Raw genomic sequence first — 144,179 nt, forward strand, 5'->3', positions numbered from 1 at the left:
TTTTTTTTTTATTCACTATCATCTCTGTCTGCAAGCCAAGATTATGAATAAAGATAATATACTTTAGGAAGGTGCCATAGATCCAAAATTAATCTCTACCAAAGTTAATTTCTGCATAAATTAAGCTGAATGGGTATATCAACACCATAAATCATGTGCAATAGGTATAAATAAAACATGAGCCTGGGTTTCCTCATTTATAACTTCATATCTAAGACATGTCAGTGTAGAAAAGGCAAAGTTGTTTTTGTTCTTTTCTCATTTTTTTAGAGCTGTTGGGCTAGCTGTCTCTAAGATTATAGGAGGTATTGTAAAATCCAAAGATTTCCACTCTGTGGCTGAAACAGCTAAAAGTCATAAGTCTACAGAAAAATTCCTACTGTGTACTTATGCAAAAGATCATAACCCTCCTCTTGAAACTCCCAAACCAGTAGAAGAATTGCCCGTAGAGATCTGAGAGTGGGGTGGGGAGAGGAACCAGCAGCTCAGGGTGGGGGTGGAGGGTTAGGAAGGTCGTTCTGCTGTATGAGGTGCATAGCCAGTTGTCAGCTTTGAGTTATTCTATGGTTACAATTCAATTCTTGGAGAAATCGGTGAAGTTGGATGACAATAGGATGACAGGATGGCCCAGGTGAGAACGACCTGTAGTGGGCGCTCTGGTGCACTCCTTCCCCTTTACCTGGCCAGTGCACACCTCCCTCCACCCTGTGAAGTCCTGCCAGCCTTGCCTGGGAAATTGCGCCCTGCCCCACCCTCCCACCAAGGCCAGGGTGGCCCACAGCCAATGACAGCACAAGAGGCCAGCCTCCTCCCCTCAGTTCTGTCGTGAGGTTTATACTCCAGAACTACATTGTCCGATATGGTGGCCATTAGCCGCATGTAGCTCTGTAAATTTAAAATTCACTTCGTCAGCTTGCCATATTTCAAATGCTCAATGGCCAGAGGTAGCTAGTGGTAACCGCACTGGACAATGCCAACTATACAGAACATGCCCATCACTGCAGTAACATCCATTGGACAGCACTGCTCCAGGGTCCATCCCACGGATGAGGCCAAGGTTTTACCTCATGCAATGTCCTTGCTCACTCTTCCCCCCTCCCTATCCTGCCTCCCTGCCTCTCTCGCTTTTATTTTATTTTTTTCTAAATCCTTACACGGAGATATTTTTTCCATTGATTTTCAGAGAGAGTGAAATCAATTGGTTGCCTCCCACCTGGGCCCCAACTGGGGTAGGGAATCAAACCTGCAACCCAGATGTGTGCCCTTGACTGGGATTCGAACCTGAGTCCCTTTGGTGCCAGGCTGGCGCTCTAAGCACTGAGCCATGCTGACCAGGGCTCCTTGTCTCTTTTATTTGTTTGTTTGCTTGCTTGCTTGCTTGCTTGTTTCTGAAGAGCACCCCCTCAGCAAACTTACCACACCTGAACCCCTGTCTCAGGCCCTGCTTCTGGGGCTTCAATCCACACCCTTTCCTCAAACCTTGCCCTATGCATCTCTTCCATCTGGCTGTTCCTTAGTTATATCCTTTTATAATAAACCGGTAATCTAGTGCGTAAATGGGTCTCCTGAGTTCTGTGAGCTACTCTAGCAAATGAACTGAACCCAAGGACAGGGTCGTGGGAACCTCTGATCTGTAGCCCGTAGGTCAGAAGTACAGGGAATAACCCTGTGACTGTGTCTGAAGCGGGGCCGTGGGGGGAGGGGGTAGTTTTGTAGGAGGGAGCCCTTCATCTGTAGGAACTGAAGCTATCTCTGGATATAAAGTGTCAGAATTTAATTGTTTGGAGACTCACCTGGTGTCCAGAGCATTGCTTGGAAATCCCCTCCTCACGTTGGAATTGGTGCCAAAACCCCATTAGTAACCAACATTACTTAAGAGAAAGTTTATCCTGCAATTGCAGACTTTGCAGATTTCCTATTGAACCACTGGATTAAAAATGTAGACTCCTGAGCCGCACTCCAGACTTTGTGGGAGGGTAGAAATTTGCACCAGTAGCTGCCCCACACCCCCAGGTCATTCTTGCTCAGAGTGGCTGCCCAGGCTACTGCCCAACTGTCAACTGAGACTGTTGTGGAGCGAACTTGAGTGAATGACCACTGGAGTCCAGACCAAATTAAAATTTAGGGAGCCTTTGTTAGCCGGCCGGTGACTGCTTTGCCTTTCTCCACGCAGGGAGTCCAGAGAGCAGCCCCGACCCTTTGTACAGGACCACTTTTAAAGCACATTTACCACATCTTGTTTTTACAAAGCAAACAACTTAATACAAAACAGTTTTTAATGTCAGGGTCATGTTATTGATGACCATGTAATTTACAGGGTCATCCCGTTCTTCAGAAAGCTGACAGTGTTTTATCTTGCAAGGCTATTTTGTGAGGTGCAGCTGGGATTCAAGGCTAAGTCGACTAGGAGGAAGCATGCTCAAAAATTTCTACTCTCTAAGAAGACAGATTCCAAGGGACTACCGCACTCCAGCACCTTTGATGGGCCTCCCAGCAGAGTGGGCCAAGAGCATAGCCCTGAAGTCAGACTTGCTGGCTTGAATCTTGGCCCTCCCACTTTATAGCTGGGGGACCACTAGCTACCTACTTAACCCTCAGCCCTTGTTTCCTCACCTGCAACATAGGGCTCGTGATTGCACCTAACTTGTAAGGTTGGAAGGATGTGTGATGGTTAATTCTATGTGTCAACTTGACTGTGCCACAGGATGCCCAGATAGTTGATAAAACATCACTTCTAGGAATGTCTGGGAGGGTGTTTCCGGGAGAGAGTAGCATTTCTATAGGTAGAGAGAATAATGAAGATTACCCTCCCCTATGCAGTGGGCATCATCCAGTCTGCTGAGGGCCTGACTAGGACAAAGAGGTGGAAGAAGGGAAAACTTGATCTCCGCTTGAGCTGGGACAGCCTCTTCTCCTGCCCTCAGGTATGGTTGCTCCTGGTCTTGGGCCTTCAGACGCTGTCTGGGACTTACACCATTGGCTCCTCTGGTTCTTAGGCCTTTGGGTTGGAACTGGAACTACACCACGGGCTTTCCTGGGCCTCCAGCATGCTGACTGCAGACTGTGGGACTTCTCAGCCTCCATCATCATGTGAGTCTATCCCTCATGAGTCATCTCTTCCTGTCTATCTCTATATATTCGTTCTGTTTCTCTGTTTCCCTAACTAATACAGACTTCAACATATCTTTTTTAGGAGGACACAAATCCACTGATTACATAATACAATGGCAGCAGCCGGGGAAGGTTCAATTCCCAAGGGCACATGCCTGGGTTGTTGGCTCGATCCCCAGTAGGGGGCGTGCAGGAGGCGGCCAATCAATGATTCTTTCTCATCATTGATGTTTCTATTTCTCTCTCCCTTCCTCTTTGAAATCAATAAAAATATATTTAATAAATAAATAAATAAGTAAAATGAAATAAGAGACCTATCTGATGAAAAAAATGTAGCATCTCTATGGAATAAGAAAACAGCAGAATCAATCATTCCAAACTGCTGTTAAATCAATGTATTTCCTGTTGGTTTGTCAATATGGCCTTTTTCAATTAGACAATTTTATTACAGTGATAAATACCAACAGCACACTTTAGAGACTGCTGCTCTGAGTTATGGTTGGTTTGGCCTAACAATCCATACTTGCTATTGAGTAAATGTGCATGCTGTGGCCGTCCAAAGATGAACAGGCCTGTCCCTGTCCCTGGTGGGGAGTGATCACCTATCCCCACAGGACCCCTCCTAACCCTTGTAGTGGCCATCACCTCCCTCACCAGGTCCTCACCTACCCCATGGCAGGAACCCCACCCTGCTGATGACAGGTGTCACGGGCAGTGCCAACAAAAGAGTTCTGACCCCAAACCAAATCCCACTTTTCTTGGCAAATAGGGACAGCAAGTAAAATTCCTTTTTAATCTGCATGAGGTTCTATAGAACTTTTCAAATGGCAATCAACTGGGGCCAAAGTTCAGTCACCTCCGGGGAACCCAGGGATGTCTGAGTAATGTGTCATTGATACCTGCGGCATTGGGACTGCTCCAGAACACAGGGACATCCTGGCTGCTCATCAGCATAATGGGGATGATATATCTAGAGTGGGAAAAATTGCATAAGAAGCTGTATGGTGCCCTCCTAGCTAGTTTGGCTCAGTGGATAGAGTGTCGGCCTGTGGACTGAAGGGTCTCAGGTTCGATTCTGGTCAAGGGCACATGTCAGGGTTTCTGGATTGATCCCCATTGGGGGGCATGCAGGAGGCAGCCAATCAATGATTCTCTCTCATCATTGATGTTTCTATCTCTCTCCCCCTCACCCTTCCTCTCTGAAATTAACAAAAATATATATATTTTAAAAAGGAAGGTGTATGGTAATTCCTCTGGCACACAGCAGATATTCAGAAAAGTTAGTGGCTCTGAATCTATTGAGTACATTCACAGGACGAGCCTCGTGCCCCAGGGAAGGTTGGGCCTAACGATTCATAGTTGCTGTCTTTATTTCCCACCACGCGCCCACCCCCCCTATCCTTCCATTTTATTATTGCTGTTCCTCTTTTTGTGATGGAAGTCCCTGCTTTTTGGCCCGTGAATGACTGGTGGGCAGGGGTTTGCTTCCCCTCTGAACTGGTGGTGGGCCACCTCTCTGAGCTTGCTAGTCTTCCATATTCCATGGCCAAGATGGTGTCACCGGCATTGAAGATCATGACAAGCCACAAGAGGGCAGACAACGTGGCTTCTCTCCTTGTTTTAAGGCCACCAAAGCATGAGCAGGCAGGATCTGAATTGGCCCCGTGGGTCCTAGTCCCCTCACACACACTGTGGCCCGCCCTGGTGTGCTCCCCAGGGGTCAGAGGACAATTCAGGCCTAAAGAGGTGGGGTAGGGTGACCAAGGCATCCCAGTCTACCTGGGACTCTTCTGGCTCTCACGTTAAAAGTCCAGCGGCCCCCAGGACAGGTGGTCCCTCCAGGTGGGGCAGCACTGGCATGTAGGTTTCAATGGCTTCTCTTGGAGGCCTTTGCCTGCCGTGTGCCCAGCAGGTGTCCTCGCAGCTGCTGGGTGCCTTCCATCTTGACTTCAGGGATGGTTCTTCCCTGGGGACCAGCCCCAGCTTCCCCTGAGTGCACCTGCCTCGGGCCTCGGGGGCCGGGTGAGTAACAGCCCAGCCGAGGGGCCAGCCTCTCCCAGGGGCCGCCTCCCCGTGGCCAGCAGGCAGAGAGACGTGAGCCACACTGAGCAGGTCCCCTTTCCCGGGGCTTTCCCGGGCTGGCGGATAGCACTGCGCGGAGAGGAGGCCCCAGCGCAGAGCTGCAGCCCTGTCTCCGGCTGGGGCTAGTGTGTCTCTGTGGGCTGAGGCCTGCAGCTGCGGCCATTGTAGACGCTTCTGCCAGCTCCCTGTCCTTCGCTGGTATATGCCCTTGTGGCCAACATCAAACAACTCCTCAGCACCCACATGTGGCACCACTGGGGCATGCCCCCCCCCCACCCGAACCCTCAACCCCTGGGAGTTGCCATCTGTGGGTCTATGTCCTCTTCAGGCCTCTGCCCCAGTGTCTGTTTCCCGTATTCTCGCTCTGGATATCTTCTCGCTTATCTGGCCTGGCTGGTTTCCTCTCAATAGCCCTTTAGGTTTGAGGGGGGCTGCCTCAGTTTCCAGAAGGTCTATCCCATTTGATGGGTCCATTTTATAGATTACAGGTGCTGACCTGGAGCAAGTCCCTGAGCCCACGAGGAGCAGGCCTGGGACTGAGCCTCCTGAAAGCGTCTGCTGTTCTGGCTGCCACCCGCCGGCGCCCTGTTCCTCCTGACAATGTGAGCCTGACTGTGCTGTGGGAGCCACCCCAACCGCCTCCATGTTGCTTGGAATTTGTGGGCATATCCATGGGCCTGAAAAGGAGAAGACTCATTCTCCCCAGCCATCACAATTAGCTCAGGGCGGGGGAGGCATGGGTCCAGCCAGGTGGGGACTGCTGAGGGAACATGCCCATTGGGGTATCTCACCTGGGATGGTGTACACCTGGCACTGTGGCCACCACAGGGGGAGAGCTGCCTGCGGATGCAGCCAACCAGAGGAGAGAGAGTGCAGGCTCAGGGGCACAGCCTGGCAGCAGTGTGAGCTTTGCCTCTTGCTTCAGCCACCCCAGATCACTTACCCCGGGAATTGCCTGTCACACACTCCCCTTTTTAATGTATTAACCCAGTGTGAGTTAAGTTCTTGCGTCTTGAACCCAAAAAGGCTCAGTGTCCTTCTGTTCTCCTGAGCCATCTCTCTTTCTCCCCGACCGGCACACACATCCCGTCATCAGCATCCTCACTCCAGGCAACCTCCCCTGAATGTCCGACCCCCTTCAAGCCCAGGTCAAGACTTCTCTCGCTCTGTCAAGCACCTGTCGTTTATCTGCTGGCTCACCTGGCTAGCATGAGGCAGCGGCCTGCCTGCCTGCCACGACCCTGCCTTTCTCAGGCCCCTCCTTCTGAGCCAGGCACGTGTGCTGAGCACCATGCCGAAGGGGCCTGATTTATGCTGCCAAGGTCAGAGGCCCCGGGGTTCGCCCATTCTTGTGGTTCCCAGCTGGCATGTACTGGTCCCGGCTGGTTCTGGCTTTCCCCCACTTTCTATTCACCTGCCTTCCCAGCTGCCTTCCCTGTGGACTCCAAGCTCCAGCATGGGCCCTGTGGACGGCAGCCTTACAGAGCTGCTTCACCAGCTCCCACGATTTTCTAGAATCAAATCCCTATAATAAATCCCTAGTGGCCTGGCTTCTCTGATTGATACACCACACACATCCTCCCAATAGAGTCCTCTTTGGTATGTTATCTAGAGTCTATTTCTGATGCTTGCAGCTCCCAAATCCCAACCATACACAGTGCATAATACATAAGAAAACATCTTCAAGTTACAAAGCACAACGTACGTGCGTGTTCCTATTGCTTTTATTAATATAGACAGTCCAGGAAAGACAAAGAACTCAGGGGTCAAATAGACAAATTCAAGTCTGCGTTCTGCCAGATAATGCTTGTATGGCTTTGGATCAAGTTACCTACTCTTTTTGAGCCTATTTCCTCCTCTGTAAAAAGAAGGGGGGGAAAGGCAGTTAGGGCTAGGTACCGTGCGTACAAGCTATCACTGGCTTCAACAACAAACAAGCTCATTTGCCAGTTGTGGAGAGGCAGTGCAGGTGAACGGCCTCGGGCAGGCCTGGTGGTCCCCAAATCGTCAGGCACCAGGCTCCTCCCCTCCTGGGTTCTGCCATCCCTGCAGCACAGGCTCATCCTCACAGTCCGTGGTGGCCACACCGAGCTCAGAGTGGGGCTGGCAAATGTCATCTTTACTGTGTGCTGAATTGGGGCTCTGAGGAAGGAGGGTGGCCGTGGGGGAGCACAGTGGGAGACAATGACGGGGCTGTGGAGAGGGTGCGATGGGAACCAGTGCCAGCCCCTGCCAGGCCACCACCCAGGGTCTCTCCATCCCTCCCTTTTCAGTGCTTCCATGCTCTCTCCTGATTTCATCAGAATCCCTTCCACATCAATAGGATGTATGACCTTAAAGTAGTGAAACTGATTGGGAAAATGCATCAAACAGCTGCCACCTATGTATTAAAAATATGTAGGTTGAGAGTCTGAGCACTAGAGATGGACAAACCACGTTTCTACTCCTGTCAGCGGTGGTGGGGCTTCGGGCACGCAGCTTAGCCCCTCGGAGGGTGTTCAACTGCAAAGGTCTACAACAATAGTACTGACCTCAGAGTTTCGTGGTGAAGATCAGACAATATAAAGCAGCAGAAACACTTAACGAAGTGCCTGGCACAGAGTGAGTGCTCAGGAAACATTAGCTGCTATTGTCAGGACTATCTTTTTGTACGTTCTCTCAGTCAAGCCTCTCCAGAGTCGTGCCAACGGCTTTCCCTCTGGTCTCACTCCTCACCACTCTCTTCAACCACCTGCAGAGAAGAACGAGTGAGGCCCCTGACGTCTCTCCTGTCCACGGAGCTTTGCTAACGGGTTTGGGAAATCTGCAGCCCCACTGGCCCTTAGTGGGCAAGTCGACTCTTCTCAGATTCCTGGGTCTGTCTTCTTCAGGTTCTGTGATCTCCCAGGAGTTCAGGGACCTTGGGTGGGTGGTAACAATTTCCCCTGGTCCACTGTGGGAGCCCTGGCTCAGTCGGTGTGAGGGCCAGGCCAGCAAGCAAAGGGTTCCAAACCTGTTCCAGAGCCCTCTGAGTGTGAATGTTATCTCTCACCAGATAAGGGGCTGTGCCCAGCCCAGATCAAACACTTGTTTATCTGCAGGGTGCTGAAAGCCAAACCGCTGCTTCTGTTCCTCCCTGGTCCTTTATTTGCTTCCTCTTATCGCCTCTGACCTGTGGTGTTGTTTGCGCACCTGATCTGTTTCTGGCTTGGTTAGACTGAGAGGTGCCCTGCTCCTCGGGGCGGAGGGAGGGGGAGGAGGCGGAATGGAGTGTGGAGTGGACTCCTTAGGTGGCACAGGGAGAAGAGTGCTGGACTAGGGGGTCAGGAGATGTTGCACCTGAGTCTGTCTCTAAGGGATTCTGGGCTCATTGAACCGCAAGGGCTCTCCCAGAGCTGACATTCCAATCTGCTACAAAAGACCCAGTGTGAGCATTCTTAAGCATGAGAAAAGTTGAAGATTTAAAATGAGCAGAAAGCGTGCGTGCCTTCAGCCTCCTGGGTGAGGGAGAGTTGTGAGTCTCTGACCACACTGTTCATTTTGTGTTGCTTATTTTAGCTGTGTGGTCCACTGAGCCAAAAGGTTAGATGGGAGGCCTGTTCATGGACTTGTTCCTGCAGAAATAGCTTGCAAAAACAATGACCATATCCCATGCAAATTCAGAGCAAGGAAGGTGGTGGGGGAGGGGATTCTAGAATGTTTGCAGGAAGTTAGGTGGTGGTATAAAGAAGTCCTTACTTTGAGAAATACTACTTCATATTACAATCAGAACTTATAGAATGAATTGGTGGTGGGAGGTGGAGGCATATACACTATTTTAGCCCAATGTTTCCTCCTGGAAGTCAGCTCTCATGGTGCACTAAAAATAAGGTTGAATCTAGAATAAAGCTAATCACATGACTTTTGAAGTGTTATCACATACAGAATGTTACTTTTCATAAACACTCCCACTTGGGGAAGTACTTTCTCTAAGATAATGTCTTTCTTGAGGCCCAATTTGATGTGTGTGCCTACAGTAAACTGAACAGGAAAGGTTTTGCCAGCTGCATTTGAAAGACAAACATTTTCTTCTGTGATGAAAGGTTTGCAATGCCCACATTTCCCCACAAGAGGTCAGGGCATCACAGGGTCTTTACCTAGGAGAGTGCCTCCTTCCAGGGGAAGACAATTCACTGAAAGTGGTCAGGCAGATCTGACAGTAGTGTCTCAGCATAATTGAAAACTCCAAGTATTTGCCAGGCCCTTGTCTGGGCCTATGCAGGAGGCACCCAATCTATGTGTCTCTCTCACATTGATATTTCTCTCTCTTTCTCCCCCTTTCTACCTCCCTTCCACTCTCTCTAAAAATCAATGGGAAAAAAATCCTCATGTGAGGATTAAAAACAAAAACCAAACGAACAAAAACCAAACAAACAAAAAGCAGGGATAGGTATTTTTAAAGTTCAATTTAATTTTACTTTCATAATTATGTCCATAGTATTGTTTTATCCAAGATTTTGGGATTTTTTTTAAAGTTAATTTTCTGAATTTAATACTCCAAACAAGTGACTTTCCAAGAACCCCTGAAATCACATGAATTTCATATATTACGAATGTTTTATGTGCTCTGTCTCTTGAATGCAGGAGGGAGGGTAGGCTTAATGAAAGTGTGATACAATTAATACCTCTGAGCTTAGCCAAAGATATGAACAGTGAAGAAACAAAGTGAATAAGAGGTACTTATTAAGCATTTATAAAGCAAAAGAAGTGATGGTGTTTATTACTACTAAGTTCAAAGAATCAGATCTACCATAGATTTCAAAAACAAAAATTTATTCATAAAATATATTAAAAAGTTTGACAAAAAGTAAGGTTACAAAACCCCTAAAACGTGAACATCTCAACATCACTTACCATGGTCAACAATGGAAAGTCTCACTAATTTAACTCCGTTTCTAGGTACAGAAGAGGTCTCTATAAATCACAGTATTTCATTTTATGAGTTACACTGCTAAACATTACCCAAATCTATTTTGACCGCACACTATGGTTATTTTGTGAAGTAATGTTTTGTACTGAAACTCAGTGACTGTGAAAGCTCTCAGAGTATATTTATGAAGGCTAATTCACAGTAGTTTCACCAAGGCAAACCATCCTACACCAAACTAAGTGATCCCTACCATGACCGTGTGAACACTGAAATGCAACACAAGTGTTTATTATAAAATATGGAATTTGGGGATGCAGAACAAATGTAAATATGGTGAAATATAGACAAATACAACTTTTATCAGAAATGGAGGGAGAGGAACAGAGCTGGTGCCCCCTGTGCAGCAGCAAACCAGTGACCATCCAGGTGGCTGGAACTCACCGCTGGGCATTCCACACCGAGAGAGGCGGGCCTGAGGTTTGCATCTGGGCCTCTTTCACCAGTCAAATCCAGCCTCGGCCGAGGAGAGTCAGAGGATGCAGAGCACATTCTAAATTCTCTGAGTGTTCCGCTGGAAGGTTTCGAAGTCCAAAATCTTCCGATCAAATTTTATGGAGTTTTGTAATAATCAGTACTCTCACCATTTGATCAAATGAGCTACAGATGCAGAGGCCCCTTTTGTCCGGACTCCAGTCCAAACTGGAAATGGGCTGGGTAGACAACGTAACATTCTGCAAAAGGCTGACCGAACCCGCAACTCCCATCTCTACTCCCTCGGAATCTTTCTTTGACCGCTGAACAGGGTATTCGCTGAAAGCAAGAATAAAGAAGAGATATGTGTAAAGGCAAAAGCTGCAACTACCATTTGCAGAACCCGTCCAAACACTTCCAGAATGAATGGCAGACCCTTGATCCACCCATACTCCGAGTTCCATGCCAGATCCCAGGACCTCTGTGGACCACTCTAAGGGCAGGCACTGCTGGGAGGAGATTTTAGACCTAAACATCATTGCTTCAAAACGTAAAAAAAGCCATTCTGAACCATGTGATTTTCTTTCAGCTGAAAATATAAATTTACAAATAAGAAGAGTTGAAGGGAACAAGTTATAAATACTATTTGGGCTAAATTTGAGAGAGGGGAAAAGAAACATCCCTCTTGGCATGGAGATGTGTTCCTAGTGAAATACCGGAGTATTGCTCCTCCTTAAAAGGCCTTTTAAAGCCTGTGAGGTATCAACTATGATACTACCTGTATTTTATAAATGCTAAGAAAGGCCAGGAGTTTCAGGATACAAAGCAACAGAGAAGCAGAGCAGAAATATAAGAACTGATAGGTAGATAACCTACTGTTCTTTCTTCTTCTCAGACCCTACAATTCCTTTTGATAAATAGTCAACAGGTTTTTTTTCGTATCTCTTGGCAAAGGCTGCAGCAATATAGTATTTAATAAATAACAAAGACTTTTCAAACCCTCCCGACTGCTAAAGTTTTGAGATTTTCAAAATATGCAACAATAACAAAAAAGTCAGCATGTTGGGGGCCATTCATTCCTAACACAATTTCTAAATAACTAGATGAGTTACCTTAGGACTTCTTGGTTAGGTGCTTAAGAAATATTTATAGTTTAATGGAATTACTACCAAGGGAGACTGGCAAAAACCAGATCTCCTTTGCTGGTATAATACCTGAGAGCAAAGCTCCAAACCAATTTGAAGATTAGACCAGGTATCTGTTATGGTAAAGGTTCAAGTTTATTTTGAGATAAGCTACAAATTTCTAATTGCATACAGACCCAACTTCACTGGTATTAATTAAATCCACAGAGTCAAAAATTCCAGCTACAAACATGGTTGCATATCATAAGGAAAACAACCCCACGTGTGGATTGCAAAGAAAACTTGGACTCAGTGCTTCAAGTTAGCAGCCTAAAGAGTTTGGTCCTCAGGTAGAACAGTGAGGTGCCGCTGCATGGCTCAGAGGGATCTGCAGAGTCTAGCCCAGAGGAAAGAAGGGGTTGGAACAATCAGGGAGGAAAAATGGACAAAGGTGCCGAGAAAAGGGAAATTACCGAATGACCTATCTACCAGGCCTTCTCCCAGATCTCTCAACACTTTCCCTCTGCTTTTTATTCACAGAAACTATACAGTTTTGATCTAAAGTATTCACTCCTGGTTTTTGGTCAGCTATATTCCTAAATGCTTTTGTAGCCCTATTTTTTAGAATCCCTTCTAACTTCTAAAAGGAGCTAATAAATAGAAAAGTATTTTGTGGTCTGGCCAGTGTAGCTCAGAGGTTGATCATTGACCCATGAACCAAGATGTCCCTAGTTTGATTCCCAATAGGGGCACATGCCCCATCTGTGGGCTCAATCCCCAGCGAGGGTCATGCGGGAGGCGGCCAATCAATGTCTCTCTCTCTCTCATCGATGTTTCTATCTCTCTATCCTTCTCCCTTCCTCTCTCTCTAAAATCAATAAAAACATATTTTTTTAAAAAATAAAGTATTTTGTAAATATGAAAGTCCCAGAAGCATTAAAGATGGTATTTTTCTTTTATTTCTGTTTTTCAAACATTATCTTTCACTTATGGCTTGTGTTTATTTCTTTTTTTCCCCCTTGGGTGATGTTTACAGAAAGAGAGAACCATTAATGCAGTTTTTATCAGGCCTTTTAAATGAGCGGCTACTAGTAACTGCCACCTTCAGGCCCTTGGGATTCAGAGCGCAGTGCATGGTAAGCTCTCCCTGTCACTCACCCTGCCTATGGTATGAAGACAGCAAACTCAACAAGGCTTTTCCTGGAGACCAATCAGGGCCCTCGGGCTCTGTTCTGGTTCTATCACAAGGATGTTATCTGAACTTGGGCAACTGAATTATTATGATCTAAAACTAACAATTTCAACCCTTTTCCTATCTTCTAGAGGCAGGGTTCTAATGACCCGATTATAATATTTCACAAAAGCCTTTGGTGAAAGTTTTCCTTAAAAAAAAAAAAAAAAAAAAAAATACAGCAAAAATCCATGATTTCAAATCTATGAAAAGAATTTTTCCTGGCCCCTGATCGTACTACAATATATGGAAGACAACTAAATAACAAACATATTTAATGAGTCAAAAGATTACTATTTAGTATGTGTAAAAGAAGTAAATTTGTTTTTTAAATGCTTAGAAAATAATACTTATGTAATACAATAAAGTTTAAAATCATAGCAAAATGAACTAAGTCAGAGGAGGAAAATAAGGGGAAAAAGTTCAATCTATTCCTACTTCACGCCCACAAGTGACCCAAAAAGGAGCCAGGTGCACAGCAGAAACTTACTACTTCCAGAGGTGGAGGCCGCCGGCGCCTCCCGCTGTCAGGAACAGCTCTCGGTTCTGGGGCAGGTGTCGGACCTGCCACACGGTAGATTTATGAGCCTAAACAGTAGGAGAGGCACACAACCTGGTTATAAGTTTGTATGACAAAGACTGCCCTGGAAGAGAAACCCTGCAAATAAATTTTTCTTCTATCTTTTCAACAACTGCTATAAAAGTAATTATTTTCTGGTCCTTCTCTTTATAATGGCTCCAAAGATTTAGAAGAACCCATCAGAAATCAAGAAAAAACATAATTTTTCTTTACTGCTTTATGAAACAAAGTTGTACTGGATTTTTTTTAAAAAATGTGTTATCAGATTAAAAGTCTAAGTTTATAGTACCATATAAACTATGCAAATAGATTTCACACATTTACGTCTCTAGCTCACTCTGAAGAGCAAAAGAAACGTAAAATACAAACCACATACTTCTTCCTAAGGAAAAAATAAAGATAGATTGAACTTTTAAAAAAAACTTTATTTTTGAGTGTTTTTTAGGTTCACAGCAAAACTGAGTGGAAAGTACTGAGAGTTCCCACAGACAGAATAAAATTTAACTGAAAGCTCCCAGAGCTGTATTTTCAGTCTACACCATTGGACTTGTCTGGTCTTCAAAATAAGGGCCATAAGGACTTATGTTCAGTGTTTATGGTCATAATATACATCTACATCTACACAATGGAATACTACGCTGCTATAAAAATGAAGGAACTTTTACCATTTGCAACAGCATGGATGGAACTGGAGAGCATTATGCTAAGTGAAATAAGCCAGTCGGAGAAAGATAAATATCACATGATCTCACTCATATGTGGGATATAATGATCAACATAAACTGATGAACAAAAACAGATCCAGAGACAAGGTAGCACTGAACAGACCATCCAACCTCAGAGAGAAGGCAGGGGAGGGGAGGGGGGTTAGAGATCAATCAAAGGACTTGTATGCATGCATATTAGCATAACCAATGGACAGATACTGGGGCGGTGGGGGCTTGCCCTCGGGGGTGGGGTCGATTGGGAAAAAAGGAGACATGTTATACTTAAAGAAAACTGCAAAAAAAAAACAAACCCCACATCTCAAAATATACACTTTAAGTGTGTGAGTCCTCAAGTGATTAGGTTCAAGCTCTGAAAACTTATTTTAATTAGTTTTGTAGTTTAAAAACAAATTAAGCTGGAAGATGATAAAACCCCCAAACCAAGAGGAGATATGACCTCTTAAAATACAAAAGTCATTTATTTGTCAGACTAAGCAATTACTAGAGTAACTAAATGTAAGAAAAAAATTTTGAAGATAACACTATAATTTATAGCTAATAAGAAACATGTTGCAGTTGTATATAAAACAATTTAGTAAAGTGCTTTATGTTGATAGATACTTAATATACTCTGAAACAACAAAGTCAAAACAATATTAAAAAATATATTTATCTTGTTAAGAATTGAGTTCATCAGGCAGTGGCAGTAATTTACATGCAATAATAATTGCTGTAATAATAAGACAAAATAGGAACATTTGGGAAGTACTACTGAATCCATGGTAGAGTGAGAAAAGGAGTGAATTTTTATTTCCTGAACAATTTATATATTTTAATCTCATGGAAACTACAAATCTATAACTGACCTTTATTTTTATAACGGAGGAAGCTCAGACTCACATTTCTAACCCATCTCTTGCAAATGAGAGGATGTTTCAGCATGAATTTTATGCAATCCCCTTACTTCTGACACCATTTTAACAAGTATTTTCCCTTTGCCCTGTTTTCTTCATCTATTTTTCTAACATTGTAATACCACATTTCCTTCTAAGCTTCGTCAAATACTATTCAAACAAGGCAAAGTATGTATGTGTATGTGTGAATAAAAGAATAAATACATTTTGAGCACCTACTATGTATCAATCACAGTGATTAACACTTTAAATAATTTTATTTAATATAACAAACTGGAATATAAAATAAAATGTGATTAAATGACTATATATATGTTGATATATTTTGAAAAGTATATAATTAGTATTATACTAAGGTGTATATTGGTATACACCTAAGAGTATATAATTAGTATAAATACAAATATTATATATTTATTAGGAAATGCAAGGCTAGTATGCTTATCACATACTTGTCATCAGCTACTTTTCCTATGATTGTTCCTTAAACTACAAAATAAGATTCCTATCCAAATGAGGCCTTTATTATAATCAAGAAGTCTAAAACTGATGAGCTTTCTGCAAGTACTCTTTGTCGAGAAAACCTTGTCAAGATCCCACAAGAATATATTAAAAATAGCTCCCTTCCCATAAAGACCTGGAAGGTACCTTGGTGACTAAGTCTATTTATTAGTCTAAAACAAGCTAAGAACATTCCTCTTCATAGAAAGGCATTCCCGTCAGATTTACCTTTTCTGAAACAGAAGCAAAACCTTTGGTTGGGTGCTGTGTTCTCATGTCAAAAACATGAAACTTTCCTTCCAGAGACGTAGCAACTAACTTATTCATACTTATATCTTTTCTGTCAAACTCCAGGCTACATACCTGAAAATACAGAATATTTATTATTGATGGTCTAATGAATATTATTCAGTAGGTTATTTTAAGCTAAGTAAAACAACTTTAAAATTATTAGCTCATGTGAAAGCATTTAAACGGAATCAATACATTAAAAACTTTTAAACCATAAAAAAATTCTTTTTGGTTAATAAGATCAAACTATCATTTTTTTTAAAAAAAATATTTTATTGATTTTTTTACAGAGAGGAAGGGAGAGGGATAGAGAGTTAGAAACATCTCTCAGCTGCTCCTGCACACCTCCTACTGGGGATGTGCCCGCAACCAAGGTACATGCCCTTGACTGGAATCGAACCTGGGGCCTTTCAGTCCGCAGGCTGATGCTCTATCCACTGAGCCAAACCCATTAGGACAAGATCAAACTATCTTGAGTTCCCCAATTATTGTGCACAGTTAAGTCAAGGCTGACTTTAGGAAACAGGAAGGAGCCATATTCCTCATGAGAGGCATACAACTCAGGAACCTAAAATCTGAAAGGCTGTTACTATTTTCAGGCTTCCTATTCACAGAAAAAAGCCTCTTACATGCTCATTTTGATATGACAATGCGCAACGCACAGGTGTCCACAGTCTGCCACAGGGGCTGGCGACTCACCAGCACTGCCATACCACATCTGGGCGTGTGTTCACTTTCCAAAAGAGGGTTCACGATTTTCATCAGATTCCCAAAGGGCTCAGAGCCCCAAAAGGTTAAGAACCACTGGTAGAGTGGTTGTACTGAGATGAGTTATTAGAATCACCTTCCTTTTGTAGTAGTTCAGAGGTAGGTGAAAACATGCTCAGAGAAATTAAAAATAATCCAAATGGCCCTAGTTGGTTTGGCTCAGTGGATGGAGCATCGGCCTGCGGACTGAAGGGTCCTGGGTTCAAGTCTGGCCAAGTGCCCACACCTTGGTTGCAGGTTCCCTGGCCCTGGTCAAGGTGCACGCAGGATGCAATCAATCAATGTGTCTCCCTGTCTCTCCCTCTCCCTTCCACTCTCTTTAAAAATCAATGAAAAAAATATCCTCAGGTGAGGATTAACGTAAATAAATAAATTTAATTAATTAATTAAAAGAATCCAAATGCACATTACCCCATTCTTAATGTTTGTCTCCCACCGCAATGACATACTTCTGAGATCGAACAGTTTGATATCACCGTTGTCATAGCCAGCACAAACAACACGTTCCTCTTGATTATACGCATTACCTACAGATCAAGACAACATTACAGATCTTTATAAATGCTAATCTGAAGGCTGGTAAAATAATTTTATGAACCGATGCATATAATTTGTACTGAATCAGATTTTACAAAATCACATTGGGTAGAATCTCATGTTACCGATCCTGACAGGACATCAGATTATTAATTTGGTATTTGATAGTTATTTTAAAACTCATTTTATACTGAAGGGATATGTGAGAATATTATTGGCTTCTAAGACCATCTAAACACCTCTGGCTGTGGGCCTGAGCCATCTTTAAAGCAATTTCTACCACTACAGTATTTCCTCTACATATTTGGACACTTTTCAAGCTATTCCTTATACTTGAAATTTCCTTCCAATTTCAGGGGTCCAAATTCTATATGTCCTTTTGGTAAAAAATGCCCCCTCACCCTGGTCATCTTTCTCTTGGGATTCCTTCCGCATTTGTCCATGTCTCTCATGATCTTTTATCACTCCTACCTTGTACTATAATTTTCAAAATATATTTTTATTGATTTCAGAGAGAAAGGGAGAGGAGAGAGTGAGAGAGAAACATCAATGAGAGAATCATTGATCAGCTGCTTCCTGCACACCCCCTACTGGGGATCAAGCCCACAACCCAGGCATGGGCCCTTGACCAGAATCGAATCTGGGACCTTTTAGTCTGCAGACCAACGCTCTATCCACTGAGCCAAACCATCTAGGGCTGTACTATAATTAATGTAGATATCATATCTTCTTTACTAAACTATAAGCATCTTGATGCAGATAACACATCTGTTTAACCTTTATAAGCCCACCGCTTTGCGCCTCTTTGGCATTCATAAAAATTTGTCAAATCAATGGATTTTCTTTTTAAACTTAAGCACCTATTTTAAAAATTGTACTTATGTTCCTTAGATCAATGATGAAAGGCTTTAATGAGCCCAAAGGTAATTACTTTTTAATTATTATACCAAGTTTTAGATGATGATTCCAAATACTAATCCTGAAATTTCTCCCCAAGCATATGTCTTAAGTTTATATAATTGCTTACAAAATATACACACATAGTAATTCCCATACAATAATTTATTTTTTTATAGTGGAAGTCTAAAACTTTCCTCTAATTAAATAACAGTGCAATTTTAAAATAACATAAAAAGTTGAACAAATCACATGTATTGTTAAATCCTACTTTTAATGTCTGTTATTTACATAGGATTATACTAAGAAAAGAGGGAAAAAAAATAGAGATTTAAAACTAAATATGGCCTATACCTCTTACTAGCAAAAATTATTTTAATTTTGGTGCTCAGCAAGAGATACAAGGGTAAACATCAATTAGTCCTACAGAACCAGCACTCATTTTAAATATATTAATAGAGAAACACAGTTGTCAAATTGTAAGAAATAATTTCGTAATGGTATAACTACTTTCTAGAAAATAAACATACTCTATAGAGAGTATAATGTAAGATCTGTAAGGTTACCATTTGCCCTTGAGGCTCTACTTAGCTCCATTACTGGCATTTGGTTCTAACTGGGTCAATATTATCTAGTTAAACACAAGTACATAGTAACAGCAAATTATTTTTGAGCACTTAATAATCTAAGCACAATTCTAAGCACTATATATATATTAACTTTTTGAATCCTCATAACAACACTATTAAGTAAATTCTATTATTACTTCCATTTACAAATGAAGCTACCAAGAAACAGAGATGCTTCATAACTTGCCAATAAGTCACACAGCCAATAAGTAGACCATGAGACTTCAAACCCAGGCCTCAGAGGATGACATTAACCACCATGTCTATCTGCCTCAATAAACTGCCAGAATAATCCACAGACTATGAACAGACCACCAGGAATTCCTTGAAGCTTTTACCATTGGATACTTCAAATCCAAGAGTTCTTCAATAACTCACCAAATGCCACAGTCCAACAGTCTCTCTTGTTTTCTCCTTGTACGGGTTCCATATTAGCAACAGGATCGTCTTTCTGCCTTGGGTCCCACACCTTCACAGTTCCTGCCATACATAAAAGTGCACTGGCAAAATTCAACAGCAAATAATGACATTTCTTTTCTGCATTCTCTTCCTATGGCTTCCTGTATACATGGCAATATTATAGATGTTATAACACCTGAAAAAATATTCACATTTTTCTAACTTCTAAGTGGGTAACTTGTACTTAATATCAGAGATATAACCCATATGTCTGACTTACTAGTAAATTTCCAAATAGATATACAGAAAAGCCAACAACTGTTCCTAAGTTATCAACATGGTATGATTGACAAGGCAAACACAGATGTTATGCAATTCAAATCACACTTTATTTTCTTTGCTTAAGCCTAAAACTAATGTATTAGTTACTTAGAATAATACCAGTGCCATTTAAATTATTTCCTTACTACCCATATAACTATTGACATTCTTTATACAGAACAATAAACTAATTTTTACATCTACAATTTCTTATATTGGGTTTTAGAATACTATTTCATATAATTAAGTTTAATTTCCCTGTGGCAATAGAGAACAGGGAAGTATTAAATAAAATTAACAGGGCAGGAGTGGGCTGGAAGAGGTCAATGGGGGAAAAAGGGAGACATGTAATACTTCCAATAATAAAGAATTATTTTAAAAAGCAGCCATGTAGGTTGCTTGGTGTAAAAAAAAAAAAAAAAGAATTATTTAAAAAAATTAACAAGTAATTCTCAATTTAATTTCAACTTCCTCATTTTAATGCAAATTACAGGACTGCTAAGTAAATGATGTCACTGCTTCTGAGAAATACAAATGTATGTAATAAAATGGCTAAAAGGCAAGTACCTGAGAGAGAATAGGAAAAGCATAAAAAAAAAAAATCCTTAAAAGGGATAATAAATGTAGAAAAGGGGGTATTATTCCACTCGATTTATCTCCAAGAATAAAATAAAACTGGTTAATAAGAAGATGCGTTAAGGAGAAAAAAATTCCTGCAAATATGACAAGACATATCACTCCACTAGCTTCATACAAATTGATAAAATTTATATTAAGTTTGTAAGTTACATGAACAAAAAACATAAACAAACAATTCACACAGCAAAATTAACTGGTAAATAAATAATGTATAGAAAAAAATTAACACAAGTTGGAATGGTGTACCATTTTTATCTAAAAAATTAGGAAAATCAATGCTGGTAGGGTATACTGGAAATCTATTTCTTCCATTGTAACTGATAAGGTAAAAAGATACTTTGGAAAATTTGACAGTAAATTTTAAAACCCACAACACAAATCATTATGTATATAACTCTTTTGGAACATTTATTCCAAAAGAGTTATATACATAATGATACTTATTTATTATTTTTAAGTCACTCTCCCAAAACAATAAACAAAAAATTTGAGGTAAACAAAAAATTGAATGCTTATTAACAGGGGCATGGTTAGAACATTGTGACACCTCCATAGGATGGAATGTGACATAGTCATTAAAGTGTAAGTATGAAAACAGCAACATTTACATATGACAAAACATTAAATGGAAAAAGTAAGATATAAAACCATACACACACTGGTAGCTAGTCATCGTTGTATATAAGACTGGAAAGAAAAGCACACCTAATAGTTATGCTGGTGTGGTGGGCTGAATGCTGTTTTTCCTTCTATATTCTGTATTGTTTCTAGGGTTGGAAAGAATATTTGATTTCGAAAACAGAGCCGCTCTTGAGTAACTATCAGAAGATTCCCCTCTCTTTTCTTTTAAGACTTGTCCGTTTTTAGTCTCTGCACGGCAGAAAAGCACCTGGTGTCCTTGGAGCTTTCTACAATGCTCAGCGGAAGGATCACAGAATTTCAGTGTTCAACGTGACAATTTTCACAAGTACTGATTCTGCTTTTTTAAAAAAGGAAAAGCTGCCACCCACATTATATTGTCAGCTGCCTCAAAAACCAATAAAGAAATTTGAAATCCTTCAAGGTTCATATGAAACTATGGTTGTTAGTAGTTGAATTTGCTCAAAACTAAAATAGTTAAGTGCTTTTCCTCTATCTCAAAATACTCAAGAATGAAACAATTTAGGGATATGCAATCAAACCTGCCTATTAAAAAAGCAGACTGTTAGATTTAGTGGGTAAGGGTTACTGCGGATTTCCACACAGAGAGGATATACCGTTGTATAGAGATTTATCTTAAAAAAAATTAAAATACTGTACATAAAATACTTTGACTTACCATCTCGGCTGCCAGTCACAATTTCAGGTGCTCCTTCCCCAATTCCTAGTCCACCTACACCATCTATAGTATTTATAATTTCTTTATGGCCCTTTACGGAATACACTGGGTACTCTGGAGCTTCCAAATTCCTAAACAACAGAAGACAGCTTCTTACTTACACCACATGTCCCAAACATTTAGTCCAATGTCCCAAACATTCTTACTAAAATGTAAGAATGCATTCCATATTTAGATTTTTGTTTAAAAATAAGGATTTGACTATGAATTTATACAAATACTCCCAATTTCTTCCCTCCACTTTAGTATCTTTTAAGCCCTCAATGAGAATGGTTATTATTCAACTTGGAATTCAAACCCACGTCCACTTTACTTAGTGTTCTTCATAGATGAATTACCAGGTCTGCTTATTAATAAGTGCGGATTGACAGGTTCCTCCCCAGACATCATTAATAAGGATCTCTGGGATGGGGTCCCAAACCTGTGGACTCTTTGCTGACTGAAGTCTGATAATTACTGCTTTAAATATAAAGTAAAAGGATTTAGAATGTTTCCAAAGTTGGCCTTGGAAGTTTCATCTTGAAATCTACTGCAGTTTATTTTATTATATGAATAGTGTGTACTAGGTACACATTTTCCACTTTATCATGTATTATCTTCTCACTGAGTTTTGATTTTTCATCTAATTATGTATTTTTTAGTTTATCATCATGTTGGTCACAAATATGAGAGTCAAACTGGCTGAAGTTTGCCTAATTCTAGGTTATTTAAGAGAAAGAAATGCAGGAAAGTAACTATGATTATGTGTGCTTAAGTCTACATGAGATGGTTGGATAATGAATAGCTCAAGTAGGTTATAGCAATACATCCCTTTTCTCGCTTGCTCCCCTTCTTTTGCTTTTCTATTGGAGCTTCTATCCACATTTCTCTTTAACAAGTCAGGTTTCAATAACTTACACTTAAACAAAATGAACATAGCTTTTCATGATGTAATCCCAACTTATGAGCCAAAATGTGTAAAATTTCACTTAGCAAATTTGAGGTAGTTCAACCTAGTTTAGACATGATGTTTATCTTTATAGCATTACTGTGAAAGAAACAGGAGACTAAACAGGATTGAGGTTCTACTTAAAATACTATTTTTACAGATTTTTAAAAAACATTACTTTTTTAATATAAACAAAAGACTTATCAATGAAAATAAGTCAGTAATACCTGTTCTACTTTATTATGAAGAAAGTCAACAGTTACATTTGTTCTATATTCTTGTGATGAAATATATTTATTTTTAAAAATAACATTCAGACTTGTCTCTCTCCCAATTTCTTTGAAAGTATATGACATAGCATGTGAGGACTAATGCATTGTAATGCTAACTTAATTATTAAGCAGTTAAAGCAAGGGTAAATTAAAATAGCTTTATTATGTTTTATATTAGGAGCCTAAGACAGATAAATAGGTCAAAGTAATTTAATTACAAAGTAGCAGATTCTAAGTGAGAAATCCAAAAAGGTCACATTAGAAAACAGGCAGGAAAGCCGGTTTCTCTCTAGAACATTAGTGTGTACTTCAGATGATTAAGAGATATTCCTAAAAAGTAATTAGAGAAATTTGAATTCACTCAATTCTAATTTAAATATAAGAAAATAACTCTTAAAAAAAGGAGATATATGTACTACTATGTGTAAGACTTTAAAGAATAAAATAAAATTTTAAAAAAAGAAGAAAAAAAAGAAAATAACTCTTGGTAACACATGAAAATTAAAAGTATTTGGCACAATTATGATTTTGCTCATTCAAAACAGGTTTATCTTGATTTGCTCAACAGATGTGTTCCTAAAAAGTTGTGCTTAGCTAACACATTAAAAAAACTTCAAATGAATTGGGAGCTCTACATTAAAAAATTAAAACAAAAGCTCAGTACATCATTCTGTAATGTCAAATGTACTGCTGAAATGCACACAGTATCTAATTGCCCCCATGTTATACATGTGTATTTTTATAGATTGCATCCTTCAAGGTGGAGGGGAATAACCCTTTATTTACAAATACAAGTTGTTAAATAGTAGCATCAAACAGCATATGTAGAAATACTGATAACATTATTTTAAATACCTAAAGCCTAAAGATAAATTAGAATTCTCTTTCAGAGGAAGAGTAATAAGACTATCAAAGAAACTGTTATTTCAGGTCTTACTACTAATTAAGTAATCTTACCATATATGAAGGTTTCCAGCAAAATCTCCAGTAGCTAAATATCTCTGCTGTAAGGATGTTGCACCAAATGTTCCACATTTAATGGGTTTGGCCTTTTCAATCTTGATAAAAGGGAGGGAAAGAAGATATATTATTTATGTCAGCTATTTATAATCATGATATTTACAGCCTTATTAAAGGGTTTACATAAGGTGGCAATATAAAAAGCAATTAAAACTTATGATAAAAATGATCATGCTTTCCTTTAGTCATCCTATATAATAAAAGGCTAATATGCAAATCAACCAAACAGCAGAACGACCTGTCGCTATGATACGCACTAACCACCAGGGAGCAGACGCACATTGGAGGAGCTGCCCCCTGGTGGTCAGTGCACTCCCATAGGGGGAGCGCCGCTCAGCCAGAAGCCCGGTTCATGGCTGGCGAGCACAGCAGCGGTGGTGGGAGCCTCTCCCGACTCCTCGGCAGCGCTAAGGATGTCTGACTGCTGCGAACATCCCCTGAGGGCTCCCAGACTGCAAGAGGGCCCAAGCCGTGCTGAGGAACCCCCCTCTTATCCCCCCACCCCCAGCCCGAGTACGCGAATTTCGTGCACTGGGCCTCTAGTTCTTCTATAGTTTAAAAGTATATAACTGTCAAAAAGAATGAGTTTTAATTTTGCCTTTCATCTCACTAATGAGATGTTCAAATGCTGATAAGTACCATCACCATTGGTTTGCAAATACGAACATCTCAGCATTTAATGTGGTATTCTTTTTTAAGATCCTCTGTAGAAATGAGAACGTAATGAAGATATTGCTCTTTCCAGATGGCTACAGGAACAAAAATTTTTATGAGTATTTCATAGTTTTCCCTGCAGAACCCTCTAAACTGAGAATGTTTATATCCTGTTCTCTGTGGGACCTTTTCAATCACAGAGATTTGTATACCTGTGTGTACCAAAGGCACCACTGTTAGTATGGATTAGCCAATCTTTTCATGTTCCTTTCATTTAAAAGGCTACTGCTCCGAGTATTATATATAATCACATTAGTAAAATAACTATATACCAATGCACTACTTAAGGCATGCGGTTTATGGAAGTCACGTGAAGAAGAACATATCACAGAAAGGATCCTTGAAATTATCTAATACTACCGCCCCGTCATAGATAAAGATATCCAAGTCTAGAGCTTTATAGATTTGCCCAACTTGAGCATTCAACATTTACTAGTAATGAGGCCCTACTATATGGAAGTCAATGAACTAGGCCAGTGGTCGGCAAACCGCGGCTGGCGAGCCACATGCGGCTCTTGGCCCCTTGAGTGTGGCTCGGCGTTAGAACCACTTGTTCAAAATAGACTCGCCCAGGCCGAAAACCGACTTCTGCGCATGGGCCACGAAGTTTCAATCGCACTGTACGTGCATGCACGCACGTGGTATTTTGTGGAAGAGACACACTCAAGGGGCCAAAGAGCCGCATGTGGCTTGCGAGCCGTGGTTTGCCGACCACTGAACTAGGCAGAAGAAGACATAAAGATAAGTAAGAATGACCATTCCCTCAAGGAGTTTACAGCCCAAATACAGTAGTCCCCCGTTATCCATGGGGATATATGTTCCAATACCCCCAGTAAATGCTTGAAACAGAAGATAGTACTGAACCCTATATACTATGTTTTTTCCTATACATACCTATGATTAAGTTTAATTTATAAATCAGGCACAGTAGGAGATTAACAATAACTAAATAATAAAGTAGAACAATTACAACAATATACTGTAATAAGAGTTATGTGAATGGCTCTGGGCATTAATAAAAATAAGGGTTATTTTTACACAGGTACTGTGGTGATGAAACTGTCAAGATGATAACCTTGGCAGCTACTAAGTGACTAACAGGCAGGGAGCATATACATCAGGATACCAGTGTGGGACAGAGTAGGATGGCATGAGATTTCAACACACTACTCAGATTGGCATGTAATTTAAAACTTATGAATGTTTATTTATTGCCTTTTCCATTTAATATTTTCAGACAATTGGTAATAGAAACTGTGGAAAACAAAACCACGAATGGGGGGGGTGGGACGGGGACGGGACTACAGGATCCGTTCCTACCTGACTCCTCCTACATATATATATATACACATGCATTATGCTACTCTCACCTACTCCCACCTCTGTGGAACTTCCATTACTCGTTTACTTCCTGATGTTTCTAATTTCTCCAAGGTCCCCACTGACCCCAACTTCACCTCCCAGGTCACTGACAGCCCTCCTGAAGTCTGCTTTTCCTTCTGGTTCGGCCCCTGGAAACTTTGGACAATCTGTAATTAGATGAGGCCACTAGTTGATGCCTGTCCCACACTATACTCTGGCCTTTTATAATATCACCTTCCATTTACTGTCAGCCTCAATAGGGCAAAACTATTCCTCATATTTGGTCTCTACAACTTTTATATTTTTTATTCTTAATGTTTATATAATACAGTTCCCTCTAAAAATTCAAACAAAACAAAAGGGCAAAAAGTCAGTCTCCCTTTGATACTCCCCAGAAGTAATCCCCATCCTTCGAAACCCTTTTCTATACATTTACAAACACACATTAAGTTTGTTTTAGTATAAAGAGGATCATCATATATTGGCCTTTGAATTGATTTTTTTTTTTTTCACGTAACAATATATCCAGATAAACTGATTTCCCTACATAGAATTCTCCAGTTGCTAGGGCATCTCCCCTTTCAAACCTTCAGTTTCTTGCAAATCTTCATCCCTCCCATTAAGGTGGGCCTGCTTCACACAATTTAAAAAATAATTTCCCTGCCACTTTCAACGTTTGGCTGGGCATTTCCATATAGGGTATACATAGCAACTTACAAACAAAAAGAAAAGAAAATTCACTTCACACAAACTGTAATCTTTTCTTTCATGGTTCAAAATACATCATTATATGGTACAAAGCTTTGGAAAGTCTCAGCTTGTTGAGCTTTCTCATGGTTTGGGATGTAGATAAATTGGCAGTTACTGTATAGCCAGGTATAAAACAAAGCATTCACAGCCTCCCTGGAATTGTCCTAAACAAAATTAGTTATAGCTGGAGGAGGTCGATGGGGGAAAAAGGGAACATATGTAATACTTTCAACAATAAAGATTAAAAAAAACACCAGTCATCTACAATAACATGGTTGTAAAGGACCATGCTGATGAGAAGCACAGAACCATAGAATGTTAATTGTTTTTCTTTGTAATGCATAGGTTGTCCAAGATAACATCAGTTATTCACTGTATTAGACTGATACTATTTCAGTTATTTTTCCCATTTTATGAAGAAGAGTATTTTACAATGGGACAATACCGAGAATCAAAATGTTTGTCAATAAACAAAGGAGTTTTCAAATCATGTGTGTCCTCTCCACCTGCTCCTTCCTTCAAATAAAAGTACCTGAAATAATCCTATATAATAAAAGCCTAATAGGCTGTGTCCAGTCAGCCGTTCAACCAATCAAAGGGTAATATGCTAATGATATGCTAAGGCAGCTCAACTGCTCGCTATGACGTGCACTGACCACCAGGGGGCAGACAATCAGTCACTATGATGTGCACTGACCACCAGGGGGCAGATGCTCCAACCGGTAGTTTAGCTTGCTGCTGGGGTCCGGCCGATTGGGACTGAGTGAAACAGGCCGGACATCCCCTGTAGCCCTCCCGCAGTCCCTCCCCGGCTAGCCAACCTCCTGCTTCCCTCCCTGGCCCCGACTGCATACCGGTGGGGTCCCTCAGCCTGGCCTGCACCCTCTTGCAATCCGGGACCCTTCAGGGGACGTCAGAGAGCCGGTTTCGGCCCGATCCTGCAGGCCAGGCTGAGGGACCTGACTGGTGCACGAATTCATGCACTGGGCCTCTAGTGTATTAATAGTGATACAACACCTAATCAATGTGAGGACACAATTTCTATGGTTAAACTAATCGACAGCTCCAGCTTATGCCAACTGATGAAACAGCTCCACACTCCCTCCTCCCACTTGTTTCACAGCAGGTTTGGGTCTCCCCAGCTCTAAGTCATGGGTCAGGGGTCCTCAAACTTTTTAAACAGGGGGCCAGTTTACTGTCCCTCAGACCATTGGAGGGCCGGACTATAGTTTAAAAAAAACTATGAACAAATTCCTATGCACACTGCACATATCTTATTTTGAAGTAAAAAAACAAAACGGCAAAAACACCTGCATGTGGCCCGTGGGCTGTAGTTTGAGGACCCCTGTATGGGTAATGGCTCCCACAGTCTGAGGCAGAGAGTGAAGACAGCCCTCTCAGTAAGAAGTAGGTGGGCCCTAATGGGCAAGAATACAGTGCCAGGGACTCAGAGGGTTAGGAGGCCATGGGGAGCTGCCTCATATCCTAATATATAAAAAGCCAGGGTCCGTCACAACCGAAACAACTGGACAGACAACCGAACAGCAGGCTGCGTGGGGCAACCATGCCGGCAGGGGGGTTGGTGAGGGACAACCAAACGACTGAACAGCAGGCTGCATGGGGCGACCAGGCTGGCACAGGGGGCAGTTGGGGGCGAACAGGCTGGCAGGGGGGCAGTTGGGGGCAACAAGGCTGGTGGGGGAGGGGGGCAGATGGGGGCGACCAGGCCAGCAGGGGGCGCAATAAGGGGCGACCAGGCCGGCAGGGGGGGCAATTAGGAGCGATTAGGCAAGTAGGCAGGTGAGCAGTTAGGAGCCAGTGGTCCCAGATTGTGAGAGGGATGTCTGACTGCCGATTTAGGCCTGATCCCCGGAATTGAGCCTAAACTGGCAGTTGGACATCCCCCAAGGGGTTTCAGATTGGAGAGGGTGCAGGCTGGGCTGAGGGGAACCCCCCTCCCCGGCCCGGGCACAAATTTCATGCACCAGGCCTCTAGTCTATATATACATACATACATACATACATACATACATACATATATATATAAAAGACTAATATGCAAAGTGTCCCCTAGGGAGTTCAACCACTTGCTATGAAGTACACTGACCACCAGGGGGCAGCGCGGACCATGGTGGGCAACCAGCGGTGGTGGGGTGGGTGCTGAGGGAACGAGGGAAGGAAGAGGTGGGGAGGTGGGGAACCTTATCAGCCCTGATTGCCAGCCAGGCCTAGGGACCCTACCCGTGCACGAATTTCATGCACCGGCCTCTAGTTAGTATATATTAACTTTTGCTATATGGTAGTGGAAATAACCATCCATGATGGTCGTGTTTGACCCAGATGTTGGTTCTCTTTGCTACAATAAGTTAACATGATTAAAGAAGCCCATGATAGATAATTCTAGTGAGAGCTATTTTTGTTCTGTCTGTGGGTGGGTCTAGTACAGCTTGTCAGTATTTCCTCCTCCACATCCTGGCACTGCTTAATTAACATTAAAAGATTTAGCCAACCAAATGCTAACAAGAAGTGAATTCAGTGCCACAGGGGCTAAAAAGCAGAGCTGTATTAGCTCATTATTAAATTTTAAAGTGTAAACATCCCCAACTATATTGCCATTTTTCAGGGCTACCCCCAGTCCTTTGTGCCAATTAGAAAAAAGGTTCCTTTTACAGGCTGATGAAGTCTCAGGGGTAAGGCTTGATGAAAGAGGTAGATTTCAGCTCTCATACTCTTGGCCAAACATCCATGGGTGATGCAACAAACTGCTCAACTGTATATGGAGGCCTTGCTGTCATTCCCATCTATCTTTAGTAATAAGATAAGGAAGGCACCAACAAAGATCTATTTTCTTCCTTCCTTTTTGCCTTGTATGCACAGGCTTTGACTTGAGGTGGTCCCTCAATGATAGAATCAAGTCTGTATCCTAATATTGTAATAAAATAATTCATCTAGCCCCCTTGAAGTCAACCCTGGTACTCATTAGAATCATCCAGTGGAAGCTGAAAAAATACTGATGTCCAGACCTCACCCTAGTCTAAAAGCAAGAGTCCCAGTGCATCAGAACTTCTAAGGGTGGGACCAAGGCATGAATACCTTAAAACATACACACAAACAGCAACAATACATGTTAAGAGTTAAGAATCACTGAACTTGTACTTAATCTATATTCTTTCACATTGCATCATCACAGCCAAATACAGGTAAATTCTTAAATGTTTTCCCATTTGTTTTATCCTCTTTAGACAGCAGGCTCTTTAGGAGAAAGAACTCATCAAATAGTTCTGGTCCTTCTTCAGAATAGTCCTTAAATACAGGTGAAATAGAAAAAGTGGTTACTCCTAGGGTTGAGATCATGGGTGATATTAATTTTCCTCTTTTCCTATCTACAGAGTACCCCCACCCCCAAATGTATAGACACTTTAACAGCTGATTCTATTACATTTTGAAAATGAAATGTATTTTAATAAACAATGCCTTTATAATTATTCAAAGTGTGTATACATTTTTGAGGTCACCCGGTATATTTCTAAAATGTTCTATCATTAACACATTACTATTTGAAAAACTCGTTAGAATCCTCTAGAAAAGACCAAAGAGCACTATTTCACTTTTGGAACAAGTGTATTCCTGCAATGTGTACAAATCATAGTCTTATAAAAAAAAGTCACAAGTCTGGAGATGCTCTCTGGTTGAGCTTTGATTGGTATTTGTTCCTAATACTTCACCTTTAAATTTCTTCCTGCTATTCTACCGTTTCCCATTTGTTTAAACCCCTGACTCCAATCCTATAATCAATAAACCAATATTTAAATTACCCAAGTTACACTAGGTATATGATTATCTAACCACTAAGCTGTACACCTGAAACCAATACAAAATAAAATTTAAAGGGAAAAAATAAATTACCCGTTATATCCTTTACAGACATACATTTACTCATTCTTTTAACAAGTAATTTATTGAGTTACTGCTCCTTACATACCATATTAAAGAAAGACACTGCCCTGGCCAGCGTGGCTCAGTTGGCTGGGTGTCGTCCCTTGCACTGGTTTTGATTCCAGATCAGGGCATAAGCCAGGGTTTTGGGCTCAATCCCCAGTAGGGGGCGTGCAGGAGGCAACCCAGTGATTTTTTTTTTTTAAAGACACCATCCTTACTCTCCAGGAGCTTACAATCTAGAGATAAATGGAACAGAATGATGTATTTCAGGCACAGTTAGTAAATACCACAGGAATGCAATGTAAGAAAGGTTACTTTGGGGATCAGGAAGGCCTTCAGAAATCAAATAATCTGAACTGGACCTTAGAACAGCAACAGGTGACTGGGGGCAAGGGGTGAACAACTTAAGGAAACAGAGAAAAGAACAAGCCATATTTACTGAGTCCCTGACTAGAGAAGACAAACTGAACAAGAAAACTGACACTCATAGAAATTTAAAGTGGGATGGGGCCCAGCCTACCTTCTAATCTAACCTTCCTATCGAAACCACATTCATCCTTTACTTACCAGTTTAACCTCGGACTCCTCCAAGCAGATTCTCTCTATAGCTTTTGATCCCTGGAGTTGTCAACCTTCCCTGTAGTGTATTACAACCCTAAACACCTGAGCATGACCATTTTTTCCAGGTAATCCAAATCAAGGCACTTTTAAAAACTGTAAACAGGTATAAAAAATGTTAGTTAACGTGATTCTTAACTTCTTTCACTACTGAGCTTTTCAAAACTTGTAAACGTGATCATGCCACACACTGCTTAAAGCCCTTCAATGATGTCGTTATTCTTAGGGGGAGAAAGGCATACATTTTAAATGATGTTTAGGTGTTGCAACGTTTGGTCCCTGCTTACCACTCCTGTTTCTTAAGAAGAGACTTTCTCCCATCGCTGAGCTTCCGCATAGGCCGTTTCCTATGGAAACCTCGTCCTTTCCTCTTAGTTTGGCCTAGTTCCGTGGTGGGCAAACCGCAGCTCGCAAGCCACATGCGGCTCTTTGGCCCCTTGAGTGTGGCTCTTCCACAAAATACCACGGCCTGGGTGAGTCTATTTTGAAGAAGTGGCGTCAGAAGAAGTTTAAGTGTAAAAAATTTGGCTCTCAAAAGAAATTTCAATCGTTGTCCTGTTGCTATTTGGCTCTGTTGACTAATGAGTTTGCCGACCACTGGCCTAGTTTCTACTATTGATTTCAGCGAGGAAGAAAGGGGGTTGTTTTTACTCTCACAGAACCGTGTTCTTTTATGGTTGAGAATTCATCCTGGTTTGTACTTATGCACTGTTGGTTTGATTATTTAACCGATTCTCTCTCCCACAGGAAAACCCCCTGAGATCGGGGACACTGTCATTCACACGCCTGGGAATACCAGGCAATCAACTGATACTTGTGGAAAGAATAAATGTTAAGTTAGGCGGGAATCTCCTGCAATTACACGGCAGGCAAACCGGCCCCAGCTTTGGCTCTGTTTGCATGAAAAAGCATTTTACTAACAAGACCCCCTCTTCCCAGACTCTCCCCTCACTGCGCACTGCCCCGAAGGGCCTCGCATTTAGACCCGGACTCGTCCCGTCACTTCCAGAGACCTCGCGCTGGACCGCAGGGGCCGCTGGAGGAGGGGCCGGAGGGCGCGGGTGGACTCGCCCGCCGAGGAGAACTCTGAGCTCGGGGGGAAAAGCACGTACGTCGGGAGCATATGCTCCACCTGCGATCAACTCCACTCCGCCCACGCGGCTCGAGCGGTGCCGTGGCGGGACACTGGACGGAGGCGTTGGCGTAATGCAGACCCCACACTACTAATCCGCACTCGCCCCCCCAACGGTACTCCCGGATCCTGGACGAGGGCAAGTCTCGCCCGGCACCCACCTCCCGGAGCAGCTTGAGGTCCCCGTGCTGGATCTCGTACAGCTGAATGACGCCGGTGCCCCGGGCGAAGTTGCCCATGGTCACAAACTTGGCGCTGCAGGGCATCCACTTACAGTCAAACACCGTGTAGTTGAGGCCCTTCTGGATGTGGGCAATGATCTGAGGCTTCTCGAAGGCCGACATGGTCCAGCCGACTTCTCCTCCGCCAACGGGTACTTTCAGCCCCGGCCAAACCCCTAACCTGGAAACCAGACCCCAAACAGGACAGTTGGTCCCTTCCGCTCGCCGTACACGCCCCCTGACGCCCTAGCCGGTTGGACTTAGTTGTCTCAGATAATACCAGATGCATTACTGAAATCCCACGAGCTTTTTCTTCACCGGTGGCACAAACTTAGGTATCGCCTTTACCTACTTCCTTTGGCACATACACAGATTCCAGGTCATAAGATGCTTTGGCGTTGAGTGGCGGGGGCAGAGGGAGACCATAAAAATACGGCATATTTTAGGACAGCCCCCTTCCTTCCCCCGCAAACGCACACAAAAATCCTGCTTCAGGTCCCCGGCGTGGGGACCTCTGAGAAAAGGGGGCGGAGCCCTGCGGCTGGTTGGCGAGCACGTGGTGCGCCTGCGCAGTGCAGCGGCGCACGTGTTCCATCCGGAAGCGCCTGCGGGGGCTGGAGATTCCTGAGGATGGCCGCCGAAATGGAGGCGCAGAGCGCTGTGGCCGAGGACGGTTTCACCCAGGTCACCCGCAAGGGTGGCCGGAGAGCGAAGAAAAGGCAGGCGGAGGAGCTGTCCGCGGCGGGGGAGGGCGGGGACGCGAGCCGCATGGACGCAGAGGAGGCCCGGCCGGCGAAGAGGCCGGTGTTCCCGCCCCTCTCCGGGGACGGGTTCCTGGTACTGGCGGGACCCGGGACGGGAGTTGGGTTAGGGACCAGGGGGAGGCCAAGTCGGTGGCGATGGTGAAGCTGCATGGGCTCTTCTGAAGCTGAAGTGACTCCGCTGACGTTTAATTCGTTACGAGAAAGGAAGCTTTTTTCGTGTGGATCAGTTGTCATGTTACAGCTCCACCCCCCTTCCTTCAGACATCTGAATTGTGTGTTCTTTTATTGCAGGATGGGAAAGAAGAAACAAGGAAAATTCCAGTCCCGGCTAACAGATACACACCATTAAAAGAGAACTGGATGAAGATATTTACTCCTATTGTAGAACATTTGGGACTTCAGATACGCTTTAACTTGAAATCGAGGAATGTAGAAATCAGGGTATGGAGAATGCCAATCATTTCCAAATATATGGGGATCAACATGCATGAATAGACTTTCCTCAGTGAGACTTATTTTGTTAAATGAGTTTCTCTCAGTTTTCTAATTTAGTGAGTTTGCATTTAACACATATATTACTTGAGTTCATAAATTGAGCCTGAGATTATACCAAAATAGTGGTTATGCTGTGCATATTTTTTTAAAGTATATTTTATTGATTTTCTTTACGGAGAGGAAGGGAGAGGGAAAGAGAGTTAGAAACATGGATCAACTGCTTCCTGCACACCTCCTACCGGGGATGTGCATGCAACCAAGGTACATGCCCTTGACTGGAATGGAACCTGGGACCTTTCAGTCCACGGGACGTCCCTCTATCCACTGAGCCAAACCGGTCAGGGCTGCTGTGCATATTTTTTATAATGTTCTGTGTTGAACTGAGAAAAGGCCAACTAAAGAGGTTGTCATAAACAGAAGTTTGTAAATAATGAGCTGAAGTACTTGCTGCACTATATATTTTATTGGTATTTGGGGAAAATGTATTTTAGGAATAAGTATAAATTATATATATATACACATATATGTTATATACACATATATATAGTACTTACACATATGTATATATATATTTTTTTCCTATGGTGTCAGCCCAGTGGTTCGACAATCAAAATTAATTGACTTTGAGCTTCTTTTTCTGAGTGCCAACTTTGTATCAGAATCAAAGACCAAAGTTAATTATAATCTGTCTTAAGGATGTGGGGAAACTGAGGGTCAAAGGTGTATCTTGGCCAAAGTCATCAAGCTGATACGTGAATTTTGATACTAGTAGGGACCTCTTGGGATCTTCTATCCTGATCCCCTTATTTTACAATGAGAAAACTTAAGACCTAGAGTATTTATGGGACTTGTTCAAGGTCATATATAGGATTGGGATAGGATCCAGTTTTAAAACCGGACTCATACAAGGTCTAGTTTTATACAACCCTGTATGGTTTCAAATTTGTCAAGTATGTGGTCTCCTCAGTTAGATTGTGAGCTTATGTTGGAGAGCGGAAATAACAGTTTTGGAATCAGACCTATGTTCAAATCTTACCTTTTTCACCTTTTAGTACTTTAGTTGCCTGGAACATTAGTCTTTATATCACTTAATATTTAGGGTTGTCGTGAAGCTTAGAGCTATAGTACAGAAAGCACCTTTATAATGCATGTCATTTGCAGTGGTAGGCATTTTATGAATAGCTGTTTCTGTGGTTATTGAATGAACTCTTTGAGCTTGGGATCCCTGCTTAAATCACTCTAGGTAGTTCTTACTGGAGTTGTTGCTGTGGGAAACATTAATACATACATGATTGAAGTTGGGAGATTAGATCACAACTTGCAGGGAAGACTATATTGAAAGATAAGACAACTGGCTCGGGCCTTGACACATTGAGGGGCTGGTGTGAGGACGCTTCAGTGTGCGTGCATTCTGGCTGTGCCAGAGGGATCTTGCTGTTAAACCCAAGTCAGATTTGGATGGAGTACAGTCATTTGACAGCATTTTGGTGGAACTGTCTACCTCTGGAGTTGGGAAAGTTTTATTTTGCAAGTTAAACAGTACTTACCTCAGCAAAAACTGGGTCATGGAGAATACACTGGGGGAAGGGTGGTGGTGAAGAAAATGACAATAAAGGGAAAGGTCATTCCTAGTATTCTGTTAGAATATTATCTTTTTCATCACCACCTGTAATGTGTGCCTCTTTTAAAACAGACTTGTAAAGAAACCAAGGATGTTAGTGCTCTGACAAAAGCCGCCGATTTTGTGAAAGCCTTTATTCTCGGGTTTCAGGTAGAGGTGAGTGATTTCATGACATCTGAAATAGGGGCTTGAAAAATACTCAAAATGAATGTTTCAATGAATTGGGACTTTTTTTTAAATATGAATTTTCTAGTTCCACAATTTGTGAATTTTAGCTTAACACTAATTCTCAGGGATTTTAAATGGAAGGGCTTCACAGTATTCCTTTTTATATTGTAGGATGCACTTGCTCTTATTAGGTTGGATGACCTCTTCTTAGAGTCTTTTGAAATTACAGATGGTGAGTGTATGGCGGTCTTTTGTAATGAAATACTGTCCTTTTGTATATTGTGTTTCTCAACTTTACTAAAGCATCAGTTGATTATTAGCAGCTTTTTAAAAAAATGCATATTTTATGTCTGTTAGGAGGGAAATTGCATTAAAGATTACCTGTTATGTAGAAGTGGGTGGCGTACTGGAATGGCTCGCCTCTTGAGGTCTTGCTTTTCTCATTTAGTGAAGCCTCTAAAGGGAGACCACCTGTCAAGGGCAATAGGAAGAATCGCTGGCAAAGGAGGAAAAACCAAATTCACCATAGAGAATGTGACACGGACGCGGATAGTTCTAGCTGATGTGTAAGTATGTGATCTTGAGAAAATGGTTGTAATTTACATTTGATCTTTTGCTTGGTCATAAAGATAAAATGGCCTCTCAGAAGGTCATAAAAGTTGTATTTTATGCGTAGGGTTGCCACTGAATCTTTGTCAGCATATGGTTCTGGATGAATAGTTACCTACTTTGAAAACAGATTAAGTTAGGAAAATCTTAGAAATTTAGCGTTTTTTTCTCAATTAGCATGAAGGTAATGTTTGGAACCAGTATTAAAAGAAATTACAGGACAGGTTAAAATGTAAATAGTTTCTCAGGGGAATCTATTAAGTCAGTAGGGGAGAGCAAGGAGTGGATGTTTTAAATGCTATTGTGAGACTTTCCTTTAAAATATGTATATAAAGGCCTTTCCTAAAAGGAAGGTGAGTAGTGCACATTGGGCAGAAACGAGAGAACGGTAATATGGGAACATAAATGAGACCGGCTCAACGTAAGGGTGTAGGAAGTCAGGCTGGGATTACCCCTCCGTGAGGTTGAAGGTGCTCTGTTGCCAGGTTGGGATTATTAGCAGATGGCTCAGAGATTATATAATGCACAAAGTTGGGAGACGAAGCAGTTGCCTGCTACTGAATCCAAAAATAATTTTATTTGAAATCGTCTCATCTTTGTTCTAAACTGAGCGGCTCAACTATTTCTGTACTTAAAGAATAACTATAGTAATACATTGGTGGCCCTGTTTACCTGAGGACAGGTGTATTATAATTTTAATCTTTTATGAATTGAGTCTAGGGAGCCAGAGGAAAAGTTTTTTTGAACCAGAAATTTCAAAAATTGTGAAATATATACCATATATTAAAATATAGCCCTAAAAACTTGTTAATTTAGAAATCTAAAAATGAACTGGTTTGCTAATCATATTATGGATATTACATCTTGTATTTATAAGTATTTTTAAGTGTTAACTTAAAAAATGTACTCCTTGAAATAATTTAACAACTTTATTGTGGTATGATTTACGTACAATAACATTCACCTGTTTTAAGTATACAGTTCAGTGAGTTTGGGCAGAGGTACTAGTCCTGTAATCCCACTTCACTCACACAGTTCCATCACCCCAAAAGTTCCTCGTGTACCTTTGCAGCACCATACCCAGGCACTTACTGATCTACTTTGTGTCACTGTGGTTTTGCCTTTTCTAGAAATTCACAGTCTGTAGCCTTTGGTATGTGGCTTCGTTTAGTTAGCATGTTGTTTTGAGTCTCTCCATTTTGTTGGCTGTATCAGTAATTCCTTTTTATTGCCAAGTACCAGTCCAGTGTATGGATATATTGCATTTTGTTTATCCACCCACAGATGATGGACATTGGGACTTTCAATTTGATGCTATTATGAATAATGTTGCTATTTAATTGCTTTTTAGATCTTTTGTGTGTGTGTGTGTTTTTGTAAATTGAATTACTACTAAAAATTAAAGAAATGTAAACTATCTGGTAGTTTTTGCTACAAATAGGCTAATTGGAAATCCACAAGTTGAACAATTTATATTAATTATGATCTTGTCATAAAGTGGACTGTTATGCACCTCTAAATGTTATTTTGGATGAGTTGCTAATCTGGTAAAATACAATATAATGTGAGCAAGATTTAAAACTAAAAACTACTTGCTCCATATAATGCAGATATGTCAGATAGGAAGTCATGTTGACTGTATGTCCAGAGACCTCCATTCCATTCCAACTACTGCCCCATTACTTTGTTTTAGAAGGAAAACTACTGATACTTTATATATTCTTGCTGTCTCTGTGTTCTCATCTTTCATGCTTTATTTTAAAGAATTTTATTTTTGTCAGACATATACATATTTTACAAAGCCAAAAATTTCTACTACCTACCTCCATTTCCTCCTCTTTAGAGGAGCCAATTTCAACTCTTAGTGAATTTTTAAAAATTATTTATCTCCGTATTTCCAAATATTTATATGCCAGCTTCTTGATTTTTTTTCAGATTCATTGTTGACTACTATAAATGATGAGGATTTAGCTTTCTTTCACCCCTCCCCTCCACCCACACACTCAACATTTCTCACGATCCAGTTTACTGTTCTTCCCCATCCTGTCTGTGCATTGTGTATTTTGTTAGACCAGTGTTCAGTATTACCTGCTGACAGGCTTTGGAGCCTGTTATGGAAGACAGTGTGCAAATGTTTGCTTGACATTGCCCATTTATAACATGATACTTCTTCAGCTGAGCCTGGTACCCATGTTTTTTACCTTCTCCAATAAACAGCTCCCCTCTCCCCCCAATAATTTTGTCAGAGTTACAGAGGGGTGGTTGCCTGTTTGCATGGAATGGGGAAGAAAACCTGGGGATCATCCTGAATAGACTTTAACTGATTTTTTTGTTTGTAGCTTTACTCTTACCCCAATTTCAGAAATACCTGAGCCTATGGGGGGAGAGCTTTCTGCTTGATGTTCCCACTGCCGATTTTGGATGGTTTACTGACACTTTGGAAGATGAGTTGAAAAGGCAGAATGCTCTCTTTTAGATCTTTAAGTCCTTCAGCAAGGAACTCCCATTAAAATGGTCTGGGTGATCCTCAGTGAGTACTGAAGAGATTTAGGTTATCTTAGAAAGCTATATAGTTGAAATCCAAAGATGTTTTAATTAAGTATAGTATTCCTTGCATTTCTGGGTAATCAATAATCCCAGCTCTGCCAGTGTGTAATCTTGGACAGGTTTCTTGTAAACCTTTTCATCATCTGTAAAACGGTAATAGCATCTACCTAATGATTCTCCTATGAGGGTTAAAGGAGAACAAGTGTATGAAGCTCTAACACACAGAAGCACTTACTAGTTCTTGGATGGTGGTCATTATATACCCAAAATCTAATGTCTTAGTTTTGTTTTTATGTTTAGTTTCTGTATTTTCTAATATTTTTTATATTGGGACATAATTCACATGCTATAAAATTCCCCCTTTCAAATTGGGTTCTTAGCATGTTTGCAGAGTTGTGCAGCCATCGTCACAGCCTTTACTTAGAAATCTGTATCTATGATTTTTCAGTTTCTGGATTATAAGACTTGGCTAAGGAAATGTGTTTTGTTGCTAACTTGTCTCACTTTTTCTTGCAGGAAAGTTCATATCCTTGGCTCTTTCCAAAACATCAAGATGGCAAGAACTGCCATTTGCAACCTCATCCTGGGTAATCGTTTATTTCTTTGTATTTTCTCTGAAAAGAAAAGAATAGAGGATCTAGAATAAACCAGATTTGTACATCAGTTTAGAGAAATGTTCATGATAGCAAATAGAGACTCTTGGGGGCAGGCAAATGAGAACCTGAGAGAAAAAAGTAGGAATCTTTTTGCTTGGATTCCATGTCTGCTAAAGAGAAAGGATTTATTGGCTTGTATTGCTTAAATCTTCACTGTCTTTCCCTGATGAATGACATGCACAGAAAAGCCATTTCAGAGCGTCAGGCAATGACACCATATGTTAGGTTCAACAAAAAGGGAGCTGGTGATCAGCACCAATCGACCTAATCCACTTGGTCCCATTTCCCACAGGGCAGCAGAATCAGTAACTTGGACAGGAGTTACAGGGAGTGTAGAAATATACTCAGAAAACACTGGAGATTCTCCCTTGGTGCCCAGGTCTGACTAACTAGCTTCCTTCCTAAATATTTTGGCTCTTAGGATTTAAAATGGATTTTTTGGAGAATATTTGGGTATGGTTTCCTTTTTAGGCCTTTTGTTAAAGATAGATCCAATGGAAAATGTTCCTTTTCTTTTTAGAGTTTTATAGACCATTTCCAATGTAGCTTCTATATATGTGAGTATAATTCTACAGATAAATAAGCTTGTTTTGTTTCCTCTACAGGAAATCCTCCATCAAAGGTTTATGGCAATATTCGAGCTGTGGCTAGCAGAGCAGCAGATCGATTCTGATTTCAAATCAGAGACTTTTTCTTGTCTTTGGACTGTAGAGAAGAGCTTACAAGTGGTCCCAAGAAACCATGTGAAGAATTTTCGGTCACTTTAAACCTTAGTCTCTGTTCTTCAGTTCTTAGCTAGAAGCATAAACCCGAAAGGAAAAATTCGATAGCATTCATTCAACAGCTTTGAGGATAACTTAAGTATCAAAATTTCATACCATTATTATACTTAAACATTAATTATAATTTATTTTGTTTTAAATTACATGCATAATTTTTAGTTCTCTTATTTGGAGGGAATATTCTTATTTTTCTATTTGAATTTGTGTTATTAAATTACAGATTTATAAACATTTCTTTCCTATGAGTTGTAATTAAAGAACTATTCCCAGAAAACCTCTCTGAATCATGTCCCTCAATACTGGTGATGTGCCTATTTTAGAATCAGGTCATAAGCAGTATTTTGGCTATGCTGTGTGAACCAAAAGGCTAATCTTTCTACCTGTTTTGCCACTTGTAAAATTAAAAGTTTTTATCACAATACAAGGCTGACATGTTATTTTTCACATAAGTATATAAGTTGGGTTTATTTCTTCTAAGTAGTAAAATATGGTAAAATAATGTTTTTACTCCTAAGAAAATATGTTCTACAAGTGTAATAGTTGTTTTAACTAGTGTCTGCCTAATTAAATGTTATGATTCGGCTTACGCATTTTTTAAACGAACTCTAAAGTTCATGTAAGAACAAGAAAAGTATTCAGCTTCTGTTTCATTTATATCAGTTACATGTGCCACTGTTACAATGTAGTCTGTACATTGTATGGGATTGGATATATTTACATATTTTAGTGGGAATCCATTGAGGAATTGCTGGAAAAATTTCCCACCCCAAATAGTTTTTTATACTTTGGCAGCACAGCAGCATGAAGAGTATGTACAATGGTAGCAAATCTCTTCATTCGTAAACTTTGAGCACCTTGAGTTCTAGGTGTCTCCGAGGGAGCAGTACTACTTGGGGTTTGAAAGGGAGACAAAATGTAGAGGAAACTCAATTCTTGTAATGGGAATAACCAAGAAGGAATTAAGAGATAAATCTGATTATCACAGTGATAGTTGATCTTATCACTAAATCAGCACCTCAAAACTTTAGCCATGGTATCTGTTTCTATGCCATTTGTCATGCTATACTGTAATTATAGTGTCTGCCTCTCATCCTACTTAGTATCTAGCACAATTTCTGACTAACAATTTACATTTTAGCTGGAGAATGGACACGAGTAGTCTTTTCTTAGTGGCTGGTAAGGGGGGAGGCGTAGGTGTTTCCTCCTAGTCATTCCAGAAGATTTGGGTTCCAGTACTTATGCTACCTAGAATTAGGATGATAGAGAAGAAAGCTCATGTTCATCAAGAATCTGGGAAAGAGACCTAACTTTCCTGATCTCAGCCATGTTAAGATGGGGCCAGCATGCTTAATGTTAGATTACTGAAAGTATACAGTGACAATGTACATAGCCATCCTAGCACTTGTAAAATGCTCCTGTGGAAATGCTAATTACTTATCTGGTCAAATACACGAAGTAAATCTGTAGGAGTTTTGAGAACAAGGAATTGCTCATTTGATCTGGTTAGCTGATAGATTTATAATGCCCAGGGAAAGTGAAAGGTTGAAGTGGCAAAGGACTTTAAATGTTATGTAATGCAATGAGATTTTTGAGTTTGGGGGAATTTTTAAAGACTAAGGATTAATGTTTCAAGACACATGAGTTTGAACAATATTTAAGTCCTGGAAACTATCCAGAAAGATTGAGATGCTTTTTCACGATCTTGTGCACTTTTAAATTGTGGTAAACACACAAAATTTACCATTTTAACCATTTTTAAGTATACATTGTACAATCATCACCATCATCCATCTCCACAAGTTTACCTTCCCTAACTGAAACTGTACCCATGAAACACTAATTCCCCAATTCCTCCTCCTCCCTTGGCAACCACCATTCTACTTTCTCTGAATTTGAGAACTCAGGGAACTCATATAAGTAGAATCACACAGTATTTGGGTTTTTTGTTGTTTTTTTTTAAATTTAATAAACCTTTATTGTTCAGATTATTACAGTTGTTCCTCTTATTTCCCACCATAGCTCCCCTCCACCTGGTTCCCATCCCACCCTCTTCCCTTACCTCCCCCCCCACCACTGTCCTCATCCATAGGTGTACAATTTTTGTCCAGTCTCTTCCTGCACTCCTTTACCCCTGAGAGTTGTCAGTCCACTCCCTTTCTATGCTCCTGATTCTATTATATTCACCAGTTTATTCTGTACATATTTTAGATTCACTTGTTGATAGATATGTATTTGTTGTTCATAATTTTTATCTTTACCTTTTTCTTCTTCCTCTTCTTAGAGAATACCTTTCAGCATTTCATATAATACTGGTTTGGTGTTGATGAACTCCTTTAGCTTTTTCTTATCTGTGAAGCTCTTTAGCTGCCCTTCAAATCTGATTGTCAGCTTGGCTGGGTAGAGTAGTCTTGGTTGTAGGTTCTTGCTATTCAGCACTTTGACTATTTCTTGCCACTCCCGTCTGGCCTGCATAGTTTCTGTTGAGAAATCAGCTGACAATCGTATGGGTGCTCCCTTGTAGGTAATTAACTGTTTTTCTCTTGCTGCTTTTAATATTCTCTCTTTGTCTTTTGCCCTTGGCATTTTAATTATGATGTGTCTTGGTGTGGTCCTCTTTGGATTCCTCTTGTTTGGGGTTCTGTGTGCTTCCTTTACTTGTAAGTCTATTTCTTTCACCAGGTGGGGGAAGTTTTCAGTCATTATTTCTTCAAATAGGTTTTCAGTATCTTGCTCTCTCTCTTCTTCTGGCACCCCCATAATTCTGATGTTGGTACACTTGAAGTTATCCCAGAGGCTTCTTACACTATCTTCAAATTTTTGGATTCTTTTTTCTTTTAGCTTTTCCAGTTGAGTTATTTTTGCTTCTTTGTATTTCAAATCTTTGACTTGATTCTTACGTTCCTCTAGTTTGCTGTTGGGGGTGTCTGTATAATATTTTTTATTTCAGTCAGTGTATGATTAATTTCTAGTTGGTCCTTTTCCATATCCTCGAGGGTCTCTCACATACCCTCGAGGGTCTCGCTAAATTTATCGGCCTTTTCTAGGAAATCCTTGAAAAACCTTATAACCGTGGTTTTGAACTCTATGTCCAGTCGTTTGTTTTCTTCCATTTCTTTGGTTTGTGATGTTTCTTTGTCTCCCCATTTTCGCTGCTTCCCTGAGTTGGTAGGGTAGCTTTGTGTGCTAGTTGTCCTATATGGGCCAGTGGCTTGGCCTCCCCAGTTACCTGAGGTGGACACTCTTGGTGCCCCCCTTTGTGGACTGTGTACAACCTTGTTGTTGTTAAGTCTTGATTGTTGTTGGTATCAGTGGGAGGAGTTGACCTCCAGGCCAATTGGCTGTTAGGATCAGCTGTGTCTACGCTGGGAGACAGCCTTATTTGACTAGACTTGCAAAATTGTAAAAGCCTCTGTGCTCAGCTTGGATGGGGCGGAGTTTCAGGGTGGAGCCTACAGCCTTGGCTTCCTGTCGGCCCCGCCCTATGAGGTTCCTGGGTCTCAGTGTCCCTCGGTACTCACTGCAAGCACCTCTGAGAGAAAGGCGCCCTCGAGTTTCACCCGCTGCCAGACAGTCTAGTCTCTCCCCCAATGAATCTGGATTCTCAGATTCTCGCCCGGAACTGGGGTTTCAGTGCAGTCGGAACTGGGGCTCAGCGCAGTCTGGAGCTTTTGTCTCCTTCCCACCAGGGCAATTCAACGGCACAGTCAACAGACCATCCTCTGCACACATTCCCGTGCGCGCCTCCAGTGCTCTGCCTTTCGCCGCTTCTCTGCATTTCCGCCTTACAGCCCAGATTCCCCCAGCATGAGCCTGGCTTCCCAGGGTCTTGCCCAGAACTGGGGTTTCAGTGCAGTCGGAACTGGGGTTTAGCGCAGTCTGGAGCTTTTGTCTCCTTCCCGCTAGGGCAATCCTGCGGCACACTCAACAGTCCGTCCTCTGCGCGTATTCACGTGCGCACCTCCGGAGCTCTGCCTTTTGCCGCTCCCCTGAGTTTCTGCCTTACAGCCCAGATTCCCCCAGTATGAGCCTGGGTCCCCAGGGTCTCGCCCAGAACTGGGGTTCAGCGCAGTCCGGAGCTTTTATCTCCTTCCCGCTAGAGAACACCAGCCAGGCATTCAACCGCCTGTCCTCTCTGGCTCCGTCGTCTCCGCACGCGCCATGTCTCCGTACCTCAGTCTTTTACAGCTCCTCTGATTTTCCTTATGGTTTTCTCTTTCCTTCTAGTTGTAGGATTTCCAGTCAGCCAGCTTTCCTGTGGTTCTGGATGATGTCCGTTTTGTCTTTTAGTTGTATTTTTGAAATTATTGTGCGAGGCTGCAGTTTAGGTGTTTACCTATGCCGTCATCTTGGTTTCTCCAATCACACAGTATTTGTTCTTTTGTAACTGCTTATCTGGGTCTTAACGACCAGTTAACAACCTGAGGCTGCCCAACTGGGAGTCAGTGCTGGCCCCGCCCCCAAGCAAGTGATAAGGGGGGGTGTGCAATCAGGCAGGCAAGCAGAGGTGTTAAGGGTAATCAGGTAGGCAGACCAGTGGTTAGGGGTGATCAGGTAGGCAGGCAAGTGGTTAGGGGAGATCAGGTAGGCAGACGGCCCCTCCCCGGGCTGGCCCTGCCCCCAAGCAATCGGTTAGGGGCAATCAGGCAGGCAGGCAGAATGGTTAGGGGTGATCAGGTAGGCAGACAGCCCCTCGTTAGGCTGGCCCCACCCCCCAGCAAAGAAAGAGGGAGGCACTGGCCAGCCAAGCCATTGCACCCCAGTCTGTCGCCTGCAAAGGGATGCCACTGGTGGCAGGGGAGGGGGGACAGCGCTGCACAGATAGCAAGCAGTGGCATCAGCGGGGGTGGGGCCAGCTGCCTGCAGCCCGGAGAAGGAAAGCCCTGATAGGCCCTGATCTCAGGCCAGGCCTAGGGACATTACCCGAGGTGTCCTGGATTGTGAAAGGGTGCAGGCCGGGCTGAGGGACCTCCCACCTCTCTGAGTGCACAAATTGTCATGCACCGGGCCTCTAGTCCTATATAATAAAGAGCTAATATGCTAATTAGACTGAACAGCCGAACAACTGTCTGGACGATCTGGACGAAGCTGGGGCTGGGAGGGCTGGCCGAGGCAGCCAGGGCTGCGAGGGCCAAGCCCCATGCACAAATTTCATGCATCGGGCCTCTAGTTTTATATAATGTCTTCAAGGTGCTCCCTGTTATAGCATGTATCAATTTCCTTCCTTTTAAATATTCCATTGTATGTATACCATCTGTCAGGTACATTTGGATTGCTTGTACCTTTTGGCTATTGTAAATGATGCTGCTATGAACATATCTGTGGGTATACAAATAAACACCCATGTTGGAGGCTAAAGAACAGTAGTTAGCAAACCCTTGCTGTGGAAAGACTGCAGCACACCCGTTAAGAGTCCCTTCTTTTAACTTCAGGGTGTATACCTAGAAGTGATAAAGCAGATTTGTTTTTACCTCCGGATTACATCAATTTACCAGTTTTTTAAAAAATCCAAAAGAATGAAAAGAAGACTAATGGCTGTGGAAGCCCACCAAAGACCAGTGTGAATACACTCAGGTTCCAAATATTTTATTTTTTTATTCATACAGTATGAAGTTTTCTAAAGATCCCACAACATGATGTTTCATGCAGAAGAAAAACTAAACATTCAACATAAACCACCCTCCCCCCACCCACACACACTAAAAAAAAAAAAAAAAAAAAAGAAAAAAAACCCTCATTCCCCAGTAAGGAAATAATGTTTGCACTATTTTTCTGTAACGCCAGCCAAGATATGCACAAGCAAGAGAAATAGAAAGCATTTGCTAAAATATTTGTAACAAATACTTATGTACAAAAAATTCACAAAAGACTAGTTCCCCCTTGAAGCAGAGCACATGGCAGTTGACACTGGAACAGATCAAACCACTGGCTGGGATTATAAACCACGTACTGATCCAGAGGAAGAAAGTTACATGTAGTGGAGATTTTCAGTTTGAACATTAACATTTCCAAAGTTTGGCAACATTATCTTTTAAAATTATGCAAATTATGTAAACAAGAGGTACATTTTAAATCGATCTACATGCAAAACTCCATGTCATGCAAGGACACCAAGCACCGAGATTTTTCTCTCACAGACAGAGCCCATGATGTGCAGCACTCAGTTGAAGGAACAGCAATAGCAGGCAGGTACGCCCAATTTAAGATTCATTCACCTTGACTCAACCTGCCCTTTCCCACTCATGACTATAAAACCAGTTTTATTGAAAATCTGTATTGGGAAAGATTACTGTCCTAGAAAGCTAACCATACATTTTCTTCCAGCCAACAGTACCTTTGCAGAAAAGGGAAGGGACAATAACAAGTGGTGGAACATGATACACTACTTTTATATCACACAAATTTATTAAGTTATCCATTACAAATATGAGCAAATCAAGGAAGAAAATTTTCATGCACTCTTTATGCCTTATGGTAAAGAAATTTAAGAGGTATAAATTTGGATAAAAATTTTCTCTTCTGTGGCATACACATAAGTAAGATTTCTCCCATTTAAATCACAAATATATGTTGGGTGTTTAGATACATACATGCAATTTAAATATCACCCAAGTTTCAAATTAGCTGCAAGTCTTTTGAAACACAGAGGGGAAGTTTGCAGTTCAAACTTAGGTTTAATTACAAGTTATTTACCCACGTAATAAAACAAATGGATATGCAAGTACTCTTCATTAAGTAATGTCAAAGATAAATTATGATTGCCTCACATAGCTTCTGGCCTTTATGTATGAAATCACAACTGAAACTTACATGTACTCAGGGACATTTAATAAATGTAATGGCTCCCTGTTATGAAGTAACAGAATGAAGCAGCTATAAGCTTTGTGCAGGCACTATATGAACACAAGAACGAGCTCTTGGCAGTAGCACTGACTATACTTTCTCCTCAAGCAAAGATGTAATAAAAGCTGCTCAGCAATGAGACATAGTCCCTGGAAATATATTCATAGGTATAAATAAAGTTACAAACTCCTTTGTTACAAAAATGTAGTTAAGGTAAATAATAGGACGTTAACAAATGCTTTGTCAATCTCTCAAAGGAGAAAGCACAAGAAAGAAAGTAGCTGGCCTAACACCCGGCTCAAATTGTACAATCTTCTACCTATATAAAAAACTGTGTGAAATAAAAGTAAGGATGTTTTATGTTCTGCTTGGCACTTTTGTACTCTATCATTTTGTTTCTGAATCAAGTATATTAAATTAAAGCCAACCTACTACACATATAGAAAGCTACATATATCTATATATAAATATTTACATATGTATATATAGATACTTTCTTGTTATAAAAGATGAAGAAAAATAAATTAAAAAGCCAACCCCTTCCCTTTCTTCACCACATTGATATGCTCTTTTCATGTTGCTGTCCTTCAGACTTTAAAGTGCTACACGAAGTTATTGAGAGAATAAGAGTTCAATAACACTTAGTTGGCTTCATGAGGCTCATGTTGGAAAATGTGGCTTCACAGAGAAAAATACTTCCATTTAAATACACAGAGAGCATTGCTGGACGTCTTGAGCAGATCTTCAGAGATGGAGAAGAAAGCAAAAGTGTTGGGTGGTACTCTTAAAAAAAGAGTCACACATCTACCACCATCTTTTTGTGGATATCTAGGCCACCTACAACCTGCAATGGAACAAATCAAGCTTAGCCATGTTGGAGAAATTCCTTTTTACTAGTCTAAGCACTTTATTAAAACATACTATTTTAACCATTTTCAGAAGTTGTGTTTTTTCTTTTGTTAAAGTTACATTGCCTCTAGTTAGAATTTTCATGGCTTCTTTCTTTCAGGAGTGTGGGCAAACGTACTCGGTAAAGGGCCAGATAGTAGTATTTTAGATTTTGTAGACCATATATAGTTTCTCTTGCCTTTTCTTTTTCCCCTTAAAAGTGCAAAAAACAAGAACAAAAACTTTCTTAGCTCAAAGATGCACACAGTAGGCCATAGGCAGGATTTGGTCCACTCTGTAGTTTGCCGACGCCTACCCTTAGTAGTTTTAGAGTAAATGATAACCAAATGTTACAATAAGAGTTGTGCTCCAAAACCAAGTATGGGCTTCACTCTCAGTCTATTTTAGAAAAATTAAAAAGTACCAAGTAAGATTTTCTGCACATTATTTTACCATGGAATCAAATATACATAAAGTTCTTATAGACATCTAATCTACTAACATGGAAATCTAATCATGTAATTATCTGTATTATTATTTGGGGAATAAACTTTATTAAGTATACTCTACATAAAGAAAGTGTATTAAGTCATAAATGTTCATAGCTTGATGATTTTTCCTAGAGTAAACACCCAAGTAACCAGCATCCAGATCACTACACTGAGAATCAACCCCTGTCCTGCACCAGCCATCTCCCTCCTCCTGCCCCACCAGAGGTAGCTAGCCACTCTCATACCTTTACCACCATGGATTAGTTGGGTCTTTTATACATTACTTTTTAAAAAGAATACTATTTAGAAGAAGTATTTATACTTTTACAAATCAAATCTCTTTCTTGTCTGGCTTGTTTCACTCAATATTGTTTGTGAGATTATTTCATGTTGCCATTTACAGTGACATCTGTTTAATTTTTTAAAAATATATTTTATTGATTTTTTACAGAGAGGAAGGGAAAGGGATAGAGAGCTAGAAACATCGATGAGAGAGAAACATCGACCAGCTGCCTCCTGCACACCCCCCACCGGGGATGTGCCCGCAACCAATGTACATGCCCTTGACCGGAATCAAACCTGGGACCCCTCAGTCCGCAGGCCGACACTTTATCCACTGAGCCAAACCGGTTTCGGCATATCTGTTTAATTTTTAACTTAAACTTACTGATTAAAAAATGTTTACCTGAATAATAAATGTTAAAATCAATTAGTTCTACAATTTCTGCTATTTATACAGCAGTTTGCTACCCTGCCCTCATTCTCTATTTCTTCCTTTTATTAAGCATTCATTTTCAGTTTTACCTACAGGTCTTGAAATAACATTCCTACATTGTCTTTTATTGTATTCAAAGTTATAAGCATTATTCATTGACTTCCCAGCACAGAAGATTTAGCTCTTTCTCACAAACCACTCTCGTCTATCTCCTACCCCATATACATACTTCCCACCTCCTTATTTTTTACACCTCATTTTTATTAGACAGAAACTCAGTATTTTAATTATCACTATTTAATACTATTTACAACAGAAATGTACGCTGTAATCCCGCCCCCATATTTGTTTTGCTACAGTTAGTAATTATCTGCTCTTTTCCTTTGTTGGGTTTTCTATGCATTTATCATTAATTCAATCTCAAACTTCTGTTCTAAATACATTTAACTATATTATGTAATTCTATCAATTTTATTGTCATTAAGTCACTCCCAGAGCTTTCCCACCTGCTGCAATCCAGGCCCGTCATCTCTGAATCTCCCCTTCACCATCCTAGAGATTTCCTTCTTTCTCATGTTGGACCCTATGTTTCCTGGATCTCACATTATTTCTTTTTGATTTACAACTTTACTTCAATGGGAGCACATCCTCCAGGAGTTTCCCAAAAAAACAGAGGCCTTCCACACCTGAAAATGTCTTTATTCTTCCATGTAGTTTGAGTTTGTAAATAATTATAGTTTGGAAATAACTATTCGCCAGAATTGTGAAGGCGATGCTCCATTGTCTTCTAGTTTCTAATTTGCTACTGAGAAATTGGCACTATGATTCTTGAGTCTTTGTATGAAGCTCCTCTCCCACCCCAGCTCTTTGGAAATTTGTAGAACCACTTCTCTGTTTCCATTGTTTTAAAAATTCATGACAATGTGCCTAGGTCCAGATTATTTTTATATACTATGCTATGTACTTTAGTGAGTCCTTTCAGTCAGGAAACTCATTACTTTTGATTCATTATCCTTGATTCATTTTTGATGACTTCCTTCCCTCCATTTTCTTTCTGGAACACCTGGCAATTAGGTGTTAAATCTCCTGAAATGAAACTCTAAATTTAAGTTTCCAAGAGCTCTTGTAAATATTATCCAGTTTTTGTTTCAAAGATTTAATATATTATGTCCCTGAGGATAATGACAGATTTTCATTTTGCTTTTCAAGTTTTATTGGACTAGCAAAAAAGTTTTTCCAAGCTTCATTTTGGGGCTTGGCTTCATCTTTACATTCCACATTAGAAGTTTTCCTCTCATGTCTGGTGACCCTTGGCTCTCTGCTTCTGTAGAAAGGACACCGGAACTTCATGTACAAGGTAGGGCTGTTGACTATGGGTATACTGAGTGATCTGCTTTGGGAAGATCAGATTTCCCCAAGAGGGCTTTTCCTCTCTTGACTGGAGAATATGACTAGTTGGCAGGGAGCCTGATCAGGAAGAAGGCTGGAGTTGTCAAAATGCAAATATGCTTCACTTCACTTAACTCCTCAACACACAAACCCACAAACACACCCTCATCTATGTCTTGTGTTTCCCTGCCTAGAGACTATTTCACCCTCTCCAATCTCCCACTTAAAGGGCACGAGAGTCTGAAGAGAGTAAGGAAGCAGATCTAGTGTTCTAATTTCTTCTTAAACTTTAAGCATTTTCCTGTTTTGAACCTCACCTTTACCCCTACTTACAGTTAATCTTGTGACACCAATTTCTGGCTCTTTCAGCATTATATACCAGGTTGCTTCTCAGCTTTTCAAGCTGACAGCTTAGAATTCATACTTTCTCCTGTCTGCTAAATCAGTTTACTCACTTTTAAGTTGCCAAATCTAGTTGCTACCCTCTTTGCTGTTCACTTTGTCCCTGGGGATTCATAACAATTTTCTTCTTAATCCATTTAATTTCATTGGAGTTTTGAGAGGAAGCAACATTGAATACAGACCTTAAATCCACCAACTTTAATCTTGTCACTAATTATTTACTGCCGGAAGCCAATTCCAGCATGTCATAATTACAAGAGTTTCATTGAAAGGTTGATGGAACTTGGGGACTCAACAAGGGCTGAGTCACATAAGTTATCGCCTGTTGGGAATGGCTAAAGCAGTGATGGGCAACCTTTTGAGCTTGGTGTGTCAAACTTCGCCAAAGAACTGAGCATAACTCGGGTAGTGTGTCACTTTGAGGAAAAAACTAACTCCAAGACTCTAGTCGCAAATGTTTCATCCTCAGGAGAAGCAAATGTTTCATCCTCGGCACGCGGCCGCGTGTCATCAGAAATGGCTACGCGTGTCAGTGCTGATACGCGTGTCATAGGTTCGCCATCACTGGGCTAAAGGCATTTCCCCAAACCTCAAAAGGATGATTGCTTGCTGCCAGACAGCTCAGGGAATCTTAATCTACATGTTATTGCCTCCTCCTGGCTAAACAACTAAACAGCCAGAGGTAATTCTTCCAATCTGACAATGGATTCTGTAGAAACCCTACCCTTTGATGTGTATATCACTACCTCGCCTTAGGACAATTGTGTTATAAATAGCAAGGGGTCCTGAGACAAGGAGAACTTAGTTCCTTTAGCTGAGCTCCTCTGACTCCCTATAATGCCTTTCAAAATTATGTTTCATCTCTGGACTCTTGATTAATTTACGCACAGCGCCTTCTCCAGATTTCCTGAACCCTTCTAGATGCCGGATTAAGACCACCGGCATTAATTTACAAATTTTATTTGTATATATTTTGAGTACTCTGAAAATTTTAAAGTAGATACATATAGTGTATGTGGTCTTTTAAAATAGCTTATCCCACCTCTTTCACTGTCATTGCTTGAGAAATCAGAATACAAAGATTACTCAATGAAGCCAAAATTATGGGTTTGATCAATGTTCAGAAAAGTTTTAAAACACAAAATAAACATTTTTCTCCATTCCTGACCTATACCCCTCAAAAACAGAAATAAAAGCAGTTTATCAAAAATACTGGAAAATGAACTCAAAGCTTACTATATCTTCAGTGTAAATAGTATTTCTATAACTAAAATATATTTTAATTTCCTTCCACCACAGGTAATTTATATGTAATTTTAAGTTACATTTTTAAAAAAGGTTTTTATTGATTTTAGAGTGAGAGGAAGGGAGCGGGAAAGAGAGAAACACCAATGAAAGAGAAACATTGATTGGTAGCCTCCTGCACACCCGCTACTGGGGGGTCAAGCCCGCACCTGGGCATATGCTCTGACTGGGAATGGAATCAGGGACCTCTTAGTTCATAGGTCAACGCTCAACAACAACCACATCAGCTGGGCTTAGGTTATATTTTATATTTACTAAATGTAAGTACTCTTCACTTATATACATGCCTTCCTTATCACTCCACCCAAGAGGTCTCCATTTTTGTGTTGTTTCCTCACGGCTTGGGATTTCTTCTTTTCTTTCCTTCCTTTGAAAACTGGCTGCTCTCTTTGATGCCACTACCAGCCTGATTTCATGTCCTACTCAATTGGAGGTCAATCCAATTGAGTCCTTCAGTGATCTTTGGCAATGGTGAAGGGATAGCAAACACCAGTAGCAGTACCATCTGGCAAGAGTTCAAAATCTCAAGTCTCAAGCCTAACACTCTTCCAAAAAGACCCAGCCTGTTCTTTAACTAGAGCACTACCCTACTTTTTGAAACAAAATGCAAAGATAGTATTCTCTTGAGATGGTAAAGGATAGTGTGAACCTCTACTTAAAGACAAAGTAGCTACTTCAGTCCTTACATAACATACAACCAAAGTTATTTGTTTTTCCTTGTATGGTCTAAATAAAAAATGGAAAGAAAGGGAGAAGAAATACCTTCCTTATATAAAAGCATCCAGTCTCACTGAAAAACTTCAAAACTTTTTGTTACTTTTGTCATTCTTCTGGATTCACTATTACCTCTAGCTTGCAGTTATAACAAAAAAGCTAACATCTTTGCATTAGAAGTAGAGGAAGCCTACTTAGAAGCAATGAGTGGTGGCAAATCCCAGGACCTACTAATGAAAAGCAGTAAATTGGAAGCTAAACTGTTGCCCGTCCCAACCTAGACTTAGTTTTCTAGGGCTCCCCTGACTGTAGTCCTCACTTTCGTAGAGCCCTTGCCCCTGAACTTAAGAACTACCCATTAAATAGTGTGGAAATGGCAGGGGCAAGGAATCACCCTTTCCACTGCCTAATTGGTGAGTTTAAGATGGACAGGGACTCCATCTCTGTTGCCCTCATGAAACCAAGCTTCTGGATTCTAGCTGAAAGTCACGAACACATATTTCCCAAAAAATGGATTTTGAAGCATGTTTATTTTTAAACTAGAGTCCCAGTGCATGAAATTCATGCACGGGGGCAGGGTGTGTGTCCCTCAGTCCAGCCTGCACCCTCTCTAATCTGTGACTCCTTGAGGGATATCTGACTGCCAGTTTAAACCCGATCCCACAGGGATTGGGCCTAAACGGGCAGTCGGACATCCCTCTCACAATCCGGGACTGCTGGCTCCCAACTGCTTGCCTGCCCGCCTTATTGCCCCTAACATTCTGCCTGCCAGTCTGATCACCCCCTAAACACTCCTCTGCCAGCCTGATCAATGCCTAACTGCTCCCCTGCCAGCCCCATTGCCCCTAACTGCTCACCCCTGATGGCCTGGTTGCCCCCAACTGCCCTCCCTTGCTGGCCTGGTCACCCCTAACTGTCCTCCCCTGCAGGCCTGGTTGTCCCCAACTGCTCTCCCCTGCTGGCCTGGCTACCCCTAACTGCCATCCCTTGCCAGCCTGGTCACCCCTAACTGCCCTCCTCTGCTGGTCTGGTCGTCCCTAACTGCTCTCCCCTGCAGGCCTGGTCACCCTCAACTGCTCTCCCCTGCAAGCCTGGTTCCCCCCAACTTCCCTCCCCTGCAGGCCTGGTCCCCCCCAACTTTCCTCCCCTGCAGGCCTGGTCGCCCTCAACTGCCCTCCCTTGCAGGCCTGGTCCCTCCCAACTGCCCTCCCCTGCTGGCCATTTTGTGGCAGCCATATTTGACCACATGAGGGTGGCCATATTGTGTGTTGGAGTGATGGTCAATTTGTATATTACCTCTTTATTATATAGGATGAACCTCAAAAAACATAAATTGTAATTTGTGGAGCTACCAACAATTAGAAAAAGTTACTAGTACTGGTCTTATGGCATGTTATCAATCACTGAGAATACTGGAGTGGGCAAAAGTAAGTTTATAGTTGTGGCTACATAAAACACAGAGTTTATTTTTGTATTATTATTTGTTAATTATTTTATTATTTTCCATACAACTGTAAACCTACTTTTGCCCATCCCTGTATTAATTCTTGAGAATAATCACTGTTATTCACTAACAATTACAACAAAAAACACTTCAAAACTTTGGGGGCAATTAGGCAAAATAACTACAAGGAATTCTCTATTAAGTAGTTTTTAAAATGTTTTCAAAACTAAAGAAGAATCAGATCTTTTGTACTTACAGCACAGAATTCTTCAAAGGATATTCTTCCATCTCCATCCTTATCTGCATTTATTATGGTTTTGTCTACAATTTGCTGTAACTGCGTATCTTTCAGATTGTTCCCCACCATCATCTTCAGCACCTGGAAGAGTTCCCCATTGGAAATATAGCCATCTTTATCCATGTCATAGATACGAAAAGCAACTAAAAAAAGAGTAAGGAAAAAAATCAATGACAAGTATAAGGCAATCATAAGGGCATATTTTCAATGAAAAAGAAAACTGTTAAGTTGCCAAACATCTAGAATTGTTACTGTGAGCATGGCTCCTTTCTACACACAGATGCTGCCCTTCAGTGCAGTTTAACATTAACTAGTTAAGAGGGTGAGCAATGGAATCAAGGGTGCTTGGGCCAATTAGTATAGTCTAGGGCAGTGGTCGGCAAACTGCGGCTCGCGAGCCACATGCGGCTCTTTGGCCCCTTGAGTGTGGCTCTTCCACAAAATGCCACGGCCTGGGCGAGTCTATTTTGAAGAAGTGGCGTTAGAATAAGTTTAAGTTTAAAAACTTTGGCTCTCAAAAGAAATTTCAATCGTTGTACTGTTGATATTTGGCTCTGTTGACTAATGAGTTTGCCGACCACTGGTCTAGGGTAACTTATTTAACCTTACTAATAAGCATTTAGTTTCTGTACATATAAAATTGAGGATAAAAACAGTTCCTACTTCCCAGGTTCTTCAGAGTACTGAATGAAATAACACATGTAAATTGCTTAAAAGTGCCTGATACATAGTAAAAGCTCAACGAAAGATAGCACTTGCTGTTACTATAAGTCTCATTCTGTAAAAATGAATCAAGAGTTCATTTGCAAAGGATGCCTACATATGTCCTGTGCTTCAGAGAAATGTTACTGAATAAACCGTCTCCCTAGTTAAGAGTTGAATAATTTAAAAAGATATCAGAAGTTCACTATAATTAAGTTCACAAAATAGTGGACTTCCGGGTAAATATTTCTAAAAACAGTATGTGTAAACTAAATTAACCTACTCTCTCACACTTTCATTTTAAAAAATCTCTTATTCAAGATATGTCATTTATATGGTTATTTTCAATAGAAGGGAATTCTATTTCCCTTGTATCCAATTAAAAAGCAACAATGACACACTGCTAAAAAGTACTAGTTGTAAATGTCCTAAAGGATTTTCTCTAGAATGTAAAATTTCTATTATGTCTACTAAGGACTGAGAATAAAAGATATCTTTTAGAATACCTTAAAAGGAGTTTATAATGCAGTATGGGGTAGTACTAGTATAAGAGAGAGAATACCTTAGCAAAGAAAAATACTTACACCTCAACTTCTGCTCCTTATCGCCTTTGACACTGAACTGAGAGACTCCCTCAATGAATTCTGAATAAGAAAACATTTACAAATCTGAAGTTTCAACTTTTTATATGGAATAATACATACTCAATACATATACAAAAAACTTACATACCCACAAAAGGATATATTGTTGCTGCAAAACAAAATATTACTTAGGAATGTTTAAGATGAAAAATGCCAAACTTGAAATTTCAACAAGTAATTTCTAATTTTTAAAAAATTTGAACCTGAAGTTTCTCTGAGTACCACAGAGCATAACATTCAAAAACATATTCACAAACTATTTAACTCTTTCTTCTTTTAACATGACTATTAAAAGGGGCTTTTTAAAAAAGATTATACACAGTGAAATGAAATGTTTATTTACTTTAAAGTATAGAATCAAGTATAAAATTATGCATCATTTTAATATCAGCAAAAGCACTGCCAAGTGTCTTTGTGAAATCTAGATTAACTAAATTAATCATTTTATGATAATATTCATATTCTTATTACTAGTTTATTTTTTACTGCTGACTTGGTATAAGTCTCCTTCTGTAAAAAAGGTTTTTAAAAATGCAGCTTTTAATGTGGTAAATTTTCCTCACGTGAGACTAATTTTCTAAAAACAAAGAAAATAATAAATCTCATCATTTAAATTACCTTATAAAAACAATTTGATCCTTTAAGAATGATTTTTAGTTCATTAAGGTTCATATACCACAGATTTTGAGATTTTAACATACTGTATTATTATAAAAGTACCAGTAATATAAATGCATTTAAGAAAAGTTTTTAAACATTTTTGTACATAGAACTTTAAGACTGTAACTTGTGGTGTTAAAAACTACTTTCTTACCTTTAAAGTCTACTTCTCCATTCCCATCTGTGTCGAATATATCTATTACTCGTTGTACTAAAGGATTCTGTTGTAACTCCGGCAGAGACATGAACTCTTCCACACTCAAAGAACCAGAATTGTCCAAATCAAGCTTCTTAAATCTCTTTCCTAGCCTTTTAATTTCATCAGCATCAACTAAAAGTAAACAAAAATAATAGCATGATTCACAAAATGATTTTATGATTTTTTGTGTGTGTGTGTGTGTGTGGGGGAGATCCAGCAGTTAACCAATACTTTAATTTCCAATGTAATTTAAAAAACTACATATACTGTTGACTAGCTCCTTCTAACAGAGAAAGTACATCATAAATATTTTTATTTGGTTACCCTTCTGCTTCTCTCCACCTGCCATAACAGATAGTCACCTACATGCTGAGTACACCAATATATTAAATAGGATTGACAATGCTAAGCTGATCATGGCAGTCAGGTGGTTCCTACTTGTAAGATTCACTTTATTTCTAACTAGAGGCCTGGTGCATAAAATTCGTGCACTAGGGAAAGGGAGGGGTGGTGGTGGTGGTGGTGGTGGTGGTGGTGGTGGTGTGTGTGTGTGTCCCTCAGCCTGGATTGTAAGAGGGCATAGGCCAGGCTGAGGGCCCCAGGGCATGTCTGGCCCGCCTCACTCAGTCCCAATCGGCCAGACCCCAGCAGGAAGCTAACCCACTGGTTGGAGTTTCTTTTCCCTGGTGGTCCGTGCACGTCATAGTGATTGGTCAACCAGTTGACTATATGCACCCTGGTGGTCAATGCACATCATAGCAAGCAGTTGAGCAGCCTTAGCGTATCATTTGCATATTAAGCTTTGATTGGTTGAATGGCAGACTGGACAACCAGACACTTAGCATATTAGGCTTTTATTATATAGGATAGTTCATGGTTCAAAATTCAAAGTCTCCCTTCCATCCCACCATATAGATATCCAATTCCCCTTCTTGGAGGCAATGCCAGTTTCCTGAATATTCTTCCAGAGATTTTCTTTGTAAGTACAAGCAAATAAAACACAACTTTGCTTTGTTTTTTAACAAAAAATAGCACTATCACAATTCAGTATCAGGTCTCTTATCATATGCATTCTTGAAAAAGGTTTCTTCACTGTCTTCTAAATAACATTATTATTTTCATTCCTTTAAAAAACAAAACTAATTCATATAAATAATTCTGATCTTGGCTTAATAGAAACAATACAATTATATAAAAATTTAAATACAATCACCACTAAAAAAATTAACAAGTTAAATGTTATGCTGCCCATGAGTATTATGGTCATGTATTATGTATTAGGGGAAAGGTGGGTGATTATAAACCATAGAATCTTATCTCTCACAGTTCTAGAGGCTGAAAGTCCAAGATTAGTGTCCTAACATGATCCGGTAAGGCCCCTCTTCTCAGTCATATATTATGTATTATGTATACATGTATTATGGTCCACAATATTAGAGACTGAGATTACAAACTGTTTTGAAAGTTCAAATATATATAGCATCTTCAAAGGTAAAGTATGTATTTTTAAAATCTAAAAATGTTAAAGTGGAGTAAGAAGTATAATTATATGTACTACTAAGGTATACACTGTATAACAAGACGCTGCTCCAATATAAATTAGTTCATATGCAGTTGGTAAAGAAGAGGAGTGATGTCAGTAGAGCACAGAATTATCACTGGTTCATGGGTGTGTTTTTTCTGATATATTTATAAAGGGACCAGGAACAAGTTCTCTCAAATAAAATATGAAAACTCTAAGAAAAAAGGTGAAAACAACAAATATCTCTCTTAAGAGAAAGTAACAGCATCTTTAGTGGCTTCAAGAACTCCAAGGCTTTTCAACATTGTTATTTGGTGGAAACAAGGGTGCAAATGAACAAGCTGCAAAGACAGTTTCTCTTATTTACCACCTCTCCCCCCAAAATAGCAATTAACAATGGTGACTATACCCTGGGTTCATTACTTAATTTTTACAAAATTAGTTTCTGCTAAAGCAGATGCCCAAGAACCTGTGTCTCAAAATAGGAAGCACAAGCTGAAGTTTAAGGCTACTAAGTAAACAACTATGGTACAAATGCCAGAGGTAATGCGTGTTAGTATTTTATTTTTTACTGGGAAGGAAGGAGGGAGGGGGGAGAGGGAGGGAGGGGGGAGAGGGAGGAAATGGGGGAAAGGTAGAAATGCAGTGCCATATATTTATGGAAACTATCTGTGAAATTTGATTTACTGAGATAGGGTCATGAATAACAATTTACATTATAAAACTGAAAATGAAGTGCTTAAAGGATTATGTTTTAACTAGAGGCCCGGTGCATGAAATTCATGCACAGGTAGGGTCCCTTAGGCCTGGCCGGTGATCAGGGCTGATCAGAGCTTTCCGCTGCTGGCTGGGGCCTCCCTGCCCTGGCTACTGGCTGCCGGCCGGGGCCTTCCTTCGTTATGCGCCGCCCCCTGATGGTCAGTGCATGTCATAGCAAGCGGTCGGTCTCCTGGTCTAACTCCCCCAGGGACAATTTGCATATTAGGCTTTTATATATATAGATTATCTGGAGAACACCAGTAATCCAGAAGACAGTATTCCACAGTCTTGATGAATGAATAAGGAATATTATGAATATCAAGAATAAAAATTAATCATAAACCATCAAATAAATATATATTGGCTCAATCCATCCTTTTTACACTGTCAATAGCACTCTTTCTAAAGGTTATATTTAGCCCAATTGCTAGTGCTTAAAAATTTCTAGTGGCTTCCTAATACAAACAAGGTAAAAAAGTCTTAAGTCCTTGACAATATTTAGCCTCAATTTAAATTTTCATCTTTCTCTTCTCCATTACCTTTACTTTACCTACAATGCTCTTGGCACAATTCTTTGACAGGATAAATTGTATGTCTCCATTTCCTTATAAATCCTCTGATGGGATGTCCTTCCTTGAATTCTCCATTTATGAAACCATTATCAATTTTTCTAATTATAAAGGAGGGAGGCAGTGTTATTAACTGTATATCCTGTTGTTATGAGTATCATTAACACACACTCTGGCAAAAGTCCTTAAAAAGCAACATTTAAAACCTACCCACTTTCTTCTGCTTTAACTATCTTATAAAATATTGTAAACTAGTTGATACCTGTTCTGGATGAGTAGTTTGAACCTTTCTCAAAGGCAAAGCAACATGACAGTGATGACCTTTTAACTTGACAATAACTGGCTTTTTTTTTTAACCACTTAACTATTTTCTTTTTTAATATATATTTTTATTGATTTCAGAGAGGAAGCGAGAGGGAGAGAGAAACATCAATGATGAGAATCACTGACCTTCTGCATGCCCCCTACTGGGGATCACAACCCTGGCATGTGCCCTGACTGGGAATTGAACCATGACCTCCTGATAGAGCAATACTGAACCACTGAGCCACATGTGGGGCAACAACTGACCTTTTTTTTTCTTCTTTTTTCAACTGAAGTTTATTTTTTTCAATCCTCACCAGCGGGTATGTGTTTGTTTATTTTGAGAGACAGGAAGGAAGAGAGAGAAACATCTATCGGTTGCCTCCCATACTCGTCCCACTGGGGATTGAATCTACAACCTGGGTATGTGCCTGACCAGAAATTCAATCTTCAACCTTGGCATATCGGGACTACGCTCCTACCAACTGAGCCGCGGTCCAGGCTACAGCTAAAGTTGTTGACAGCACAGTGTGTTCGTATCACTCACTGGAGCCCCAGCTGGATGGGGGGGAAACACCTGCGGGAAGGCTCCCAATAGAGCAAATGATGACCCAGAGTATGACCTGGGCTATGAGAGCTCTTTATTTATTTATATATATTTTTAATCCTCACACGAGGATATTTTCCCATTGCTTTTTAGAAAGAGAGGAAGGGAGAGGGAAAGACAAGAGAGAAATATTGATGTGAGAGGAAAACATCAATTGGTTGCCTCCTGCAGGAGCCCCAACCAGGGTCCAGGCTGGGGGTGAACTTGCAACCAAAGTACGTGTCCTTGACCGGAATCAAACTCAGAACCCTTTGGTCCACAGGCTCTATTCACTGAACCAAACCAGCAAGGGCTACGGGAGCTCTTTAAACCATTCTATGAAAATAAAGACACTGGGGCAATGGAGACCCAAGACCCTGGTCTCCACCTGGAAACCTGACTGGAGAGGCCAAGGTGCCAAGGAGGCACCCAAGTTCCTGATCCTGGAGAAGGCAACCGAGGTATCAACCATGTCCCCATGACTGCCCTGACCGGAGGAGAGACCAGTACAGGCCGGGCCTGGGGCAGGTGCAGGGCCCACGCCCAGGAAGGAGATTGGTGCTGGAAGCTGCACAGGAGAAGCATTCATTTTATTGGTCATTTGTGCCTAGAAAAGTGGGGCTGGTGGAAGGTGTGCGCATGGTCCACGGCCACGGCAGTGCCACAGGAGCTGGTGGTCCATTGTACCAGGTCAGGAAAGGCAGGGGCAGCAGGTCCCCCAGCAGGAGGGTTGGCTGAGGAGGGACATCTCCTGTCCTTCTAGAAATATCCAAGACTAAGGCTGGCCCTAGTCCCTAACTGCCCCTCCTCAAACCTGCTGCGTGTCTGTGTTGGCCATGGCCCTGCTTGGGGATCTCTAGCTCTGCCTCTGGGCCTGGCTGCCCCTGCTTCAGGGTGAGGAGCCAAGGTTGGAGCAGGACTCACACTGGCCAGACTGTTCTCCAGTCTAGTCCTGACTGGCATTTTCAGGGAATGCAGCACAGAGGCAGTTTCTGGGGTCTGTGTGGTTGTGGCTAGGCACAGTCCAGGGCATCTGAGCCCTACTGCCAGGGCCCCAGGGCCATTGCAGGTGCTAGATGCCAAAGGCAGTGATGAAGATGTTGATCACGACGATGAGGAAGACAAGGCCGGTGGCCAGGTTGTTGAGGAATTCCAACTTGGCGTGCTTGGCTGGGTTGTTGAGGTCGGTCTTGAACAGGAAGATGAGCAGCACGCCCACGGTGATCTGCAGCACGAGGGAGATGGAGATGAGGACCACCAGGGGGACAAAGGAGTGGAAGCCGGGGCCCTGGTTGATGACGGCCTTCAGCTGCGAGGCGTTGGCCATCAGCAGGGCGATGTCCAGCATGCTCTCTGCTACGCTCTTCTTGTTAGCATAACTGTTCATGTTGAGGGGCCTCTTCGGCAGGGCATCCGGGCGGGCGCCGGGCGAGTCCAGCCGCGGTTTACCGTTGAGCTCATACCCCTTGGGGTCCGAGTCCATGGCGCACACGGCCGCAGTCGAATCACTCCGACCGCCGCTGCCGCGTTCGGAGCCTGAGGCCGCCCGCTCAGCGGCCGCGGGTATATCCGCACCAATAACTGGCCTTTTAAAAAGAATCTGAAGTATGACTTGAAGGGAACAAGCTCTATCTAATCACCTACTCATACCATTCTCACATACCTCACGCAGCCAAAATTCACCTTGAGCTTCTTTAAGAAGGCAGTACCTATTTATTCTCCAACCACCCATTTATTCCCTCCTTTCTGTCCCTCCCTTCCTGCTTGGATTACAACGATGAGTAAGACACCCTACATTACTCAGTACTTCTTATCTAGTTGGGACTAGCTGAGCAATGAAGGAATCTATACCTAAACAATTAAAATATTCTTAAGTGGCTAGTTTAGAAGGCAATGCCATGAATATTTTTAAAAGCCAAGATCTAAGAAAGCTAGCTTTCAAAAACAAATGATAAAAATACCTCTTTTAGGAATGGAAGGAACAGAGTGACTTATTTGGCTGTTCCTGTCACCACAGAAGCAGTCAATCAGCACTCCCACTTGCCAGCACTGCAGACTAGATGTATTAAAGAACTAAACATATCCTAACGTATGAAGCAGGTCTCAAGTTTTGAAATATCAGCATTTACCAATCTCCTAAAAATTAGGCACAGATCTCTAAAACAGATCAAACCCATCTTGGCAGCACCATTAAATGTTTCAGATCTTCACTTAGTACAAGCTAAATATTAAAGAACAAATTCCAACTTTTGGCATAAAATTTCATCAAAGACTTTTTTCCTACTGCTTGGTATCATACTTCCTTTAAAACAGATGGGCAAGGGGAATAAAAACAAACCTCACTCTCTTGACTCATCTTGTGACTCAGATAGATACTCATTTTCATAAGTTTTGTCAAGTTGAAACACATATTATTAGTCTATTTTTTGTAAGGATACCTTTGGGAGAGCTATCTTTTTTAATAGTTAAAAATACCTCTGTATTCAATTTAAATTATATTACACAAAGTAGTAAAATAAAGAATCTCTTCTATCATATATATTCAGGATGGGGCAAAAGTAGGTTTATAGTTGCTTGCATGGAAAATAATACAATAATTTATAGAAAATACAAGAGTAAATTCTGGACAGTGTGCTCAGTGGTTAAGGATGGACCCATGAACCAAGATGTCCCCGGTTCGATTCCCAGTCAGGCACATGTCTTCTAATATCTACTGCTGCTGCTAAGAAATCCAATGCCAGTGGATGCCTATTCTTCTTCAGCAGCTTATTTCCCTCTGTTGTGGGTTGTCTTTTTACTCTTGGAATTTTACTTTATCTTATTATTATGTTTTTTATTAATCCTCACCAGAGGATATTTTTCCATTGATTTTTTTTTAGAGTGTGGAAATCTGACTTCTACATCACAAATATAAAATTATTCAAATTTGTGGTAGACTATCAAAATACTATGTCATGGACTTCACTGCTGAATCTACAAATTGGTTAAGTGCTGCCATAATATCAAAATTTGACAGTATGGACCGAAAAACCTGAAATATTTAGAATATAGTAGACAATCCAGGTATTTAACAAAAGGCACTGTAAGAGCAAACTAAGGTAACAACTCAAAGCTTAGATGTTCAAGTTCATGCACTGAACTTTATTTTATTTTTAAAAAAATACATTTTATTGATTTTTTACAGAGAGGAAGGGAGAGGGATAGTTAGAAACATTGATGAGAGCGAAACATCAATCAGCTGCCTCCTGCACACTCCCTACTGGGGGTGTGCCCGCAACCAAGGTACATGCCCTTGACCGGAATCGAACCTGGGACCCTTGAGTCCGAAGGCCGACACCCTATCCACTGATCCAAACTGGTTAGGGCCACGCACTAAACTTTAGAAAACCATTCATCCCTCTCTTCTTTCCAGCTCTAAAGCTTTACTGGAAGAAAGCAGAATAGTAGTAATTCTCAGTGAACTAAGTGAAGTTAGAATTTAGGATCATCAAATTACTAAGTAAATGATAAATCAAGGTTGGTAGATAGATTGTTTAAGCATAAACTATGTGACACATTTATGAAGATTTTCGATCTAAAGTGACAAATTGATATGTACATATCAATTTCAAAGTTAATGACAAAAATTTTTTAAATAATAAATGGCATTTTAGCTTAAAAATGTTTAAGAACATTTGTATCTGTTCACATTCAAACTGAATTTTTATTGATATTACTTGTTAGAACACACATTATTTAAAAATTGGAGTTAATCTAGTCCCATTTAAGAAAAGAAACAAAGTAATGCAGATATGAAGGAGGAAATCAAATTAAGTTCAGGTTAAGTTTTTCTCTGAAAAAGTTTTATTTTCACAACAAAGAAAAACCCATCTAATCTGATTGAGAGCAGAAATTAACAGCATAAAGTCAATTATCTCTATATTTTCAAGTCACTTATAAATATTCAAATCAGAAAAAAAATTGCTTGAATATGAGGTTGTTTACTTAAAATTAGAGCAGTTATCCTAATGGCTAAAGATGTCTTCAAGGTTTCTACAGATACTTCATTATGCAAAAGAAAACATTGCTTAAGAATCTGCCAAGCTCTTCTGGGTCACCTTCTAATCAAAGAAAATTGAGAAATCTTTTTAGATAAGAGACTATTATCAGTCCTTCATCTACATTCAGTCTATAAAACAACAGGCCCTGTACTTCATTTTATCAAAACCATTCACAATTATACTGGTTTTATCAACAGTAATAGCTGAATCTAATTTTCAACTTATACTTTCAACTGTGCCCCAATCTAGTTCTCTGTTTAAACTATCTAAAGTAGTATCTTAAAGAGTCACTTTTCCAAGTCATCATGCCAAGTTACAAGTAAGGTCTCAACTCTGAGCAAATTACCCCAACAGAGTATACATTTCCACTATAGTCCAGACAGGTTAGCTAACAGAAACAAAGTCACAATGGCTTAGAATAATTTAACTCAATGAAAAGTGAACACTGAACTGAGAGGTGGGGGGTTCAGAGAATACCTCTATGTCTTAGACAAGTCCAGTCTGCCTAAAATAATTCATATGTAGACAAACATAACATAATCTTGTAACATTTATTATAAGAGAGGCTGTATAGGATTGGGATTAAAAATATGACTCTGGAACATGACTGCCTGACATCAAATCATAGCTTTGTTCCTTTATCTGCGGCCATGTGACTGAGATCTCTCTGCCTCTGTTTTCTCTTCTATACAATGGATGAAGTAATAATACCTCTCTCATGAGACTATCATGAAGATTAAAAACACTGATGTATGTGAAATGCTTAGAATAGTGCCTGGCACATTTGTTTATTATTCATTAAACAAATAATAAGTGTGATGATTGGTAACTACAGAGTTTTCCTAAAGGTACAGCCTTTAAAATTATCCAACTAGTTGTCTATCCAATACAGCTAGTTCATCTGTGAGCTCTTACTAGCTTATTCAGTCAAGAGATACTTACTCGGCATCTGCTTTATGCTTCCACTGTCAATGCCTCAATTCCTTTATTGGTGATTATTAGCTCAACCAGACTTATTATTATTAAAGCTTGCTGTTACATGCCACATTTAACTACAATTAATTATTTCTCCTTGATACTACTCTTAGTTACTTACCTCTCTATTTTCACATTCATTAAAAAGACTTAAAAAATAATTTCAAACACAAAGGCTGACAGACTAGTATAATGAATCCCATGTATCATTTAGATTTGACCATTACTACAAGTTTTATTTCACTTATACATCCATTTTGATTATTTGAGAGCAACTACCAGACATCATTTCCTTGTAACTGGTCAGTATTTATCATCTATCTCTAAAAAATACTCTTTTTAAAAAAATGACAGTAATATCATCCCTACAATTATTAATAACTACTTGATATTAAGTAATCAATGCTCAAATTTCCCCAAACATCACAAATGATTGTACACGATTTTTGAATCCATCAGATTTAGCAATTATGCAATGTCAATAAAATGAAGGTGACCATAACAGTTTCAGTAGAATAGTAGGGAATAAAAGTCAGTTTTCAGAAGGCCATGAAATTAGCAGAAATACTGAAATGGAGATAACTGAATATGCTCTTCTAAGAAGCTCAAATATGAGAAAGAATGGAGAAAAACTGGGAGGTGCATGAGGGATCAGGATCAAGGAAGAGTTAATCATGTCTATAAATTGAAGAGAGATGGAGCAGCTGAAAAACAGGGAGACCCTAACAAAACACAGTCCTGGAGATGCGAGTGGATGAGATCCAAAGCACAAGCAAGGAGGCTGACCTAGAATAAGGGGATATAACACAAACTCTGACACTGAAGATAAGAAATTAGTTAAGCATGAGCATGAGATTGAGAAAGTTTCTGTGTGTAGTGGGGAGGAGTGGAAAGTAGGGGGAGTTGGAGATAAGGAGGTAATGAGGTTAACACTTAAAATGGTCTCAGTTTTCTTAAGAATTAGGAGAGAAATCATTGAGTAAAAGTAGGATATTAGAAATGACTATACAGGGTGTCTGGATAGAATGATGAAAATCTAGATACAATTTAAGGAGAATGAAAGGGACAAATGACCAGACAAGTGTAAGAATTAATCAGTATTGAAAACTAATACAGCTTTCAAAAACAATTTCAAAAGTCAGTCCTTCTGTGAAGCTTTTCTTAATTTCCTTAACCAAGGATAATTTCCCCTCCCTGGGACCCTTGTTTTTGTTTTTCATAAAGGTTTAGTTCCACTATAATAATATATGTGTTTCTCTTTTTTCCAGTAGCTAGACCATAAACACTTTGTGGGTGTTTATCTGTGTCATGGGCTGAAGACAGTACCTTACCTTTTAAAAAGTAGCACTATTAAATACTAAAAGAACAAAACAGACAATAACTACTTGAAGAACAGGAAGGACCAATGAAAGCTGGGACAATTATATAAGGCCTCACTGAGAACATAGAATCGAACTGGGTCTTAAAGGAATGAGAAGGCATGACAGGGTTTAACCCAAACAGGGAAGTATAAATATTAAAGTGCCTCAAAGACTGGTTTTAACATTCTGATATATAGATAACATTAAGCTCTTCCAATAATGAAGAGCTTTGTAAATAAGGGGGAAAAAATTTACAATGTATGAATGGCAGGAAAAAGTGTTGGTTTTAATGTGGACAAGTTCATTTTGGAGAAATTAATCCAAATCATGTGTAAAATACACAAAAGTACACTGTATTCTGATGAATCAAGTAGGGAACAGAGGGGGGGAAAAAAACTATATACTAACAGAATAAGTCATGTAGATTTATTGCTGGTTGAATATTCACTGACAAGTATAAACCTTTCCTGACAAGGTTCAACAGTTTCACTAAGCATAGATGAAGTCATAAGAAAGAAGACTAAGTTCTGAGGACAAAACCGAAAGAGCTTTAACAGTGTATGACATTTATTTCAAAACCATATTTAAAAAAACAAAACAAAAAAACAACTTGGTTTTTGCCATCTGGATGTGCAGAAGGCCATCCATCTTGCCTTTTGCCCTAATATATTTTTCTTTGTAACCAGGTAAAAGAAGAGAAGAGAAGAACCTGGATAATACTTAGGACCTCCGTTCCTTGACCAAGAAACAAAAACTAATTTCCTACTACCTCATTCCAATCAGAGTTGTACAATATTTTCAAAACTCAATCTAAACTCCATTTGCAGCATGAAGCCTAGTTAATCAGACTTTCAAATCTCCTTCTTGCCCATTAGCAAGAAAGCTGTCACGCCCTAACCGGTTTGGCTCAGTGGATAGAGCCTCGGGCCTGAGGACTGAAGGGTCCCAGGTTCGATTCCAGTCAAGGGCATGTACCTTGGTTTAGGGCACATCCCCAGTAGGGGGGTGTGCAGGAGGCAGCTGATCGATGTTTCTAACTCTCTATCCCTCTTCCTTCCTCTCTGTAAAAAAAAAAAAAATCAATAAAATATATATATTAAAAAAAAAAAAACTAAGATACTGACATTTAAAACAAAAACTGTCACATGCTCAAAGTAACAAGGTACAATTTTGAGAGCAAACCCTTTTGATTCTAAAGAAACTATAATACCGACATAATAACTTTGCCAGAAACAAGAATTCTAGATCTAGATAACACCTAAAGCATTAGCTTGTAACAACTCTAGTTTGACCATATTTCAGATAGGTTAGGCAGTGATAGAAGTGACAGTTCTCAAATTCAGAAGACCATTATCATCTATAAAAGGGTTCCAACAAACTTGTTCTGTAAGAGGCCGATAGGCAGTAGTATACAGAGTTATAATCAGATTTCGTTTAACTCAATTCTTACCATATGCTAGATGCAACATTATATCTTTATATTAAAATAAAAATATACATCTGAATGTGATCATAATTATGTAAGAAATTCATAAAGGAAAGCCTGAGAAGAAATAGTACAATAAAATATATATAGTAGTTCAAATGGCAGAATTCTGGGTAATTGGTCATACACAGAGTATCACTCATTTAAAAAAAATTGTATGTTACAAAACGGAAGATAAAATGGATGAATAAAAACAAGTAATTTCTTTGCTACAAGGAAAGAAACAGGGTACCTACTACCCATGATAGATTCTGAAGAGAGGAAATTTAACATTTCCAAAGAGGTGACATTTATGCTAAGAGTTAAAAGACAATGAAGTCAAGTAAGTAAAGTGTAGAGAGCGCCTGGGAAGGCACATGGGCATTTCTTTAATTATTGTCAGCTGAATCTAGTAAAACACCTTTGCCAAAAGGCAAAAGTGTTCTCAGCTTGACCTCAGCTCAGGTGCCAGTGGGTGGGTTTTGTTATTTAAATCCAGTCAAGCACAGGAATAAATTCAACTCCGGCCCACCCAAGAATGGGCATAATCTCCTTTGTCTTGACTTTTAGTAAAACTTCCTGTTTCTCTCACTGTATAAAATAAACACGCTGTATGGGCTCGAAGTCAATGTTCCTGTCCCTGTCCGTGTCAGAGAACAGTGGTCCCACCTGGCCCCAGCTTTTTCCTTCTATCTCTGTGTCTGTCTCTTTCTTTCATTTTCTCAATCCCCAGCCACCCCTACTCAGGAACAGGATTGCTCTCTCGCCTCGCTGGACCTCGCTGGACCTCGCTGGACCTCGCTGGACGAGGAAAAGAGAGAAATATTTACAGTAAAGAACTTGATACAACTCTTTGAGGAAGACAAGGTTGAAGCTGCAGCAGAGCTCCGTTCCACTGGCTTCTGCTCCTGACTCACCACTGTTTGCTCTCACGGAGGAATAAATCCATCAGGAAACCATGCCACAGCCATGGCTTTTAAAGATACAGGAAAGATATCCATGGAACCAGAGGTGGTAATTCACTGAATTAGAATTACTCTAATTAGCTGCATTGTAGTCATTGGAGAAGGTGTGTTCTGGCTTGATCAGAGGAGCAAAGGAAAAGTGAAAAGACAAGTTTGGATGTCCACCAAGACTCTAAGAACCACTACAAGAAAAACTCCCTGTGGGAAATGTTCTAAGACTTGGGATCCATTTCAAATAAGGATCCATAAGCAACTCATTGACTTTGTTTAGCCCTTCTGAGATTGTTACAGCTTGTTAAATGTATTACTTCCAATAGTATTGATCCAGGAGTCAAGGCTGAAGACACCACTGTAGATACTTAAATCAACATTTTTAATAAATTATCAATAGTTAAAACAAAACAAAAACTTGCCACAAGAGCATTCTACCCAGAGCTCAGAAGCAAGCAAAGGTTGATGAGAATTAAAGAAATTCTTGAAGAAAAGGAAACAAGTGTTTGGGGAATAGAAAGCAAACAAATGAAACATAATGAGCAACAAGGAAACTGGTTTTAATGAAAAAAAGAAAAAAAAAGGAAGAGGTACCTCATTGCAAGGTAAGAGGTCTCCAAACAAGGCAGGAGCAGCTCCATCAAACAGGGATGGAAAGGGCAAGGAAGGTTTAGGATGATTCCGAGTTCTGTGTCCTCCTCATGACATCTAAATTTACCAAATGTCTCCATTCCAATTCTCAGGATCTCCCTCTCCGCTATCAATGCCCTTCCACACAAAAAACTTTTTGGTCCTGTGACTGATCCCTGAATCAACATCTAACAGTGTCATGTTCTGCTTTTACATTCTTCAATACAGTCAGAAATAACAAGCCCACCCATACTTCTTAAATTCCTCATTCTCCCCAAAAAGATATTTTGCAATAGCTACTTGGACTACCAAAGTTTTGCCTTCAACAAGTACTTTATTTTATGTAAACACAAGATAAATAAGCTAATTGTTCAGTTAAGTCACTGATATTTGAGGTTTGATTTGTAATGCAGCATAATGCAGATCCCAATAATAAAAAAGTCTGTAAAAAAAATTCTCTATTTTGATTAAGACTATAAGTCAAATTCACTACCCATTTTAAATAATCATGGGCTAACATTGCTACACAAACATATAGAAGTATATGCTATATACATATAAAGAAATATATAAATATAAAATAAATGAACAAGAATATTTGACTTACAGTGTGAGCACATTTCCAAAGGATAACTTGCCTCATTTCCCTAAAGGAAAAAAAAAAAAAGTTATTAGTTACACAACATTAGTACAAATTTCTTTTAAAAAGTTTATATTTGCATAGAAATATAATTTTCTATATTAGCAGGGAAGTGGATCCAATGTCAGACAGCCAATTCCAATTTTTCTTTTTACGGGTCATCTTATCTCATGGTTAGGGTCTAAGTTAATACAATTTATCTGAATCCCTAACTTATAAAGAAATATAAAACCACTAGTATTTGTTTTTTATACCTGGATTCTATGTGAAATTTATTTAGGAAGAAAAATGCTCTAGAAAAACTATAGACCTGAGCCAATGCTTACATTGAAAAAATTCTTGATAACTAAACCATTTGATTAGTAATGGAACCAGGAGTAGTTCTAAATCTGAAATGGTCAAAATTCCAACTATAATATATTCACATGAAGCAAAAACCATTAAGATCACCCTGCTCAGTTGGTTGGAGAGTCATCCCGCACACCAAAAGGTTGCTGGTTCAATTCTGAGTCAGGTTACAGGTTTGATCCCAGATCGGGGTGCTTATGGGAAGCAATCTATCAATGTTCCTCTCTCTATACATATCCCTCTCTTCCCTTATCTCTAAAATCATTACAAAAATATATCCTTTGGTGAGAAAAAACACACACAACAAACTAAAGCCATTCAGCTCCTTTTTAAAAAGTACACGGAATTTAAAGTAATGTAAATTGAGTTTTTAAAGGTCAGGGATAATATTGCGTACCATGCATTCTATACACCATCAATCTAATACTGACATTAAGTGTACAATAGGATTAACATTTAAATACAGGGGTGGACAGAAGTAGGTTTACAGTTGTGAGTACGTGAAACAGAGTTTATTCTTTTATTATTTACTAGAGGCCCGGTGCATGAAATTTGTGCACGGGGGGGGGGGGGGGCTGTCCCTCAACCCAGCCTGCCCTCTCTCCAATCTGGGACCCCTCGAGGGATGTCCGACTGCCTGTTTAGGCCCGATCCCAAACGGGCAGTCGGACATCCCTCTCACAATCCAGGACTGCTGGCTCCCAACTGCTTGCCTGCCTGCCTGCCTGATTGCCCCTAACCGCTTCTGCCTACCAGCCAGCCTGCTCACCCCCTAACCACTGCCCTGCCAGCCTGATTGATGCCTAACTGCTCCCCTGCCAGCCTGTTTGCCCCTAACTGCCCTCCCCCGCAGGCCTGGTCACCCCCCACTGCTCTCCCCTGCAGGCCTGGGTCCCTCCCAACCCTCCCAACTGCACTTCAATGCAGGCCTGGTCGTCCCCAACTTCCCTCCTCTGCAGGCTTGATCGCCCCCAACTGTCCTCCTTTGCAGGCCTGGTCCCTCCCAACTGCCCTCCCCTGCAGGCCTGATCACCCACAACTGCCCTCCCTTGCAGGCCTGGTACCTCCCAACTGCCCTCCCCTGCTGGCCATCTTCTGGTGGCCATCTTGTGTCCACATGGGGCAGCCATCTTGTGTGTTGGAGTGATGGTCAATCTGCATATTACTCTTTTATTAGATAGGATAGAGGCCTGGTGCACGGGTGGGAACTGGCTGATTTGTCCTGAAGGATGTCCCGGATCAGGGTAGGGGTTCCTTTGGGGCGTGGGGAAGCCTGGGCAAGGGGCCTGTGGTGGTTTGCAGGCCGGCCACGCCCCCTGGCAACCCAAGCGGAGGCCCTGGGATCTGGGGTTTATTTATCTTGTACAATAGAAACTTTGTAGCCTGGAGCGGAGCCAAGCCTTCTGCTTGCTCCGTAGCAGCAGCCATTTCTGTTGGGATTTATGTATCTACTACAATTGAAACTTTGTAGCCTTAAGCCAGCCAGGGTGCACAGAAAGCTTGGCTTCCTCCATCGCCGGGGGCAACCCTAGTCTCCTGCTCTTTCCAGCTCCGCGGCTGCCGCCATTTCTGTTTGGATTTATGTATCTTCTATCATTGAAACTTTGTAGCCTTGAGTGGAAACCTAGGCCAGCAAGGGCAGGCGGAAAGCTTGGCTTCCTCCATTGCCGGGGAAACCCAAGCCTCCCTCCTGCTCTCTGTGGCCATAGCCATCTTAGTTGGGTTTATTTGCATATCTGCTCCTGATTGGCTGGTGGGCGTGGCTTGTGGGTGTAGTGGAGTGATGGTTAATTTGCATATTACTCTTTTATTAGATAGGATTTAGTAACTAGAGGCCTGGTACACGAAATTCGTGCACGGGGGGGGGGGGAAGGGGTCCCCTCAGACCAACTTGCACCCTCTTCAATCCAGAACATCCCTCTCACAATCCTGGACCACTGGCTCCTAATCGCTCACCTGCCTGGTTGCCCCTAACTGCACCCTCTGCCGGCCTGGTCTCCCCTAACTGCCCCCTGATGCCAGCCAGGTCGCCCCAAACTGCCCCCCTCTGCTGACCTGGTAACCCCCCGCCGGCCTGGTCGCCCCACGCAGCCTGCTGTTCAGTCGTTTGGTCATCCCTCACTAACCCCCACTGCCAGCCTGGTTGTAGGCAACCATCTTGTGAGGACGAGAGGGTTAATTTGCATATTACCTCTTCATTATATAGGATTATTGTATTTATTGTTATTAACCTACTTGTGCCCACCCCTGTATATACTTATTTACCCTAAGTTATTGAATACTTTCTGAAAAAACAATTTAATCTGTCTGGCTAGCTTGTACACTCTGAAAAGTATCTCTTATTCTATGTAATTTAAGGTCTAAAAGAGTTTATCAACAAATCAGTATCTTCAATTTGTATCATTTTGCCAATAACTGAAAATTATAACAGGTAAATGCAATTTTCCAGAACCTGTTAATTTAATTTTAGGTCACTTTAAATATAAAATATATGCTAACGATGGAAGAAATTCTCTCCATACTCTTTCATGCTTAAAATTTTTAAATACACTTAAAAAAAAATCTTATTACACACAACCTAAAATTATGTTTCTTTCAAGGCTCCAAGAAGAATATAATAATACTTTGGATTACCATTGGGAGTTTTAAAAAAATAATCCTATCTAATAATAGACAAATATGCAAATTGACCATACCTCCAACACACCCACAAACCACACCCACAAGCCACGCCCACCATCCAATCAGAGTGAGTATGCAAATTAACCCAAACCAAGATGGCTACAGCCACAGAGAGCAAGGTTTCCTAAACAGAGGAAGCCAAGCTTTCTGCCAGCCGTTGCAGGCCTAAGCCTCCACTTAAGCTACAAAGTTTCAATTATAGAAGGTAAACAAATTCAAACAAATGGTGGCAGAATGGAGCTTGAGAGAGCAGCCAGGATTGCTGCTGGCAACAGGGGAAGCAAAGCTTTCCACACACCCTGGCCAGGTCCACCCGCTTAAGGCAACAAAGTTTCAATTATAACCCCAACACAAATGGCTGCGGGCCTCCGAGGGAGCCCCAGGCTTGGCTCTGCTCCAGGCTACAAAGTTTCAATTGTAGAAGGAAAATAAATTCCAGATACCAGGGCCTCCGCTTGTGTTGCCAGGGGGCGTGGCCCGCCTGCAAACCACCACAGGCCCCTGGCTCAGGCCGCCCCACGCCCCAAGGGAACCCCACCCTGATCCGGGACACCCTTCAGGGCAAACCAGCTGGCCCCCACCCCTGTACCAGGCCTCTATCCTATCTAATAAAAGAGTACTATGCAGATTGATCATCACTGCAACACACAATATAGCTGCCCCCATGTGGTCAAAGATCCTGCCCCCATGTGGACACAAGATGGCCACCACAAGATGGCCAGCAGGAGAGGGCAGTTGGGAGGCACCCGGCCTGCAAGGGAGGGCAGTTGGGGGTAACCAGGCCAGCAGAGGAGGGAAGTTGGGGGCAAACAGGCTGGCAGCAGAGTGGTTAGGGGGTGATCAGGCTGGCAGGCAGAAGCGGTTAGGGGCAATCAGGAAGGCAGGCAGGCAAGCAGTTGGGAGCCAGTAGTCCTGAATTGTGAGAGGGATGTCCGACTGCCCGTTTAGGCCCGATCCCAGGGATCGGGCCTAAACGGGCAGTCGGACATTCCTTGAGGGGTCCCAGATTGGAGAGGGTACAGGCTGGGCTGAGGGACAACCCCCCTCCGTGCACGAATTTCGTGCACCGGGCCTCTAGTTAATGCTATAATTGATTTTATGTGATGACAAGACTTATATGAATTTCAGGGAAGACTTCGAAACCAGGTCCTTATTTCTCTAGCCTCCTGACATTTACAGTGTTATCAATTCTTTATAAATTATATAATCCATCTTATATCACTCCCCGCTAGCCAGCATCCACTAAGAGCCAAGGAATAGCCTGACTAGGACTCCTCAGAATTTCACCATCACTGAATGCTTCATCTCTCTCTCCTAAGCTTCAAATCCATATATCCAAAAGGTTATTTCAACCTCAACCTGTCTAATTTTATACCAAGCAAAAATATCTTTCCAATATTAAGGTAAAATGCTTTATCCAGGTAAATATAAAAGACATTTTCCTCACTTTTAAAGGTTTTTAAAACATAACTATTTAACACATAGTGTTATGTTAACAATGCATGATGTGGTATATAATGTGTAGAAGTAAATTCTTTGACAACGGCAGAACAAATGTGATGTATATTGTATCTTACACTCTGAGAAAAACATTACATTATTTAAAAGTAGAGCATGAGAAGCTGGATTTTGAATCAATCAATGGCCAATGTTCAATCAATCACGCCTATGTAATAAAGCCTCTATGAAAACCCGTAAGGGCAGTGTTCTGAGAGCTTCCAAGTTAGTAAACATGTGGAGATGCAGGGGGAGTGGAACACCTAGAGAGAACATGGAAGTTCCTCACCCCTTCCCTTGTACCTTACTCTATGGGTCGCTTTCATTTAGTTGTTCCTGAGTTAGCTCCTTTAAAATAAACCAGTGATTTAGTAAGTAAAATGTCTCTCTGAGTTGTGTGAGTTGCTCTAATAAATTAAACCCAAAGAAGAGGTCCTTGAAACCTCCAATCCATAGCCAGTTGAACATCTAGAACTCCAGGTAACAACCTGGACTTGCAATTGGCGAAAAGGGGGTAGTATTATAGGACTGAGCCCTTAACTTGTGGAATATGGTGCGATTTCCCGTAATGTCAGAATTGAGGTTCAACTGTAGGGCACCCAATTAGTGTCTCAGAATTGTGTGGATGTGTGAGGAAAAACCACACACACACACACACACACACACACACACACACACACACACACACAAACACACAGTAACTGAGTCCCAAGAGCCTTTTATATATATGCTTAATAAGGCTTCAAATAAATGAGAGCAAACAGAGAACTGAAAGGAAAATAGACAATCATATTAGATTTTTACATTTCTCTCACAGTAACTGACAAAAAAAAGTAGACATCCCCCCCCCCCAAAAAAAAGTCAGTAAAGTTACAGAAGATCTGAGCACACTATCAATCAACAGGTCCTAAAACAACAGAATATTATTTTCTCCAGTTCACATGGAACACTGGCAAAGACAAACATTATTCTGAGCCTCAAAAAAATTCTCAATAAACGAAAAAGGTTTGAAATATACAGAATATATTCTCTCATTACAATGGAATTAAAGTAGAATTATGAAAGTATTTGGAAATAAAACAAAATTCTAATAAGCTATAAGTCACAAAGGAAATGAGAAATCAGAAAATATTTTGAATACAAGACACAGGTTAAGCAGTGCTTTGAAGAAAATACTATTTTACAAAGAAAATCTAAAATACAATGATCTGTTCCCACATTAAAAAACTAAAATAGTAAAAATTAATTAATTAAACCTAAAGCAAGGGGAGAGAAGGGAAAAATAAATGAAATAGAAAGTACACAAACAGGAAGATAAATAAAACCAAAAACTTAAGTTTTTCTAAATATATAAAATATATTCTAAATATATGAAAATCAATTTTATAACTTAGATAAAATAGATGAATTTCTTGAAAGATTCTACAACTGAGTCAAGGAAAAAGAGAGAAACTGTACACCTCTATAGCTGTTAAACTAAATTTGAGTTAAAAAAAACCTTCCCTCAAAAAAACTACACCCATATGGCTTCACTGGTCAATTCTAGCATATATGTGAATTTCCAAAACATACCAACCCTACATTAATCCCTTCAGAAGGTAAAAGAGAAGGGACCCTGATACCAAAATCAAATGACACTTCACAAAAAACAAACACAGAAAACCCAATAAACTATATCCCAATATTTCTTCATGACCATGGATATAAAAATCCTTAAAAATATTTGAGCAAATTAAATCCAGAAAATATATTAAAGAAAACATCATGATCAACTCAGAATTATTCAGCGATGCAAGGTTGGTTTAATATTCAAAATTAATGTAATTCACTATAAAATAAAAACAAACAAACATCACTGTAGTCATTTTTACAGATACAATAAGAACATTGACAAATACCAACACCCACTCATGGTAAAGTAAGAACTCAGCAAACTAAGGATCTTCCTCAATCTATAAAGGCTATCTACAAAAAGCCTACAGTTAACATCACATTTAATATGGTAAACATTAAATGCCTTCTATCTAAGAGCAGAAACAAGATAAAGATATTTGCACCAGTACAATAAGACAAGATGCAAGAAATTCTGGCACAGAAAAAGGAAATTAAGAAAACACTTCCATTTGGAAAATCATAAAAAACACAAAATATTTAGAGATAAAATTAATAAAATATATGTAATGACTGTACAATAAAGGCTATTGAACATAGCTGACAGACATTAAAGATTACCTTAAAAAACATAGAACTATATCATGTTCACAGATCAGAAGACTAGCTGTTAAGATGATAGCTCTCCACATACTGATCTATTGATAAAAAAATCACACAAAAACAATACCAATCAAAATCCCAGTAAAATATTTTGAAGACGTCAACAATCTTAAAATTGTATATGGAAATGCAAAAGACTAAGAAGCCAAAAATGTTTTAAATCAACAATGTTGAAAAACTTACACTATCTTCTTAAAGAATTATCCACACACAGTCACATATCCATACACCCACAGTCAATCTTTGCAACAAATGATGCTAAAACAAATGGATATTAATAAAAAAGACAAAAAGACCTGGACATTTAACAATAGTTATACACAGCAAATAAGCACGTGAAAAGATGTTCAACATCATTAGACATCAGAGAAATCCAAATTGAAACTACCATGATATGTGCAACTAGTATGTATATGGCTAAAAAATGCCAACATGTGAAATGTTGCTAAAAACGTACAACAAATAAATGGTTTTGTGCTGGGCAGAATTCTAAGATGGCCTTCTGAAATTCCTAGCACCTGGTATACACCTCCCAGTTATTCAAACAATAATCTAGGTACTGTTGCAAAGGAATTTTGTATATGTACTTAAGGTTCAAATCAGGTGACCTTATGGTAAGATTATTCAGGTGAGTCTGTTGTAATCATAAGAATCTTAAAAACAAAGCAAAGTCAGAGATGCAAAATATGAGAATTCAACGTAAGGGAGATGGAGTAGGCTATGTGCCATTGAATGTGGGCAGTCTCTAGGAGCTGCTGAGAGTGGTCTCCCACTGACAGTGAACAAGGAAACAGAGACCTAATCCAGAAAGAGCAAAAATCTGAATTCCGCCAATAACCTAAAAGAGCTTGGAAACAGAACTTTATCCAGAACCTCTAGATGAGAACTCGGTCTGACATCTGGATTTCAGCCTTGTGATACTCTGAAGAGAACCTGTGCTGAACTCAGACCTACAGAACTATGAAATGATAGGTATTGTTTTAAGCAAAATAACACCCGGACATATAGTATTTGTGGCTAAAAATAAAAATGTTGACATACCAAGTGTTGGTGAAAATATGGAGTACAGATGAAATTTTTATACATTGCTGGTGGGAACTCAAAATGGTACAGCCATTTTGAAAAAAAAGTTTGGTGGATTCTTAAGTTTAACATAACATTCAGCAATGAAAACATGTCCACACAAAGATTTATACACATATTTTCATAGAAGCTTTATTGTTAATAGCTCAAACAAGAAATCTAAATACCCATTAACTGTCAAATGGACAAACAAGCTGTGCTGTCTTTAGACATGGAGTACTACTCAGTAATGAATAAAGACTACTGATACACACAATAACATAAATAAATCTCAAAAGCAATATGCTAAGTGAAAAAAGCCAGATACAAAGGTTACATACTACATGACTGCATTTACAAATACTAGAAAAGGCAAGCTACAGTTATTGAAATATCAGGGGTTGTGTGTGTGATGGGGTGGGAGGGAAGTGTGTTCAATGCAAAGGTGTACCAGGTTAATATTTTAGGGTAAAAGAAATTAACTACATTTTAATTGTGGTGGTGCTTACAAAATGATATACATATGTTAAGACACGTTAACTGTACACTTAAAATTTATTATATGTAAGCTATATCTCAATAAAGCTGATTTTTTAAGACTCAACAAGGAGTCCCAAGTATATTGGAATTGTTTCATAACACAGTCTTTAAGATAAAAATACCACTTTCTTTAAAATAATAATATGGTTCCGTCATACTATTATTTACAGTTCAAAAAACATACTTTTTTAAATAAGATACCTATACATTTCAAGGTAGCAAATATATATTTTTCAGATTACTCTTGCAGAACCATGAGAAACCAGAAACTTAGTAATAGTAATCTTTACCGCCATGATTCTTTCATCCTTTACTTAGTCCCCTTCTCAGATTTTAAATTCTGTGAAGATAGCAGTTGTCTTATCTTTTGATATCCCCTGCCAGATTTAACAATGTCCTAAATTTATTCAAGGAAGAATTTTATAGGTGCATGTAAAAATCTAGATAACCTTAAGGAACTTGGTTTAATTAGCATTTTAAGCACCAATGTGTTAAAGAACGTGGTTAGATTAAGGGCATTATTGCCAGATTCAAGAAATTCTTTTTTCTTTTTTTAAAAAATATATATTTCTTTATTGATTTCAGAGAGGAAGGGAGGAGAGAGAGATAGAAACATCAATGATGAGAGAGAATCATTGATCGGCTGCCTCCTGCACACCCCCCACTGGGGATCGAGCCCGCAACCCAGGCATGTGCCCTTGGCCGGAATCGAACCTGGGACCCTTCAGTCCGCAGACTGACGCTCTATCCACTGAGCCAAGCCGGCTAGGGCAGATTCAAGAAATTCTTAAAATTCTAGTTATTAAAGAACTTTAGATTTTCACTTTCCTTGAAGCTCGCTTTTCATAATGAGCATCTATTGAGCATTTGGTTCTACATACACTTTAAATAAGCAGTACTCTTAACAGGGAAGTAATATTTATAGTTCACAAAGAGAACCTATAACCAAATAAGACAATGTTGTCATCTCTTAAGTCTACTCGATAAAGATAAATATCTAGCCGAAACCAGTTTGCCTCAGTGGATAGAGCGTCGGCCTGCGGACTCAAGGGTCCCAGGTTCGATTCCGGTCGAGGGCATGTACCTTGGCTGCGGGCACATCCCCAGGAGGGGGTGTGCAAGAGGCAGCTGATCGATCTCTCTCATCGATGTTTCTAACTCTCTATCCCTCTCTCTTCCTCTCTGTAAAAAATCAATAAAATATATTTTAAAAAAAAAGATAAATATCTAAATATTCTGACAGCACACCTTAGAAAACATTCTAAACTTTACAGTATGCACTTATAAATTTTATTTTTATTCTCTTATATCTTGACACTCTTAAGATCAAAGTAACTCTAAACAAAATAAAAATATTTATTTCTTTGCCAGAAATTTTCTTTAGAAAATACTTTTCTTTTCTTACTGACTTAGTATGTACCAAAGCTGAATTTAAAAATACTGAACAATATTGACTTGAAGAAAAAGTTAAATATATCCAAATGTCTTTATCTGCTGAAAGATAAAACTTGCCAACTTCCCAATTGAATCATAATAATGAAATTAATCAAAATCAATTTTTTTCTATGGTAAAAATCAATGACCACCTTAATAACTGTTCTAGAACAGATATTCCTTGTTCTTAGAAAACAAAGTATGAAACTGTGGATAGGTGAATTTGGGGGAAAGTGAAAAGATCAAAGGGCAGAAGCAAATAGAAATGGCTGACATCAACAGCATTCTGTGGACCTGTCTATACCTATCAAGCATTGAGTCCACAAGTACCCATCTAGCTGACTTCTCCATCCAATTAATAAAAGCCTATATGGTCATCCTGCCCTCACGCCATGATGCCTTCACGCTGCAACGAGCGACTACCAGGAGGCGCACCGGTGGGTAGGGCTGCATGTGCGGCACGGAGGCGAGTCTCCCGGCTCTGCGTGGTGAAGTCAGGGGTCCCACGGCTCTGCAAGGTGCAAAGGCGGGACCCCCAGCTCCAGCCTACCTCTTTGGGGCAATCCATCGAGGAACCCCGGATGGGTGAGCAGGGCCTACCTCTTTGGGGTGATTGATCGCAAGGCTCCCACACAGGCCAGGCTGGGGAACCCCCTCTCCCCCGAGTACATGAATTTTGTGCACCGGGCCTCTAGTGGAGGAAATAAGAAACTTATACTAGATGAGTACAAGGGGTCCATCCTTCTAACTGTATTAAGTTGTTTTACTATTAAAGAAGATGCCAGTCATATTTAAATATCGAAGGAGGAGTAAGATGGAGGGAGATAGAGAGAACACAGAAACTCCTTAAAAGACCCTGTTGGTCCAAGAGACAAGAAGTTTCCCAAATACTGTAGAGTATACTTTATTTTTTTATTTTCTTTCACAGGCCAGTACAACAGTCAGTGTGAAAAAGGAAAAGGCAATAAACCTCAGAAGCACAAGTTTGACAATATAAATCAAACATGACCTTAGAGCAACAAATCTGGCAAAAGACAATGTTTTTTTGTGGACACTCTATAAGAATTAGTTATGATGCTCATCGCATGGCAGGAATATTAAAACAGTATGTTACTTTAAAAGTGTCCAGTTTTCCAATACAACAAAAGTAAAAAACTGTACTTTTCACATGATTTTAGGAGGGGAAAAATTAAGCTAAAAATTTCTAGCTTAATAAATGCTGCCAAAATTACACCCTTGCTTGAACTCATCTAACAAATGTTTGAAGGTATATGTTAACTATTTTAAAGATCTTATTGCATAATGGGGCCTAAAATAATACCTATTATTCAACTTTATAGTTTAAAACATATCTATTAATAACCAATAACCTAACCAATCCTATTTTTCTCTACTACTCAATATTAATTATGATTCTTGAATATTTATATTGTAACCTGAAATATTGAACTCATTAATTCTAGGGTGTGTGGGATTTTGGGGGCTTTTTTGGGGTAGATTTCTCAGGATTTTTTATATGGGCAATCATGTCATTTGAAAATAGGGACAATTTTTATTATTTTCCAATCTATATAATTTTTGTATTCTTTTCGTGCCTTACTGAACTGCTTAGGACTTTCAGCACTATGTTTAAAGAGTGGTAAGAGCATATTATCTTTGCCTTGTTACGGCATTCAGTCTTTTTGCCATTAAGTATACATTAGCTGTAGGTATTTATAGATGTTCCTTATCAAACTGAGTTAGTTCCTTTTGTATAACTGTTTCTTAGTGGGTTTTTTTTTAATCATTAATGGGTACTGAATTTTATCAAATTCTTTTTCTCCATCAACTGATGTAATCATGTGATTTTTCTTCTTTAGCATGTTAATATGGCAGATTATTTATATTGCATTTCAAAATAGTGAACCAGCCCTGCATCCCTACAAAATTACATATTGGTTAATTCTATTTGCTTATACTTTGTTAAGAATTTACCCATCTGTAATGATATGGGAATATGAATCTACGGGGGGGGGGGGGGGAGGACTTTTTTTGCCATCAAAGCAATAGGGGCTATTTAAATGATCTATTTCACATTGGGTGAGATATAGTATATTTGAAGTTTGTATTTTTCAAGGAACTGGTTCACTACATCAAAGTTGTTAAATTTATTTGTACAAAGTTATTTTTAGTATTTCCTTATTATTGGTATTCATGTCTGCAAGGTCTATGGTGCTATCTTCCATTTCACTCCTGCCTGATACTGTAATTTATTTCTTTTATTCCTCTCCATCTTGCTAGAGGTTTGTCAATTCAATGATCTTTTTGAAGAACTGGCTCTTTCTTTCATTGACTTTTCTCTATTGTTTTTCTGTTTTCAATGTTATTGATTTTTGCTTTCATCTTTATTTCCTTCCTCCTCCTAGCTTTGGGTAAAATTTGATTTTTTGTTTGTTTGTTTGTTTTTTGATTTGATAGTGAGAGGGGAAGGGGGAAGAGAAAGAGGGAGAGAACGCAACATCAATTTGCTGTTCCACTTATTTATGCATTTGTTAGTTGATTCTTGTATGTGTGTCCTGACCAGAGAACGAACCTGCAACCTTTGTATATCAAGATGACTCTCTGACCAACTGAGCTATCTGGCCAAGGCTGCTTTTTGCTTTAAGGTTCTTGAGGTAGGAGCTTAGATAACCAGAGATATTTTTCTTTCCTAAGATGTGCTATAAATCTCCCTCTCAGCATGGCTTTAGCCATGTCCCACAAACTTTAATTGGATGTATTCTTATTTTCATTCAATTCAAAATATTTTTATTACCCTTGAGACTTCCTCTTTGAACCGTGGATTATTTAGTTGTGCTGTTCAGAGATTTTTCCAGTTAGGTTTCTATTACTGATTTGATTTTGCTGTGGTCAGAGAACAAATTCAGAATGATTTCAATTCCTTTGTATTGGTTGAGGTTTGTTTTTATGGCCCAGTATACAGCTTATTGGCACAGTTCTGTAGGCATTAGAAAAGGTGGTATACACCATAATTTGGTGGAGTGTCCTATAAGTGTCAATTATATACTAACTAGAGGCCCGGTGCATGAAATTCGTGCACAGGGGAGGTGGGGGCCCTCAGCCCAGCCTGCATCCTCTCCAATCTGGGACCCCTCCAGGGATGTCCAACTGCCCGTTTAGGCCCAATGGGATCGGGCCTAAACGGGCAGCCGGACATCCCTCTCACAATCCAGGACTGCTGGCTCCCAACTGCTCGCCTGCCTGCCTGCCTGATTGCCCCTAACCGCTTCTGCTTGCCAGCCTGATCACCCCCTAACCACTCCCCTGCCAGCCTGATTAATGCCTAACTGCTCCCCTGTTTGCCCCCAACTTCCCTCCTCTGCTGGCCTGGTCACCCCTAACTGCCCTCCCCTGCAGGGTTGATCGCCCCCCAACTGCCCTCCCTTGCAGGCCTGTTTCCTCCCAACTGCTCTCCACTGCAGGCCTGGGTCCCCCCCCCCATCTGCCCTTCCCTGCATGCCTGGTCACCCCCAACTTCCCTCCTCTGCCAGCCTGGTCCCTCCCAACTGCCCTCCCCTGCTGGCCATCTTGTGGCGGCCATCTTGTGTCCACATGGGGGCAGCCATCTTGTGTGTTGGAGTGATGGTCAATCTGCATATTATTCTTTTATTAGATAGGATAGAGGCCTGGTGCACGGGTGGGGGCCAGCTGGTTTGCCCTGAAGGATGTCCCGGATCAGGGTGGGGGGTTCCCTTGGGGTGTGGGGTGGCCTGGGCGAGGGGCCTGTGGTTGTTTGCAGGCCGGCCACGCCCCCTGGCAACCCAAGCGGAGGCCCTGGGATCTGGGGGTTTATGTATCTTCTACAATTGAAACTTTGTAGCCTGGAGCGGAGCCAAGCCTTCTGCTTGCTCCGTGGCAGCAGCCTTTTCTCTTGGAATTTATAATTGAAACTTTGTAGCCTTAAGCGGAGGCCTGGGCCGGCCAGGGTGTGCAGAAAGCTTGGCTTCCTCCATTGCTGGGGGCAACCCTCGCCTCCCGCTCTTTCCAGCTCCGTTGCTGCCGCCATTTCTGTTTGGATTTGTTTACCTTCTATAATTGAAACTTTGTAGCCTTGAGTGGAGGCCTAGGCCAGCAAGGGCAGGTAGAAAGCTTGGCTTCCTCCATTGCCTGGGAAACCCAAGCCTCCCTCCTGCTCTCTGTGGCTGTAGCCATCTTGGTTGGGTTTATTTGCATATTTGCTCCTGATTGGCTGATGGGTGTGGCTTGTGGGTGTAGCAGAGGTATGGTCAATTTGCATATTACTTTTATTAGATAGGCTGGTTGATTGTTTAATGCTTCTATATTCTTGCTGATTTTCTGCTTAATTGTTCTATCATTTGTTGAGAAATAGGTGTTGAAGTCTCCAACTATAATTTTAGACATGTCCTTTTTCTCCATTCAGTTTTATCAGTTTTTGCATCATATACTGGTATTTTGCAGCTTTATTGTTTGATGCAAGCACATTTAAGACTGCTATGTCTTCTTGATGGCTTTATCCTTTTGTCATTATATAATGGTCATTTACTGTTTTGGGTAATTTTCTTTGCTCTGAGGTCTACTTTATCTGATTATCAATATAGTCATTCCTGCTTTCTTAAGATTAATGTTTGCATGATACACCTTCCTTCTAGTTTAAATATGCTTAGATCGTTTTGTTTGAAGTTTCTTGTAGACATCACAGGGGTGGGTCGTGTTTTCAATCTACTTGGGCAATATCTATATTTTAACTGGTATATTTAGACCATTTATTTTTAATGTTATGAGTATGTTAGGGCTAATATGCCATTTGTTTCCTTTTTGTACTATGTTTTCTTTATCCTGCTTTCCTGTGGGTTACTTGAATATTTCTGGAAATCCCTTTCTGATTTACCTAGTGTTTTTAAGTATATCTCCTTATGTAGTTTTCTTAGCGGTTACTCAAAGTATTACATTATATAAACATAACTTTTCACAGAATACTACTGTCATCATTTTACCCTCCCCACTTATAGCTGTCTTAAATATTTCCTCTACATACTGTTAGAACCACAAGTGTTATAATTTTTGCTTAACTGTCAAACACAATTTAGAAAACGCAAAATAAGAAAAATCTATTGTACTCAGCCAAACTTTTACACTTTGAATTGTTCTTTCCAAGATTCCTTTCTTTATCATTTCTTTTCTTTTTTGAAAACTTTTTTTTTAGCAATTTTTTAGGCTAAGTATGGTAGAGACATATCCCCTTAATTCTTTCATCTGAGAATGTCTTGATTTCCCTTTCATTTCAGAAGAGTATTTTCTCTAGAAATAGGGTTTGGGACTTAAGGTTCTGGTTCTTTTCTTTCAGCACTTGACAAATGTGTCATTTCCTTCTGACTCCCATGGTTTCTGATGAGAAATCTGTCATCCGAACTGTTTCTTCTATCTATATAAAATCTCATTTCTCTTGTGCTGATTTCAACATTAACTTATCTCTAGTTTTTAGAAGTCTAACTTTGCAGTATCTTGGTATAAATTTCAATGGGTTTATTTTGTTTAATGTTCACCCAGCTTCCTGAATTGCAGATTTACATTTTTTGCCAAATTTGGGAAATTTTCAGCCACTATTTCCTTAAGTACTTTCTCAACCTTGTCCTCTTTCTTTCTCTCCTGGGAACCCAATGACACAAGTGTTAAATCTTTTTTATAATCGCACAGTTCTCTGAGGTTCTGTGGATAATTCTTTTCAATCTATTTTTTTTCTGTTGTTCAGATTAGGCATTTCCTTTTGTTCTAGCTGCTCTATTTTGCCCACTCACCGAGCCCACTGTATCAGTTATTATATTTTTCAGTTCTTATATCTTCTATTTGCTAAAATTTTCTATTTTTTTTATGTTTCATGTCTATCAATTGTTTTTTTATTGAAGTGACAGGCTCACTGCTCATAATGTCTGCCAATATTCAAATGTGAATAACCAGATTTTGTCAGTTGATCTCAAGTAGTTTTGGTGGTCTATGAAACAGGTAGCTAGTTCAACTTGAAAATTACATACTTGTTTTTTCTCAAAACAATCATCTTAAGTTCAGAAGTGGTGTTTTGTAAAGAAATCATTTTATCATTCAGAATAGTAAGATATACAGCATATACACAATGATTAGATGTAATAACATAGTTTTTACTGCTTTACCAAGGATATTCTTACAGAGTTTTTTTAAAACTGCAATTGCATGGCAGTGAAGAACACAAGGACTACTAATTCAGTATGTTGTCAACCACTGGTATTACCAGCCACTGGTTTTGCACCATCAGTGCAAATATAAACACAGTGAATAAAACAAATGATGTTTTAGTGTTACTGAGAAAAACGGCTGATCCAATTTAAAGATCTGATTTAAATTTTGCCAGTAGGGAATATCAACATTTAAAGAATTGGAAGAGAAGTTCACTAATAAAAAAGAAAACAATTCAATATAGCAACGGAACCAGTACACTATGGATCTATTCTAATAGTGCTAATATTCTATTATGGTTCCATAATAGTACTCTATATTACCCTATAATACATAAATATGTCCCATAGTATTCTTTATAGCAAAAAAGTAAAAATCCTAGATTATGTATTATATTCAACTAGAGGTTATTTATTAGAAGATTAGTGCAAGAATGGGCCTTCCTTCCCCTGGCTGCTGGCATCACCTTTACTCTGGCCAGAGCCGCCTTTCCACCTTCCCTGCCCAGAGGCCCGAAGCGGCTAGGGTGGTGCGGAATGCCTGTGTATGCAAATTAACTCACCAGCTTTGTTGGTTTAATTTACATACTCACTCCTGATTGGCTGGTGGGTGTCGAGAAGGTACGGTCAATTAGCATGTTGCTCTTTTATTAGTGTAGATTGTCATGTCTCTTTTTGGCATTAATCCCAAATAGTAAATTGTAACAATTAACTCCTCATCCTGTTTTATGTCTTTCATGACTTTGATTTTTTTAGAAAGTACTGCCTAGTTATTTTGTGGACTGTCCCTCAATAGGTTTGCCTGATACTTCCTCCTGATTAGATTCAGATTAGACCCTTCAGGTAAAATATCATAGAGGTGGTAATATGTTCTTTCCTGATATCAGGAAGCAGAAAATGCTGATTTTTCACCTTACTGGTTAATGTTAACTTTACTTAATTAAGGTCTGCCAGGTTTCTCCACTGTAAAGTTAATTTTCCCCTGTTTTTGTTTTTTTGTGTTTTTTGTTGTTGTTTTTTCCCCTTTGTTTTTAATAAGCATCCTATGGGAAGTTAGTTTTAGACTATGTAAATATCCAAGTTACTCCTAAAACTTTTGCCCATTCATTTTAACATCTATTGATGATTCTTATCTGAGTTAATTACATTATGATGACTGCTGGTATAGCCAGCCTCTAACATGATCCCCATCTCCTGGTACTCACAGCCTTGTACAATCAATCCCCTTCCCTTGTGTAACTTGTTTTTAACCAACTGAATATGACAATATTAAGGGAATATCACTTCTGTGATTGGGTTTCAAAAGACTGACTTCTATTTTGCCAAGAGTCACTTTCTTAGCTTACATGTTTTAATAAAGTTAACACAACAAGAAACTGAGGGCGGCCTGCAGTCCACAGCCCACAAGAAACTGAATGCCACCAACAATCAATGAGTGAGTGAGGAAGTGGATCCTTCCCCCAATCAAACCTTCATATGATACCCCAAACCCAAGCTGTCACTTTGATTTCAGCCTTCTGACATACCATGAAGCAGAGAACCCAATTAAGCCCACAGCAACTGTGAAATAAAAATGTGTTTTTCTAAGCTACTACACTTTGGGGTAATTTGTTATGGAGCAATAGATTAGCTCATACAATTGCCATATGGTAGGGTAGATTTCTAATTCTTTCATTTCTTCAACATTTATTATTTGGCTTTCTCCTCTAGGGAAAGGCTTTCTTTTCTCCTCCATTTCTGAACATATTAGTGTGGACTCATGGATTTTATTTTAATGGGTTATAATCTTTTATTATCATTATCAAATTTGATGCTTAAATTGTCCTACATTTGGCCATTGGGAGTCCTTCCCTTCAGTCTGGTTCCTGTGTCCTTTTAACATGCCCCCATCATTCTCTGGGACCTCATTATGTCCTAGCACAAGATGTTCCAAGCAGACATTATGCTTTCTCTGCCCCAGTCCTGAAATTAGCTATTTCTCCAAGGAGCCCTAGGTCCTTTTAGTTAGAATGGCTAGTGGTATCACTTGATGAATAAAGTTTTTAATTTTAATGTACTCTAATTTATCATCTCTTATTTTAAACTATGATTAATTCTGAGTACACCTGATTTTTACTGAGCTGTCTGAATTAATTTTTACTATATGAATTTGTATCTTTATATTGCTTACTAATATTCTGAAACGAGAGCCTTGTTTCAGGCTATTTATACCCTTTTACAGAACCATTAGTGAGAAGGAGAGGGAGAAATGCCCATCCATGTGCACTGCAATAGGCTAGGCATAATCAAGTAATAAACACCGCATATTCTCTGGTTCCTCAAACATATAATTTTGCAACTGTAGAGGTCCATGGGCTTCCAGGTAGACATAGTGCCCATCAGTAGATGAGTAGATAAAAAAGGTGTGATAATTTATACCAAGAATACCTCACAGTAGTAACAAAGAAGACTCTCTTACCCTTTGAGACAGCATGGAGGGACCTTGAGAGTATCATACTAAGTGAGATAAGTCAGTCAGAGAAAGAGAAGTATCATATGATCTCACTCATATGTGGAATCTAAGTAACAAAATAAACTGATGAACGGAGTGAATCCAGAGACATGGAAGCATGGAACAGAGAATGGAATCTTGGAAGGAAGACAGGGGAGGGAGGGTGGGTGGAAGGTAATCAACCAAAGACCTCGTATGCATATATGCAAACTCCATGGACACAGACAATAAGGTGGTGAAGGCCTGGAGTAGGGAGGGGAAGGGCCAGACGGGGTCATTGGGGGTAAAAAGGGAACATATGGAATATTGTTAATAAAGAATTATTTTTAAAAATCAATCTCTCTCTCTCTCTCTCTCTCTCTCTCTCTCTCTCTCTCTATATATATATATATATATATATATATATATATATATATATATATATAAAAGGCTAAGCACCTGTCCAACCGGTACCTATGACACGCAATGACCAACAGGGGGCAGACGCTCAAAGCAGGAGCTGCAGTGACTTGGCAGCAGTGATTCTCGGGTGATGCGCACCCAGGAACCAGAGAGAGGAGGGAGCCCAATTCCAGGGTGTGTCACCTGAGAACTTCCCTCTCACAATCTGGAACCCCTCGGGGGATGGTGGAGAGCCGGTTTTAGCCCAATCCCTACAGGCCAGGCCGAGGGACCCCACCTGCTGGAGGGACCCCACTCACTCCGCAGACGGCCTTCGAGCCTCAGCACCACCCCAGGTGCAGCCAGCTGGCCGAGGAGGGACCATGGGAGGTTGGCTCCAGGTCGTGTCCAACCCATCTCACCCAGACCCACCCTACCAGCCACCCTCTAATTAATTTCCTTTCAATGTGCATGAATCTGTGCACTGGCACGCTAGTAAATAAATAAAAAGAAAAGATCATATTAGAAAATGACTTTGGAAATGATCAGCACTCGAAGAATTCATAAAAAATGGAAAATGAAATAAAAATAGTAGAAAACTAATACAAGAAAAATTCACCAAATACAAAGTGAATGACTAAATACTGGAAAAGAATCAGTAGAATATGGTTCTAGTCTAATAGTTTAATCTTCTATTATGAATTTATCATAATCTATATTATTCTTTAAGTTTTCTTATACTATAATGAAACATTACTTTGGTTCTATTATGGTTCATATTCTAATATAGTTTTAGAAATCATGTAAGAAAAAGTTTAAGTAGGAAGGAGTTAAGAGTCACAAAGGGAACAAAATAATTATTCTCTTTTTATTAAATATTAAAAGCAAAGTATAACTTTAATTTGGTCAATAATAACTCTAAGTTATGCATATTGCTAGAGTAAGAGTAATTACCAACACTAACCCTACAAAACTATCTTTAAAATGACTTTAAGGGATGGCATTTTTTAAAATGATCTGCCTATTTAACACACAGTTGTAAGTACTTCCTTATTTTATGAACACACAAAGATGGGCCAAATTATTCTGGGTCTCTGTCAGAAAAAAATATTTTCTGAGTAGTCACACAACTACTGTGGCTGTGGATAGAACAAGATTCTACCTTAAGTAGACTTAAGTTAAAAGCAAAGAGGAATTGCTTTGAAAGAATCAGTTTCCCATTATGATTACCTTACTATACTGTAAGCTCCATGAGAGCAAAGCACTTTTTCTCATTATCCTTCAGTGTATAATATATAAAAAACATATATATATATAAAATGTTTGAATTATCACCAAAATATGCTTTTATAACTCTTTATTATCCCTCTTTGTTATTTCTTTGAAAAAATGTTTTGAGTTCCAAACAATTGGTATGTGAACTTTATACATAGTCCATTTGCCAATTAACCATCTTCTTTATGCCAACCCACAATTTTTCCAGGAATGAGGCTTCCAACATTTAAGAAAACTCTTAAAAGACAGAATAGTTGTCCAAAAGGTTAAGAATAATATTCTACAACGTGCTTATACACTGTAAGCAATTAATAAAGCCAAGGATTTAAGAAGATTTAATTCCCAAAGGTACAAAATATCTCTCCAGAAGCAAAAGACACACGCCAAAAGCTTTATTAAAGCAGAGAGCTCTTAAAAACAATGTAAAAAAAGCACACCTGCTAGCTTATTATCTGGTTTTATTCTAACAATAAAATTACTTTTCCTCAAATTAAGACAATTCTTTACACAAAGTACTAAAATCCTTCAGACATTTCACATATACTAATTTAAATTTTAGTAACTACTTTACTTTAGTTCAAACTAAATGTGTAATACAATAAGTGTTGTTCCTTTGTCAAGTTCTAATGGATTTTTTAAAAGATAAAAACTGACGGATCTAGAAAGTAATCTTTAAAAAATTATCTTTGTGAATACAAACATAAATGGAACAAAGGAAAATTCACTGAATACAAGAAAATGAAAAAACATTTATGTGCTGGACACTCTGTTATGGACTTTACATACATGATCTCATTTATCCTCCAAACAATCTTCTGGATAAACAAGGGTGTTACGGGTAAGCAGCTTGCACAAGGTCTCACAGCTGGTAGTGGCAGAGACCAAATTTGAATTCAAGCTAATTCCCATAGTATTCTTGCCAATAGTATATCATACAGCCACACCCTTTCTATATTATACAGGAAAAGCAATAAGGTATTAGAGTCATTTTCTTTTCATCTTAGAACACTTAAATTCAAGTGGTTTGTCACTGCCAACTCACACTGGCACAGCAACTTGAAATGCGTTGTTCATATCTAACACAGTAGTCATAATCACAGAAACATGACAGTAAGAGGGTGTGAGATAGGTGGAGACAGCTGAGAAGAGGAGTAAGGAGATGGAAAATATAAAATAGTATTACATGAAAACCATCCAATAACTTCCTGTAGGAACAATAGTAATTTGGTACTATATTTTAATTTAAAAACATATATAATCCCAAAACAAAACAGAAATTTCTAGACATAGCATTTTAAATCATTATAATTGAGAAAATAATCTCAAAACAGAGGAAATGAAGTCCTAGCAGTGGAACAGTTCTAGATGATGGTAAGAGACCATCTTGACTATGGCCACTGGAATAGTGGAAGAAGACAGAAGTAGGTTAGTAAAATGGAGGTCAGGGAACACTAAAACAAGGATGACCCTAACGACTTAAAGTGATGGTGGAACCTAGTAGGAAAATATGACACAGTAATCTAAATTCTGAATGAAAAACTAGAGCATCTAGGAAGATGTTAGACGATAGCAATGAGAAGAAATAAAGGAAAGTGCAGTCAGATAGAAGGAAATGACTGCACAAGAGTTAATAAGTAATGATCTATTAGGGGGGTCAGCAAACTATGGCCCCAGGCCAAATCAGGCCTACACCATTCTTGGGTTTGTTTTTTTTTGTGTGTGTGGTGGTATCTTTTTTAATTGAGATATTAATTGACATATCAAATTAGTTTCAAGTGTACAGCATGATTCAGTATTTATATATATTGTAAAATGATCACCACAATAATTATAATTAGCATCTGTTACCATACATCTACAAAGATATTTTTTCTCGTGATGCAAACTTTTTTAAAAATATGTATTTTGATTGATTTCAGAGAGGAAAGGAGAGGGAGAGAAACATCAATGATGAGAGAGAATTATTGATTGGCTGCCTTCTGCACGCCCCCCACTGAGGAATGAGCCCACAACCCAGGCATGTGCCTTTGACCAGAACTGAACTCACGACCCTTCAGTCCGCAGGCCGATGCTCTGTCCACTAACTGGCCAGGGCTAATGATGCAAACTTTGAAGAGCTACTCTCTTAGCAACTTTCAAATATGTAATACATTACCATTAACTGTCATCATGCTGTGTGTTACATCCCCAGAGTTGTGCAGCCATTACCACAATCAAACTTAGAGCATTTTCATCACCCCAAAAGAAAGCCTGCACCCACTGGCAGTAATTCCCGTTTCCCTGACTCACCCCAATCCTAAACAACCAATAATCTTTCTCTCTCTCTCTCTCTCATATATATATACACACACACACATATATACATACACACACACATATACTACAGGCCCGTTGCACGAAGATTCGTGCAACAGACCTTCCTTCCCCTGGCTGCCGGCACCAGTTTTCCTCCGGCACCTGGGACCCAGGCCTTTGCTCTGGCCGCTGCCTTCTGTCTTCACTCCGGCTGGAGCCTTCAGTCTCCGCTCCAGCCAGAGCGCCACTCCTGTAGCTCCCTCCGCCCTCACTCTCATAGCATGTGTCCTGCCCCGCCCAGCCACTCCACACTTTCATGTGTGTTGCCCAGAGGCCCAGTGTGGCTGGGGGGGGGGGGCACTGCCATCTTTGTTGGGTCAATTTGCATACTCACTCCTGATTGGCTGGTGGGTGTGGTGAAGTGATGGTCAACTTGCATACTTCTCTTTTATTAGTGTAGATGTTTGCCTATTCTGGATATCTACACTAATAAAAGAGTAAGATGCAAATTGTCCGTACCTTCGCAACGCCCACCAGCCAATCAGGAGTATGCAAATTAACCCAACAAAGATGGCAGGTTAATTTGCATACGCAGGCACTGAGCGACCAGGGCAGGGAGGGACGCTTGCGTTGTCGCCACAGCAACGATGCAGGCATTCTGCACCACCCCAGCCACTCCCGGCCTCTGGGCAGCGTGGGAAGGCAGAAAGGCAGCTCTAGGCCGGAGCGAAAAGGCGGCTCTGGCAGCCAGGGGAAGGAAGGCCCGTTCTTGCATGAATCTTCGTGCATCGGGCCTCCAGTTACATATAATAATTGTGTGTTCCTTGTTTTACTTAGCAGAGTAACTTCAAGGTTTATCTATATAGTAGCAAGAATCAATACTTTTACTGCCAAAAATATTTCCTTGTATGGATATAGCACATGTATTTATCCATTCATCAGTGGATGGGCATTTAGACTGTTTCCTTTTTTTGGGTGGGAGGGGGCTAGTAAGATGTTATTATGAACATTCATGTACAAGTTTTTCATTTCTTGCAGGTATATAGTTTAGGAATACTAGGCCATATGGTAACTCTGTTTTAACATTTTTAGAACTGTTTTCTAAAGCAACTACAACATTTGCATTTTTCACAGTAATGTTATAAGGGCTCTGATTTCTCTACATCCTCACTAACATATATTTTGTTGTATTATAGCCATGCCAGTGGGTGTAAAATGGTATCTCAGGTGGCTTGATTTGCATTTCCCTAAAGACTAATGATGTTGAGCATTTTTCCATGTGCTTATTGAACATTAGTTTATCTTCTCTGGAGAAATGTCTACTTAGATCCTTTACCCATTTTTTAGTTGAGTGTGTCTTTGTTCCTGAATCCTAAGAATTCTTTATATACTAGAGGACCGATGCATGAAATTTGTGAAAGGGGCTCGGCACCCGCCGTCACAGCAGCTGCCTCTGCCTCCGCCCCTGATGCTTCAGCTTCATCTGGAAGGTTGTCCAGAAGGACGTCTTGGAAATTAGCATATTATGCCTTTATGATTACAGATTCTAGATAGAAGTCCTTTATCAGATCTATGATTTTCAAAACTGTTCTCCAATTTTGTGGGTGTCTTTTCATTTTTTTGGTGTCCTTTGAAGTACTTAAGTTGTGAATTTTGGTGATGTTCAATTTATCTTTTGTTGTTTGTGCTTTTAGAAACAATTTGCCACCTGTGTTTGTAACTTTAAGTTTTAGTGGAACACAGTCACAGCTTGTTTATTTGTGTATTGTCTATAGCTGCATAAGCTACAATGCTAGAGGTGAGAATTTGCAAAAGACTGTATGGCCCACAAAGCCTAAAATATGTTATCTGGCCGTTTACAGAAAAAGTTTCCCAACTCCTGATCTAACACAATGCCAACAACTCCCACCCACCCCTACCTTAAAATGAGCAGACTTCCCTCAATTAAAGGGGCTGCATGGCAGATGATATCCTTTGAACAGTAGCAGAATTTTGGTTATGGTTAACCTGGTACAGAAAATACTTTTTGTGAAAAGACTGACAATACAAGGGTAATAGCTATGAACTGGTGAGTGAAGAGGAACAGTATAAAGTATACCATCAGACGCCAAATGTAATTTTCACTGCCTACAATCCCATCAGAGTACCAAATAAAATATTGTGCAACGTATGAAATAAAACATTGAAGAGGTTATTTTTACTACTTTCTATATAGCCTAACCTCTTGTAAGCTAGAACCAGTTTTTAAGAACTTACCTGCCCTGGGGGGTATAAACTTCCAGTTATGCGATAAATAAGTACTTAAGGATGTAATGTACAATATGATGACTATAGTTAACACTTCCATATGACATAAAGGAAAGTTAAGAAAGTAAACTCTAGGAGTTCTCATCACACGAAAATTTTTTTTCTTTCCTTTTTATTGTATCTACATGAAATGATGGATTTTAACTGAACCTATTGTGGTAATCAAACCATCATGCTGTATACCTTAAACTTATACTGATATGTGTCAATTATTTCTCAATAAAATTGAGAAACAAAACAATAACTTAACTGCCAGAGTAAGGAATTTTATCTTTTTTTTGGTATACAAGAACATATGAAGAATACAATTGGACCTAAGGAAAAAACCTGCTTTAAGACAAGAAAATTCTTCCTTTTACTACCAAAAACTATTTCCTCATATGGGTATATCACATTTATTTATCCATTCATCAGTTGATGGACATTTAGACTGTTTCCTTTTTTCTTTTCTTTTTGGCTATTAAGAATGTGTTTTCATTCATCTTTGTAAAGCCAAGAGAAACTTGAGGAAGTGATCTCTTCAGACAGATGCTAGTATATGAAATTGCATCAACTCTCTCTTGATATGCCCAGCTTTAAAGTAAACCAAAACCTATGTCCTTGATGAAATTGAGAACAGCTGAACTTCTTATTTTGTGAAATAATACATTCCCTATTTTTGGACCACTTTTGGGTGGGTATTCTGTTACTTGTCACCCAAAACATTGACATATTTTCTACTTCGTTAGCTACACAGAAATTAGAATGAAGTATATGAAACCTAAATCTGCCAAGAATACTATGCTACTTTTTAGAAGTTTGATTTTCAGAAATTTAAACAGAATTTTGCACTTTATCTTACCCAATACCCACAAGAACTCTAAATCAGGCAGTCATGTGGCCATTTTATAGATGCAGGTTACTCTAATATAGGTCTTCCAATTCTATATTCCATACATGTTTCATCACATCATATTATATCTCATGATATCAGTACAGAAAAAATTCACTGAAAGCAACATAACCAACAAAATGATTACAGTATTCTTTCAGCACTTAAATAATTGTTTGACATTACACAACTCTATTTGATGAGTAAAGTAATTACAATGAATAATAAAATGCCCAAATAGCTGCTACATGTTAAGTTCAAACTGGGCAAGCAGAGTGACCAGAACAAATCTAGCACCTTATAATGGCTCTAATACAGACTCAGGCCTATGGCTGCTTTTATGGAATAAATTCATCTTACTTGGTCTTCCTCTTTTCCTGATGCCTTCTACTTTTCCCAGCATGACTATCTTTTCCAAAGAATCCCCATTCTCACGATGTGCCTGAAGTAGGGCAGCTTCAGTTTTGACATTTTTGCCTACAGTGCTGATGATAAATATAACTTAACTCAGTTGCACCTCTGTTGGTTTCCCAAGCCAGCAGGACAAGGGCCTACTCACCCATCCATCACTTACATTTAAATTCCATGAGAGACACTGCAATAGGAACTGGCTTTACAAAAATGAATAAAAACACATCCCCTGCTCTAAAGGAGCCCACAGTTTAGGAGGAAAGGAGATTAAACACAATGAAATATATGATGCACTTTAATATAACTTACTTACAGATGGCTAATAGTTGCCTGGGGGAGGTGGGAAAAAAGTACATAAAAATGCACCACTAAGTGAAAAAGGATGAGGCATCTGAGAACCAAGTGACATGACTTGGATATAGCATAAGGATAGCCAGAAATAAGGATTAGAACTTGAGTGCCATGAAAGGAGCTTAACTTTTTAATTCTAGAATATTAACTCTAGTAGCACTGACTTTTAAATAGTGACACTAGATTTCCTCTTCAGAAGAAAAACTCTGGTGCTAATACTAAGAATAGAAGGAAGAAGGAAGAAACTGGAGGCAAAAAGAGCAAAGCATTAAATAGCTTACAGAAAACAGTCCTGATGAGAAATAAATGAAACCGCAACAATGCCAGTGGTAATGGGAATAAAGAAGCTGATTCAAGAGGCATTTGGCATCTAAATGTGAGGACATGTTTGCTATAACATGATACTTATGTTCCTGAAAAAACTTCATGTTCTTAACATTAAAAATAACATGGCTTAAGGAAAGGAGTTGGAAACAGACACTCAAAACTTAAGCAACTCAGTAACCAGAGCACTAACAAAACCAACAAAAACCCTAATAAGCATATTAACATAAAGATGTACTAAATAAGTATGGAACTTTTCAAAGGTACCAATGAAAGTATCAGGAAAAAGAATATGGTATATTTCAAGTTAACTTATTTAAAAAAAGGAAAAATGCACAAACATCTGGGGAAATAGTGAAATTAATTTTTCTAACACTAATACATGGCCAAATTGAGTAAAGAGAAAGAATGTAGGCTATCCTCTTACCTAATAAAGAGGGAATATGCTAATTGACCCTCACGCCATTGCAAAGATGGCGGCGTCCACAGCCAATAAGGAGGGAATATATTGACTGCCACAACCTCAAAGATGGCGGTGCCCACAGTCACAAGATGGCAGCTCCCAGTCCCCTCAGCCCCCCAGCTACCCAGAGCCTGCCCAAGGCGCAGGCAAGCCTCAGATGGCAGCTGCCCAGCTGCTCAGGGCCAGCCGAGGCTTGAAATGCCGGCAGTGTCAGCAGCAGAGGTGTGATGGGGTGTCGCCTTTCCCTGATTGCCAGGTCACCTCCCGGACTGTGAGGGGGGAAGGCCGGGCTGAGGGACCACCACCCCCCCCCCCCCCGCCGGCTCCAGTGCATGGATTTTCATGCACCGGGCCTCTAGTATGGCTATAATACAGTACTGCATTCTTCAGTTTACTGCTTTCAACTGTATTAGTATATTTTGGATTCAGCTGCCACTAATTCATGGCACAAAACACTAAGATGCTGGGAACATTATAAATACATTTATTTTCCTCTTCATCAACAGTATGTGAACCAGACTGTAATGTCTCAAAAGTCCTTGAAGTAAATGACTGAGCTTCCCATCCTCACAGCAGGCAGGCCATGTTTCCATGTTTTACGCTTATGACTTAGGTAGTAGTGCCCAGCCAGCGTGGCTCAGTGGTTAAGCAGGAGGTCATGGTTCAATTCCCATTCAGGGCACATGCCCAGTGTGGGGCACGCAGAAAGCAACCAATCAATGGTTCTCTCTAACCACTGATGTTTCTATCTCTCTCTCCCTCTCCCTTCCTCTCTGAAATCAATAAAATATATTAAAAAAAAAAAAAAAAGACTTAGGTAGTAGTAAAGGGAAGAAAAAGGAATGCCAGGTTCCCAGATAGGAGTGAATAGAGAAATAGGATTTCCATTAAGAAGAACTAGGGGATGATGAAGCACAAGAAGACAATAATGAATATAGTTTTAGTTATGTTGAGTTTGGTTTCTTACAGATAACCTTATTTAGATAAAAATCCAGTAGGAAATGTGATCCATGGACTGAAGCAGAAGAGAATGATGTCGTCTCAAAATATGAACCATCCTATATAATAAGGTGGTAATATGCAAATTAACCCTCACTCCATAACACCATCACAAGATGGTGATGCACACAGCGGGGGCAGGGCGGGCATCCGCTTCGCGCGACTTCTGCTGGAGTTTCCGTGGCCCCTCGTGCACAGGGCATCGGGGCGGCACTCTAGGACTCGGGGGCGGTCCTGCAGCACGCCAGCCACACAGGGTGGGACTCGGGGCGGTCCCATGGCACGGGGAGGGGAGGGGGGAGCAGTGGGAGGGTTCCCAGGTCTCGCTTGATTTCATAGGACAGGTCACTAGTCAGTACAGAAGATGTGATAAAACTGTAAGAATAAACAAATAATTACTATAATATGTAGGGGCCTATGCTGGCAGCAGGGGGTATATACTAGTAAGAGTAAAGAACAATACAACTAAGGCCCACTCCCAGCGAGCTCACATTAAATCATGGGAAGACAGATAACAACCAAACACCTACAAACTGATTAATCATGTGCTACAAAGACATAAAAAGGCACATAAAATGGCCTAACACGAGGGACTTGTGAGGCACTCCAATATAGCCCTTGCAATGAGTGGATTAAAAAACTGTGATACATCTACACAATGGAATACTACACTAGAGTAAAAAGAAGGAATTCTTACATTTGCAACAGTATGGATGGAACTGGAGAGCTTTATGCTAAGCGAAATAAGCCAGTCAGAGAAAGATGAATATCACATGATCTCACTCATTTGTGGAATATAATGAACAACATAAACTGATGAACAAAAACAGATCCAGGGACAGAGAAGCATCAATCAGACCATCAAACCTCAGAGGGAAGGTAGGGGAGGGTGGGGGTAAGGAGGAGAGATCAACCAAAGGACTTGTATGCATGCATATAAGCCTAACCAATGGACACAGACACCACGGGGGTGAGGGTATGAGGGGGGGTGGTGGTGGAGGGCAATGGGGGTATAAGGACACATATGTAATACCTTAATCAATAAAGAAAAATTTTAAGAAAAAAAAGGCTCAGATGGCAGAATAAACAGAAAAACATACATAGTGGCTCGAGTATAGAGAGAAAGCAGGAACATGTGGAAGGAGCTGAAGTAAACCACAGGTAGAACCTTTAGAGTCTATGGGCTATATCAAGTATTTTAGTTTTATAATATATGGGAAAATAATACAATCATATTTAAAAGGGCCTAGAAGCCCTAGGAGGAGAAAATTTCAAGAGTTTCCAACGACATCCAACATTACAAGAAAGAAGGTCAAGTAAGAAGAATAAAGAACCGAATATATTTAATGAGTACCTACTGGGTTTCCAGACACTACTGTCACCACAATCTGAGATGTTATTCATATTTATAATGTACTAAATAATGCCTAGAGAGTTTATATTTATTCATGGTCACATACCTAATATATGGCAGAATCAGAATCTAAATTCAAATCTTTCCAACTCCAAATCTCATGCTGGTTTATAAGATTACTGCCAACATAATAAGCTAAGTTTCAGTAAAATGCAAATGCATACTACAAAGATGGGAATGTTCTCTATCTACCTTAATGCAATAACCACTAGCCGCAAGTTGCTACTGAGCACTTACAATGTAGCTGTTGTGACTGAAGAACTTCCAATTTTAGTTTCCATTCATTTTAATTTCACTTAATTCATTTTAATTTAAAGTCACAGGTAGCTAGAGACTACTGAATAAAAACTATCATGAGTTACTTTATAATTACAAAATTCTACTTGTTAGGAAAGTAGCTGCAACATAAACATACATAGAATCACAAATTTCACCTATTACCACTTATATTTCCTGACATTCCTATTTTTATTAGAGTGCCTTACAAATAAATACTAGAGGATGCCAGCTTACTGCATGCCTAAAATATAACATTACTTGTGGCATCACACTCAGGAGGATATGAAAGAAAATCATCCTTGCAACTAGGCAGATTAAGAATAAAGTAAAATGGGAGAGTATTATGCTAAGTGAAATAAGCTAGTAAGAAAAAGACAATTAACACACAATTTCACTTATACATATGTGGAACCTAACTAACAAAATAGAAACAGACTCATAGGTAGAGAACAGACTGATAGTTGTCAGAGGGGATGGGAGTTGGAGGGTTGAGGTAAAAAGGTGAAGAAATTAAGCAAGGAAAAAAAACTAACCTCAGAGACAGAAAAAAAAAGTTTTCTATAAAGTAAATAAAAATGCCCTAATCAGTCTGGCTCAGTGACCTAACTAACAAAATAGAAACAGACTCATAGGTAGAGAACAGACTGATAGTTGTCAGAGGGGATGGGGGTTGGAGGGCTGAGTTAAAAAGGTAAAGGAATTAAGCAAGGAAAAAAAAACTAACCTCAGAGACAGAAAAAAAAGTTTTCTAAAAAGTAAATAAAAATGCCCTAATCGGTCTGGCTCAGTGAATAGAGCCTCGAGCTGTGGACTGAAGGATCCTGAGTTCGATTCCAGTCAAGTGCAAGTACCTTGGTTGCGGGCTCCATCCCTATTGGGAGGTGTGCAGGAGGCAGCTGATCGATGTTTCTAACTCTCTATCCCTCTTCCCGTCCTCTCTGTAAAAGTCTATAAAAAAAATACATTTTTTAAAAAGGATACAAATGCTAATATGCCCTGGCCAGTATAACTCAGGTAGTTGGGTGTGTCCTGTGCACTGAAAGGTTGCTGGTTTGACTCCTGGTCAGGGCACAGCCTGGTTTCAGGCTCATTCCCCAGCAGGGGGTGTCCAGGAGGCAGCGGAGCCATTCCTCGCTCTCACATCAATGCTTTTCTCTCTCCCTCTACCTCTCAAAATCAATTTTAACAATATATTTTTTAAATGCTAATAGCTCTAATAAGGCTAATGGTAAAGGTTTGATCCTTTTATGGGTTGCTATGCTTCCTTCTCTTGTGGCCAAATGTTAAAATATATGCCTAAAACTAACATACAAATAAAAATAAATACTCTGTATTGTTTACAAAAGACAAAAGACCTGGCTAGAGCACAGATGAATTTAATAATGCTACAGAAAAACAAGTCAAAGTGGTATTTCATTTACAGAAATGTGGTGTTTTGGGGGGATAGCAACAGGACTATTAGCATGGCCCTCCTTAGGATACTCTTGAGAAAGGGCTGTAACTAACAAAAACAAACAAACAAACAAAAAAACCTGAGGAAGTAACCTATAACTTTTTGAATTATCAGTGCTAAATTTTAAAGCATTTCCTATAAAAATCTTCAAATGTTTTATTTTTATAGTACAAGACTATAAAAACCAAAGACAAACCCAGAAACATTTTAGTCACATTTCATTTCAAAATGTTATTCCTGTGCCAGATTTATACATTAGCTTTAATTATATTGTCAAACTCATGACCACAAAGAGGAAGTCCAAGGAGAAAACTCAGAAAGGGAGAGAGTGGCTGTAGGCTGTTGAAGAAAATTATTTGGAAGGTTTAAAGTAAGTAAGAAGTTTTAATCTGGCAAGCTTGAAATAAAATAGATGCTTTATCCACTACACTACTGAGGTTGTTTTCATTTTATATTCAGAAACTGTTACCAAAGTAGTTAATGCTTAGTAAGGTTGTAAGTGAAAAAAGTACAATGTTCTAGTAAAATATTATTGTCCCTATGAGTAATTTCATAAGAATACTATTATAGTACAGACCCTTTTTAAAGTACCAACTTCAATCATTATGAAACTGTTACTGATTAGACAAATTATGCTCAATTGTTTTTGACTTAATGCTTACATTTGAAATACAATTAAAAACCTTGAAATAAACTGACTGTAATGAGTAAACTAGAGCATGGCATCATTAAAATCTTCAAGTGTGACCTTTTGTAATTTTTTAAATAAAAACTAAATTATAAAAAAGTTAATAAATCCACACACAGACATAGGTTTAAAAAAATGGAGAGAAAAACAACAACTCCCTTTTGGGAAGAATATACAAGAAACACAACAGTGATCAATACAAGGGGAAGTGGGTGACCAGGAAAGATTTACTTTCCATTTTACACTTTTAAATGTGGCTTAATTTTTAAAGCAAATGAATAGTGCCTAAAGAACTTTAAAATTTTCTTAACAGCATCAATCTACAATTATATGTTTCCCCCTGAACTCAGAAAATGGTTCCTTTTAGACCCATGTAATTTGCTCAGAAGCTACTAAAGCAAAGACAAAGGAGTAAGCTCTTTTTAAAAATGTATTTTTATTGATTTCAGGGAGGAAGGGAGAGGGAGAGAGAAATATCAATGATGAGAATCATCGATTGGCTGCCTCCTACACATCCCACACTGGGGATCAAGCCCAAAACCAGGCATATGCTCTGACTGGGAATCGAATTGCAACCTCCTGGTTCACAGGTTGACACTCAACTACTGAGCCATGCTGGCTGGGCAGTAAGCTCTTTTCTTGTTAAAACTTTTGTTTCCCAGATTCATTTCCTAGGTCACTGACCCACTGTTGTCCTCATCTTGTTCCACCTACTATCTATATATATATGAAAGCCCAGCGACCGAAACAGCGGGACCCCAGAACGACCTGTGGCTATGACACGCACTGCAGCAGCCAACCAGCCTGATCTGGGCCCTGATTGGGGGTGGGGCCAGCCAACCGCCCGAGGCCCCTTCCCCCGCCCCCCCTCTCCCGCCCGCCTGGCCCAATGGGCCCCCATGGGGCAGGCAGGCCAGACCCCACCCATGCAGGAATTCATGCATTGGGCCTCTAGTTTAGTAATATTTACTTAATACCCTGTTAACTGTCTACCAAATCCCCCAAAGCTGCTATTATAATCCTTTCCCATACTCCTCACCCTAAATCTCACCCCATTTGCCTCAGCCTCAATCTCAACTTCAGCAGTCAATCTTGCCTCAAACTATCTCAAGTTACTGTGGTGATTTAGGCCACCTGGTATGAACTCCATTATTAAAACATATCTGTTGCCATGGCCTACTCTCCTCACCCTGATTTCTGCCCTCTCTTTTTAAGTCCCTCCTTTCCTTTTATCCCTCTTTCTACCACTTCTAGGGCTCATTCTATTAATCATCATTTCTTACAGCTCCCTCTCCTGGCTTCTCTTCTAATTTTAAATACCTATATCGCCTATCCTAAAAAAACAAAAACAAACAAACAAAAAACTTCAACTGTAAACTACTTAATTTTTCTTTATTCCTTTCTTCACAAATGTCTCAAAAACAGAAACTGATACTCATTGCCTCCACTATCTCATCAGCACTTACTCTTTTATTCCATTTATTCATTCACAATTCCTTCTTTAAACACTACTTACCACCTATTATATACCAAGTATTTGAAATATAACAATGAAAAGACAAAGACAAGGGCCTCTGCATTTTGTTTAAATCCCCTTGAAATCTTATTTTCATTACCCAAACCTTAACTGAGATTATGTCCTCTATAATAGCTTTCATTTTTATCTCTTTCCCTCTCATGTTAACAGATGAGAAAAATCTTGTCTAAGGAGAGTTATATGCCTTCCTACCTTCTTGATCAAACTATCAATAATTCCTTCTTTATCCCCCTGAATCTTCAACTACATCTTCTTTCCTGGCTTGTTCCCTAAACCTCAAAATAATTACTCAAACCTAACTGTAGCTTTCATCTTCTCTCCTAGTAGTCAAAGCTTCAAGGAACAGTTTATACTCAATGTCTGGCCACCACCCATTCCTCAACTCACGGCATCCTGGCTTTTCTTAAATACCAGTACAAAATGGTGTGGGTTTTTTGTACTGTTCCCAAAGTTACCTGATCCCTCCTAAAGACACTTTTAAATTTTCCTCTTTCCTGATCTCTGCAATATCTAGACACTGCTGACTCCTTCAGATCTGACATCACTCAGCTAATTATCCAACTATCCCTCTAGCTATTTATTCTCAGACAGCCTTCACATGTTTCTCATCCTCTATCTGATTCTTTAATGCAAAGTTCTTCAAAGTTTGCACTCTTCTCATTTTATATTCTTTATAGGATGTCATCCAGTTTCATGGCTTCAACTACTATCTAATATGAATACAAAGACAATGCTCAAATCCTTAATCCAAGCCCAGATTTCTATTCTGAGCTTCAGATATAGATAGCCAGTTACCTCTTGGCCATATCTACTCAGATGAGCTATGACTACTCTAAATTCAACATGTTCAAAATAGAAATCATCACTCCCCCAAATTTCATTGTCCTATATCTTCTAGGTAAAGTGTTATTTCTATCAAGTCCCAGATGCTGCTGATGCTGCATCAACAGCACAGGATCGACATTTTGAGAATCACTGCCCAAACATGTTGCCTCTTCCTATGGCTAGGCTATCTTCTGCTATCTCCTGGACCATTGCATCTATGCAGCAGGCACTGTTAATATTTCACAGCACCATGTCCCATTGAACTTAGAATGTTTAGCATTCTAAGTGTTAATTACCAAAATACAAGAAAAGACAAGAGATGATGAATCCAGTCATCACAGCGCACTGGAAGTTTCTTGAGGATGGGATAGCACTTCCCATGGAAGTAAACGCTCAATAAATATTTGCTGAATGCACGGCACTACCATCTATCCAATCACCCAAGCCAGAAGCCACAACAGGATTCACCCCTCTTCTTCCCCATAATCCAGTGGTCGCCAAGTCCTATCTTCTACCTCCTAAATGTCTCTTAGACCTCCACTCCGTATGCACTGTTACTACCTCCTTTCAAGTCCTGATTTCCTCACATGAATTACCGTAATTTCTTAGTCCCCATGTCCAGATTCATCTATCCTATTTTATTATCCACATGACCAACTAACTGATCTCTCGAAAAAAGTACAGTAGTCTCCCCTCATCCACATTTCTCTTTCCTCGATTTCAGTTACCTGTGGTGAACCCAAGTCTAAAAACGTTTAATGTAAAATTCCAGAAACAAACAGTTCATAAGTTTTAAGTTGGGTGCCATACTGAGTAGGGTGATAAAAATGTCACACCACCCTGCTCAGTCCTACTCCAACGCTCCTAGGATTAAATCATCCCTTTGCCCAGTGTCCACACTATATACATTACTGGCACATTAGTCACTTAGTAGCAGTCTTGGTTGTATGTGAGAGAGAGACCACATTCACATAACTTATGGATATAGGGTTCAGTACTATCCGTGGTTTCAGGAATCCACTAGGGATCTTGTCAAGTATCCCCCTGGGAAAAGGGGAGAAACTACTGTAATGTGACAATGTCATTCTCCTGCTTAAAAATAACAGCTTCTCACTGCCTTTAAGGAAAAAAATGTAAATTTCTTCATAGAACATGCAAACCTCTCCCCCATGATCTTGACTCAATCTACCTGACCACCTCTCTCTCCCTTGTACCCTAAACCCTTACTCTCCAGCCACGCTGAACAGGCTTGAATATCTTATGCCTTCACGGCTTTAAATATCAAACTCTCATCTAGAGCCAACTTTCCCACTGGCTAAATACTCATCATTTTAAGACTCAGCTCAGACACCATCTCTTCCAGAGAAGCTTTCTTTGAGTGACGTTCACGTCCCTGCCCCATTCCCACCCCAGTTTACATTGTCTCTTCCCCGACATGTGCTTTTACAGCACCCATGTTTAGTTTATTTACTCTACTTAAGGTCCCTGGAAATTTCAATTATGTCTTATGTTTACGTAGTCAGTGCAAACATAAAAGATACTCAAATAAATTTAAATACATTCCTTGCTATTCTCTAAATAGTGGCTCTCAAAATTTAGCATGCATCAGGATTACCTGAAAGATCTATAACATCTAGACTGCTTGGCACATTTCCAAGTTTTAGATTCAGTTGGTCTAGTGCAGAGCCCAACAAGTTCCCAGATGCTGCTGATGCTGTTGGTCCAGGAACCACATTTTGGGGTCAGTGTTCCCAATATGTTGTCTGTTCCTATCTCCTAGATTTTAAGTCTTTTCCTAGCTGCCTCCAACTCTGCCTACTACAATCCTAATAATCTTTTTAGACCCAGCTCAATTGTCAGCTCATTTATAAAACTTTCCTTAACCCCAAATGAAACTGATCTTGCATTTTCTTCAATTTCTATTGGGCTTTGTATATATTATTCACATGATCACTCATTCTAACTTTTTTCACATCTACTGACATTTGCCTTATGTTCTCTACATAAACGAAGGTAGGAAACCTGCCTTAATCAATTTACTATCCTCTACAACCAAGCACAATAACCAGTGAACAACAGACAAAATCTGCAAGTATTTGTTAATACTAGAGGCCCGGTGCACGACATTCATGCATGGGGGGGGGGGGGTAAGGGGCCTCAGCCGAGCCTGCACCCTCTCACTCCCCTAAGCTGGCAGGCAGACATTCCCTGAGGGGTCCTTAGGGGTCCTTAGCGCTGCCACGGAGGCGGGAGAGGCTCCTGCCAGCCGTGAGCAGGGCTCTGGCTGAGCGGTCTGTCCCCTGGTGACCAGTGTGCATCATAGCAATCAGTCGTTCTGCCATTCAGTCTATTTACATATTAGCCTTTTATTATACAAGATGACTGAATCCCTGATGCTTGCCCATATCCTGGGCCCATAGTCTGTTTGACTCGCTTAATCCTTCTGGCCTAAGCTGACTTCCTTATACTGCTTTGTACTTTTGCTTGCCTTACTACCTATGACAGATGTCTGGTCCTCCCACAGTGGTCTGTCCCCCTGGTCACTGACCTACCCTTAAGTCAGCTTCTTTACCTTGAACTCTGAGCCTTTTTAATTTTCTCATCCACTATGATGAGAAAATTAAATATAATGAATGCAGAAATTTTTTCATGATTGATGTGAATTTTAATTCTTCTGGCCATAAGACATGTTTGATTTTTTTTTTATTATTCTTTCTTTGTGAGAGAACCTGAACTAGACAGAATATGTGGTGTACAATTACAGTTCATGTAAACAGCAATAAATGTGTTTTGATTTCTATTTATGTATCATGGCAATAATTTTAATAAAAAGTTGAAAAACATAGTCATAAGATCATTAATATATGCAAGGTTGCTCTACGTAACAAAATTTAAATAGCAAATTTCTTATGCGCTAGATTCATATATGCATCCAAAACAAAATTCTTATTACCCAGTCTAATAACAACAGATACAAAAAGTCTGGTCATATTTCTAAGTTACATTAAGCACATAGTAAAAACTATTTCTGATATGTGAAAAGTTAAGGAGGTTTCTTAAAATGCCCCTACAAAATTTACTCCTTTAAAAATTACTCAGAGACTGTTTTTAATCACAGGAACCTAAACATTCTTCTATTTGATTATCTTATTTTTTCCATTTCTTTACATGTAACACTTAAGTACCCTAAAACTATACATGCCTATCTAGAGAATTGTGAAGATATATGTTTATTTCAATAACATCTATTTATTTATTTTATCAAAGGCAAGTGACCCTTAGTGATTTGGGGAAAATTCTCCTGAGGTCAGTACTCATTGTTTTGTAGTCATATACATAATCACTATTCCTCCCCAAATGTTCAGCAGTTTAAAACTCAACGAGAGTCCTGTCTGGGTGGCTCAGCTGGTTGGAGTGTATCCCATACACCAAAGGAAAAAAGGTTGCAGGTTTGATTCCCAGTCAGGGCAACCATTTGATGTTTCTCTTTCTCTCTCGCGCGCTTCCTCTCTCTCTAAAATAAAAATAAAATAAAACAAAATAAACATCACAACATATCCTCAGGTAAGGATTTAAAAAATAATAAAATAAAAAAACCCACCTCAATTAGAGGTTTAATTTTCAGGAGAAAATAAAGTACAGTACTTTTAAGACAGCAACTAAAATTAATACCTGTCAAGATTCTTGACTGTTTCAATCCAACCTAATAAGCCTTTTACTTTCCCCTTAGTCACTGATACTCATAAATTAATTCATAAATGAAAATGTTGACAAAAATGTAAATGTAAATATGTTCATGATACCCAGTGAGAGTTATAAAGATTTTCCAAAGGGAGTGAAAATTTTCAGAATTGTATGCTAGAAAAATGAACCAGATCACTCCAAAGCCCAATTCATTCGAGTTAATATCCCATATGGCAGAGCTGAGCTATAGATATTTGGCCTTGCCACTCTGAAATCAGTGCAATGTTCAGCTGACCAAAATAATACTAAAGCTGGGAAGCCACTGTCAGAACAAGTAATGTAGATCCTAAGATAATAGGATGGTAGAAAAAAAGAGGCAAGTAATCAGAAAGTAAATCTTGAAAAGAAAACCTGAAAGAAGAAGGAAATGATGATCTGGAAGAAAACAATTGTATGGTAAATCTCAAAATCTTTTTAAAATATAAGGAAACACTGAGTACTGGGAAGATAGCTTTAAGTGCTAAAAGAAGATTTCCCAAATTCAGCCTGTGGTTAAAAAAAAAAAAGGTGTGTGTGTGGGGGGGGGGGGTGGGGGGAGGAGGGAGGTTGTTAGGGGAATACACTACAAGAAAGAAAAATACTTGCAAACTAGATCATTCTGCTCTATAATGTACAAACAACAAAAGGCTAGATGATTGTTCCTGAAAATTTACTGTTTATAAATACAGGTAAAAATATTCACTGCAATTCACAAAGATCGTCAAGATCCTGACCTTTGAGTAAAAACACATGTATAAGGAAGTTGTATATGAACGACGCTGAACTAAGATGTTTTCTGTAACACTCTGGAAAAGCCTACATCTTTTGTAATTCCTGTGAGCCAAAGTTGTCTGAGAAGCCTCCCAAGTTGTCTGGGAAAAACTTGTGCGTACCAAAATCACTAACTATTTATTAAGTCTGCTCCTAGGTTGGATTTTTTTTTTTTTTTTTTTTTGCTGATTACTTATTTATTTCTATAAAACATAATCTATATATTAAAGAGCAATATTCTTGCATTTAATCACTTGAAACTATGAATCAACAAATGCATTTAGTTCAGACAGGTTTTTTAGGAATAAATGTCAGTATACTAGGTTGGATTTTCAGTTATCTAGTACGTGAACTCACATCACTTGACCTGCATTTTAAATAAAAGCTGACTTACTTGGCTATCCTAATGTCCCTTTCTTCTCACACCGTCACACCAAATGGGAGTGTACGTTGCAATCAACAGCATTTCTTCACTAACCCCATCCCTCTGTTTTGAAATACTACCTACAATTCTACGTACAGGATGAAATGCAACTCCCATGAAAAAGGTGCAAGCCATCACCCCACATCCTTCTACAAAACCTTCTGCCAGATGGTTGGAAGACTTTCAGAAAGAAAAAAAAAAAAAGCCTTAGCACACCAAATCACATGTTCGAACCTCTGATACACCCGGGGGCAGCACCGCGGGCCTTGGGCCACCCGGTGCACCGCCCTGGGTTACAAAAGGAAACGACGCCGGCCACCCCGGAGGGAGGGAGCGAGAGCACCGGTAACGGGCTAAAAGGGCGTCGTTGATTTCTTGCTCCAGTGACAGCGGCGGGGAGACACACCCCTAGCGTCCGTGTGAAACACTACAGCAGGGAATTCTACCTAGGGATTACTGCGAGGGTAAGGAAAGACAAATTTAAATCGCCATGATTCAAAAACAACCACCACGGGAGAGAGAGGAGAGAGACTTGACGAGGCAACAAAGAAAACGAAAAAAAAAAAGAAAAAAAGAAAAAAAAACCCTGGGCAGGAAGGCCGCATAAAAAAGACAGGCATCCATCCCCACGTAGCAAAGACGGGGCTCGGGTTTGTTTTCGGGAATCCGCACCTCGGCCGGCCCTGTCCGGCTCGCCGGCGCCGGGACCAGCAGCCGCGGGAGAAGCCCCGTCAGGCTGCCCACAGCAGCGAAACCCACACCGACAGGCGCGGGGGAGTGAGCGGCCGGACTCCTGCCAAGGCTCCCCGCTTGAAAATGGAGTGTGAGTGGGAGAAAGAGCAGCCCTGGGCAGAGAAAGTGGGTCTTACATAAAGAGCCGTTTGTCACATTTTATTTCCGCGGGATTTCGGGAACAGCCCCCGAACTGGAGGGGAGTCTGGGGGCGGAAGGGGGCTCCACAGGGAGGAGGGTCCGACCCAAGTCCTGCGGGGCCCCGGCCGGGGGGCTGCACCAGGCCGACGGCCCGAGGGGGTGGGGGTGGGGGGTCGAGGCAGAGGCGGAACCCGGAGGCCGCGAGGGAAGGGGCGCCGCGGAGCACCAGCCCGACGCCCCCCCACCCCACCCCCGGGGCCCCCGGGCCGCCGAGGGCTCTCGGACCCGCCGCGGCACCGGCACCAGCCCGGCCGGGTCTCGTTTTCCAGCGGGGGAAGCCCGCCGGGGGCGTCGGGGCTCGCCTCCGCCCCCGCCCCCGGACGCGGCGCGCGGGGGAGGGCTGGTGCACGGGGGAAGCAGAGGTCTCACCATTTTTGCTGGCGGCCGGCGGCTGGCTCGGACGGAGAAGAGTGTCGGCGCTCAGACGGGCTCCCGCAGGAAGCGGCGGCGGCGGTGGCGGTGGCGGCCCAGCTGCGTTCAGCTGGGGCGGCTGCGGCCCTCGGGACACCCGCGGGGGAGGGGGTGCGGGCTTGGGGGAGGGGAGGCGGCGCCGCGGGGCCCGCGCCGACGGGGTGACTGGGCACGCGGGAGCGGGCGGGGGAGAAGAAAAATTAAGGTCGAGATTCAGGAACCGAAAGAGCGGGAGGCGAGGCGGCGAGCAGGGGGTCGAGGCGGAGAGAAGCGGGAGATGGAGGCGAGGGCCAGGAGGCTCCCGGGCTGCAGCTTCGCGCTCAAGCTCACGCCGGAGCCGTGACGGACTCACTGCAGTGGCTCGCGCTGACCCGCAACCTCCAGGCACGAAAAAGGGGGAGGGCGGGAGAGGGAGGGGAAAGCGGCGCGCAGAGGGGCGGAGGGCGGGGGCGCGCGGAGCCGGCGGCGGGGGGTGGGGCTTCCGCGAGCGCCGCACATCCGGGCACCCGCAAGGCTCGGCGGCGGCGGCGGCCGCGGCGGCGCTCTGCGAGCTCTGGTTGGGGAGCTCGGAGCGCGCCGACGCGTTCGCCCCTCCGCCGCCGCCCCCCTCCCCCCCTGCGTGCGGGGCGGGGGTAGGGCAGGGGCGGGGTCGCGGACGTCGGTGACGTTGCGTGGCGAAGCCCTTCCTGTCATGTGGCTGGAGGCGGGCCTCCGGGGAGGAGGAGGGCGGGGGAGGCCGGGCGGAGAGGGGAAGGAGGAAATGCGAGGGTTCCCTGCGAGGGAGGAAATGCTTGGGGTGCGCGATCCCCGGGCGGAGGGGGGGGCTTGGCCTCGGGAGTGGGAGGCTCGCGGGGGAGGAGGAGCTGATGAGGGCCCTTATCGTGTCCGAACCACCCAGACGGCGCACCAAAAAGGGAGAAAAAGCCAAACCCTCGGGCTGGAGGGAGTCGGTTTGCTCCCGAAGACGGGTATCTTTCCATCCGTGTGCAGCTGGGACCCGCCGCTCCGCGCAGCCACGCCGTGGTCACCGCCGCGGCGCTCGCGGGCCTCCGCGCCCGCAGGAGCGGGTGGGCTCCCCGGGAGCGGGGCTGGGAAGGCCGGGAGGAGAGCCAGAGCCGGCCGCGGCTGGAGGCGTGGAGCCTCCGGACAGCCGAGCCCCGGGCCGCTGCCCACTCCCGCCCGGGCTTCCTCACCCCCCGCGCGGCGTTTCCCCTGGGCCTCCCCCGGGCTGCCTTTTGAAGGGTGCAGCAGCGTTTGTTTTTGAAAAACGCCCACTTGTTCCTTTCGGAAGGCGGTATCCACTTGGGTGCCAATGGCCGTGCCCCGAAAACTCAGACCACAATGGGAAATGGAGTCCAGGAAAGCGGAAGGGGGAAAGAAGACCATGTTCCGGGAAAATAAGAGAGCTGACAGGAGTGTGATAAGGGTGGTGAAGAAAGTATTTCGCAACCATTTTAACCAGTTATTCCTTTTCCAATCTTGATCGTCTCCGGTGTAGGTGGGAGAGAGGGAACGAATGTGTTTTTGAGTGGTCAGAAACTCCTCATTGACAGGTCCTTCCTTTGAATCGTTTTATAAAAAGCCATAGTGTTTTTAAAGCAGCCTGTTCGAGCTCCTTACATGCGAGTTTTATTCTTTTTCTGTTCTAATTATTTTTCCTTATGATAATCACTCATCTTTCCTAATAGAAGCTCAGTGATGTGCCCTAGTCGCCCCCCTTCGTTGCCCCTCTCCCTTTAAGAACTATTTTGTTTTTGTGTCAGGATGAATAAGAAAAGGAACTCAGACTGATAACAAGGTATATCACATTGTGAATGTGTCCAGGAAATGCCAAGAAATGACCCTGTTGTTTCCACCAGTTAAGTTTCTTGACTTAAATACGGCGTTGTTTAGAAAGTGATGTGTTCCAAAACAGGGAAAAGTCCCTACGCTAAGTGTGTGACATGTCTAGGTATATTATTTTTAATTCGTTTTCATCGTAAAATTAAAACATGTTCATTTTTATAAAAGTACTACTTAAAAAACTTCCTCTCCCTCAACTCCAGTTCTCAGAGATGGTCACTGTAACTGAGTTCATGTGTGTCCAACATGTTCAGTGAAAATCAAATCATTTGGGCTGAGGATTAAATACTAAGAAGGAATTTGAGATGTATGGAATGCAGTGGATTTACAGTAACTCATACTTTTGTCATAATTTGAGCCAACTTAGACTATAATCATTCAACAAGTGTCTATTTTGATTAAATCAGAAACTCAAGAGGCATTGTAGCCTCTGTTACTGACCAAAAGCAAGAGACAGAAGACCAGTCCACTTGCTCCTTCTCATCCTATAAATCTCCCAGAGTTTGCCACTTACATTCTCTCAGCTTTGTGTTATACTACATAAAATACAGGCAGGTAGCAGTTTGCATCTCTGCTGAGAGGTAAATCTAAAATGCAGTTAGCCAGGCTGGTGTGGCTCAGTGGTTGAGCATCATCCCATGCATCAAGAGGTACCCGTTCTATTCCTGATCAGGACACATGCCTGGGTTTCAGGTTGTGCGGCTCCATCTCCAGCATGGGGCGTGCAGGAGGCAGCCAAATGATCTTGATGTTTTTCTCTCTTTGATGTTTCTATCTCTCTTCCTTTCTTTCTCTCTAAAATCGATTAAAAAATATATTTTTTAAAATAAATTTTTAAAATGCACCTAATACCCAGATTTTTCCCCTAAGGCCAAAAAGAGGGGGAGTGATAAGTAGTTGTTCTCCTTTTTTGTCTTTTTCCATTAACTTTTGGTGTAAAGCTTGGTATGAGAGGGAACAGGTGCCAAATGTCCTACAAAAGCATACATGTTTTTAAATAACTAGATAAGTAAAAAAGACAAAAGACCTAATCTAATAAGTGGATTATTTTAGCAACCAAAAGATGATTGTTGGGAAGTATTAAGTCTGATAAGTTGAAGGGAAAGACAGTGAAGACAGAGATACTTGTTTCTACAGTAACAGCTAGGCATGAGGTAATGAGAAGTAGCAATGACAGAGAAAAGAAAGGAGTAAATAGACATGAAGCAAAACTGGACTGACTGCAACTTAGTGGACATGGGGAACAGGAGAGGGAGACACCAAAGATAAAAAGTTTTAGTTTGGATGACTGAAACTATGATACCCTTTAAGAAATAAAGAAGTCAGAAGAGGTTTGGTTGCTGAGTGAAAAAAGGTGAATATGGATTTTAAAATGCTATGTTTAAGTTACTGATGAGCTATCCCTGTGTAAGCACCCAAGTAGAAGCTGGAAGTGCAGGTTAGAAAGGATTGTATTTCTAAGAAAAATATTTCAATTAAAAAGAAAGGAATCAAACAAAGATTGAAAGTGAAATGTTCAAATTTCCCCGTTTTTAGTGTTAGGAAAAAGAAACAATTCAGGGATGGTAATAAAGCTGCTAAGTAGGAAGAAAAGGGCAAGAAATTTTTATGAAAGAGAAATGTTTGCAGTTATATTGAACTCTAGGCAGCCTCGGGCTTTAATGTCTCCGCAATTATCTTTAAGTTAGAAATGTCACAGGACATTTTACCATGTGTAGATCTTTAAGATTATTGTGATATTGAGAACTCTGCCTTATTCTTGAAGGATTAACCACTGTCATTTATTCACATGTAATATTTAAGGATGGCAGAAGAAACAAATTATCATTCCTATAGGTTAAGGCCGTGGTCAGCAAACTGCGGCTCGCGAGCCACATGGGGCTCTTTGGCCCCTTGAGTGTGGCTCTTCCACAAAATACCACGGCCTGGGCGAGTCTGTTTTGAAGAAGTGGCTTTAGAAGAAGTTTAAGTTTAAAAAATTTGGCTCTCAAAAGAAATTTCAATCGTTGTACTGTTGATATTTGGCTCTGTTGACTAATGAGTTTGCCAACCACTGGGTTAAGGTATTCCAGTGCAGAATTACCTAAAAACATCCATTCTTATTCATAATTACACTAGAAGCCCGGTGCACAAAATTCATGCACTCGGGGGTGGGGAGGGGATCCCTCAGCCCAGCCTGTGCCCTCTCGCAGTCTGGGATCCCTCGGTGGATGTCTGACTGATGGCTTAGGCCCACTCCTCACTGGCGAGGCTCTTGCCACCACTGCTGCACTTGCCAGCAGCGAGCCCAGCTCAGGGCTTCTGGCTGAGTGGCGTTCCCCCTATGGGAGCACACTGACCACCAGGGGGCAGCTCCTGCATTGAGCGTCTGCCCCTGGTGGTCAGTGCATGTCATAGCGACCAGTCATTCTGCTTTTCGGTCGATTTGCATATTAGCCTTTTATTATACAGGATTGACTAATGTCGACTGGAAATCGTGTTTAATTTTATACTCTGATACATAGGAAGAAAATGCCAGTTAAAATGGAGAGTCAAAACCGAAGTAATGTCTCAGTTTTTTGTTAATGTGGATTTAGAGGAAACAACTGTCACTCCTCCTACATAAACATATACGTACCAGTTCAGGAATCCCAGATTGTCGAGGGTTGCATGGGAAATAAATTACTTTTCTTCCCAGAATCCGTTTTGTGTGTGTGTGTGTGTGTGTGTGTGTGTGTGTGTGTGTTTTTGTACCCAGGAGAAAGCAGGAATGCCAGCCAGCTCTCTGCTCCGGGGTGTGGTTGAGAAAAAGTTCCTTGCCACCTGAGATGGTAGAGTAGTGACTGCTTCCTTTCTTGCTAAGCAGCAGAAGTAGGAGCCACGGATTCTAAATTTCATCTTGGAAACTCATTTCTCCATAGAAACCATTTTACAAAGAGTTCTGTAAACAACGGCCCTCCTACAAAAGCCTACTTAAATTATAATGTAGCTGAAACTCTATATATTTGCTATTGAAAAGACAATGGTAGAAAACAATGCTCTTAAAAATATATAGGTTTATGAATTAATGAGTTTGGGGGGAAATGTATACCACATACTGGATGGATTTTTATTTTAAGCACAACTACTTTTAAAATTATGGATTGTATGCAACTTTTCTAGTTCTCATAAGGGAATTAATATGGAATTTGTTCAAAATAAAATCTATTATTCTCAAATGAAAACAACTTATAACTACCTTTTAATTGGGAAAAATGTTTAAAGATTATGTATAAATCACTTATGTAAATTTGAACATTTCACTACATACTGGACCAAAAAGAAAAAGGGGAAAAAATAAGGCTTTCTAAGTTTTATTCCTAAACCTCTTGAATCCACATCGAATTCCAAATGTTGGAGGAAAAACCCACAGTGTTTTTAAAGGCCATTAACATTTCACATGATGAGCTTTATTCTCTTTCTGTGTTGATTACCTTTCCATATGCTAAGTACATTCAATTGGGTAATTATATCAACACTAGAGGCCTGACGCACGAAATTCGTGCAAGGGGCTCGGCCCTAGCAGCCGCGGTGGCTTGCCCTGGCCCTCACAGCCCCTGCTTCGTCTGGAAGGACATCTGGTCTAATTAGCATATTACCCTTTTATTATTAGAAATCTTAGAAGCAATAGGGCAAAAACAAAGGTAATATCTACATTTAAGTGGTGGACAGATAAAGAAGTGACAGAAAAGATAATGGACTAGGCAGAAGGAAGGGTGGGAGACTCTGAGGATGACCAGGAAGCTGAAGAAGAGTTGTTCAAGAAGACAGTGGGGTCAAAGAGGAGTAACACAAATGGAAACGTGCAGGCAATTGGTTTATATCTGTATATATTCATTCATTGAAATGTCATAGATTGTAGATTTTGTCTTGAAATAGTTTTTCTGACTTACAAGTCTCACTTATTTCTTTGGTCTCTTGCACCAAAAAAGTGAGACAAAAAAAAAAAAATGCCGTTTGTTTGGACTTTGATGGTATTTCCATTTTACTAGTTTGCTACGAGTATTTACCTTATAGCATTTACCTAAACAGTATTTACCTCAACATAACAGAAAATACGATGTATATGTAAAATAGACATGACATTAGAGAAGACCTGTTTGTCATACTTGTTAACTCACTAATATACTTACACATTCACATATATCTACATGTGCTCCACAAGAGACAGTGTGTAAGATTGGAGTGAGACCCTAGTTCTAATCCATCTCTAGTTCCGGTCCATTTCTGTATGAATTCTGGGTAATTATTTAAATCTAAGTCTGTGCAGTCTAATATGGTGGCCACTAGCCACTTGTGACTATTTACATTAAAATGAATGAAAATTGAAGAAGATTAAAATTTAGTTCTTCTGTCTCCTGATCTACATTTCAAGTGCTTCATACCTATATTCCTAGTGGCTACTATATTGGACCTCACTCAAAGTTCTATTGGACAGCACTCATCTAAGTCCTTTACCTGAAAATACTCATCACCAACCACTAATATAATGTTTGCTTATTATCGGGTATGCAACTTTCAAACATAATAAGTTAATTGAACCTATCTTAGGTGCTTTTAGCATTTAAACAAACATATAATAGACACTCAAAAAGCCCAAGAAAGTATATTTAAACAAATGTGATAATGAAATGTGCTAATGTCAAAAAAAAAATGTGTGTGTTTATATTAGGGAGAGACTGAAAAACAAAAATATTGTAAGTACTTCTACTGAGAAAAATACACATCTTCTATATTAAAATGTTTCATGTAATGATTTTTTAAATTATAATTTGAGTTCTACATTTTACCCGCAGTATTAATACAGATTTAAAGTCGCAATCAGGACACTATAGGGAACTTTTAAAATGCAAAGAGAATGTGTAAGTGATCAAGTATTAACCCTATCGGCTTACAAAGATTCTTTTTCAATTTTTATTGATTTTTAGAGAGAGAAAGGAAGGGAGAGGGAGAGAAAAAAAGCAACTATTGATTTGTTGTTCCATTTCTTTATGCATTCACTGGTTGTTTTTTGTATGTGTCCTGACCGGGAATGGAACCTACAGCCTTGTTGCATCCAGGATGATGCTCTTAGCAATTGAGCCTGGGCCTACAGATATTTTTAAGAGATCTATAATAAATAGAATGTCAGGGTTTCAGTTGTGTATTCTATCTAAAAATAACATTCCTTAGTGCTGAATCACGACTGAACATGCAGCATACTGAGTCCAGTTCTTTCGATTGTCAGGGTTTTTCTCGGGGAATTTTCAAGGTAGACCTTGGCTTCCAAAGGAACGGAGATAAGGAAACTGGCAAGAGAAGTTTATTAGGCATAGACCATCCATTAACCTAACTCATCTGATATGTGAAAAGGTATACACACCAGGATCAAGCTGACCCCTAGAAAAGGGAACAAGGTTTACTGATTGTAGCCCACAGGTACTAGAGATTAATTGGGTTTGGGTGGTAGACCTCAGAAATTCCCACGGAATTCTGTTGGGAGCAGGGAAGCAATGCAATGCCATTACCATGTTGTTAAGTTGTGGTTATAAACCATAACTGGGGCATAGCATGAGATGGCATTTTCTAGATGGCAGAACACTGAGGCTAAATATTGGACATTAGTAAATTGTCCGTTACTTTCATCATTTCCACTAGAGGGAGCTACTCGGAACTTTCCACTTTTGAGCAAACCTGTTCTCTCTTTTGCGAGACTCTGGACACTGGATAATTGTTTGGTGACATAAATGGAATAGCTAACTTCTAAAGGACCCTTGGGGGAAACCATTGAATCAACACAGTTATTATAAAAATGTTTTACATACAGAAAATTACAAAGAAAGGAAAATCATCTGTAATCATACCAGCAAGAGATAATTATTGTTTATATTTGGATGTACTGTATATCCAATCTTTTTTCTATGTAGATATACAGAAAAAATTTAATTGGGTCATACTGTTTTATAACATACTTTTTTACTTAACATTTGAGAAATATTTCCCATATCTGTAAATATTCATCAAGAATATGATTTTTAATTTTTATATATTCAACTAGAGGCCTCATGCACTGGGGGGGAGGAGGGGGTCCCTGCACCCTCTCGCAGTCTGGGACCACTTGGGGGATGTCCGCCTGCTGGCTTAGGCCCGATCCCCCTGGGCTGCTGAGCAGTAGGGAGGGCTTGTTGCTCTTTACCGCCCGCCTGCAGCGGAGGCGAGAGAGGCTCTCACCACCGCCACTACACTCACCAGCCATGAGCCTGGCTTCTGGCTGAGTGGTGCTCCCCCTGTGGGAGCACACTGACCACCAGGGGGCAGCTCCTGTGTTGAGCATCTGCCCCCTGGTGGTCAGTGCGCGTCATAGCTACAGGTCATTCTGCCATTCGGTTGATTTGCATATTAGGGTTTTATTATATAGGATAATATTAATGTATGCCATAATTTCTTTAACGAATCTCCTGTAACTTAATTCTGATTTTTGGTTGGTTTTAGTTTCCCTATTACAGACAACAGTATATGAAACATCTTTGTAAGTCTTTGTGCACATCTCTGATTTTTTTAAGGATACATTGTAGTAGAGGAATTATAGAACCAAAAGGTATAAAAATTTTAAAGGTTTAAATATATATGTCATCAGATTATCTCAAGAAAGTTGTACCACTCTAGCCTCCCACCAGCAATGCACATTTCCTAACCACTATACAAATTATAGTGACATTTCTTCTGAATCTAGGTTTTAAAAAACTGGCACCTCATCATAATTTATATTTCTTGATTTACTGGAAATCTGAACATTTTTATGAAGCTTGACCTTTTAACTCAACTATTAAGAATATATCCCAGTGACTTACCTATTCATTGCCCATGTTTCTTGGGAAATTTTACACTTTTTAGTGACTTACAACATCTTTTTGTATATGAAAGATATGATCCCCTTTTCATGTGTTAGGATGATTTGCCCCAAACTTGTAGTTTGACTTTTGGTTCTGTCTGCAGCATTTAAAAAGTTTATTTTTCCATTCTGTAACAGAGGATATATACATCTGAAAGACAACTAAAGAATTCATATCTTTAGGATATAAATATCCTTCTAGTTAAGTAAAAACTATTTTTTCATATTATCAATCTGTTTCTCCTATATTGAATACTATATACATATTCAACAGTTAGTATATGTATTGGAAGGTAGACTATCTAAAAAATTCCCAACCACTCTACTTATAGAGTATAGGTTAAATAATGTTGACTTGACAGTGGCTACTTACCCTGTTTACTATTGAATAGCTAATCTGATTCATTCAGAACTTCATTTGACCTTAAAGATAAGCAAAACTGATCAATTATATTCTTCAATGAAAAGGCAAGTAATGTATGCAAATCCTGCATTAAGGCCACATAACTACACACTCAACTAAATTTAGAGACTGAAAAACAGCTGAAGAGATCTTCTGAAAATATCATATGATCTAGGGTCAACTGTGTGTATTATTTTGTTAAAATTCTGTACAAGTTGCACACATAGCTGATATAATGTATATTATTATAAGACCAGAGGCCCGTTGCACGAAGATTCATGCAATAGGCCTTCCTTCCCCTGGCTGCCGGCACCGGTTTTCCTCCGGCACCCGGGACCCAGGCCTTCGCTCCGGCCGCAGCGGAGAAGCCAAGCCTCTTCAGTCTTCAGTCTTCAGTCTTCGCTTGGGCCAGAGCCTTCAGTCTTTGCTACGTGCCTGTGTATGCAAATTAACCCGGCATCTTCGTTGGGTTAATTTGTATACTCACTCCTGATTGGCTGGTGGGCATCACGGAGGTATGGTCAAACTGCATATTTCTCTTTTATTAGTGTAGATGCTCTGTGGGATATACATGGCTTTATGACTTTTCTCTATGCAAATCCATATACTAATCAAAAAATTACACAAAATATTATATCTTATTGTTCTTTCTCTCCATGGTATACTAAGGTAATTGATTAAAACTTAAACCTGTAATTTGTACATAAGGATAACTACAATATACATATTCTGTGAGTGCATGTAAACAATTTGCTTCAACAAAAGTAACATCATAATTATATATAATTACAAGCCTGAGGTCCATTCTGGATAGTTAATTCTCATTCTATTTTTCTACTGGAATGGGTTATTTCTTGTGCAATATTCTAAATTAGAAATACCTTTTAAAAAGCCCTGGCCGGTGCTCTCAGTGGTTAGAGCATTGGCCCGTGCACCAAAGGGTCTTAGGTTTGATTTCCAGTCTAGAGTACATGTCTGGGTTGCAGGTTCAATCCCTGATCCTAGTTGGGGTGCATGTGGGAGGCAACAAATCATGTGTCTCTCACATCAATGTTTCTTTCTCTCTCTCTCTCTCTCTACACACACACACACACACACACACACACATATCCTATATGATAAAACTCTAATATGCAAATTGACCAAATGGCGGAATGACCAGTTGCTATGACACGCACTAACCACCAGGGGGCAGACGCTCAATGCAGGAGCTGCCCCCTGGTGGTCAGTGTGCTCCCACAGGAGGAGTGCCGTTCAGCCAGAAGCCAGGTTGACGGCTGGTGAGTTCAGCGGTGGTGACAGGAGCCTCTCCCACCTCTGCGGCAGCCCTAAGGACCTTTCAGGGGATGTCCGACTGCTGGCTTAGGCCCGCTCCCAGCTTAAGCCAGCAGTTGGACATCCCCCGAGGAGTCCCGGGCTTTGAGAGGGCACAGGCCAGGCTGAGGGAACCCCCCCTCCAACAGTGCATGAATGTCGTGTATCGGGCCTCTAGTGTGTGTGTGTGTGTGTGTGTGTGTGTGTGTGTGTGTGTATCTTTCCTCTTCCCTCCCTCCTTTTCACACTCTCTAAAAAAATCAATGGAAAAAATATATTCAGGTGAGGATTAACAAAAGAGGATTGATTAGTTATATCACTTTTCCTTGTAATGATTTAAATTATCATAGAAATTTGTTTTTTTAAAGCAAACTTATTGGAACCACATATAAATATTCACTAGCGTATTGTCTATAAGGTTACCGTATTCGTCCAGGAAATATAAGAATAACCAAAAAGGCATATTTTGAAGAAATATACTTGTGGAAGTAAATGTATACAATATAATGTTGTAAATTATGAATATTCAATAAATGAGCCATGCCTGCATATTCAAAATTGTATCACCAAAATTAATCAGTATGCTTTTAAAAATAATTTGCTCTTTAAAAAGAACTTATAAATGTGTATAAAATATACAAAATTTGTAATACTGTGAATAGAACTTGTTAGTTCTACAAATTGCACAAGTGTTAAATTAAGGTCACAGCTGGAAATTGCAGTGTAGATACATTTTGTCAGAATGGGAAAGTTGACTGTATTTCTAAGAAAATATTTCAATTAAAAGTTGTTGGTTGAATATCAGAGGGAAGGTGGGGTGGGTGGGAAGAGATGAACCAAAGAACTTATATGCATATATGCATAACCTATGGACACAGACAATAGGGTGGTGAAGGTATTTGGGGGGGGGGGAGGGGGGAGTGGAGAAGATCAATGGGGGAAAAATGGGACATCTGTAATACTTTTAACAATAAACATAATTTTTTTTAAAGTTGTATATTTTTTCGCCTGGCTGGCATAGCTCAGGGGATGAGCATTGACCTATGAACCAGGAGGTCACGGTTTGATTCCCAGTCACGGCACATGCCCTGGTTGCAGGCTTAATCCCCAGTGGGGGGCATGCAGGAGGCAGCTGATCAATGATTCTCATCATTGATGCTTCTATCTCTCTCTCCCTCTCCCTTCCTCTCTGAAATCAATAAAAATATGTTTTTTTAAATGTTACATATATATTTTTTGTAAGAATAAAATGTTTGGCCCTAACTGGTTTGGCTCAGTGGATAGAGCGTCGACCTGTGGACTGAAGGGTCCCAGGTTCGATTCCGGTCAAGGGCATGTACCTTGGTTGCAGGCACATCCCCAGTAGGAGGTGTGCAGGAGGCAGCTGATCGATGTTTCTCTCTCATCGATGTTTCTAACTCTCTATTCCCCTCCCTTCCTCTCTGTAAAAATCAATAAAAATATATTTTTTTAAAAAAGAATAAAATGTTTGGTAAATAAGTTTTCTTTAGTGAATTCTATATGTTCTGTGATTTTAAAGAGCATTTTCAGGTCATCATAAAATCATAGCATTTCCTTCACCACTCTAAGTGACAAATCTGAAGGAAGAGAAGCATTTATATACAAGCAGATTACTTTTGCCCAAAAGCAATTGCATTTCAGGGCCCATTCCAGTTTAGTCACACATTTTGTCAATAGTGATTCTATTTAGGCAAGTCTCCATTACCTTTTCAAAATTGTCCGAATTAGCTGCCCATTTTAGTTCCAAGACAACACCGTAATCATTAATTACTCCTTCTGAGCAGAGAAGACTGACTCTCTTTTACTCAGAGCATTTACAATTGGCAGGACCTGTATGCTTTCCCAGTGTCAGCATCAGTAGCTTTCTAAGGCCAGTTTGCCAATGAACAAAAGGCGTTTGAAGAAAGCCATGGGGGAACAGTGAAGAGTGAGAGAGCAGAGCCTCTGGTCCAGCATTACAACTGGAGCACTTGCTGGGGTTCAAAGTTCTTCAGCTTCATGTTTCTAGTGCCTAATTCTTTCAACCCCCCACTGTCTACACTCTGCAGCCCCTGCCTGTCCAGCGCCTATTTACTCTGACAGAGCATGTGCATTTCAACCACTGGTTGATTTGTCTTCTGAGACTCCTCTCCTGATCTCAACCCCACAAATCCTTATTCTTAACCACATACCCTTTGAGCATCAGAATTGCTTGGTCTTGGGCCTGAAAAGACCCATCTATTTCTTCTCAAAGCACGAAGACATAAATGAGATTCTGATGTGAAAGAATTGCTGAGCCCAAGAATTAAGAGAAGCCTTTGTGCTCTCTCAGAGCTGCAGTTGGAGCTTGCTGGGGTTTGCTCTGGCAGGTTTCAGAAAGTCTGTTAGAAACAACAGAAGCACAGACCTTTAGAACTGGAAGGGAGACGCTTAGCCTTCATCTCTTCTCAATTCCTCATGTTAGAGACAAGAACATGCATGATAGAAAGTGTGCCTCTCAAGATCACAACCCCTCTCTGGATTACACGGATCAAGGTCAGAGAACATCGGACATTCTTGTTGACAATATACACATGAGAATTAATTCTTAACGTAAAGCTAGGAATACACTAATATAAAAAAGTCCCCATGACAAAATAATTATTGAAGGGTGAGGAGTAGGTTTCTTATATAGAGATCATCTAATACCTCTTAATCACACATTTCTTACATTTATGGAAATAAGACCAAACCTCCAAAGACAGCATTCAAAGAGGCCTTTTGCAATTTCAAAAGATCCTTATTCCTCCTCTGAGGCAGCGAATAAAATACTCTCAGGCTTTTTAAAAGAAGGAAGTCTACTGGTAGATTTGACTCTAATATTCTAAGACGATTTTCAACCAGTGTGCCCCAAGAATTTTTAAAGCAAGCAATACCTGACTATTTAGTCAGGGGCACTGACCTATTATCCCTGAGATTGTCAAATAAGAAAATGACAACAGCCAACACCACGGTAACCATTCAGTGTGAATGAATCAAAATTACACTTGTTTTGTTTTTGGTCAGATTGCCAAAAATTGGTGTGCTGCAGAATTTTAGTTTATGTGTGTCGTGAAATGAAAAAAAGGTTGAAAAATCACAGTTCTAAGAGATTCTTTGGCACAAAAATGCTTTACAATACCCCTGGTGGTAGAGGAATAGGTGATAGATGGCAGAGAAAGCCATTGCCATTTGAAAATATTTAGGAAAAGGTCTTCAAAAATAGCAAAGACAAAAGGAGAATGAATTAAAATTTTATGAAATCGTTGGAGGTATTTAAAGGCTCCGTTGTCTTCACTTAAGACCACATTGCTTTCTAGATTTTAAAAATCCAAAATACTTAATTTATTCTAGATTTATTTGACCTGCATTATGTTATTATGTAATGCAAATGTTTCCTGAAGGTCCCATCAACAACATGAAGTGCCAGTAGTGCCTGGCACAACACCCCATAGTATAAACCGCACTTAAACTCCACCATCAGAAACAAATAGAATTCACAACCTAAGAATCCCCCTGGAACCCAGGTCCTCTGTGGTAGGAGTTAGCTGTGTTTTAATTCCAGGTAATTGATTAGGTCTAATCACCAAAACAGAAAGTCTCTAATCTGCCAGCAGTGTTATAACTGGGGTATCCCAATGAAAGGTAGCACTGGAATGAAAGCGCAGACTCTAATGTTAATTCACCCACATTCTGCCTACTGGCCCCATTCTTCTCCCCAATTACACCCCCATGTATCTTTCGCATGCAGAGCTCTCTCTGAAGCTATGAGAGTTTCGTGCGTGGGAAATCAGGGGAATCAAAGCTGCTTTATACAAAACATATGGTTGAGTCCAGGGGCTGCTGAAAAATGCACGTTATGGTCTCCCTGTGAGGAGCTCATTGGAATCTGAGACCCTCTCATTTTGCATTTCTTGTGCCTAGGTGTTTAAATTAGCGGCCTCAATCCTATCACACCAGGATTTGTTTTCACATGTAGTTTCCTTGGATATTTTTTCTTTTTAACCTACTTTGCTAAAAAGAAGAAAGAAAAAAAAAAGGAGCCAACTAGGAAAAGAAGGCAGGGGCGGGGAAAGAATAAATCATTATTATGCAGCTCTCAGCCTCCACAGGGAAACGGCAGTACAAACCCACAGATCCAGAATTGCCAAGCAATAGGCTGTTTGTTTACAAGTCACAGAATCAGTTACATAACTAGAAAAATGAGGGAAATCAAGTGAGTGTTTGAACGAGACAACTGATACTTTTTGAATTAGGCAAGAAACTTTGTCTCTGAAATAGAGTCGGGCAGATGTTCTGTTTGCTTCTTTTCAGTTACTTTATAAATTTAGTTTTTGAGTTTATTATTCCAAAAGTACAGTGTTTCTATGCAGACAATGACCCACCATTCTTTATCCTTGATTTTAGATACCTGAGAACACTTTCTCACCATGGGAGTTGTTGAAGTATCAGCATGCAAATTTATAAGGGAAATTGGAATAGCTTTTTATCTGCTGGCCTAGAATTCCTGTCAGACTTAGCAGGAGAATGTACTTACTGTATGTCCAATTGTTCAGTTCTTTTTTAAAAAAATATATTTTTTATTGATTTCAGAGAGGAAGGGAGAGGGAGAGATAGAAACATCAATGATGAGAGAGAATCATTGATTGGCTGCCTCCTGCATGCCCTACACTGGGGACCAAACCCATAACCCAGGCATGTGCCCTGACCAGGAATCGAACCATGACCTCCTGGTTCATAGGTTGACGCTCAACCACCAAGCCACACCAATAGGGCTAATGGTTCAGTTCTAATTCCCCCACCCCTCACCCCATGGTGTCTTTTTTTTATTAGTTACTTGTTTTATTTTTGTTTGTTTGTTTAAGTTCTAAGACCATATAGTGTTTATAAAATGAAGAGCTTTAAAAATATGTCTATGTAAACAAATGTTTTTGCTACTGAGACAGTATAAATATTTCAACTCTAAAAAATAAAAGTTAGAAAACGAAATGATTTAAGTAGGTCATTATATTGGCTGATAATACATTTCATAAATAACTTAAGCTGCTCTCAATGAAACTCTTAAATTTGAAAGTCTTTATGATCTTTTAAATACCTGCCTTTATATTTTATACTCCCTAAAATATTATTTTTTCATGAAGTCTTACAGAGCTTAGTAAGAGTATAATTAATCAACTTCATATAGCAAGTTAAACTCCAATTCCTGAGGTTTCAGTTGATAAGTTTAAGGGACATTGTTTTCTTTCTCATGTACCTAACTTGTTCTTCAAACTGGGTCAGTTTAGTGTTATAAGTTACTCCTACTAGTAGAGAAAATCCTAGGGGAATTGTTGGAGAAGAATAATGTTTTTCACCAGGCAGACAAAAGCTGATTTCTTGCCCTCAGGGGACCTTCTCAAGATGCTTTCTGCGAATGGTGCCCCAGCCCCATGACCCCGAGGGAGCTGCACACCTGAGATGTGGTACCCAGGGCCGCTCAGCTCCCCTGTCGGCCACAACAGACACTGAGAATAGGGATTAAGTCCATGTCCATCTTTCAAGGTGTATGGGGAATGGCTATTGTGTTCTTGTTTGAATCTTAACATGAGAAGGGCATTTGTTGGCCTCTGTCCTTTTACCTGAAATAAGGTAGGGCTGAGATGATCAATAGTCTAGAGATAAGAGAAGTGCAACCAGAGGGTAATGGGGGAATAAGGACACGTGTAATACCTTAATTAATAAAGAAATTTTTTAAAAAAAGAGAAGTGCAACCAACTACAGTACAATGAAAGACCATGTTCATTGGTAATGTTTCAATAAATGTACTCACCCAGCATCATCATCCAGCCTCCTTAATTAGGAGTCTGATATTTACCAGTTTAGAGCAGTGATATATGTTGGATAAGGACTCTCCATCCATCTAATTGTCAGTGAATATTCAACAGAGCGAATGAGTCAAAATGAAAGGTTAAAGATGGATATCAACGTAAGACTGATTTCTCTCAATTGCTATTCAAATTCTTAGGTGCTTCTGGATTTTAAGGCCACATTGTTCCAATAATAGACTATGATGATGATTTATGTAATTTGTGTGCAGATAAATTGTGTGAACAAAATTTTGTACATATTCTTATATTGTATGGGATTGTTCACTATTTAAAGATTGTGATAGTGTGCAGAGGTGCCTGTAATATTTTATTATCTTTATTTTATCTTGCCTGCTGTTCAAAGGCATATTAAAATATATTATCATTTAAGATTGTAATCACAATTATAATACTACTTTAACAATAGTACCTTAATTAAAGTAATGAGCTTAACCTTTCAAAGTACCCTTAGGTATATGAGCTAATTTAGGCATTATTAGAGTTCATTATTACTTTTATACATTGCTCTGAGATGTGAAATGGCATCTTGTCTTAGACATTTCAAAAATTAAGTATACTTTATTTCTATATGTATATTATACTTTAATACAAAGTTTAAAAGGCTCAGATAGCAACATGCACTTGAATTGGGTATAAGAAATTTACTAAGATGGAGTGAACTAAGTCAATTCTCAAAAAAAAGGATATATGTAGCTTTTGTTTCTTCAATAACATTTTTATGAAAGTGTCTTTTTAAAGTGATTTTAAACTACCTATCCTTCAAAATAACTTCTAATTGATTTTGGGGTGGTCTTCAGCTCTCTGGGAGGAGACTGAAGTTTCATTAGAATATCTTAGTTTAATATTTAAGTTCAAAGAAAGGATAGGGACAGAGAGGAGAAGCAATGCCTGTCTGCACAGGGCAGAGCAGCTCTAGGTCTCACTTCTTGGAGGCCGTCGTTTGAGGTGTTGGAAAGAGAATGGACTGTGTCCCATGGTGTGGGTTGAAATCTCTGCTCCATCACTGAAACCCACTGAGGCTCAGCTTTCTCATCTACAACTTGAGAATGTTGCTTTGCAGAGTCCGTGCTCAATACTATTAATGCTCACAGGGGACCGAAACCAAATGACCTAATGCCATCTGGACATCAACCAAACGACTTAAAGGCATTTCTTTTAAGTGCTAGAATTAAATAATTATAAGACAGATGAGGTGATTCCCCTTCACTAGTGAGTAGTTAGTTGAAAACACCACCAAAGATGGCAGAATACCCTGTTAAAATGGTTTTTATAAATCCCTTTTCCTTTGGCTTTCATCAACTATAAATGAAAGTGACTCTATTCATAGTCTAAAGCTGAGGAAATAAGCTTTTGTAACATGCTAATGTTTTCACCTCAAGAAAATAATTGTTCCTAGGAAAGCCAAAATGTCCCTACACTTAATCCTACTGTTTGAAGTATAAAGATTTGTTTGTTGGTTTGTTTTTGCCTGAGTTGAAAAACCAAGGACTGTTCTAAAAACTTTAAGCAATGATCCATGTAAATTCTAAATTATGAATTACCTGTGGGCCTTAATGTAGCACGTTATTAATACTAATTAATTTTTACCGACACCCCTGTGGTGAAATCATTATTATCCCTCCTCCCTTTGCCAGGCAGGGAGATGAAGATTCCAGGAGACCAAGCAACTCCCCCGCCGGGGGACATGTGGGAGAAGCTGCCTGGCCAGAAAACTGAGCACAGGAGGTTGGCATTGGAGCCCAATTGTTTACAACTTAAGAAGAGACTCATTCCTCCTGGATAAAAGATTTCTGCTTCTCTTTAGATTGGTAGAGTGTGTGCAGGTGGCGGGAGAGGTTGGTGTGTCCTACTGAGACTCCCCAAATGTTAGCCATTTGTTTCCAGGACCTGCAATCACAAATTATTTTTGGTAATGCAAACACTTCAGTCTTTGAGACCTAAATTTACTCAGTGAGCTTCAAACTTCCTCTAAGTGGACTAAGAATGGAATTTAAGAACGATGAAAACCGAAAGCAACAAGGAAAAGAAAAGACCTTCCCCTTTTCAATAAGTGATTTACTTGTTTATTGTGGTTTTATTTTTAGATTTTTGTCTCAATCACTGTAATTTGTAAGGTAATTCAGAGATTATTTCATAATCTCTTCCTCTATGTCAACCATTGAGTGTGTGGGCATTTATTAGCTAAAACACAATACCCTGCTCATTGACCAGGGACTAATATAGAATGTTGTATAATGGGTAACACGATGTACAAACAACTTTACCTTTTCAAACATTCGGTTAATAGAGCACTTTATTCATTTAACCAAGTAATTTGTGACGGAAGAATCCCAGGAATGAGCCAGAAATCGCTGTGATGACTTCAATTTAATTAAATTTGGTAAACACCCAGTGCTATTTCTTCTTCAAATTTGATGACTAGTGTGTGACTTAGGATTTTTAAAAAAACAGAAAGAGATTGTGTCAAGAGCCAGCATACCATACATTTGTCCAAATTTTATTTTCCAGAAAATCACTTACCTTAGCTAAGAATAAATGCTAGAGGCTGCTTGACTATCAGTATTGGATAGTATGAAAAATGGGATTCACCCATCACTAGCTAGTTTTTTGCACCATAATAAACTGCAATATTGGTTTATATAGCACCCATATAACTCTTTCCTGTCATACTTTTGGAGCTGCGATATTTAAAATAACACCTTGAAATTGTTGACTGTAATATAGAAAAATAGGATTGAATTTGGTCTTATGAGATAGGTTTCAGCTTCAAGGTACTGCAGTGTATTTCTGAAAATGAGCCTTGCAAATGTTTTCCACTAGAATATTTATGGATATAGTAATTTAGGCAGGCATTCCCTGGAGTAGATTATGACATGCCAGTAGCTGAAAGATGAAAATAAAACCTAAAGCGTCCAGTTGCAAGTAGAAAAAGACATTTAAAAACAACAAACACACACATTTAAAAAAATCTTTTTAAAAGAAGATTGGTACTGTGTTAAAAAGGTCCACACATTTGGAAAACTGTCTTCATGACTTTTTCTGATAGATCACGTTCTTTCCTGTTCCTGGGTTAAATAAATAACCCCTGAAATTTTAATTACGGTCTCTCAAACAAGACAAAACCAGTTGAGCCGCTTTATATCATCTCCTGAGCCAGGAATGGAGGCCAACAGTCATGAAAAGATAACCACAAGTTGACTTTTTGTGTTTTGTAGGTTAATACCCGCCAAGAAGGGGGCGAGTTGTTTATGTCCTTAAACATCAGTTCAGAAAGAATGAAGGGGTCTTGATATTACTCTTAATCATATTATTTCCACTCTTTTTTTTCTGGCAAAGAGTTTTTAAATGTTCTCCGTAAAGCCCTTCCTATGCAGAAATGACTGAGTTCAAGTACATGCTAAATGCCACTGTTGCTATTGATAACTACACAGGCAACAAAATTAAAGTCATTCATGGACATTTTAAGAGCCTTGGCAGATTGGTGTCCTTACGACCATCACATTCTAGAGACCTTTCTAAATCACGAGTCACATGAAATAGAGAGTAAGGAGCCTAAGAACAAAATGAGACGAGAGTGTTTCACTGAGCCGTCCCTTTTCCCTCTGGGGCCTATTAAGTTCTATACAAACAAGGTTGCCTCTTATTTTGGCTCATTTGGCATTGGTACACACCTCTTAGGTGAGTGGAGCCAGCCCTCTAGAACTGTCTGTCTCATCTTGAGCAGTTTGTTTATTCATATTCCAGTCGCTCTTTTTTTCATGCCTGTTTTTCACTTGATGATATCAGAGTATCTGATGCTGATCAAATCAATTTCAGAATAGGACATTAATGCCGTACTGGGTATGTCCTCCTCACTGGCACACACTGCGTGACATCTGGGCAGGAAAACAATTGCTCACAGAGTTACAAGGCTTGACAAGGCCAAGAATTAAACAGAGAAGAAAGGAGCCCATTTTAAAAGCCACATCCTTTAGATGACATATGCAGAAGCTATGTTGGCATTCCATCACCTGCAGTCTTCTTATTCAGGTGTCAACATTTATCTGAACACGGAGGAGAATGGAGCCAAAGAGCCAAAAACGTGTTTACTGTGGCCTCATACAGTTCATGCTTGGGAAACTCTTAGGGGTATAGCGCCTTCTGCATGTTCACACACAACACCCATTACTGTTAATAAGGGATAACCACGAACGCTGAAAAGAAAGCATGCCCTTTAGAATTGAACTTAGACCTTGGGGATAAGAGATCTCCCCAGCTAACAGCTGATGGGAATTGTACAGTCTCAAATTTGCTCCCTGATGACCTGACATCATTGAATTTGGAAAAGCAGGGCCAGGTTCATCCAGGGGTAGCCGAGAAGAAAACTGTTTTGAAAAGAAAAAAAAAAAAAAGAGGTGATTATAATTCAGGCTTTTAAATTAAGTCACAGAAGTCCCTACCTAATTATATCATGAAAACAAGGCTCCCGTTCCAAGTTCCTAGGAAAGAGAAGGTGTGGTGGATTTATTCTTATTTACTACTTTCAACCAACCATGCTTAATTTGTTTTTCTTAAAAATAATAGAGTTAAACCCACATAAAATTACATTAGATATTTCAATAATGAAACCAATTTACATTTACATTTTAAGGATTCATGGTAAGGGGAAAAGGTGGTAAAAATAAGTGTGACCCACAGAAACTCACAGACTTTGAGTTATATCCCATCGTTAACCTTCTTGACCCCAACTGTGAGCAAGGTGCCAGCAGTCTCGGAAGGAACACAGTGTTCAGAAACCATTGTGGGTGGAACCTGATGGGAGGTGCTGAGAAAGAGGCAAAAAGTAACCGAAGAGCATGTCCTTGCCTTTAAAAAAAGGTATACCTAAGCCTAGATGTCTGTACACAGCACATGGGTAAATTTGCATTCACTTTCTTGTCTTAACCTTTTTTCTCTCCCTTGAAAAGGAGAGTGAACGAAGGGGTTAAGGAGGAGGAAAAGCCCAGGGCCTCGGCAAGCAGGTCTCTGAGGGATCAGAGCCCTTCGCTGTCTTCAGAACGGGACAGGGATTAACAAGACAAACTTTGAAAACAAGCCTATAAAGGGTATGGGAACAATACTGCCACTTCACAAGGAGGGTGAGGAAATCGAATAAGATACAATATATTAAGAGCTTAGCACAGGTTTGGGCCAATAGCAAGAGCTCAAAGAAACAGTGGTCTTATTAATGATGGGCAGTTGCTAATACCCATTGAATGTCTAGGACCCTTGGCCTGGAAAGTTTCTGACTCTCCTCTCTGGTATTTATGGGTGGCTCAACCGGCCACACAGGGAGTGTCATGTACAACTCTTATCACATTGGCCACTTTCTTCTTGGCTTTGATCCGAAGGCTTACTGAGCACACTGCCCCTTTTGGAGGGTGCGGTGGGAGTGGGAGGTAAGAAGGTGAAGAATCACTCAGGTCCCGTGAGGATGGGGACCAGGAGCAGGCCTCAGCCAAGCCAGAGCCAGTGCAGGCACTCCTGGCTTTGCACCCTTTGGAACTGAAGAGCTGTGTGCACCAGGCTGGCCTCCCTGGTATCCCCAAGAGAGCACACGAGTGTTTTCGCTGAGTCTTGGGAGGTTTTGCTAAGTCTGGGGTTAGCAATTTCAGGCTCCTGAGTTTGGAACAAAATATTGTTTCAGAATAAAGGACAACGCATTAGCTAATTCAGACCACTCCTTGATAGAAGTGGAGATAAGCAACCCTAAAAAAGGGAAAAGCCCCTGGAAGTGAAATCACAAATGCTGCATTATCATGGGAGGTAGAAAGAGGACAAGTGGTAACATTTCTGCCTCCTGCTTGCATCAGTCGAGGTGATGGAAGACACGCCTACCCGAGAGGGTTAAGGATAAGTGGATGGAAGGAAAGGCCTGGTCTTGGAATCAGGGAACCTCGGATAAAGGCTACCATCACAGAGAAAGGTTAAATTATTTTTATGCATCTGATTAAGATTTGACTTGGGAATATAATTGTAAAGTGGAGCTCTTAAGATGAACCTGAGTGTAGGTGAACCAAACTGTGTACAAGTTAGATTGATGCAGAAAGAGTATTTTTTTTTTTACTTGAAAATGTTTTGATACAAATTAAATAAAAATTCGGTATCTCATATCTGAAGTGAAATAAGAGGGATGTCAGGGGGCTTTGAGCTCTAAGCTCGGAGAACACATGCTAACAATAAGTGGTGCATTAATGTGTTTCACTCTTTAAAGTCAGAAGTTAGACCCACCTGCAGGTGCCATGGATGAGCACAGGACACGTCAAGGCCATTCCGTCTGTGCTGCCACTAGTGCCACCTAGTGGCATCCAGGGGGATGTGTAAGCAGCTTATAAAAAAATTGGTTTGAAAAGTTACAAAAGCATATGTCAATACAATTCATTGGTAAAAACAATTTAAAATCCACAAAGATTCAGAGTAAATTGTCAAGGGTCTTTCAATTCCGTCTCCCAATCCCAGTCCTCTTTCTTATTTAGAGCAACCTGCCTTTGCTGTGCATTTCCTCAAATCCCAACCTCTCCCCCCACCCCCACCCCCACCCCTCTCTTTCTCTCTCTCTCTAAAAGAACACTGATTTGGTAAATCATAGAGGTAGAAGAAGTAATTCCTAAAAGAAATGGGCTTAGGAAACAAGTTGTAAAGGTAAAGGGACTGCCCTTGACGCTTGGGAGTGAGGAGGCTAATGGTAACGCTCCAGGGAGGGGAGGGGTGGGGCAAGGGACCAATCTCTCTCTCTCTCTCTCTCTCTCTCTCTCTCTCTTATTTTATTTTTTTTATATTTTATTGATTTTTTTTTTTTTACAGAGAGGAAGAGAGAGGGATAGAGAGTTAGAAACATCGATCAGCTGCCTCTTGCACACCCCCTACTGGGGATGTGCCCGCAACCAAGGTACATGCCCTTGACCGGAATCGAACCTGGGACCCTTGAGTCCGCAGGCTGACACTCTATCCACTGAGCCAAACCGGTTTCAGCTCTCTCTCTCTCTCTCTCTCTCTCTCTTATTCTCTGCCTTTCTGTCTCTGCCTCTAGCTATGTCTCCCTCTCAAGCTCTCTCTCTCCCTGCACTCAGTTTTTAAAAACATACTACATATGATGGAGTGGTAGTTTTTAGTAAACCTATTCCCTAGCACAGCAGAAATGATCTCCAGTGGCCCCAGATGCTACAATCTGCTCACAAGTTCAAATGCCATGTCAGCTATCAAAATACGACTAGAAGAGCTATGTGGGCACTGAAAACGCCTTCTCTTGGATGCGGTTCTTGCCTCAGACTGTCCATAGCTCTTATCACTTCCCCTGCCTATTCCGCCCCTTCCTTGTTCCCTGCCCTGAGCGACAGGCCCTCTTCCTCTCTACCCTGTGGCCTAAGCTGACAATGGGCCATCTAGGCCCACACCTCTGTCTCTCCTGTCCTCTCACACTCTTCCCTGCAGAGCTCTCTGCTCCCACATGCCAAGCTCTGGCTTTAGCATCCTCACGCCTCACCATTGCAGATGCTTCTCTACTCCTCTCCCTGCCTCCACACTGCCAACAGAGAGATCACTCTATAACACACAGGTCATTATGCTTACCAAATCCCTCCAGCTCCCATTTTCTATAGCGCAAACAGCCCAAACTGCTCAGCAGGTATGCAAAGCTCCTCCCAAATCTGGTCTATGGCTCTCTCCTCCCCCACAACTCCCTACACTCCAGCTGCACAGAATTCCTTCTTCCAGAGTGGACGATACACCTTCCTATGCCAATACCCTGCAACACCTTCTCTGCGCCCAGAATATGCTTTCTCTTTTGTTCTCCTGATTAGATTTGACTCATTTGTCAAGATGCAGCTGAAATATCATCCACGAAGCTGGCTCCAACTCCAGCAGCCTCCTCCTCTATCCTCTCCCGTATTTTATATCCCTTTCTGTTTGTAGCATTTACCACATTTTATTGTAATTACTAGAAGCCCGGTGCACGAAATTCGTGCACGGTGTGGGGTTGTCCCTCAGCCCAGCCTGTACCCTCTCCAATCTGGGACATCCCTCTCACAATCCAGGACTGCTGGCTCCCAACTTCTTGCCTGCCTGCCTTCCTGATTGCCCCTAACCGCTTCTGCCTGCCAGCCTGATCACCCCCTAACCACTCCGCTGCCAGCCTGGTTGATGCTTAACTGCTCCCCTGCCAGCCTGTTTGCCCCCAACTTCCCTCCTCTGCCAGCCTGGTCACCCCTAACTGCCCTCTCCTGCAGGGTTGATCACCTCCAACTGCCCTCCCTTGCAGGCTTGGTCCCTCTCAACTGCCCTCCCTTGCAGGCCGGGTGCCTCCCAACTGCCCTCTCCTGCTGGCCATCTTGTGGTGGCCATCTTGTGTCCACATGGGGGCAGGATCTTTGACCACATGGGGGCAGCTATATTGTGTGTTGCAGTGATGATCAATCTGTATATTACTCTTTTATTAGATAGGATAGAGGCCTGGTGCACGGGTGGGGGCCAGCTGGTTTGCCCTGAAGGGTGTCCCGGATCAGGGTGGGGTTCCCTTGGGGCGGCTTGAGCGAGGGGCCTGTGGTGGTTTGTAGGCCAGCCACGCCCCCTGGCAACCCAAGGGGAGGCCCTGGTATCTGGAATTTATTTTCCTTCTACAATTGAAACTTTGTAGCCTGGGGTGGCAGCCATTTCTGGGGCGGCAGCCATTTCTGTGGCAGTTAATTCACCTTCTACAATTGAAACTTTGTAGCCTTAAGCGGGTGAGCCCGGCCAGGGTGTGCGGAAAGCTTTGCTTCCCCTGTTGCCGCCAGCAACCCTGGCCTGCTCTCTCAAGCTCCATTCTGCCGCCATTTGTTTGAATTTGTTTACCTTCTATAATTGAAACTTTGTAGCTTGAGTGGAGGCTTAGGCCTGCAACGGCTATGGAAAGCTTGGCTTGCTCTGTTACCTGGGAAACCTTGCTCTCTGTGGCTGTAGCCATCTTGGATTGGGGTTAATTTGCATACTCATCCTGATTGTCTGGTGGGCGTGGCTTGGCTGATGGGCATGGCTTATGTATCGGAGTGATGGTTAATTTGCATATTACCATTTTATTAGAGAGGATTTGGCAATAAGCAACCTGAATACTTAAGGTAGTACCCCCACCACAGAGTAGCTGGCACATGAATGTGTTTTGAATGAGTAAATAAATATTAAAGAGAAGCACTGCAGTGAACAGACCTTAGGGCAGTGGTTTCCAAACTTCACTATGATAAGGATCATCTCAGGTGCTTATTAAAATGCAGAAATTTTGGATTTGTTCTCAGAGTTTATGTCTTTGGCAGGTCTGAAAAGGTGGAGTGCAGGAACCTACATTTTAACAAGCATCCCAGGTCATTCTCTCCTAGAATGAAAAGCAATTAATCTGAAAAAAAAAAAAAAAAGAAAGAAAGCAAAGAACACATTTGTTCCTCACACTGGCATACATTGGAGAATGTGCTTATTATGCCCATAAAAGATCCATGAGGTTGGTTGTTCTTGGCACCCCTGAGAATAAATAGATGCCAGCCCACGTTGAATAGAGAAGGCCACAGTGCAGTGAATTCCATGAAGACTCTAAAGAGGCATCAAGCTCTACAGACAAGGGCTGAACTGTTTCTTTTTCGGAACAATTGTCATCAACCGTCATGTGTTTGTTTCGTTAGAATAGTCGTTATTTAGCCAGGCCCAAGCTGTTTTCATGAATATGTTGCATTTGTGTCAAGCTTCTCTTTGGATGTTCTCCAAGCATGTTAGCAACTTTAAGCCTGTCTCCCCTCATTCCCTGAAGGAGGAACAAGCACTAGGTCACGCCAACTCAGCTCGTTAGAGAGGCATTGCTCAAGAACAGCTCCAGGGCACCCGATGTAGGCGGGAGGGGGAGAGTGGGAGAATTCCCAGCCCCCTCCCCTCTGCGCTGTCTCATGTTCCCCACCCACCCTGCCAAATGCTCACTGGTGTCTTCAGCAGGTGGCTCCCACCCCTGCCTTCAAATCTGCTCACACAATTTTCCTCCCCAGAGCGATAAACTCTGAAGAGATGCGCAGGTTCTAGACAAGGCAGGACGGCCCAGGACCACAGGCGCTAAGTGAAGATTCCATAGGGCTAACTGCCGGAGCTTGCAGAGACAGCGGGGAGCACGGGTTAGGCTCTGGTTCAGAAGGCAGAGCCCTGAGGCAGCAGATGCCCACCAGGTTCAGAGCACCAGTTCTCCCAGAGGCCCAGGGGCTCCGGCCTGAGCCACATGATCTGCCTGGATTCGACCTGACTCCTGATTCCTATTGTTTTCCTCCTGGTGAAGCCCCTCAGCTTTACAGACTCAGAGTTCCTCAGATCTAAAGAGGTTAACCCAGTTGAATTAACCCAGTTTTGATTTAGGTACTTCTCTGACTCCATAACTTTCTTTTTCATTATTATTTTCCATGTTTTTTTTTTTTTTTTTTCAGAGAGGAAGGGAGAGAAACAGAGAGATAGAAACATCAATGATAAGAGAGAATCATTGATCGGCTGCCTCCTGCATGCCCCACACTGGGGATGGAGCCCACAACCCGAGCATGTGCCCTGTCCAGGAATTGAACTGTGACCTCCTGGTTCATAGGTTGATGCTCAACCACTGAGCCATGCCAGCTGGGCCGACTCCATACTTTCTAGGTGTTTTTTTTTTCCTTCTTAATTACGGTCCTCTTAGCATTCCCACTCCAGCATCATGACTCCAGACTCAATGAAGACACCACTACAGGGCCAACGCAAGGACACATATATTCCAAGCAGATCATCTGGGAAGACATTGCACTCTTCTCTGATGGTTTATGAGGAACATTTTACTATTGTCAGTTTCCCAGAAGGATGGCTATATGTGAAGGAAAGAGGAGAGAACCACACGGGCAGCTACCCCTGGGGAAGTCTGTTCAGTGCGTGCCCCTCTGAAACTATTCCCTGACACTTTGTACAGATGGCTGGAAACTGTGAAGTTGATTTCTTGCCTCATGTGCCACTTTGCATTAGTGTCTTCAGGTTTTTATAAATGTGAACATACAGTAAAAAAATAACTCTGTGAGTGTGTGTGTGGTGTGTACAGTTCTATGGGTTTTAATACAGATATAGATTTATGCAACCGCCTCCACAGTCAGGATGCAGCACAGGTCTATGACCCCAGGAAACTCCCTCAGACTGTCCCTTTGAGGGGACCCGAGCTTCATCCCAGGACTTACTCTCATAAAAACCCCTAGGGAAAGGCTAGCCTCTATTGAGAAGTTAAGAAAGATCGTCTGTGATCAATATGTAAAGGAACTTGTCATTTGGGGTTGGGTTACAGCTACAGGGTGAGGACTAGTTCCTGCACTCTCAAGTCCTAAATGGATCCTTAGGTTGTCTTCCGAGGCAAGTTGGCTGAGCTATTCCCTCCTACCCAGGCAAGCAAGAGGTACCTCGCTCAGGAAAAGCATCCTTATCCTGAATGGGAGCCTGATGATTTAAACTTACATTCATGATACCCATTCATTTGAGTTTCACTAACGTGAGGCTGAAATCATCAGTTTATTCTCAGAAGTTTTATGGTAGGCTGTAACCATAAAACTTCTGAAAATAAACTCTCAGTATGATTATATTCATTAAATCTCAATATGTGATGGTCTCGATTTGGGAAATAAATATCAAGTGCATGCGTCCATATCTACTCCACAACAAAATAAAAGCCTAAATAAGAGCCGTGCAGCTCAGTTGGTTGTAGCATCATCCCATACACCAAAAGGTTGTGAGTTCAATTCCTGATCAGGGCACATACCTAGGTTGCAGGTTCAATCCCCTGTTGGGGTGCGTTCAGGAGGCAACCAATTGATGTTTCTCTCTCTCTCTCTCTCTCTCTCTCTCTCTCTCTCTCTCTCTTAAAGAAATCAATAAAAACATATCCTTAGGTGAGGATAAAAAAAAGAATAAACTGTGAGAAGATCAAAATTCCATCTGGGTTTTCACTTACAAAAAAAATAGTATTTTAGAATGTATATTTTTTTTTTGCCAGAGAAAGTGACTGATAAAGGCAAAGAAAAAAAACAAGATGTTTCAGCTTTGAGAAAATCACAGTACTCCTATGTTTAATGGATTTGTTGAACTTTTCTGAGCATTCAAAAATATTCTTGCCAAATAATGTTGACATTTCAAATTCTGCTTCAAAATACGAGGGAGGTTGCCCATCACACCATGGTTACTTCAGGGGCCAAGAGGAATGGCCTTCTGGGGGTGGGGGTGGGGAGGGGAACATCAGCTTTGGGTTTTTATTCTGCCTTTTCCACTCAAACTAGCTATACGACCTTGGGCAGACAGCCTAACCTCTCTGAGGTTAATATCCTCACTTTAACAAAGGAAACCATGTACATTCATATGATTTGAAGTGCTTAATGAGACACTATGTATAACATGTCTGCCACACATCAGACACTCAATGAATGTGAGTTTTGCTTTTCTTTCCCCCATTTAATCCATTCCCTGCCTCTAAACAGAGCCCCACTCAAACTAGCTCAGTCATAGTTTGTTATTTTTTAACAGCATAAGTGGAAAAAAGGATGGTTGAACCTGTCTCCTAATTCATCCAGTGACTTTACATTTTCCCTGATAGGAAACAATGTCTTAGAGCTCACTTAAACACTTACTTTTTATCTTTTTGGAGTAGCTCCATTTTAGGGTCCTCCGAAGAAAATGAGAGTAGCTGGTTAGGGCTCCCCAGATATCTAAGGGGAGTCTAAGTTATGCCGTGGTACATACCAACCCTGAATCTTAGTAGTAGTGTTTTACAATAGCTTCTCATTCATGGAATAAGAATAAGAATAAGAATAAGAATAAGAATAAGAATAAGAATAAGAATAAGAATAAGAATAAGAATAAGGAGAAGGAGAAGAAGAAGTAAAAGAAGAAGTAGGAGGAGGACGGAGAAGAGGAGGAGGAGGAGGAGGAGGACGAGGAGGAGGAGGAGGAGGAGGAGGAGGAGGAGGAGGAGGAGGAGGAGGAGGAGGGAAAAGCTGGATTGCTATAGCACAGAAGGATGGATGGATGGGTAGATAAGTGACAAAGCAAACCAGCAAAATGTTCATTGTGAAATCCAGGTGCCGAGTATGTGAATGTTTTTCTGTATGGTCCTTTCAATTTTTCCACATATGTCAACATTTGTCACAATAAAATGTTGGGGAGACAAGTTTATTTTGCACCTCTGCTACAGGTCTAACAGAGGTTGGCTGGGGTCCTGTTTTATATCTTCTCTCTAGGACCCAGGGTGATGGATCATCTTGAAAGTGGCTGGTTGTCATGGCAAAGGGAAAGAGAGCTCTGCCTGCATTGCACAGACAGCCAGATATTTCAGCCTGGAAGCGACATACGTCACTGCTGCTCACAACTCCTTGGCCAGAGATGCTCTCACAGGGCCTTACCCCAGGCCATGGATGTGAGTCCTACCCCGTGTGTAGGAAGGGCAGGGCTGGAAACATTGGGTGGGCAACATCAGTCATTACCCTGACAGAAATAAACGACTTAAAACAACAACAGACCTCAGTACCGTACCATCGTCATTAATAATACAAACACGAAAAGGCAGAGCCACCTAAAGCGAGGTCAGCAGGAGAACGCAGAAGCTTTTTCTCTCTCATCCACTTGCCTTCTTTTGGTCTCCTTTAAAGGGAACAGAACTCAGCCGCTAAAGGCTAATATATTCCACACTTCTCGATGGCTGGTTTTCCAGTCATCCAGCCAGCCAGCCAGCCTGCCAGCCAGCTCTTTCTAGAATCTCATCACCTTTTTATTGAGTCAGCTCATTTTCACCATCAGTAAGAATTGGTGGACGCCGTCCAGAGAACTTAAGAAAAAGCAGAAGTTAGATGGAGGCTGATGATGCTTTTCAGAAAGGGGGAAATACAATAACATATTTGAGTCAACAATATTTCACAATTATTCTTGACTTGACATTTTAGAGGAGTCAGGAAAGCCTTCACAGCTGGGGTGACATTTCAGCTGGCCCTTGAAGGCATGTGCCAGGTAGAAAACGGAGCCGGGCATTCCAAGCCGAGGGAACAGGCTGTGCAGTGGTGAGGAAACTGTTCTGGCTCGCTGCTGCGTCTGAAGGAGAATCACACACTCACCGTGGCCAGCGTCTAGAGTGCCTGTCGGGATTACTCTTAAAGCAAGAGGGTAGAAGAACTAAATATGTTGTTGCAATGTTCACTGGTTAGCAAATGGGGAATGGAATCCTATACACACTAAGGAAAAAATTTAATTCATCTTATCTAGTGCTGTAACAGCAGTTATTTCAGAAAGAAACGGTCATCTACAAGTCATTTGCTGTGTAGGGTTTCCATACCGAATACCGAGTTTCTAAAAATGGAATACTTCTAGTCACTGACAATTTTCAAGTTGCATATATGTTTTTAATATATCCATAGTAAATTTCCTTGGGAAAAGCAACTTAATCTACTAGGCCGCAAGCAAATGAAGGCAAACCCACCAGGCTAAAACAAACAAACGCTGCAGGAATATGGGCACAGAATGAAACCATTTGCAATGACATGTGTCAGGAGGAAGGTGATGGGTGAGGTGTATTAGTTAATTCTAACACACTTTGTGAAGTGGATAATATCATCATTTCATAAATGAGACAACTGCAGATCAAATAAGGTGGTTTCTTATAAAAGTACCAGTTTAACCTTGAGCCTTATATTTATACTTCTGAGACGTTTTCCCCCTCTGTAAAACGAAGATCTGACATGTGCTGCTTACCTCACAGAGTTGTCAGGAGGATGCAAAGAAATAGCAAATAGAATTTTTGACATCATTCGTGACCTTTTCCAGATTTTAAAGTTCTCTGATTCTGTCCTGAGGTTTGAATATTATTCAAACCTCAGGACAAACCTGGGTCTTTATGAAAGAGACTTAATGAAGCCCGTTTGTGGAGACAGTCTTTTCCTACCATATCTTATAAAACATACTACTTCAAACTATTTCTTTTTAAATAATTGAAAATATGATCGCTAGCCCTAGCCAGTTTGGCTCAGTGGATAGAGTGTCAGCCTGTGGACTGAAGGGTCCTGGGTTTGATTCTGGTCATGGGCATGTACCTTGGTTGCAGGCTCCTGGCCCTGGTCGGGGCATGCGGGAGGTAACCAATCGATGTGTCTCTCTCACATCAGTGTTTCTCTCTGTCTCTCCCTCTCCCTTCCACTCTCTCTAAAAAAAAAAAATCAATGGAAAAATATCCTCAGGTGAGGATTAAAACATATATATATATAATCTCTACATGCTTTTTTTTCAGTGTAACAAAAGAGCACAACTCTTCCTTGGTGCTGCCTGCGAAGGTGGCAGGAGTCTCCTACTTGGCACCATGGCTGCCCTCAGACCCCTCGCGAAACCTAACCTAAGATTGTGAAAAAGAGGACCAAGAAGGTCATCCGGCGCCAGACAGACCGGTAGGTCAAAATTCAGCAGGACTGGCGGGAACTCAGAGACATTGACAACAGGGTGCGCAGAGGAAGCGGGGGCCAGATCTTGATGCCCAGTGCTGGTTATGGGAACCCCAAGGACACAGAGCACGTGCTGCCCAGTGGCTTTCGGAAGTTCTCGGTCCGCAGCGTCAGGGAGCTCGAAGTGCTGCTGACCCGACCATGCTCAGATTGCTCCCCGCGTCTGCCATGGTGGAAAGGCAGCCCAGCTGGCCATCAGGTCACCAGCCCCAACGCCAGGCTGCTCAGCGAAGAAATGAGTACAGATCGTGTACACATTGTATTTGTGTTAATAAAACCATAAAACTTTGCACACACAAAAGAGAGCACCAACGTTGGCCACTCTTTTCCATCTAGGCATGGGATATCCTACGAAAGTAAGTTTTATTCCTTGAAATGCCTTCAGTTTTTCTCTTGGTATTTTTAATATTGTTGTTTGAAAATGTATTTTGCCCTGCCTTTTAAAGATGCACTGAATAATATGATGTACAGACACTATTCTAAAGGTTTCACATACATTCCTTTATTTGATCCTCACAACCATTGTACAAGGTAAGTACTATTATTATCTCCATTTTCCAAATGATAAAATTGAAGCACAGAGAAATGAAATGATTTGCCTAAGGTCACACAGTAAGTAGCTGAGCCAGGATTTGAATGGAGGGATCTAGACTCCAGTATCTGAACTCTTAAAACAATGAGTCGTGACATTACATCTCTGAAGACAATGGATCACCTTCCTAGGTGAATTAGGGCCATGATTATGTATATCAATTTGTATTTGATAGTCGCAGAAACTACTGTGACTTACTACACAATTGTGTGTCCATCATCTCTATCTAGTATATTTTTGTCTTACTTTATCTGCTTTTTCTATTTTTTCTTTGTTTTCTTTCTGTGGAAAAAAAAATTATTTTCAGGATACCTACCTCTAGGTATCTTGCCTCTAGTTATTCTGCTTCCAATTTCCTAAAAGCCTGAAACCAGATCACCCTACTTGTTAGAACTGTCTTGGAAATGGGAGTCATGGCGTTTTGCGAGAAGACCCCAGCCCTTCGTGAATGGACAGGTGACATCATGGCGCGAAGGGTTATTTTTTGGCATGTTTTCAGCTCTCGGCTGTGGTCCAGATAGTTTAGATGGC

At 40.6% G+C, this 144,179-nt stretch overlaps 4 protein-coding genes across 4 annotated transcripts; 1 reads left to right on the forward strand and 3 right to left on the reverse strand.

The window, feature by feature from the left end:
- Positions 1 to 10,006: 10,006 nt before the first annotated feature.
- On the reverse strand, positions 10,007 to 32,636 carry DNAAF10 (dynein axonemal assembly factor 10). The gene is made up of 8 exons (XM_079791572.1): positions 32,365 to 32,636; positions 23,626 to 23,726; positions 21,409 to 21,539; positions 19,110 to 19,211; positions 17,080 to 17,195; positions 15,838 to 15,972; positions 13,398 to 13,495; positions 10,007 to 10,891 (listed from the first exon to the last, which is right to left on the reverse strand). Exons 1-8 carry the CDS (start codon positions 32,545 to 32,547, stop codon positions 10,684 to 10,686), a joined length of 1,074 nt encoding a protein of 357 aa, XP_079647698.1. The 5' UTR covers positions 32,548 to 32,636; the 3' UTR covers positions 10,007 to 10,683.
- A 362-nt stretch (positions 32,637 to 32,998) lies between these two features.
- On the forward strand, positions 32,999 to 41,958 carry PNO1 (partner of NOB1 homolog). The gene is made up of 7 exons (XM_079791725.1): positions 32,999 to 33,261; positions 33,480 to 33,629; positions 35,377 to 35,460; positions 35,644 to 35,704; positions 35,921 to 36,038; positions 39,145 to 39,215; positions 39,890 to 41,958. Exons 1-7 carry the CDS (start codon positions 33,055 to 33,057, stop codon positions 39,955 to 39,957), a joined length of 759 nt encoding a protein of 252 aa, XP_079647851.1. The 5' UTR covers positions 32,999 to 33,054; the 3' UTR covers positions 39,958 to 41,958.
- A 2,576-nt stretch (positions 41,959 to 44,534) lies between these two features.
- Positions 44,535 to 111,869, reverse strand: PPP3R1 (protein phosphatase 3 regulatory subunit B, alpha). The gene is made up of 6 exons (XM_079791825.1): positions 111,191 to 111,869; positions 70,531 to 70,570; positions 56,713 to 56,889; positions 55,839 to 55,898; positions 54,511 to 54,695; positions 44,535 to 47,750 (listed from the first exon to the last, which is right to left on the reverse strand). The coding sequence occupies exons 1-6, from the start codon at positions 111,191 to 111,193 to the stop codon at positions 47,703 to 47,705; spliced, it is 513 nt and encodes a 170-aa protein (XP_079647951.1). The 5' UTR covers positions 111,194 to 111,869; the 3' UTR covers positions 44,535 to 47,702.
- Positions 56,917 to 63,996, reverse strand: LOC307111754 (ninjurin-1-like). Its single transcript, XM_079791826.1, has one exon. It carries the CDS (start codon positions 61,977 to 61,979, stop codon positions 61,569 to 61,571), a length of 411 nt encoding a protein of 136 aa, XP_079647952.1. The 5' UTR covers positions 61,980 to 63,996; the 3' UTR covers positions 56,917 to 61,568.
- Positions 111,870 to 144,179: the final 32,310 nt, after the last annotated feature.

Source organism: Cnephaeus nilssonii (assembly GCF_951640355.1).
Source record: "Cnephaeus nilssonii genome assembly, chromosome: 15".
Classification (NCBI taxonomy): Eukaryota; Metazoa; Chordata; class Mammalia; order Chiroptera; family Vespertilionidae; genus Cnephaeus; species Cnephaeus nilssonii.

What these genes read in the sequence shown, in the direction of transcription:
- PPP3R1 (XM_079791825.1), bottom strand. An exon ending in TGGAGAAGTAGACTTTAAAG is followed by an intron (nt 55,899 to 56,712) that starts GTAAGAAAGTAG and finishes TTTCTTATTCAG; the next exon opens with AATTCATTGAGGGAGTCTCT. An exon ending in CCTTTGAAGAATTCTGTGCT is followed by an intron (nt 47,751 to 54,510) that starts GTAAGTACAAAA and finishes GTTCCATTGCAG; the next exon opens with GTTGTAGGTGGCCTAGATAT.
- DNAAF10 (XM_079791572.1), bottom strand. Translation starts at nt 32,547, where the DNA reads ATGTCGGCCTTCGAGAAGCCTCAGATCATTGCCCACATCCAGAAGGGC. An exon ending in TGTGACTGGCAGCCGAGATG is followed by an intron (nt 19,212 to 21,408) that starts GTAAGTCAAAGT and finishes TATGTATGGCAG; the next exon opens with GAACTGTGAAGGTGTGGGAC. An exon ending in GGCCTCCACCTCTGGAAGTA is followed by an intron (nt 10,892 to 13,397) that starts GTAAGTTTCTGC and finishes TCTTGCTTTCAG; the next exon opens with CGAATACCCTGTTCAGCGGT.
- PNO1 (XM_079791725.1), top strand. Translation starts at nt 33,055, where the DNA reads ATGGCCGCCGAAATGGAGGCGCAGAGCGCTGTGGCCGAGGACGGTTTC. An exon ending in TTCTCGGGTTTCAGGTAGAG is followed by an intron (nt 35,461 to 35,643) that starts GTGAGTGATTTC and finishes TTTATATTGTAG; the next exon opens with GATGCACTTGCTCTTATTAG. An exon ending in CGGATAGTTCTAGCTGATGT is followed by an intron (nt 36,039 to 39,144) that starts GTAAGTATGTGA and finishes TTTTTCTTGCAG; the next exon opens with GAAAGTTCATATCCTTGGCT.
- LOC307111754 (XM_079791826.1), bottom strand. Translation starts at nt 61,979, where the DNA reads ATGGACTCGGACCCCAAGGGGTATGAGCTCAACGGTAAACCGCGGCTG.